At 47.3% G+C, this 142,718-nt stretch overlaps 7 protein-coding genes and 1 pseudogene across 11 annotated transcripts; 1 reads left to right on the top strand and 7 right to left on the bottom strand.

Moving 5' to 3' along the window:
* Positions 1-9,873: 9,873 nt before the first annotated feature.
* On the bottom strand, positions 9,874-15,619 carry LOC136551811 (uncharacterized). Of its 3 annotated transcripts, XM_066543353.1 has the most exons (18): positions 15,457-15,619; positions 15,255-15,326; positions 14,654-14,738; positions 14,461-14,554; positions 13,790-13,968; positions 13,571-13,621; positions 13,029-13,085; positions 12,795-12,915; positions 12,514-12,580; positions 12,370-12,411; positions 11,612-11,717; positions 11,494-11,543; positions 11,320-11,395; positions 11,038-11,109; positions 10,848-10,949; positions 10,710-10,756; positions 10,596-10,623; positions 9,874-10,399 (listed from the first exon to the last, which is right to left on the bottom strand). In XM_066543353.1, the coding sequence occupies exons 3-18, from the start codon at positions 14,654-14,656 to the stop codon at positions 10,241-10,243; spliced, it is 1,254 nt and encodes a 417-aa protein (XP_066399450.1). In that variant the 5' UTR covers positions 14,657-14,738; positions 15,255-15,326; positions 15,457-15,619; the 3' UTR covers positions 9,874-10,240. The 3 variants fall into 3 exon arrangements, with proteins under 3 accessions (XP_066399450.1, XP_066399448.1, XP_066399449.1); XM_066543351.1 differs by lacking the exon at positions 14,654-14,738; XM_066543352.1 differs by lacking the exons at positions 11,494-11,543; positions 14,654-14,738 and having other exon boundaries at positions 11,320-11,430.
* Positions 15,620-59,954: 44,335 nt separating this feature from the next.
* On the bottom strand, positions 59,955-64,342 carry LOC136551810 (AP2-like ethylene-responsive transcription factor At1g16060). Of its 2 annotated transcripts, XM_066543348.1 has the most exons (8): positions 63,913-64,342; positions 63,666-63,748; positions 63,304-63,312; positions 63,021-63,109; positions 62,535-62,608; positions 62,335-62,385; positions 62,113-62,189; positions 59,955-60,888 (listed from the first exon to the last, which is right to left on the bottom strand). In XM_066543348.1, the coding sequence occupies exons 1-8, from the start codon at positions 64,074-64,076 to the stop codon at positions 60,293-60,295; spliced, it is 1,143 nt and encodes a 380-aa protein (XP_066399445.1). In that variant the 5' UTR covers positions 64,077-64,342; the 3' UTR covers positions 59,955-60,292. The 2 variants fall into 2 exon arrangements, with proteins under 2 accessions (XP_066399445.1, XP_066399446.1); XM_066543349.1 differs by lacking the exon at positions 63,304-63,312.
* Positions 64,343-77,699: 13,357 nt separating this feature from the next.
* Positions 77,700-83,001, bottom strand: LOC136549862 (protein disulfide-isomerase LQY1, chloroplastic-like). Of its 2 annotated transcripts, XM_066541285.1 has the most exons (4): positions 82,524-83,001; positions 80,099-80,446; positions 78,169-78,318; positions 77,700-77,999 (listed from the first exon to the last, which is right to left on the bottom strand). In XM_066541285.1, the coding sequence occupies exons 2-4, from the start codon at positions 80,321-80,323 to the stop codon at positions 77,922-77,924; spliced, it is 453 nt and encodes a 150-aa protein (XP_066397382.1). In that variant the 5' UTR covers positions 80,324-80,446; positions 82,524-83,001; the 3' UTR covers positions 77,700-77,921. The 2 variants fall into 2 exon arrangements, with proteins under 2 accessions (XP_066397382.1, XP_066397383.1); XM_066541286.1 differs by lacking the exon at positions 80,099-80,446 and having other exon boundaries at positions 82,524-82,967.
* A 7,764-nt stretch (positions 83,002-90,765) lies between these two features.
* Positions 90,766-99,191, top strand: LOC136549861 (probable monogalactosyldiacylglycerol synthase 1, chloroplastic; annotated as a pseudogene).
* A 1,420-nt stretch (positions 99,192-100,611) lies between these two features.
* Positions 100,612-103,925, bottom strand: LOC136551809 (aspartyl protease family protein At5g10770-like). The gene is made up of 2 exons (XM_066543347.1): positions 103,361-103,925; positions 100,612-102,674 (listed from the first exon to the last, which is right to left on the bottom strand). The coding sequence occupies exons 1-2, from the start codon at positions 103,551-103,553 to the stop codon at positions 101,323-101,325; spliced, it is 1,545 nt and encodes a 514-aa protein (XP_066399444.1). The 5' UTR covers positions 103,554-103,925; the 3' UTR covers positions 100,612-101,322.
* A 3,545-nt stretch (positions 103,926-107,470) lies between these two features.
* On the bottom strand, positions 107,471-108,085 carry LOC136548681 (probable folate-biopterin transporter 6). The gene has a single exon (XM_066540120.1). The coding sequence runs from the start codon at positions 108,083-108,085 to the stop codon at positions 107,471-107,473; it is 615 nt and encodes a 204-aa protein (XP_066396217.1).
* A 3,303-nt stretch (positions 108,086-111,388) lies between these two features.
* Positions 111,389-114,702, bottom strand: LOC136551808 (aspartyl protease family protein At5g10770-like). The gene is made up of 2 exons (XM_066543346.1): positions 114,138-114,702; positions 111,389-113,451 (listed from the first exon to the last, which is right to left on the bottom strand). Exons 1-2 carry the CDS (start codon positions 114,328-114,330, stop codon positions 112,100-112,102), a joined length of 1,545 nt encoding a protein of 514 aa, XP_066399443.1. The 5' UTR covers positions 114,331-114,702; the 3' UTR covers positions 111,389-112,099.
* Positions 114,703-118,118: 3,416 nt separating this feature from the next.
* On the bottom strand, positions 118,119-130,146 carry LOC136549857 (probable folate-biopterin transporter 6). Its single transcript, XM_066541284.1, has 5 exons — positions 129,536-130,146; positions 128,135-128,394; positions 127,939-128,037; positions 127,354-127,527; positions 118,119-118,857 (listed from the first exon to the last, which is right to left on the bottom strand). The coding sequence occupies exons 1-5, from the start codon at positions 129,921-129,923 to the stop codon at positions 118,249-118,251; spliced, it is 1,530 nt and encodes a 509-aa protein (XP_066397381.1). The 5' UTR covers positions 129,924-130,146; the 3' UTR covers positions 118,119-118,248.
* Between the last annotated feature and the right edge of the window lie 12,572 nt (positions 130,147-142,718).

The raw sequence follows: 142,718 nt of genomic DNA, 5'->3' as shown, positions 1-142,718 counted from the left end.
CCTAGCTGCCTCAAGCCCTTGCTTGGCCGCAGTCGCCTGCTCCTCCGCACACTGCTCCTCCGCCCGCGCCGTGGCCGCCTCGGCCGCCCGGTCCCGGGACTCGTGGCAAGCGGACTCCGCCCGACACTCGAGCTCGGCCATCCGGGCGTACTCTGACCGGAGGAAGTAGGACTTGCAGGATGACGTCTTCCTTCTCTCCTATGAAAGGTAAGCACGCTAAAAACAACCGACAAGGGATTCAGGGGTAAAAGACAAGTACCAGAAACTCACATCCGCCGTGAGCTGCATGTCACCCTCAACCAACTGCCTGGCGAACAAAGCCTGCTTCCAGGCGCTTTCAAGCTAAGCAGTTAGCTTGGTGAGTTCTGATACCGCGACGTGCCCTTGCCCTCCGAAGATGTCCTAGAGCTAACGCTCCCGGGAGTCTCGAAGGACAAACCGCGCGCTTGCTGGGTGCTTAGGGCAGGGCCATTCTAGGTCACCCTCTGGCACTTCGCCGAAGGGCCTAGCCTCCAACCGTGCCACCGCCAAGTCCCGTGGTGACACCACCGGCCCACCAGAGGTCCCAGCCACTGACCGGACCACCGCCAGGCTCCGCGACAGCACCAACGGCTTCGCCGTGACATCGCCGGCGGGTTGCTGCAACAGCACCGATGGCTCCGCCGGGACATCCGCCTCGTCGTCAGACAGGATCTCCACCACCTCGTCGACCTGGGCCGCCGCCGGGCGTCCTGACCCTGGTCCAGCCATGTCTTCCCTCGACACCTTTGACTCCGACGGCAAGGGCGAGCCACACGACCCTCTACCCGATAAGGCAGGAAGCTCAGTTTCCCTTGCCTCCGCCGCGAGAGTCACCTCCGATGCCACCGCTGCCATCGGCACCAGGATCGCCGCTAACACTGATGCCACAGCCGCTGCCTCCTCGATAGCCGAGCCAAAGGGCACCATCCCTAGAACGGAAGGTCTTACCGCCGCAACACGCTGCAGAACGGGCTTCCAGGTCTCCTGCACAGCAGGCGGGGCAATACTCATCGCCGGCATCCCCAAGCCACTGACAGAAGGTATGGGTCATTCACCCTCCAACAAAAAGCTCAGCCAGCAAAAAAACAAAAGAAAACGGAGAAAGACATACCGGGTGGCGAGCGGCACAACTCTAAAGGCCGACCCTGACCTCAATGCGCCCACAGGACGAGGACCACTCCCGGACTGTGACCTGCGCCCCCTCACTTTGGACAGGGTTGGAGCCGGCCCAACTTGCTCCTGCCCGGCCTACGGATCACCATGACCTCTAGCTCGGGGCTCCCTGACCAGAGCAGCGTCTAGGGCGTTCCCCAACTGCGAGTCACGTGTCAACCGGGCGCTAGTCTACCCCTCAGATCGCCTAGACTGTTCGGCCACATTCACGGTGGGCGGGGCCTCCTCCGGCCACAAGTTCGGCGTCGGCACCGGTCCCGCCGCCGCACATTTGCCAGGCCGCTCCTCGAAATGCCTGGCTCATCCAGCCATGTTCGCCACAGGCAATGGTGGAGCTAGCAACACTGCCAAGGGGCACGGTGACCGCGTCTGCTTCACCGCTTGCTCACCAACGGCGTTTGCGCTAGCTGCACGTTTCTTCGACGTAGGAACCTCTGCGCGCCGCGCGGCCTCTTGCTCCCCACCAGCAGACGTCGCCACGGGGTCGCGACGACCTCTTGACTCTCCTCCTCGTCGGAGAAGACCATGTCATCTAGATCCGTAGGATCATCCGACGCGAGTTCTGACTCGACATCACTCCTATGTTCCCCGGTCTTCACGCGTCGAGCGACCTCCTTCTTCTTCTCTTCTTTCCGCTGAACCTCCTTGGTTCTCTTCTTCTTCCAGGCATCTGCCGCCTCCTTCTGGGCAACCTGCTGGGCCTGGCCCACCACCCCCTTAGGAAGGTGTGGCCGGGACTTGTACCGCCCAAGCCCCTACGGAACAAATGAACCAAAATCAAAAAAGAAGAGGGGAAGAGGAAAAAGCACGAGCAAAGTGAGGGAGCATATCAGTGAGGGCACGATCGAGGCATTAAATGGTATGGGTTTTCCCACCACCATCTCATTAGGCCTCAGCTGCAGCACTCAGCCGATGTGACTCCAGATCTCATCGTCCGATAGCTCCTCCAGTGATGTGCAGTCAGGGTCCGACCGGCCGTCATACTTCCACATCGGGTGCGTCCTCTCCGCCAACGGCACGACCCGACGGTGGTAAAGGGTGTGGAACACCCACACCCCATCAAGGCCATCCCTTACGAGCTTCTAGAGCTCCTCCTCGATGACCTCCACCTTTGTGCCTCTCCGTGTGGGCGCAGCCCCATGACCAACTCTTCTGCTTCACCGGCCTCCCGCCGGTAAACGCCGGAAATGGCACCCCCACCGGATTCCTAATGTAGAACCACTTCCCATGCCATCCCCAGTTGGAATCACATGGGCAGTACGCAGGATACGAGCCTCCCATGCATGGCTTCCTCTACAGGGCGAAGCCTCTGACTAGAGTGATCTTGGCCGAACTCCAGTCCACCATCGCTCTCCCGGAGAAGAAGAGCCGGAAGAGGTCCACGTGTGGCTCCATTCCGAGGAAAGCCTCGCAGACGGTGACGAAGCCAGCGATGTGCAGCACCCCTGTCGGATTGAGGTGCTGCAGTTCTAGACCCCACTCGTTGAGGAGCCCGCACAGGAACCAATGCGCGGGGTATCCTAACCCGTGCTCGTGGAAGGTAAGGAAAGACACCACCTCATAGGGATGAGGTTGCAGGAACTCCTCCTTCCCGGGGACCCTCCAATGCGCCACCGCTCGCGGTGGCAGGAACCCCTTCGCGACGAACACCTCCAGCACTGACGCCCTCACGGTGGATGACCTCCAGTCCAACATTCCGGTGAGTTCTCCTCTTCTCCCTCGCTCTCTCCCCCTTCCTTTCCTAGAAACCTCCGTAGCTCTTAGGAACACTCTCGACGAGGAGGAAAAAGAAAGGCGGCGGCGGCAGACGACGAATAGGCAAAAGAATGAGGCGAACAACCTCTCTCTTCTCCTACTTAAAGGAAAGGGAGCGGCGGTTAGGAAAGGGCGTGCCGATTAGGAAGGCAAAGCGGCGGGGCAAGAAACTCTCTCTCTCTCTTTTCATTTAATGCAGATGGGACACCCCCTGACCGATGGGACATGCCCAGCACGATGAAACGGCTCCTGATCAGGCAGGACGTGGCCTGGCCAAGGCCCACCACTACCGCACGATCAACCACTACTGTGCGCCGGTCACGAAAATCGAAGCGCCACCGCACGCGGACAACTCCCCGTCTCCCCAGGCCAGATCTAGAGCGACCCAACAGCGAAATCTCCGTTGGGAGAGATCAACCAGCCTCTAAGTCGATCGATTCACTCAGGATAAAGACCTGAGATACAGGTCCCGGTCGGGCATCTCCGACTGGAGCTCTTCGAACCCCGTCTCTCAGGACGCCAAGGTGAGCTTGTGTTCATTAATACAAACAGTTCACATAAGGGCTAACCAATGATTGACAAGCGCAGGTACCAGTCGGACGTTTCTGACTGGAGCTCTTCGAACTCCATCACTCCAGTTGTGCAGGCCCCACCACATGAAATCTTCGCCGGGAGACAACCAGACCCTCCTGAGTCGATCGATTAACTCAGGATAAGCACCTGAGATACAGGTAGGAAGCGAAGGGGTGCCCCATGCGGGCCATGCCGACTCTGTCTCGAATGATGAGCACGGGTCTCGATCAGACATTCTGACTGAAGCTCTTCGAACCCCATCTCTTAGGTCATCAAGGTAAGCATGTGTTCATTAAATACAAAACTATTCATGCGAGGGCTAACCCATGATTGACAAGCGCAGGTCTCGGACAGACGTTTTCGACTAGAGCCCGACGAACCCCGTCGCTCCAGTCTTCGAGGTAAAACACCATCAAAGCCCCTCTATTTCATTATAAATCATTCATACATCCATACGCGCATTCATCTCATATGCCTGAACCCCCCGGACGGTTAGGGCATAAACCGCCCGAGGGCTCGGGAACTAAGCATCGCACGTGTAGCGAAATGCACCAAAACGCTCCGTGTTGCGCCACGAAGCGGTGGCTTGCCTCATTCGATATGAGCAACCAAACAGGGCCAGGGGAGAAAACCGTAGATGAGCACCGTGTGGCCTTCGCCCGGTCTGGCAAACCGGGTCATCTCAACCTTCTTGTTCGATCATAAACCTCTCGCCAAGCCCACAGAATCTCCATCGAGGGAGAGGCCATCAGGCCACCTGGGTCGATCTATGGAACAACCTAGGCATCTACTGGGCTATAGGTAAAGGAGTAGTGGAATACCACAAGAGGGCTATGCCGACCCCGTCACGAACAATGGGCCCAGATTCCACTCGATCATGCCCGTTAGCGAGCTCACTGAGCTAGTCTTCGAGCCCGAGCGATCGGGACAAGCGACGAAACTCAGCCCCTCCGGTTATGAGGAACCAGATGGGGTAGCACAAAAACAACTCACAACCCCCACGAAGGCCCGACAAGGCTCGAGGGTTTAAACGCCATGGGACCGCAACTCCGAATTCGCATCGACGGGATAGGCGATATCTGGCTACGGCTTGGGACCACGACTCCTTAACTCGCGTCGACGGGATAGGCGACATCTGGCTATGGCTTGGGACCACGACTCCTTAACTCACGTCGACGGGATAGGCGACATCCGGCTATGGCTTGGGTCCGCGACTCCTTAATTCACGTCGATGGGATAGGCGACATCCAGCTACGGCTTAGGACCGTGACTCCTTAACTCGTGTAACGGCTTCAGACGGCTTCACTAACTAAAACTAACTCTTTCGATCCACAGCGAGCACCGACTCCTGGGTCTACTCGCGACTCCACCTTACCCGATCCCACGGCGCGCACCGACGCCAAAGATCGAACTCTGTTGTATCCGAAACTAAGTTATTTCTGTTCACGGCGCGCACCGACGCCAGGGCTTGTTTTAAAAACTAAAAACTTCCTTGACCGATCCCCGGCGCGCACCGACGCCGGGATCATTAAGTTCTGTCTCAATCCAATCCCCGTGCTTAAAAACACATCGGCTGCACAACAACGCCATGGTTTAACAAAATTCCGTCTCAAACTAAAAAACATACATACACGCCTGCTGAGACAACACCCCCAACCGGTTCGGCCCGAATCGCCTGGGCTCGGGGGCTACACCCGCGGGTGCGCTCGCGCGCACCCGCCGGTAAGACAAAAATCCCCCAAACGATTCTGTCTGAATCGCCTAGGGGCTCGGGGGCTCCTGTCGGGTTCATAAACCCAGGGTCCCTTGGGGACCGGCTTCCACGCGAGGGCTCAGCCTAGAAGAACGACCTTTTCTTCTTCTAGACCGGTCCAAGAATCTGAACTCAACAGATCGGAGCACTCGCTTTAGGCCCAGGCCGCCTTCGGCCCATCACTCCGATCGGAGCACTAGCTCAGGCTTAGGCCAGCTCCGAGCGGCCTCTCTGATTGGAGCGCTAGCGTCAGACCCCGGCCGCCTCCACATGGCCTCCACTCGAAAAGCCTGATCCGAGGACCGCCTTCGACTCCGACCCCGTGTCTCCGACCGGGATTCAAAGAAAACCATGCTCATCGCTATTCTCCGACTGGGGACCATCCGACTGGGGACGCCCGCTCGAAAAGAACCAGAAGGCGTGCGAAGAAAGGCAAGGCATGGCTCACAAGTCAAAACCACTGTACCAGGGACCATACCCTGTACGAAGTAGTGCTCTGCAGCCACCCTGACATAAAGTATTGTAGGGGCCGCTAGAAATTCCCATATGGTAAGCACTCTCCGCGTGTCTCTGGACATCGATTGTAGTATGGGCTCCAGGATCTACCATATCGAGTGAACATAGCGTAGCTCGTCACATGCCACCAGGCATCCAGAAGTGTTTGCAGGTACCGGCGTCCATCCTTCCTGAAGAAGATATCTCGACCCCCCGTGCACATCTGACATCCTACAACGACATCGACAGTATTGGGAGGCTTCAACCATTATTCAGTTTTCATCACCGTATGCAGCAAGGCTTAGAAATATATGTACTCTCTCCCTCTCACCTGTAAAAGCCATCCCCTTCATCTATAAAAGAGGATGCGCTCCCTCCAACCAAGGGTGATTGACTTCTTCAAGCTCAGACTCACTAGATCGACACCAACCCCTTGCAACCGCAGTACCACCTAGTTCCGACCGCAACCCTTTCGGTCGGAGTCTTCCGAACCTCTTGTATACCCCCCTCCTTTCTCCTTCTCGTTTGTAACCCCACTACAGACTTCGAGCACCTAGGCTCAGGAATAAAGTCGCCGACCGACCCCAACTGGACGTAGGGCATGTTGCCTGAACCAGTATAAATCCTATGTCATTGAGTGCTAGGCCACCTCCGATCACAACGTACAGCAAAACTACAAATATTTACTAGTTGGTCACTTTCTGCACCGACAGGATGTGTCTCCATTTGAGATCGTTTGAAATTTCTAAAATTTAAATCTCAAAATATGTAAATTTAAAATAAATATTTGACACTCTGAACAACTGCAAATAAAAAAAACTTATCATCAATAAACTTATAGATCGAGTCGGCCACTACAAATTTATTATTAATCACGTGAACATTCAAGATCATTTAGTAATTCTAAATTTTCAATTTCAAAATCTAAGAACATAAAACACATATTTGAACCTCTAAACATCTTCGAATAAAAAACCTTTGAACTATAAAGTAGTATATTGTATTGATAATAACTACAACAATCGTATAGATAGATCATGTCAACATCTATGGTTGTTTGAAAATTTTAATTTTTAAATTTCAAAAACTATGAATTTAAAATAATATTTTAGGACTTTAAACCGTTTCAATTTAAAATCTTCTCAATTACACATTATAGATCACGATGAGAGCTACAATTTTGAAATAAATTTCATCTTCATACGACTGTATGAAAAAGTTATGAGTTATTTTTTGATACAACTATTTTTAAAGGTGGGCCTATTAAGATTTCCGTCTTCCCTTAGGATGTCGGTATCTGTTAATCGATTTATAAAGACGGTCGTATTAGCATAGGCGGACGTTTTAGGACGTCTGTCTCTATAAATGATTAACAAAAATAAGTGTTTTTGGAGGCCACCTGACCATTTACAGCCCCATACCGTTTCCTAAACTTCCTTTTTCTAGTAGTGATACTACCATAGCTCTTGAAGTCATATGTGATGAGACAGCTACTGATTCATATTTTTTTCGAGAATTACACGGTACAACATAGATGTTCACAACGCATGCACACTCACATCTATGAACGCATCTATATAGATCCTATCCCTATGATCATCTTAAGTTTTTAAGAAATTAATGATAGGTTTTACAGATCTTGGCCAATTTTCTAAAGATAATGAGCTAGGTTCCAGGAAAGTTTTGTCCGGATTCAACAAATGTTGAGCTCGGTTGAACATTCACCGGGTAGAGAGTCATATTAGCGTTTAGGCAGATGCTACATTAGTTGTCCGCAAAATTCTTTACACAAGCTGCTAGTATGTGCGATCCTTCCTTGACGAATTGAAGAAACATGAGGACATTAGTGGCTGTTTCCGTCTAAGCAGGGAATGTCATGCAGAATATGACTTCGATAATGACGTAACCTGTTGATGTTGATGCCATGACTACTTATCGTCATGGCAAGAACACATGCTACTACTACTAGGCTACTACAATAGTGTATCAAGTGTCAACAAAGTTGTCTACAAAGGTCTCGTTTGGCAGAGCTCCCAGAGCTGGTTCTCTGCTGAATCCAGCAGAAGCTCTGCCAAACAGTTTTTCAGAGAGAAGTGATTCTCTGGTGATTCCATAAAGTGATTCTCTGAAATAAACTAAGAGGCTGAGAGCTGAAAAAAGTAGCTTCTTCTGATTCCGTGAAACGATTCTCCATCATGATTTCAAGAGTTTATGCTAAAAAATTAAAAAGAATCATTTTCAGCCACAAAATCACTTCTATTGGAGAGTCAGCTTTCTAGAATCAAAAGGAGCTCTACCAAACAGACCAAAACTCTGCATACATGGGCCGCCTATCCAGATCCACGAGCTAAGAGAAATAAAACGTCGATCGCTCGATACTCCCCTTGCATCGATCAGCTGACCAGTCGACAGTCGTACCATATACATCAGTGCTCCCGAATCTCAATGCACTGTAACCAGGCTATGGTTTCTCGAGGTTCATTGAATCTAGACGTACATGCCTGCTGCAGCTTGCTTTGCTCTCTGGAATCTGGATGCGCTGAGTGCTGACCAATGCAACTTACCTAAGGATTCATTTCATTTAACAATAGAAGAAGCGAATTTTTGCAGAATAAGAACTGGTTCGAATTTTAGGATCTTCCAACATAGTATGCTCGAGAGGAATATATGCCTATTTCCCCTCTAGCTAGTTGGGAAACTCGTCTGTCGTCTCTATGCATGCGTGGCTACTTTGAATGGAACGTATGTAAGCAAGATTTAGTTGGGAAGATGATGGATTTGATGCGATGCATTGCAATTACTTTGAAGGTATGCATGGCACGAGATGCTTGCTGACATGATCGTGCAGAATCAAGTTTGAGTAGTTCCTGGCTGCTGGGTACGGAGTACGTAGCAACTATAGGTCCTTTTGGCAATTGGCACTGCGATACTGCCAGTTGTACGCATGCAGAGGATGTGAAAGACGTGTCATATAGGAGTAGCCTGAAAAGTTTGCCCTTGCTCCGCCTGCAGCGTATGTATGTGACGGCATGCTGAGACCTACAATGAAGTGTAGACATGGATATGCACGATGCATCCACATCACACGGTCCATGGTGGCTGTGGTAGCGGATCGGGCCACAGTGACCTCCACCGATGCGAGAACAAACCAAGAACGATGTGCGAAGGTAAGTTGGTTCGCGCCATGATCTTACTGGTGATGGTACATAGGCATGCATTGCATCTGCTGTCGTTCTCCTGCTTCTCGTTCTTGAGAGCAACGTGACCGATAACGTGTTCGAACTGTGAATGTAAATAAACAAGATTGGAAGAACTGTCTTTTCATTGATCTGTTGAAAGGATTATATCCATGTGACACGACGGTTTGCTAAAACTGACGTCCAAAGGATATGTCTCTTTGGTGACATGCCAAACGGACGGATGAGACCACGAGGCGCCTGTTCGTGAATAGGTGCCGTTTCACAACACTATCAACGCATTCTAGCGCTATGGCGTGTGATCATTTTTTTAGGCCAACACTAGCCTCGTGTCCAAACCCGTCTTCTCCGCCCGATCTCCTCCATTCGCCACTGATTCCTTGGGCAGGTATGGATTCTTGGAACGCTGCATGGGCACCTAGATTCACAAGGACCAGCGGACCGGACCACCACTTTTCTCCGATGAGGGAAAATTCAAGAGGACCACCGGCACACATGTGGATGACCTTTTTACCTGCAAGCTAGTAGTACTAGTAGCTACGGCTGGTCTGGTCAGTTTGCTAGTGCTTGTGCGCTCGTCCACCGCAACCGCTCCCCGACGCCACTGGACCGGCACCAAGGGGCTGGGTCTCATTGCTTTCGCTCGACAGAGCACGCCGGGCCTGGCCTGGACTGGACCGGACCAGCTGCTGCCTGCTGCAGACCCAGTCAGGTTCAGGTCATGGGCAGGCAAAGTGCCCGGGTCTCGTTACACGGCGCTTGACACGGCCAGGACTTAGCAGCATGCACTGGCACTGCGTGCCTGCCCTGCTCCCAGTGAGCGCGTAGTCACGCTCGTGCTGGACGGTGTTGCCAGTAATAAATTTGCATTGCACGCATACTTCAACGCACGGATCAAACGTTTGCATGGACTTTCCTTCTGTTATAACAATTTTTCAGAGTTGGGTACACCTTCCTTTGATCTGACCGGACCACTAAAAAAACTGACAGCAGCTGCGTGCAAAGGGATACAGTGACAGGTAATTCCATCCAGTCATTAGGACGACGCATAACCTAAGACCCCAGAAACATAGCATACTGCATACCCCTGCTGTTTCTAAGCACACACAACACAACTGAAACACTAACAAAACTGTCGGTAAGCTTCAGCATACTATTGGAAAATCGTATGCTGAATCGGTGAGAGTGAGACCGACCCTACATGTGTATGACAGAAGGGGGAAAAAACTTCTTTGTGAAAGCCTGTCGTCGTCTTTTGTCTAGCTGAAGCGCGTTAATTTGGCACAACTCCATTTGCGTCAACCGGCACAGTTAAAGGTGGCCCCTGGACGCTTGATGTCAGACATTTGGTGGAAGCACAGCACTCGGATATGTCAATGCCAGCAACCTCCATCGCGTTATGAACCCACTGTGGAACGTCCCCCTTTGGGAACTGCATAGCATCGTTCGAGGTAAGCAGTAAGACATATGAAATATCATAATAAGACATAGTCAAGTTTCTATAGTTTCAGCTAGTAATCTGGGCTATTTTTTCAATTCAAACATTTAACTGCACGCATAATTCATGTTTGTTTCTCTAAGAACACGACTGAGAACGTGTATGATACGACAAGAAAAGCAGCACAAACCTGCACCCTCAAGAATCCTCGCACGAATCTACAGGATGGCACAAAATCACGTTATTTCCCCCATGAAAATTTTCAGTAGCAGTTCAGACAAATTTGGGTTTGATAAAAACATACTCTGGAAATCGTCCTTCAAGAATAGACATGTGGAGGTCTCTACTTAACTGAAATTGATAGGTAAACAATCAGGGACGGTGCTTAAAACTTAAAAAGTTCAAAAACGGAATAACATAGCAAAAACAAGAATAAGCATACCCGCATCATAAATGATAAATTATGATATGACAGCAGCTGAGAGCCCATAGCATCTTTTGTGACCAGGCAATGTAAGTAGGCACGTGTATATTTTTTGCAGACCTGGCAAGGTGGCCATGTCATAGAACACCAACAAAGAAGATTGTCAGGTTACTTGACCACTTTGTTCCCGGTGAAGTTGAAGCCTTACCATGCATGAACAGGTAGGATCAATTGGCCGTTCATCAGTTGCCATTGCATTCTGTTTCAACTTCAGGATACCCTAAGGATAAAATACATAAGAGTTGACATTGTACTGAAGCTCAGGAAGAAAATGAAAATAGTAGATGCTCAGAATGAGGCCATAGTACAAAGCTGACACAGAACAGAAAAGGATATAAATGACAAAATAAAAAAAAATGTTCCTCTGTGATATGATTGAACAGGCACATAATCAAGGTCGAATCGAATATATTTCTCAAATGGGCTATACCTCAGGCACAAGTGCAGTCCCAAAACGAGCAGTCCGTGTTGGATAAACACAGTCATACATGTCTGCACCCAAAGCACTGCATACTACAATATCAAGTGGATAGCCAACACCCTGCATATTAGCATAACAGTGAAGTTAACCAAAGAATTGAATTAACATGATCGCTTCCCCTACCAACTCATAATGTCGTGGCCCTTGGTATCTCTATCTGCAAAGAGAGATGCCTACACCAAGGAAATATGACCTTTTATGCAACCAGAAAATGAATTAAGCAATTCAAACTTGATTATACCATAACATATCGTGGTTTATTTTCAGGCAATCCAGCGGTGCATTGGGCAACAACACGCCAAAATGAATCCTTGTCTTCGCCACCAGCAAGACCACCAATTGCATATCTAGCAACAAAAAGATTGAAAAAAAATGTGAGCCACTATAATAGATGCTGTCATGTGGGGCCAACAGTACAGCCGCCGGCCTTGGACACGAGGTGCAGCCAGGGCAGCGCCCAAGGGGGCGCATGGCCTGGAGGAACCCAAGGAGGCTTAGGCGGCTGGAGGGGCTGCAGTCTCTAAGGTAATTAAGTAGAAGTTGAAGAGATTAAGGAATTAAATAGCCAGCTAGCTAGCAGTTAAGGGCTGGCACAAGTAGCAATGGAGCAGAGCTCCTATATGTACCCCTGTACTCGTTGAAGGCAATCAAGAAAGAAGTTATTCCCTAATCTCTCCCTCTCTCTACTATTCTTAATCTCATCCCCTGCTGTGGTAGTCAGGCAAAAACCCTGGCACCTCCATTACCTGGTTCAAGCTATGAACTGAGAAGCCAAGGGCCTCCAACCCTAGGCGCCCAGGTCCTTGACAGATGCAAATAAAACATCTAAAACAAGGACGCTTCTGAAAGTATGTCATAGGTACTGGCAATAATAGGGAAGCCAAAATCAAAAGTAGTGAGTGCAGTATAATTCTAAGAAAATATCTTACTAGGTGCAAATGTCATGGGAATAAATTGTGTTCGCCAAACTCAGCTGTGAAAATTTAGTTCATGACATACCCAGGAAGATTCCGCTCAACCAAGCCCCTCATGCAGATATCTCTGGAATTAGGGAAAAGGTATTGCTCGGTAAGTTCTAAATCTAATTGATGACCTGAAAAAAAAGGATAAATGTAATACATATAATAAGCTAGATGAACTCACCTAAGAACTGGATCCAATCCTCCTTGCACAATCCCAAATAAGTTCTGGACATCAGGTTTCTTGTGAGCTACATTTGAACATTGAACGGAACACACACGCACTTTAATAAACCATGCATAACACTGGATAATCCATTACTATCAGTTTTTCAAATGTTTTTTTGGTAAGATAATTAAATGTATCTCATATTAAGGCAATAAGTGAAATGATTCAAGTTCTACTTGACCATCACTTCATGCTGGATAACTCCATTGTTCGGTTAGCCAGATTAATGACCTTACCAGCTATGCACCTGTCAATCCAACGAAGGGTACGATACATAGCTTCTTCTATCCTTGGGCCAGTAATTGTGGTCTTTACAACATCATCAAGTGCCATGATTATATCAGCTCCAATACTGTTCTGCATTCATTTTTAATAATTATGAAGGTGCGGAACTGGCAAGATATATAAATAAAATTTTGTGATAAGAAACCTAATTCTATAAGTTAAATGCTGCCTAGAAAAGGTCGCACCTGAATATGGATAGATTCCTCAGGTGTTAAGAGCATGGGCTTCCCATCAACAGGTGACTACAGATTGGGCATGAAAGAGCAATAAAATTAGAGAGGCACAAAGAGAAAAAAAAAGTCAACTTCAGCATTAAAATTTATCTAGAGATGGATAAAATTAGTAATTAGTAAATGCATGAACAAATCCCATCGATAAATAAGGCAAAACCACAAAAGATGGCATAGAAACCAAATTCTATATCTCGATATGCATCAACTAACTAATCATCTTACCAACGATCCAACATGTTATTTCTTAATATTACAGAGTGAAATCAATTTTTCACCCCCCCCCCCCCCCTTCCCTCCTCTGGAACTCCGAAACCAGACATCGTCCATCCCCAACTTCCTAAACCAGACAAATATTTGACCATAGAATATTTGGTAATAAATATGGATTTTTGTCAATACAGATCGTACTAGAGAACTAAGAAACACAATTTAATGTGACTTTAATAAAGAACAAAAGCATCACATTCACGTCACAAGTGGCCACAAGAATGTACCTGAAATGTAACTCCTCCCTCAGTAATATCAGCCAAATGCAGCAACGAAACCTAAAAGAAAATTTCCAAATGTCAGAAATACAACAGCAGAACTACAGTTCAGAAGGACAAAATACCTTTAGAAAAAGATAATCATTATTATATATGAAGATGAATGTTGATGCTCAAATGGTCTATCACAACAATAACTGTGTTAAGGAAACAAAGATTTGGAGCAACCATTTGGAAACCACCAGAGTCTGTCAGCAATGCCCTTTTCCAATTCATAAATTTGTGCAGGCCACCCAAGTCATCAATAAGTTGAGACCCTGGACGTAGTTCAAGATGGTAGGTGTTTCCAAGTATAATCTGGCAACCTATATCCTCTAACTGGTCAGTGGTCAGCCCTTTTATTGTACCTAAATGAAAAGAGGAAAAAAACACAGAGATACCTGAAATGTGTACACAATTATACAAAGTTGAAGAACAGGCTGCACAGACAAAATCTCTTAAGCATAGTAAGCTATCTGAATGAGAAGGAAAACACTTTGGCAGCTATGATAGTTCATAGACTAGAAGAGAAGAGCACGAAAAGGCTGCAAACTGCTCCAGGAAAAAGAATGAAGTACAGACAATCTTCATTAACTGGGAATACTCAATCATGGTCAAAGCCTTTTATTCTTTCAAGTAAAGGAATACATAAGAGTCATTAAAGACAGGGACTACAATGTTGAACAGCATGGGACATGCATGCAAAATGTGATGACTAACTTCAAGTTGAAATTAGTAGTAAAAAGTACATAAACCAAAACTATTTATTTCAGATCATATATAGCACAAATATGCATATGCATATAGCACAAGTAAAAAATGGAAGACCAAACTTGCGTATGAAAAAAAGAGGAACAAACCTTGAGTTCCAACAGGCATAAAAAGTGGTGTTTGACAAGTAAAGTGGGGAAGAGTTAAGCGAGCTGCACGGGCGCGATTGAATCTTCCTAATATCTGCAAAGCAAACAGAAATACTTTAACATTGTATTCTCAATTAGAAGGGCTTAAGAGCTAGATTGTTGGGGACGGGCAGTGACGCCAGCTCATCTGTACCATGCCACTCCGAAAGCATGTGCCATGTGGCACACTTCTCTAGCTTTTTACTGTTACCCTTTTCCTTTTACATGGACCACTATGACTTCACCTCAGTGAGATAATAAAGTACAGAAGTGTAAGAATACTGAAAGATTCTAACTATAAATTATTCCCATTGTGCAGTAGTATGTGCATCAATCAACTATACAAAGAGGAAAAAAACAATTCTGGTTCTCTGAAAAGAAAAGCCAGAGAAGATTTCTGAATAACACGTGTCTAGCCTAGGACGGTATTGGTCAACTCCGACAATTTGGACAAGTCAAGGATCATGCAATCTTCTATTACAAAGCATTGTATTAGCTTAGCTGCGAATCTGTAGTAGCAAAAGCTAGTACGAACAAGAAATAACTATCCACTCCTATTAGAATCAGATATTCCACCCAACGGCTTATCAACAAAGCTTATCCGCTTTATTAGCAACGTAAAGCTCCGACGAACTTCGACCAAGCAGCTTGTGGGGAAGCCGCAACAATGGAACGGCAAAGGTTATATTCTCATCTATCTAAGCGAATCGAACACACACTCAGACCAAAACACACAGACAGAAGCATCGACTCACCTCGAAACGAAGCGCCATGGAGAAACAGAGCTTCAGCCACCAAATCGGAACCTGGACTGATACTCGGCAAATCTGAAAATAAACCCGACACGAAATGAAGCGCCAATCCGATAGAGAACAGATTGAATGTGAAGGCTCACAAAATCGCTGGACGAGAAGAGAAAGGGGAAAAAACAAAAAAACAAAAAAACGGCTTGCTCACCAGCAAAAGAAGAGAAGAATCCAACTCCTGATAGATGAATCCCACCTCAGTCCAACCAAAGGGGGGCGGCGAGGAAGAAGGGGAAGCGAGGTGGAGAGGGGTTGTCAGTTTCGGCGGTTACGGCGGGTGTTCGGCGCGGCCGGCAGGGGAGGTGAAAGGGCGGGGGTTTAGTTAGGGTTCGGACTGGTTCGCGCCCACTTGGACGTTTGGACTCGGTTGGGCTGGACCGAGCTGTGTGAGGCGGGCCGTCTTGGAGTCCGGCCGATCGGACGGAAACACCGCGCCTATAGTTTTTCGCTCACGCGTGGTCCCTTGCAAATAATCTGAGCCTCCGTTGATGGACTTCTTTCGAGCCACACGCCCTCTCTTCGTGCGTGCATGCCCGCCATGGCGAGCACCCAGTTCGCAAAGCAGCTGCCGCCGCCTCCCGGATCCGCCAGCCCGAGCCTCGCCGCAGCTCCCTTCTGAGGACAGCCACGCCGTGGAGCCCGCACCGCCGCTGCCGGCCCCGAGCGTCACAGCGGACGCGGGGATACGAACGCAGCGCCGAGGCCGTTGTGATCTCCGGCAGTAGCGGGAGGAGTACGACCCGCGCTACCGCGCTCGCCTTGAACCTACGAAACCCTAGGTTTTGGGGCACGCGTGGTTCGTGGAAGTCGGAGGAATTTTTTTGGTTGTGATGGCCGCGGCGGCGGCGATCTGCGTGGATGACGAGGCAGCCTGCGCCGCCGCGGAATGCGCGAGGATTGAAAAGTTGGATCTAGCTGCCTAGGGATGTAGGCCATGGCGGCGGACCGCCGCCTCCTCCATCTCCTACCGGGGTTGGAGTTGTGCCTGCGCCCTGTGGTCCAATGCCCTTACCCTCCTCTCCTCCTCACGGTACATCTCTACCCTAACCACACGCCGCCGGCCCCAACTCCTACTGATTTCTCTGGTCCCAAATTCACAAACTTTTGCTTTACAAACCACTTTTGCAGAGCCTCCACGCCCGAAGCATGTGACATGCCGCTGCTGGCAAGGTGCTTTCGAAGATGGGAATGCAGGTGAGGCGTTGACGATGCTACAGAAGTGGTTTTCAGTTTGGGTCTCTGTAGACCATTTTGGTTTAATTTAACTGATTTGGTTCTTGCCACTTGCCGGGCAGCGAGGGATAAGGCTGTGCCGATTCCAGATGAACTGTTGATGCTCATGACATGTTTTAGTAAATAATTTAGGGTGTAACACCGACGCTGTTACACAAGAGGTCGATCCACAATCAAACACGGCCATCAAGCTAAAGACCCAACGCGAGTGAAAAAGAACTCACCCACGCAAGAGGAATGAAAGCCTTAACACTTAGCTTCGAGACGCCGATGAACCTGCTTGTCCTCGTCCCAAGTAGCGTCCACTATGGTGTGCTCTGCCTCCTAAGCGGCCATCGCTGCCTTGAGGCCGGCCACCTGGGTCATCAGCGAATTGATCTCGCGTCCCCTGTTCCACGAGCTACTCTTGGGCTGAGTCAACCCCTCCAATAGCATTGACCAGACTCCCGCGAAGCTCCACCTACACTTTCTTGGAGACCTCCAATTCCTCCCATAGGCGCCGAACATCTGCCTCCACCTTGGCTAGACGGTTGCAATCCACAGTGCTCCTCGACTGCGCCTGGAAGGCTAGGCGCAAACACTAGACTTCTCCATTGAAATCATCACCAATTCCTGCAAAGGAAGAAAGACGTAACCATGGAATTCAGCTGAAGGAACAACTCGTGCAACGAGATTGAAAGATGAAGTAGAGTGGCTGGACCTCACCTGTTCACGGGGTGTGACCTCCTCGGTCATCAGCCATTGAGCCTCCACGCCCAACCCGGCGACCATGGCGGCTACATTGACCAACTCTGACAAGGTCGCTAGGATCCCCCCATGGCTCCACGAGGCGCCAGCCCACACGTCGTGCTCTACCATGTTGTCCACCATGAACAGAGCCTTGCGGGGGCCTACGGGGTGCAGCCAAACGAGAGAATCTTCATTAGGTCTGACCTCCTCATCATGATGAACCAAGGCCAGCCCACTAACATCATCGACTGTCGTCCCCATGAGGGATGGATCGATGACGGATGGTGAGTCCGTTTCCACCTTGGGGGCTATAGTGGCTTCATCCTCACCTGTGTCCGGGGCCTTTCCCTCGATCGCGACCGTTGTCGCTCCAACGTCAGAGCAACTCTCACCCATGGCTGGCGAACATAGGGTCGCGAGAGGAAGGCATCGTGCTAAGGTCACTACATCCTCACTGTGGCTCAATGAAGGGCCTAGTCATATAGGTGGGTTCACAAAGCCTAGTAGCTTGGCAATCTCAAACCTAGGAAGAATCTTCCTACAACAGAACTCCCTAAAGACACAAGGAAAAAGACGATATAGGCTCTATCGATAAAATAAAAAGGCCAAGGGGTAACATACCACCTAGAGCAGCTCACTGAAGGGGGATGATGAGACTCGTCATGCCTATCCCCGGGAGTGGAACCACAATCGGGGTCGCAACACCTGATGTCATGGGACCAAAAGCCAACGAAGCACCATGGGCCACGGTGGCGACGTTAGCCTTCGACCGACCGCCAACTCCTGTCCCACGATCGAAAAGCTCCAAATCAACCAAGGATGGGCTAAATAGGGTCAGGGATGAAAGGCCTTGACCACCACTACCGATGGTGCAAGGGCGCTTTGAACTTAGCCTCGTCAACGGTATCGAAGCCGAACGCTTCCTTGCGGCCCTATCCTCGGTCATGGCACGTGCCACACCACCACCGTCGCTTGACCTAGCCCCATCTCTAGATCTCTAGGACTTGGCAAGGACATGTTAGAGCACCTTCAAATCTTCATCAGAGTCACCCTTTGGGTTCTTGCCTCCATCAGCACTCCCTTCAGCCAGCAGCAGAGCCCCATGCCTTCGCTGCTCTGCCTTCTTGAACGATATCTCCGTCCAAGGCTGCCTCTGCTTGCCAGCGGCCGCCTGCTCCTAGGCAGCGTGATTGGCGCCCCTAGGACGAGGGATGTGAAAGCGAGAGCAGAATGACAGATAGATTGCTAGAAATAAGCCATGTCAGCAATCACCCAACCAATGCTAGCCATGAATAAAGGTAAAACCACAGGAAAGGGTGACTCACTAGGTCAAGACGATGACTCACCGAGAATGCCACGATGGCACACTCAGTCACGACCACAACCCCTGCGCCGACCAGCTTGGCCATCTACATCACAACCATGTCATCCTCGAGTTCCTCCGTAGCCTCATGAGTCAGATGTTCAGCCCTAACATAGTCGCACAACGGATGAGCCCACCACTTCAACGGAAGGACCAAACACTCGACCATGACTTGAAGGACTGCAACGCCATCAAAACTAGCTAACACTTAGGTCCTAAGAACCTCCAAGATCTCTGACACCTCTACCTATCATTTTAGTTGCATCCTTGACCCCAAGAAGCCGACCACACCGGAGGCATGACTAAGAAAGGAAGCAATGTGGCGAAGGCATCGTCGAGAATGTAAAACCAATTCATGTGCTAGACAGAGTTTGAACTCCTCAATGGCAGGCATAGGTAGAGATGAGACACTCCATAACGCATCTGGATGTTCATCCCAGACATAGGGGCCAACGTTCCGCCAATGGACCCTAGCACCCGCCGACTCTTAACTTTGAAGAGTTGCCGAAATAGGTCTTTGATGGGTTCTATCCCAATGAAGGCCTCATAGATGACCATGAAGCCCGCCAATTGTAGCACGCCATTGGGGGGAAGATGCTACATTTGGACACCATGCTCCCAAAGAAATCCTCAGAGGAAATTCAATGCTAGAATCCCAAACCTCCGCTCATGGAAATCGGTGAAAGACAATGTTTCCCTAGGTCACAGGTTGGGAAGCGCCTAGCCGGCAGTGGCTCTCCACCTAGCAATTTCCTTCAGCGGGAGAAGACCATCTTCAATGAGCTACAACAACCTCACCTCCATCACTATCGAAGGTACCCACTCACTCATCCCTAACATAGGCAGGGCATAGGGTGAGGGCAAAGGCAGAAGCGCCAGCGGAGGAAGACAGTGCCAAACGATCAACAACAATTATGCACCTCCCAAGTAAATCCCTTGAGTTTGATTCCCTTACGCCCCTCTCTCGATTGCAGTGTGCAGTAGTGGAAGGCGAAAATAAGGTAAGGGAGACCAAGTCGAAGGGGTCGTATATGTGGCGGCGATCAGGAATGCGTACCACGCCCTTGCGGGATCCATCCTAGAACAAATCCCATGGACCCTCGACAAGCGAGCCACCACACCGCAGCAACCGTGTGGCATGGCACATCACATATTCACACATGGCTAAGTGCCATTAAGTTGCGTCGTGACCAAGGAGGTAATGAGCCCCTAATTCCACACGCAGGGCAGCCTGTCACAACCACGTCCTCATGTCATGCTTAGGAAACCCACTCTTGGGCCAACGCTTAGATGGTTTGAGGCCACAAAAGAGATAGGGGTAGGACGAGATGGGCCCCTATGGCTCTAATCGGTGGTGCGGAACCTCGTGACCATCTCCTCATGTGTTCAAGTCATTCGCTGCGAAGTCGCCCGGGTTGACCCCCTCTAGGGGAGGCATCTTGCCCTCTGGCCACTATGGAGGTGGCTGGGGACCGACGGGCTTGACGGCCAATGATGTATGGGACATCACTCGATGAGGCATAGATGAACTCCCTGTCGATTGGGGAGGATATCGGGTTTCACTTGAATTATCCATCGACCTCGATGAGGTGCACCGCTCTTGCGCTTCCACTTAGCGTGAGAGTCACGTTGAAGTCCCTCCATAGCAATGGCAGCATTCATCAAAACACCAAAGGTATGATAGCCCCCTGTATATAGCTTCTCTTATAAGATGCAAGAGAGACCGTGATTGAAACGGTCCATCTTCTTTTGATCAGTATCCACATGAGTCCCAGCATACTATGCAAGATGGTTGAACTTCTTTACATACTCCATCATAGTCATGTTTTCTTGCTTCAGCTCTAGAAACTCGAACAGCTTCCTATTCAGCAAACCAACAGGAATACAGTACTGACAAAAAGCAGTGGTAAACTCTCGCCAAGTCACATGGTGGTCCATAGGCTGCATGGCGTTGAAAGTGTCCCACCAAGCACTGGCAGATCCCAGAAGCTACTCGGTAAAATGCACCTTCTGCTCGTCAATCACATTGAGCAGTTGAAACTTTTGCTCTAGAATACAAAGCCAATGCTCCGTGTCAAAAGTCTCAACAATCATGAACGTGGGTGGGTGTGTCCCCAAAACGTCCTGGTAGGAACAGGGCCTCTTGGAACCATGGGCACCACCGTCGTTCCTGCCATTGCCACTAGGGCCTTGTAACACCCTAGTGTTAAGCATGCATTTGGCATTGGCATTGCATTAGCACAAGCATCATTGATCATTCATGAGCATGAGCATCTCAAATGTTATCTCTATGATTGCTTATAGCACATGTGTTTGTCACTAAATGCTTTACATATGCTAGGGTTTACTTGTGACTGATGTTTAAATGCTTGTGGAACCTTAGGGGTACCTTAAACATGTTTAGAATGTCACATGGAACAACTTTGGTATTCATGGCTTGGACCAGTTAGGCCTCTAAGTCAAGGTTATAGTGTAAGTTACCATTTTCTAGGTGTATGTTTGATCTAAGTTAAACTATAGCATATATTGTTTGCATGGCAGTGCACCCTTAAGCAAAGTTGTAGTAATTGACAAGAGTAACAACTTTTATTTTTGGATCAAGACCTAATTCGGTGCATAGCATGCTCAAAAATAGCTCTCAAGTACCAATAAAATACTATTTTCAAACTTTGAAAATTTTCTAAGTTCGGGATTGATTTTCAGTTTCATTGTACCATACTTTGGAGCTTTGTATTTTGAAAACTATGGCGAATTAGATGTTGCTCCCTTTACATGTAGCTCGACAACTTTAATTATTATGATTTTTGCTTAATCACCATGGATTTGGAGTTAAACGATCACAAAATCGCGCTGTCAGTCGGACACTGGACTGACTGAATCAGCTGAGCTAATTCAAATCAGCGCTAGTCATGGCCGACTGTGCGTAGCATGTGCTCGCCGCGTGGTGCCCGTATGCCACCGTTGGGCCCACAACGCCATGCCAAATAGATGAACCGTGCGATGTGTTGCTGCTGCTCCCATTTCATCTCTCGTTCTCTGCTCTCCTCTCCATGATGCATCGTGGTGACCATGCCCGCCATCATCACTGCACCATAGCCCAATCCAGCTCCCCTATAGCTCCGCCATTGTCACCTCTTCCACCTCGACCCGCTAGACCCACTTGTCGAGCCTTGGTAAGGGTGCATTTTGCATTGCCGTTGCCTTGAGCTCGTCGAAGCGCCACCGTGCACTTGGCTCACCATCGACACACCTTTCCATCGCACCTCCTACCCTCCTTTTCTACTATTTGTGGTCACTTTGTGGTCCTTACGCTTAGGTAGGAACTTGGTTTGATGCTACTATGTGGTCACGCGGGAACACACCGCTGCTCCCGCCATGGTCGCTAAGGCTGTGAGCTTGAGCTCACCGTGGCCAGCCATCTCGGGGTCACTCCTATCCTCGCTCGTTGTCGTCTTTGCATGGCCTTATGACCTAGATCTAGTAGGCTAGATGAATACTCCCCTCTCACTGCTAGCTAGCTAGAATGGAGAGCCCTACCGCAACGCACTAAGCATCGCCGCTTGGCCATGCATGCGGCCAAGCTTGCGCACTATGTCACCATGGCCTAATCCTTGTTGTACTGCTGCGATAGGTCTCATGGATGGAGTAGCCATCCTCATCGATGCATGTCATGGTTGAAGGTGGCCAGCGTGTCACTACATAGCTCTGCCGTGCCGCCATCGCCGTCGGCGAGCCATCTCCGGTGAACCCTAGGTCGCTTAGTCACCACCTATCGACGCGTCTCGATGTGGGGAACACGTAGGTGTCACCGTCGTCGTCGAAGATCTCATCACTGGTGAGATATTGCTGGCCAGAGCACCTCCTCTGCTCTAGAGTCGCTGATGTGTGGGTCCTACTAACTAGCGGGCCCCATCTGTCAGTCACTATGTATCTTGGTTTTCTTATTTTTTCATAGATTTGAATGCATGTTTCAAAAATTCATATATAGAGCTAGGAATGTCCAAATGGTGTGAACCAAATTTTTTTGGATTCATCATGAAGTGTAGTATTTGATAAAAATATGAAATACACTATTTCTGATATTTTCTGGGAGAATAAAATGGACCTAAATAAATGTTTTTAAGTGTTTTCAATCTTGTAAAATACATAACTTGAGCTAGGGAAGTGATAAAATTATGATTCTAATTTTTCTGATCTTGTGTTGACTTTCTCTAGTTAGGAAAAATGTTGAACTTGCAGTAAACTTGATTGGAATAGGGTCTTTCTATTTATCTTTTAATAAATGGTGTTTTCTGAGGAAATTCATAGGGATAAAAATAAGTAACATATTGCCATACAAAGTTTTGTACAATGTTATTGGGTTTTAGGAAATCTATGAAAAATATGAAATCTATTTTTTGACATTTTTCTATAGGATCAACTATTTTCACTAAAATCAGCCCTTATAACTTGTCATTTATGTAGAGGGTGTTGTACTTGTCTTTTTAGCATGAACTTTTTATAGTAGCCTTTTGGGATCATATACAGACCACTATAATTTTCTCAGAATTTATTGTGCACTTTTGTTATATATTCTTTATTTCATCTTATTATCTAATTAAATTAATAAAGGCATTTAAATAATTGAGTTAGGGTTTATCATCATAGTTTCTAGAATGTGTATGATGCTTATGAACTATTAGTACCATTGGTTGTGCCCAATTTTGATTACTTGTATGCAGTGAAATATTATTTGACTATATAATTCAAGTATAGAAGTTGTTTTGAACAGATTCTGTTGCTAGGTGAATTGCATAGGCAAAATGAGGTTTGTTGTAAAAATAGTTAATAAAAAATTATAGATAACTTAATTATCTTTCTTGTGTCAAATTTTCAGGGCAATAGGCCAAATGGTTTAAGAGTTATAGTTGTTAGAAGTTGGTCTTCTGAAATGCTTACTTTCTGGAATTTCTGGCCTGGCCTGGGAAGTTTACCTGTTTTGGCTAGGATAGTAGTTGAATCAACTTTTAGTGATTAAATTAAAGTTGTATATAATTTTATAAGCTTTCTAGAAAGTCTAGGATCATATGATTTGGATGAGTAGAACCCCAGTTATGATTAGAACTTGTAACTGTTGTGTTGTGGTCCAGAAATTGACTTAGTGGGAATTCTTGTAATTTCTTGAGAAGAGATATGCACCTACTCAGTAAATAAGAATTTAATCTTGTTATCATCCTAATGATCTAATATGACAATCATCATTTAACCATGTACATTATCATGTCATGCCATCCATGATTCTTCTTATGCATTCATGCTTCTCACTTTTGCATGTGTATGCAATAGGTGCGACGAAGGAAATCACCATGTTGGAGTATGAGGTCGATCCCTAGGAAGAGCAACAGGAAGTGCAGCAACCGGAGGCCCTAGGAGAAGGTGAGCCCAATGGTGAACAGTGTCCTGAGTGCCTAGATCACTAGCCCTCAACCTTTGTGAAAGGCAAGCCCCGAAATATTCTAAGCCTCCTATGTTTTTGAACTATCAACTTGAGTCCTTTCTATGTTGATGCATTAAGTACTAGGAGGTGATTGGAACCACTTGTTGCATATATATTCCTTGATCAGATATATATATCTTGAATCCTATGTAGGTCCAAGATCAAATATATGCTTAGCCATGCTTAGTCGATAGAAGTCGGTGATTACATGTCACCTGCATGATATAGGCTGATAACTAATCACGGTTATATGTGCTAGCATGGGATATAACCATGTGTCAATGAATAAAGGAGACTGAGCAGGATTGTGATAGAGAAGCAACAAGGCATGGAGGTCTTGGGTGCCTATTTATCCCCATCTATGTTGATTAAGGACCGATTCGTTGTATGTCCTCAAGTCATGTTGAACGCATGCCTAGCACTTAGCTAGCTGGATCTGATGATACGACCGCAAAGCCGAGTAGCTCAATTTAGGATAGGCCCTGGTAAGTGAAAGTGCGCACACTGGAGGCAATAAGGATGTGCGAAGAGCCAATGGCGTGAGTCCAAGGGCGGGACCGGGTTTTGATCTTCCTGGTAGATTGGTAGAATCTCCAACGGTGCATCGCTGATCGGACCCGCGAGTTAGTCCTAAATTGTACCAAAGGTGACCTAAGGCTACCTTCATGTTGTGTGCCTTAGTTTGTGTTAGGAATAAATTCCCCAGCTGGGTAGGAATTGATTTGAATCATCGTCTCTCCCGGATAGTGAGAACTTGACTGAGCAGCGGCAACATAGAATAACTTAATAGAAACTTGATGGTTATGATGATGCTCAAATTATTCTTATATCGGATATGGTTACTAATGCTTGTTAGTTTAATCAAGTGATTGCTCTAGTACAGGTGCTAATCTAAAGATGCTTAATTGAATAGGTATTCAAATTGATGCTAGAAGCACTAAATATCCTGGTTATATTACTTAAGCTTTTATGCAAAAATGTTGTCAAGCTAAATCCACCTTTTAAAGCCATGCATCCTCCTTGGTGTGTTATTATTTTGGTTTATGATGGGTAAGTCTAGCTGAGTACATCTCGTACCCAGGGTTTATTCCCATTTTTTGCAGATGACGTGATGTACCATGGTTACTACAAGCATTGCATAACTCCTATAGTTGATGGAGAGTAAGACCAAGGGCATGGTCATTCCATATCATCTCATCCATGTGCTTTTGTTGGAGATGATCTTAAACTGGCTATGTATTTAAACTATCTTGATGTTGTTTCAAAACTATGTTGTTTCCACTACTTCTAAATTTGAGTTGTAATAACTTTATTGAAACTCTGATGTATGAGAACTATTTGTGAACCTATTGTAACATATGACTGGTTGTGTTGAATCATCTATGATCTTGGTTTGTATGTTGGTTTGTTTGAGATCCTTCATGATTTCATTGGACTATCGGGTTTATATGGGTTCAAGTATGACGGTTTGATCGTTTTGGTGATTGCTATTGTACTTGTGCTCCTATAAATTGGACGATTCTGTTATAGGCCTCCACACCAATAGCTTGTGCCAGCATCTCTAGGGCATGGGCTAACTCACGATGAGCATCCAATATCTCAGCCATCATCTCGGCATATGTCATCGGAGGTGGTGGTGGTGGCGGAGGAGGACCAAGGAGTGGGGCCTCGTGGCTCTCCCCATTGGCATTACCTTGATCATCGCCATGACCATTTTTGCCCTGGTCTTCACCAAGACCATGGCATGTCCCACACTGGTGCTCCCACGATCAAACCTTAGGTTCATATATAAACAAATAGGAACCCACCATTAGGGACAAAGCCTACATATTTAGAAACAAAAGGCTAGAGAGATGATAGGGCCCAATAAATGGTTACTAGCAAGACTTTTCCTTAAGAGTTAAAGTATTTCTATTTATTTATTATCCTATCAATTTACTATCCAAAAATTATACGTGTGGGGGAGTTTAGTTTAGACAAGATTCTCTTTTCATGATGCATGAATCGACCTATTTGAAAGCATCTAGGCCCCTAGTTAGGTTTTGGTGATTAATGACAATACGTGATTATTATGACTAATGTGTATTTTGCAGAGGTAATTAAGTTAGGTCACGGTAATGGATATCGATTGGGCTATCATGGTGGTCATGCCCCTACGATGGAAATCATTTCGGTTTTCAAAGGATGGATGACAAGGTTAAGGATGGACTAGTTCTAAGTGTCGTTTGGTGTTGAGGAGACACTTAGAGTAGTTTAGAACTTTGTTTTTCCTTTGGTCATACTATTAAGGGGGGTATGGATGGGTAGCTTAACCTAGGTTAGTCTAGTGATTTAGGTGTGGTGCACACTTACTAAATCTAGCACTACGTAGCTCCTAAAAAGCCCTTAGATCCATTAGAGCAAACTTCATTCATGTATGATCGAGAATTGGAAGTAAATGGAAGGGGCAAATGTTGACCGGACGCTGGTTCTAGAGTGACCGAACGCTGGCATAGAGCCCGGTCAATTCATTTGATTAAGGTGATTTCGTCTGGTGCGACCGGATGCTAAGAGGTGAGTGACCGAACGTTGGGTCTCAGCATCCGGTCGACTCCAGTAAGGTTCCAGAGAGGGAAAATCATGACCGGACGCGTCCGAGCACAACTTAAACACTGGAGATCGGGGAGAACTGATCGGAGCATCCGGTCAACATGACCAGAGCGTCCGGTCACGCCACAGAGGCACATAATGGTTCGTTTTTTAACCAAGGTTATAAATACTTCCTCCATTCATGTGAGGGGGTACTTTTGCTCATTCCAATAGCTGAGAAACACCTTTGAGAGTGCCAAGAAGAGCAAGGTCCTAGTGAGGTGATTGAGATTTGAGAATCCCAAAGAGAGCCCTCATTAGTGAAAGCAAGAGTAGCAAAGTGTGCATCCACCCTTCTCATTAGGCTTGCCATGGTCAAGTGAGAGTTCGTGCTTGTTACTATTGGTGATCGCCATCACCTAGACGGCTTGGTGGTGATTGGGAGTTTGGTGATCATCCGGCGGAGCTTGTGAATGACCCAACTCAAGTTGTGAGCGGTTGTGGGTGATTCACCATGACAGAGTGTCAAAGAATCAACCCGTAGAGAGCACTTGATCCTTGCGTGGATTAAGGGGGAGCTCCACCCTTGCGTGGGTGCTCCAACGAGGACTAGTGGGGAGTGGCAACTCTCTGATACCTCAGCAAAACATCGCTATGTTCCTCTTTCTCTCTTTACTTTGTGCATTTACTTTGAGCAATTCAATTCTTGTAATTTACATTCATAGAATTGCTATGATAGAGTAGGATTGGAACATAGGTTGCTAAACTTTTGTGCGGTAGATCAATAGAAACACTTTCTAGGCACAAGGGGTTAATTGGGCTAACCATAGGACTTAATTATTGCAAAGAAATTTAGAATTAGCCCAATTCACCCCCCCCCCCTCTTGGGCATTTTGATCCTTTCAATTGGTATCAGAGTCTCGTGCTCATGAATTAGACTTAACCGTCTAGAAAAAGATGTCTCACGAGGATGGACCTCCTCCTATCTTTGAGGGGGATGATTTCCCATATTGGAAAATCCGCATTGAGGTGTATTTAGAAGCTTTAGATGTTGGAATACTTAGAGCCACCTCACAAGGCTTTCTAAAACCTTGGGATGCTACACACCTACAAGGCGATGAGGTGAATTACGAGAAATAGAATGCAAAGGCTCGAAACACCATCTTTAGAGGCCTTTACAAAGATGTGTTTAACCGGGTGAGGAACCATAAGGACGTCCATGAACTATGGCTGGACGTTTGTGCGCTCCATGAGGGAACAAAGAGTGAGCGTGAGGAACGCTATCATCTTATCATGAAAAAGCTTAACTCTTTTAAGATGCTTCCTAAAGAATGTGCTAATGAGATGTAGTCATGTTTGAATGTTCTTGTAGAGGAAGTCAATGTGCTTGGACTCACTCAAATGCAACCATCCAATATTGTAAGAAAAATCTTGAGTGTCCTCCCCATTGATAAATATGGGCATATTGTGACCGTGCTTCATCAAGGTGATCTTTCCACCGCTACACCAATACAAACCTTGGGAAAGATCAATGCTCATGAGATGTACATGCACATCACACCACAAGATGGCTCATCCTCCACTAAGAAGAAAGAAAAAGACTTAGCATTCAAAGCTAGCCAAGAGAAGGGCAAAGCAAGGCTTGAGTATGAGAGCTCAAGTGATGATAAAATTGATGATGCAAGTCTTGCTCTCATGGTGAGAAGAATCGCCAAGATGCTAAAGAAGCTCAACAAGAGTGGCATCAAGTTTGATGGCAAGACAAAGAAGTTCTTCACTAGCTCTAGAAGGAAGCTAATCTCCAAAATGGATTGCTACAATTATGGAGAAGTTGGTCATCTAGCACACCAATGCACCAAGCCCAAGAAAGACAAGTTCAAGAACAAGTACAAGGGCAAGAAATATGACTCAAGCAATGAAGAAGAAGATGAGAAAAAGAAAAATAAGCCATACAAGAAGAGAGATGGCAAGAAGAAGGACTTCCACAAGAAGAAGAAAAGTGGAAAGGCATACATCGTCGGTGATTGGCTCATAGACATTGATTCATCTAGTGACTCATCCGATGATGATAGTGACAACGAGAAGGTGGCCACCATTGTTATTGACTCTTCATCATCTTCACCGCCACCACCTCCATCATCCTCTACACACCTATGCCTTATGGCCAAGGGTGATCGCAAGGTATCAAATGATGATAGTAGTGGTGATGAACATGCTAGCAATGATGATAGCGATAGTGATGATAATGAATATGAATCACCTTCTTATGATGATCTTGTTAAATTGCTAAATCAATACACTAAGATCATTAGAAAGAGTAGAGCTAAGAATGAAAAACTAGAAGCTAAAAATGATTCTCTTTTAGCTAAATGTGATATAGCCGAAAAGACTAGAGTTGAGCTTAGAGAAGCAAAAGATGCTATATCATCCAAACTCAAGGAGCTCAAATCTTCTAAGAAAGAGCTTAAAGATAAACATGATAAACTTGAGAGGATACACAATGAGCTCGTCACTAGCCATAACATGCTAAAAGAAGAATATACTACTCTTAAGATTAATCATGATAATATTGTTATTGCTCAAGAATATTTATCCAATGAGCCACATGATGCTACTAACAATGTTGTTAAGATTGATATAGCTACATCATGTGATGATTTGATCATTGAGAGCATTGAGCAAAGTTCTAGTAGCAAGGGTAAGCAAGTGGTTGAGACCGATAGTTATGATGAGTATATCATGTTCAAGAATGATAATGAAAAGCTTAAGAAAGATCTTAAAGAGCTCAAAACCACCAACACCATAGTGCTAGAAACTCTTGATCATGATGGTAATTTGATTCTTGAGAATGAGAAGTTAAAAGAAGAGAACAAGAAGCTCAAGGAAGAGAAAAATAATGATGCACTCAAGGAAGAGAACAAGAAGCTCATATTGGAGAAAGAGCATCTCAAGATTGGATTAAGCAAGTTCACAAGAGGCAAGCATCTTCAAAGTGAACTACTAATGAATACCATCATGAAGATGGATAGAAGTGTCATTGGGCACTTGGCAAACCAATAGAAGAAGTCTCAAGCTCAACAACAATACAAGTCAAAGCCAAAGCCAAAGAGATGTTCTGAGTGTGGACAAGAAGGCCACTTTGCTTATGAGTGCCAAACTCCACCACCACAACCCTTGCCCAAGCATGCTAGACCTTTTGCCTTCAATGCTCATTACATGCTTAGAAAGAACTCTAGTGGGAAGATGAAAGTCATGTTCTTAGGACCTCTAAAAAAGAATAGGCCTAAGAAAATTTAGGTAGCAAAGTCACTTGTTGAGAAGGTGAAGGGCCCTCAACAAGTTTGGGTTCCTAAAGCTTGATCTCTTGTGTGTAGGTGAACTACAAGACTGGTGGAAGTTATTGGGTTATTGATAGTGGTTGCACACAATATATGACTGATGATCCTTGTATGTTCACCTCACTAGATGAAGAAGTAGATGGACAAGAAAGAATCATATTTAGAGATAATTCAAAGGGCAAGGTTAAAGGATTGGGCAAAGTGGCAATATCAAATGATCATTCTTTCTCAAATGTGCTATATGTTGCTTTATTGAGTTTCAACTTGCTATCCACTGGACAATTGTGTGATCTTGGCTTCTAATGTTTGTTTACCAAGAAGGAAGTTGTTGTATCTAAGAAGGATGATGATCAAGTGATATTCAAAGGATTTAGATACAACAACCTATATCTAGTGGACTTCACCTCCGAAGATGCTAATTTGAAGACTTGCTTATTCTCCAAAACAACATTTGGGTGGCTATAGCATAGAAGACTTGCTCATGTTGGGATGAGCTCACTCAAGAAGCAAATGAAGAATGATTTGGTGAGAGGGTTGAAGGATGTGAAGTTTCACAAGGACAAGCTTTGTAGTGCATGTCAAGCCGATAAGCAAGTTGCAAATACTCATCCAACAAAAGCTTTCATGTCAACCACAAGAGTGTTAGAACTCCTTCACATAGACTTATTTGGACCAACAACATACAAGAGTTTGGGAGGAAATCTTTATTGTCTTGTGATTGTTGATGACTACTAAGGTAGAAGAAGCTCTTCAAGATCCGGATTGGATCAATGCCATGCATGAAGAGTTGAACAACTTCACCCGCAATGAAGTTTGTACTCTTGAAGAGTGATCAAAAGGTGCAAGAGTCATTGGAACAAAGTGGGTGTTTCACAACAAGCAAGATGATCAAGGCATTGTTGTGAGGAACAAGGCAAGACTAGTTACAAAGAGGTTCTCTCAAGTTGAAGGTTTAGATTTTGGAGAGACCTTTGCATCGGTTGCAAGACTAGAAGCCATCCGTATTCTCCTTGCATATGCATCACATCATGAAATGAAACTATATCAAACGAATGTGAAAAGTGTATTTTTAAATGGCTTTATTAATGAACTAGTCTATGTTGATCAACCTCCTGGGTTTGAAGACCCTAGATATCCTAATCATGTTTATAGGTTGTCTAAGGCATTATATGGGCTTAAGCAGCCCCAAGAGCTTGGTATGAGCGTCTTTGGGACTTCGTCATTGAGATGGGCATCACCATTGGGAAGGTCAACACCACACTATTCACCAAGAAGCTTGATGGACATATCTTTGGATCATCAAATGAAGATTCTTGCAAAGAATTTGGTGAATTGATGTCGAAGGAGTTCGAGATGTCAATGATTGGAGAGCTTACATTCTTTCTTGGTTTTCAAGTCAAGCAAATGAGAGAAGGGATTTTCATCTCTCAAGAGAAATATACAAATAATCTTCTCAAGAGATTCAAGATGGATGAAAGTAAGTCAATCAAGACACCAATGCCAACTAATGGACATCTCGACCTAGATGAGGGAGGTAACACGGTTGATCAAACTCTCTACCGCTCTATGATTGGTAGTTTGTTATATTTAACCGCATCTAGGCCTGACATCATGTTTAGTGTGTATATATGTGCTAGATTTCAAGCTAATCCTAAGGAAACTCATTTGATTGCCATTAAAAGAATCCTAGGTATCTTAAACACACACCAAGCATTGGCCTTTGGTATCCCAAAGGAGCTATATTTGAATTAGTTGGCTATTCCGATTTGGATTATATCGGTTGCAAAGTTGATAGAAAAAGCATATCCGGAGGGTGCCATTTGCTTGGTAGATCACTTGTGTTTTGGTCCTCCAAGAAACAAAATAGTGTGGCTTTGTCCACCACCAAAGCGGAATACATTGCCGCGGGTGCTTGTTGTGCATAAATACTTTATATGAAACAAACTTTTCTAGACTATGGTGTAGTTCTAGAAAAAGTACCTCTTTATTGTGACAATGAAAGTGCGGTAAAACTTGCAAATAATCCGGTTCAACACTCTCGCACCAAGCACATAGATATCTGCCATCACTTTCTTAGAGATCATGTTGCAAAGAATGATATTTCATTAGAAGGTGTAAGGACCGAAGATCAATTGGCGGATATCTTCACTAAACCGCTAGATGAGGCGACTTTTTGTCGATTGCGGAATGAGCTCAATGTGCTTGATTTTAGTAACTTCACTAAAAATGAGCTTGTGTTGTCCCTTGCATTGCATTGTAATATACAACATGTTTACTTTTTGGTAATGCATATAGGGCTTATCTAACATGGTTAAGATAACCGCCGAAAAGCGAGTGAAGAAGCTTAACCTTGGATCAAACTTGACAAGCAACTAGATTTACTTTCAAGTATTGTATTGCATATGCATGAATGTTGCTTTGTCGTTTATCTTCAATTGCTCTCTTATTGCCTATTTTCTTAAAAAAGAATTATAGCCTAAGGCAAAATATTTTGAAATTTTTTAGGGTTTGAGAGAGGTCACTCACATCAATCCCAATTGGTGTTTATTTGAATCTTATTGAAGTTGGGACTTAATTGGGAACAGGCAGCATGAAGGACTCTGAAGATTTGCTGGAAAAATAGTGACTGGACGCTGCACCGAACTCTAATGTCCAGCGTTCGGTCATTTCAAAGGAGGAGATCCTGCTGTGATGGAGTGACCAGACTCTGCTATTCAGCGTCCGGTTAGAAGGCGTTCTTGCATCCGGTCAATCAAAAATGAAGGAGACAGGGTGGGCCGGACTCTGGCTGTGTCCGGTCAATGGTGATCGGACGTGTCCGGTCATGATTCTAGGGGTTTTGGACCTCTCTCGAATCGATTGGACTCTGGCTGCGTCCAGTCATTGCCACCGGAGCGTCCGGTTAGTTGAAATCGTGCGGGTTTTGGACTTCTTCGTTTCCTTTTCTGTCTCATTGGGGGACCCCTTATATCTCAATCCGACGTGATGTTACATCCCACACCGCATCCAATCTGCCATTGTGTCATCATCATCACCCACGTAGCACTCGTGCCCTAGCCGCCGCCTCCTGAGCCGTCGTGTGCCCGCGCCCTAGCTCCACGTCGCCGCGGCAGCGCTGCCCGACCACTACGCCGCCCTACTCTCACGCCCACGCCACCACGACCTCGTCCCACGCTCCCATGCCCGATCCACTACCGCACGCCCCGCGCGTCACCATGTTCACGCCGTGCTCCAGCGCCGCCACCGTACTAAGTAGCAGCGCCGCCCGTGCTTGAGCCTCTACGCCAGTAAGAAGCCCACGCTGTACCCTAGCGCTACCGTACCCCTGCATTGCTCCTCATCGGTGACCTAGCCACTGCCTCCGCATCTTCTCGGTCGCCGAACTTTGTTGAGCCAGAACCCTAACCCTAGTCGATTCGGTGGTTCCCTGCGTGTCGTTTCTCTTCTCTTTGGATCATCAGTTCATCAGGTAGCAAGCCCTCGATTCTAATTTTGTACCTAATTACTTGCTTCATAGGGTTTTGTATCTCTAGATATATTGTATTTATTTGTATATCCTATCTATTCTATCGTGCAGCGAGTCGGTGTCGTTGTGGTCCCATTAGCAGTTGTCAGTCAACTCGAGGCCAAGCTCACAAGTATGGATCGAGGCCAAGCCTCGAAAGTGACAGTTGGCAGCTGATTCTTGTTAGGGCAGTTGTTCTTTTCAGCTTCATCAGATGGCTCATGTCAAGAATCAAGGAGGAGGTCCTTGTGATGAGGATTCGAGGCCCCCACCTTGCTAGCCTATAGATATAAAAGGCAAGGCGATGAAGAAGCTAGCGGCAAAGAAGCACAAGTACCCTGATGCAGATACAGCAAGAGCAGCCATAGTTGCAGAGGCTACAGAGTGCGTAGAGAGAGGAGGTACTCAGAGTGGTGTTGTTATTGCATATCAGCGTTCTCCATCTATGAGGGCTGCACTTGAGTAGGTTGAGCGCCGTCATGGTGGTCTAGCTAGGACTGTCATGGTTAGAGGACGACGTGTGGCTATTTGTCAGTGCAGAAAGTGACCAACTAGTAAATATTTGTAGTTTTGCTGTATGTTATGATCGGAGGTTGCCTACCGCTCAATGACATAGGATTTATACTGGTTCAGGCAACGTGCCCTACATCTAGTCGGGGTCAGTCGGTGACTTTATTCCTATGCCCAGGTGCTCAAAGTCTATAGTGGGGTTACAAACAAGAAGGAGAAAGGAGGGGAGATACAAGAGGTTCGGTCGGCTCTGACCAGAATGGTCGCGGTCGGAACTGGGTGGTGCTACGGTTGGGAGTGTTGATGTCGATCTAGTGAGTCTAAGCTTGAAGAAGTTGAGCACCCCTCGTCGGAGGGAGCACATCCCCTTTTATAGATGAAGGGGATGGCTTTACAGGTGAGGGAGGGAGAGTATAGATATTTCTAAGCCTTGCTTCCTACGATGATGTAAACTGGATAATGGTTGACGCCCCCAATACTGTTGATGTTGTTGTAGGATGTCAGATGTGTACGGAAGGTCGAGCTATCTTCTTCAGGAAGGATGATGCTGGTACCTGCAAAATACTTCTTGATGCCTAGTGGCATGTGAGGAGCTACGCTATGTTCACCCGGTATGGCGAATCCTGGAGCCCATACCACAATCGATGTCCAGAGACATGCGGAGGGGGCTTACCATATGGGAGTTTCTAGTGCCCCCTACAATACTTTGTGTCAGGGTGGCTACAGAGCACTGTTCTGTGTAGGGTATGGTTCCTGGTATAGTGGTTTTGACTTGTGAGCCATGCCTTGCCTTTCTTCGCATGCCTTCTGGTTCTTTCCGAGCAGGCGTCCCTGGTCGGATGGTCCCCAGTCGGTTCTGGCGCGCTAGTTGGAGAATAGCGATGAGCGGGGCTTTCTATGAACCCCAGTCGGAGACACAGGGTCGAGGTTGGAGGCGGTCCTCGAGTCAGGCTTTTTGAGTGGAGGCCATGTGAAGATGGCCGGGGCCTAAAGCCAACGCTCTGATTGAAGAGGCCATTCGGAGTTGGCACGAGCCTAAGGTGCTCCGGTCAGAAAGATGGGCCGATGGTGGCTAGGGCCTAAAGCGAGTGCTCTGGTCTATTGAGTTTAGACTCTTGGGCCAGTCTAGAAGAAGAAAAGACTGTTCTTATGGGCCGAGCCTTGGCATGGAAGCCGGTCCCCGAGGGACCCCAGGTTTATGAACCCGACAGGAGCCCCCGAGCCCCCGGGCGATTCGGACAGAATCGTCTAGGGGATTTTTGTCTTGCTAGCGGGTGCGCGCGAGCGCACTCGCAGGTCTAGCCCCCAAGCCCCAGGCAATTTAGGCTAAACCGGTTGGGGTGTTGTCTCAGCAGGCGTGTATGCATGTTTTTTAGTTTGAGACAGAATTTTGTTTAACCATGGCGTCGTTGTGCAGCCAAGGTGTTTTTAAGCGTGGGGATTGGATTGAGACAGAACTTAATGATCCCGGTGTCAGTGCGTGCCGGGGATCGGACGAGGAAGTTTTTAGTTTTGAAATAAGCCCTAGCGTTGGTGCGTGCCTTGAACAGAAATAACTTAGTTTTGGATGCAACAGAGTTCGATCTTTGGCGTCGGTGCGCGCCGTGGGATTGGGAAAGGTGGAGTTGCAAGTAGTCCTTGGCATCGGTGCTTGCCGTGGACCGAGAGAGTTAGTTTAGTTAGTTCAGGAAGCCATTACGCGAGTTTAGGAGTCGCGGTCCTAGGAGCCATAGCCGGATGTCACCGATCCTGTCGACGTGAGTTTAGGAGTCGCGGTCCCAAGAGCCGTAGCCGGATGTCGCCTATCCCATCGACATGAGTTCAGGAGTTGTGGTCCCAAGAGCCGTAGCCAGATGTCACCTATCCCATCGACACGAGTTCAGGAGTCATGGTCCCAAGAGCCATAGCCAGATGTCGCCTATCCCGTCGACGCGAGTTCGGAGTCACGGTCCCATGGCATTTAAACCCTCGAGCCTTGTTGGGCCTTCATGGGGGTTGTGAGTCATTTTTGCGCTACCCCATCTGGTTCCTCACAACCGAAGGGGCTGAGCTTCGTCGCCTATCCCGATCGCTCGGGCTCGAAGACTAGCTCGGTGAGCTCACTAACGGGTGTGATCGAGTGGAATCCGGGTCCATCGTTCGCGATGGGGTCGTCATAGCCCTCTTGTGGCATTCCACTACTCCTTTACCTGTATCTCGACAGATGCTTAGGTTGTTCCATAGAGCGACCCGGGTGGCCTAACGGTCTCCCCTCGATGGAGATTATGTGGGCTTAGCGAGAGGTTCAGGATCGAACGAGAAGGTTGAGATGACCTGGTTTGCCAGACCAGGCGAAGGCTGCACAGTGCTCATCTATGGTTTTCTCCCCTGGCTCTATTTGGTTGCTCATGTCGAATGAGGCAAGCCACCGCTTCGTGGCGCAACACGGAGCGTTCTGGTGCATTTCGCTGCACGTGCGATGCTTAGTTCCCGAGCCCCCGGGCGGTTCATGCCCTAACCGTCTGGGGGATTCAGGCATATGGAATGAAATGCGCGTATGGATGTATGAATGTTTTAAATTGAAATAGAGGGGCTTTGATAGTGTTTTACCTTGAAGACTGGAGAGACGTGGTTCATTGGGCTCCAGTCGGAAACCTCCATCCGGTACCTGCGCTTATCAATCGTGGGTTAGCCCTCATGTGAACAGTTTTGTATTTAATGAACATATGCTTACCTTGATGTCCTGAGAGACAGGGTTCGGAGAGCTTCAGTCAGAAATGTCCAACCAGGACCCGTGCTCATCATTCAAGACAGAGTCGGCATGGCCCACATGGGGCGCCCCTTCGCTTCCTACCTGTATCTCAGATGTTCATCCTGAGTGAATCGATCGACTTAGGAGGCCATAGTAGTTTTAAATTTATGGGGGAAGCCCCCGTATAAAACGTTCATGTGCTTAACAGCTATAATGGTATTTTGTTTTCTGTGATGGATTTATTCCGTTCGGGGAAGCTTATTCCCTTCCGTTCCTTAGCTTCTCCTTAGCATAATTTTGTTTTAAATTTCTTTCTCTCTTGTACCTACCCGTTTGTTTCGTAGGTCACAACTTTGCGAGCCCAGGGCATGGCCCGCGAGGCTCGGCCGGTTGTAGCCATAGGAAAAGGCGGGGTGCAATCAGTCAGAATTTTTAAAGCAAAGCTACGTAAGGTAAATTTAAAGAAATGAACTACCCCTTCGTTAGGGTAGGAAGGAATTTCTCCATACAATAGTAAACAAAATAGAGAGGTAGTACTCAATATTTGTATATTTATGGAGCCCCCGAGTGACCCAGGGTTGAAGGTGTTCGGACAGGGGCACTCTTACGGGAGCATGTGCTTTAACCGAAGGTGCTTAGACCGATTCTAAGGGGAAAACGATGTAGCTATTCAATGTTCCAAGTGTTGTTGAGAACATTGCCATTGTTGTCCTCCAGTCGGTAGGTGCCCGGTCAGATTACCTCGGTTACCATATAGGGTCCTTCCCAGGGTGGAGAGAGCTTGTGTTTTTCCTTCGTTGATTGGGTCCTTCGTAGTACGAGATCACTGACTTCGAGAATCCTTCCTCTGATCTTCCTTTCAAGGTACCTATGGAGGGTTTGTTGATAGTGGGTAGAGTGGATGATGGTTGTCTCACGAGCCTCTTCGAGCATGTCAACTACGTCTTATTGAGCCACTGTGGCTCGGTCGCGGTCGAAAGCTTTTACTCTCGGTGCGCCGTGGTCGAGGTCGGAGGGCAACATAGCTTCCACTCCGTAGGCTAGGAAGAAAGGTGTGAATCCCATGGATCAGTTTAGGGTTGTTCTTAGGCTCTAGAGGATTGCTGGGACCTCTGCAACCCACCGCTCAACATGTTTGTTGAGTCGGTCGAAGATGCGCGTCTTGAGTCCTTGGAGGACCATGCCGTTGGCGCGTTTGACCTGACCGTTAGTTCATGGATGTCCGACCGAAGCCCAATCGATTCTGATGCCGTATCCATTGCTAAAGTCTTGGAACTTCTTCCCAATGAAGTTAGTCCCGTGGTCCGTGATAATACAGTCAGGAACGCCGAATCGATAGATGATGTCGAGGAAGAATTTGACCGTCTCTTTCGATCAGAGATTGGTGATGGGCTTGGCCTCTATCCATTTGGTAAACTTGTCGACTGCTATGAGTAGGAGGGTAAAACTGCCTGGACCTTTCTTGAGAGGTCCCACCATATCGAGGCCCCAGACCGCGAATGGCTAGGTGATTGGGATGGTTTGGAGCTCTTGCGCTGGTAAATGGGTTTGCTGAGCGTAGAACTGGCATCCTTCGCACCTGCGAACAACCTCCTCTGCATCTCGTAGCGCGATGGGCCAGTAAAAACCTTGGCAAAAGGTTTTTTTGACCAGGGACCTTAGGGCCGCATGATGCCCGTAGATCCCGGAATGGACCTCAAGGAGGATCTGTTTTCCCTGGCTGGCGGGAACGCACTTCATGAGTACTCCTGATGGACTTTGTTTGTAGAGTTCGTTACTGAGAATGACATAGGTCTTGGCACATCGAGCGATTTGTCAGGCTTTAGTCCTTTCAGGTGGGAGAACCTCCTCGAGGAGGTAGGCGAGTAGTGGTACTCGCCAATCGGTTTGATCGAGTACCAATATGGCGACGTCCGTGGGTGACGTCGTTATAGAGGTGCTGGGATCAGAACCCCCGAGCGCCAGCTGGCTATTGGGGTGTGTCTGGGTTGGACCTTCTAGGATGCGGGCGGATAGCTTGTGGACATCATTGACAAAGACTCTGTTGGGGGATGGATCTCGCCTGGTGGCCAGTTTTGTGAGGAAATCGGCGGCGGCGTTGTCCTTTCAAGGGACATGATGCAGTTCGATTCCCTGGAATTTGTCCTCAAGCTTGCGCACCTCTTGGTAGTATGCTGTCATGAGGGGACTTTTGTAGGAGGACTCCTTCATGACTTGATCAAAGACTAGTTTCGAGTTGCCACGGACGTAGAGTCGCGTAGCGCCGAGCTCGATGGCGATGCGTAGTTTGTTGATAAGGGCCTCGTATTCCATGGTGTTGTTTGAAGCCAAAAAGTGGAGGCGGATGGCGTAGCGGAGCCTACTCCCATCTAGGGAGATCAGAACCACTCTAGCCCCCGAGCTGGGTGCCATTACGGACCTGTAGAAGTACATTGTCCAGTATTCGTGGGAGACATCCTAGGCCGATAGCTGGACCTCCGTCCATTCGGCGACAAAATCCACGAGAGCTTGAGACTTAATTGCGGTGTAGGGGGTATATCTGATGTCATGTCCCATGAGTTCAAGGGCCCACTTAGAGATTCATCCCATGGCATCATGGTTGCGGATGATGTCTCTGAGTGGGTATGAAGTGATGACTGTGACTTCGTGGTTGGTGAAGTAGTGTAGGAGCTTCCTAGTCACCATTAGTATGGCATATAGGAGTTTCTGGACCTGGGGGTACTAGACCTTGGGATCGGTAAGCACTTCTCCGATGAAGTATATGGGTCGCTGCACTTTGAGCTGGTGTCCCAGTTCCTCCCTCTCTACGACCAAGGCGGCGCTCACCACATGGTTACTTGCCGTGATGTAGAGGAGGAGGGGTTCTCCCCGCTTGGGAGCGATGTGGATTGGGGCCGATGTTAGGGACGTTTTGAGGCTTTCGAGAGCCTACTGGGCTTCCTCAGTCCAGACGAAGGCGTCCATCTTTTTGAGGAGCTTGTAGAGCGGCATCCCCCATTCACCGAGCCGGGATATGAAGCGGCTTAAGGCAGCCAGGCAACCGGAGAGTCTCTGCACGCCCTTGACATTGCATATGGTGCCCATGTTGGAGATGGCCATGATCTTTTTGGGGTTGGCTTCGATGCCGTGCTCGAATACAATGTATCCCAGCGGCTTCGATCAGGTCGCAAGCTTGAGCCATTTTGACCACTATGACATCAACATAGATGGCGATCATTGGTTTTGGCCGCTCGGCCTAATCAGGCTAGTCGAGTGGGTCGATTTGGTCGGTGAAGCATTGCTGCATGCACCTTTGGTAGGTGGCACCAGCGTTCTTTAGGCCAAAAGGCATGGTTACGTAGCAGTACGAACCATATAGGGTGATGAACGAGGTTGCGAGCTGATCGGATTCTTTCATCGCAATCTGGTGATAGCCTGAGTAGGCATCCAGAAAGGAGAGGATTTCACAACCCGATGTGGAGTCAATTATCTGGTCTATGCATGGTAATGGGAAATGATCCTTTGGGCACACTTTGTTAAGTCCAGTATAATCGACGCACATTCTCCACTTCCCAGTCTTTTTCCTGACCGGGATGGGATTGGCAAGCCAGTCGGAATGGAAGACCTCCCTAATGAACCCGGCTGCCAGGAGTTTGGCGATTTCCTCACCTATGGCCCTACGCCTTTCATCGTCGAAGCGATGTAGGCATTGTTTGGTGGGTTTAGAGCCTGGGGTAAGGCGTAGTGCATGCTCAGCGACCTCTTGGGGTATCCCTGGCATGTTAGACGGCTGCCATGCGAAGACATTGTGGTTGTTACGCAGGAAGTCGACGAGCTCGCTTTCCTATTTGGCTGAAAGCTGGGTCCCAACCCGAACTGTCTTGGTTGGGTTGGTGGGATCAATTTCCACCACCTTGGTTTCTTCGAGTGGGCAAAAGGCCGACGAGGACGTTGGTTGGTTACAGTCCGGGGCTACCGGGACCGATGACTCCCCGAGCCGCGGGAGTTTGGATGAGTTGACGACCGCAGTGGCAAGCTCGTAGTGTTCGTGGTCGCACATGAAGCCATGCGAGAATGCGCTGCTCACAGTGATGACGTCGTTCGGTCCCAGCATCTTCAGCTTGAGGTAGGTGTAGTTGGGGATTGCCATGAATCTTGCGTAGCATGGCTGCCCCAAGATGGTGTGGTAGGACCTTGGAAAGTTTACCACCTCAAAGGTGAGAACCTCCGAGCGGAAGTTGGCTCGGCTATCGAACGTGACGGGTAGATTGATCTACCCGAGCGGGTATGCCTGCACTCCTAGGATTACCCCGTGGAAGGGGGAGCCCGCCAGGCAGAGTTCCGATCGAGGGATGCGCATGGCATCAAGGGTGTTGATATATAGGATGTTGAAGCCGCTGCCGCCGTCCATCAGCACTCTTGAAAGCTGCTTCTTGCGAATGATGGGGTCAACGATGAGCGGATAGCGTCCTGGTCTTGCGACGTGGGAGGGATGGTCCCTTTGGTTGTAGGTGATCAGAGATTCTAACCAGCTGAGGAAGGAGGGGATGGTTGTTTCGGCGGCGCATGCCTCCCTGTAGCGTACGTTATGCTGGCATTTGGACCAGATGGCGTCGGACCCACCGAAGATCATGATGCACTCCTTAGGTTTAGGGAAACTGTCCCCATCCTTGCCTGCCGCGCCACCCCTCTTGACTGCCAGCTCCTTGCCGTCCCCCTCCTTTGGCGTGCTGGCCTATCAGAGCAAATGTTTGAGGAGCTCTCACTCCTTGTAGAGGTGTTTGATAGGATAGGCGTGATTGGGGCATGGACCATCCATGAGTTTGTTGAAGTGGTCAGGCAGTCCCTATTGGGGCTGCCTAGGCATGCGTTTAGCTGCGGCGATCAACGCAGTGTCATCCAACCGACGTCGATCCTTCCTGTTCTTCTTGCCCCTCTGAGTGGAGGGGCCTTCGTCTAGATCCACGTGCTTGGGCTTGCCTTTGTCCCGGCCTTCGCTAAAGACCGCTCTAACCGCCTCCTCGCCAGAGGCATGGTTGGTGGCAACATCGAGAAGATTGCAGGTGGTGCGGGGTTTTAGGTAGCCAAGCTTGTGGATCAGGGACTTGCAGTTTGTCCCAGAGAGGAAAGCGCTGATGACGCCTGCATCGACAACATCAGGGAGGGAGTTACAATGTTGGGAAAACCTATGGATGTAATCTCACAGGGATTCACTGGGCTCCTACTGGAAGCTCTTGAGGTCCCAGGAGTTTCCTGGGTGGACGTACGTCCCCTAGAAATTCCTGATGAAGACCCTCTTGAGGTCTGCCCAGTCACGGATGCTGTCGTGTGGAAGGAATTCGAGCCATGCCCGAACATGTTCCCCCACACAAATGGGAAGATATTGGATGATGAAAAAGTCATCATCCACCCCTCCGGCTCAACAGGCGAGCTAGAAGTCTTTGAGCCAGATGCCTGGGTTCGTCTCCCTGGTGTATTTGGTGATGTTGGTGGGAGGCCGAAAATAGTGTGGAAACGGTGCCCTCCGAATGTGCCGGCCGAATGCCCGTGGCCCCGGGCCCTCAGGGCTGGGGCTCCAGTTATCCGGCCAGTGATCGCGCCTGGGGCACGTTTCTTCGCTTCCCTCAGTGGTTCAGCCAGGGTCCGTGTCGCCTACTGCCGTATGGCGGACGTCGTTGCCATGTTGGGCCTGACAACGGTTGCTAGCGACGCTATGAGCGTCCTAGTGCAGTTGGTGTGGAGCAGGCGCATGGTTGACCCGTGGCGCGACTGTCGCTTCCCGAGACGAGCCTACTAGCTATGGCGATGAGTGAATGGATCGATCCGACTGGTGCGTCCCTGTCCCCCTGGTGGGGAGAGAGGGCACGGGTCAGAGTCATGGTGTGGAGCTTTCCGCCTATTGGACGGCGGCGGCCTCTACTAGAACCCAGAGGATCCGGTAGACTGCCCGCTCCTGAGCGTCGACGGGCTCAGGGACACCACGAAGAAGCATTACTGCAGCAGCGATATTCTGGCCGACTTGGGTGAATTGTGGGACATCATTCCCCTCACTCATGATGTTGTGCTAAACTTGATGAGCATGACCCTAGGCGCCACCCGCCAGGCTAGGTGCGTGGGGTGGAACGTGCTGTATCGATGGCGCTGGTGCAGATGGCAGCTGATTCTGTCATCGTTGTCGTAATTCCTCAGCGTGTGCTTGCGCAGATGCGAGGGCTCCTGCATGTGGGTCCAGAGGGATGTGAGTCTGCACAGACTCCACAACCACCGGCGGTTGTCGCGGAGCGTCCGCCATAGCGCACTCCCGAGACGGACAGTGGCGGGGTGCCACGTTACCGATGCTTGAACCATCGCTCTCGCCATTATCATCCGGAAGTTTGTGAGGAATGGTAGGAACGAAGCCCACTACTCCCACGAACTCAGACATGAGGGGGGACGATGCCAGCATCCTTCGGAGCCCCCGAGCGTAGGTGTCCGGGGAGGCCGCAAGGCCATAGGGGAACCGATCGTATGGCATTTGTGGTGTGGGTGGTACATTTTCTCTGAGTGATTGGTGAGAGATAGCAAATAAAGAGTGAGTAGTACGCATATTACTTACAGTGGGGTTTAAGTAGAGAGGTTGCTCAGAATGAAGCACAGATGCCGTGCCGTCGAAGTCACGTGTCCCGGAGTCGATGGAGGACGTCCCTCCGATGGGTGCCAGGTCGCGAGCCTCCTTGCGGAGGTGGAGTACGCTGAGTCGGTCAGTGACAAAGTCTAGGCTCCCAAAGCAGAAGGCTAAAAGGTCCTAATATGGCTAGAGGGGGTGAATAGCCTATTTAAAAATCTACAAATTAACTAGAGCAATTTGATTAGTATGACAAATAGCGTAATGCAAACTTGCTCTAGCTCTACAAGGGTTGCAAGCCACCTATCCAACAATTCTAGTTGCAATGATTACGAAGGCACACAAACTTGCTATGAAATTACTCACTAAGAGCTCTCAACCTTGCTACTCTAAAGAGCTCAACTAGATGAATGTAAATAACAAAGCAAGCTCTCAATTCTAATTACACTAAAGAGCTTGTATCAACTAGTTTGCAAGAATATAAATAAGTGAGTAGGGTGATTATACCGATGTGTAGGGGATGAATCAATCACAAGATGAATATATAGCCAATCACCGGGAGAATGCCAAGGACAAGAGACAATAGATTTTCTCCTGAGGTTCACGTGCTTGCCAACACGCTATGTCCCCATTGTGTCGACCAACACTTGGTGGTTCGGTGGCTAAGAGGTGTTTCACAAACCTCATCCACATGATAGGACACCGCAAGAACCGACTCACAAGTGAGGTAACTCAATGACATGAGCAATTTACTAGAGTTACCTTTCGGTGCTCCGCTAGGGAAGGTACAACTCCTCTCACAATCACCGGAGACGGCCATGAACAATCACCAACTCATGTCGATCCTCCACCGCTGCACCGAGCCATCTAGGTGGTGGCAACCACCAAGAGTAACGAGCAAAATCTGCAGCGCAACACGAATACCAAGTGCCTCTAGATGCAATCACTCAAGCAATGCACTTGGATTCTCTCCCAATCTCACAAAGATGATAAATCAATGATGGAGATGAGTGGGAGGACTTTGGCTAAGATCACAAGGTTGCTATGTCAATGAAAATGTGCAAGAGTTGTCCCTTGAGCCAGCCATGGGGCTTAAATAGAACCCCCATCAAATAGAGCCGTTATACCCCTTCACTGGGCAAATCGCGCTCTGACCGGACGCTCCAGTTATACTGACCAGACCCTGGACATAGTGTCCAGTCCACAGATGTAAGCCACGTGTCATTCTGAGTTAAACTTGAGCCGCTAGATCACAACGGCTATTAACTGACCGGACGCTCCGGCAAAACTGACCGGACGCTGAACCACCAGCGTCCGGTCGTTTACAGTAAGGGTCCAAATCCAATTTTCTTCGATCAGACGCGTCCGGTCCACCTTAACCGGACATAGACCAGCGTCTGGTGCTAAACCCTAGTCACTATGTCACCATGTCAGTTTGACCGAACGCAGAAACCAGCGTCCAGTGCATCTTAGGTCCAGCGTCCGGTGCAACACTGAAACTGGCGACCTCTCTGCAACACCTGATCGGATGCGCTGGTCCACCCAAGACCAGCGTCCGATCACTTATAGTGACCTCCAACTTTTCTATCTAGGGTGCCGGTGGCACCGTCGGACTGTCCGCACTCTACGGGCGGACACTCCGCCGGTGGAGTTTCTTACCCTTGCACCTAAACTTCACCACCCTTGATCAAATGTGCCAACCACCAAGTGTATCACCTTGTGCACATGTGTTAGCGTATTTTCACAAACATTTTCAAGGGTGTTAGCACTCCACTAGATCCTAAATACGTATGCAATGAGTTAGAGCATCTAGTGGCACTTTGATAACCGCATTCCGATACGAGTTTCACCCCTCTTAATAGTATGGCTATCAATCCTAAATGTGATCACACTCGCTAAGTGTCTAGATCACCAAAATAAAATGGCTCCTACATTTTATACCTTTGCCTTGAGCCTTTTGTTTTTCTCTTTCTTCTTTTTCAAGTTTAAGCATTTGACCATCACCATGCCATCACCATTGTCATGATCTTCGCCATTGCTTTATCACTTGGAGTAGTGCTACCTATCTTATAATCACTTGATAAACTAGATTAGCACTTAGGGTTTCATCAATTAACCAAAACCAAACTAGAGCTTTCAAAGGCCTGGGCTGGCTCGAAGACGGGTGGAACCTGCATCCCGGCGGGCGAGAGTGCGGCGAACTCCAGCGAGCCAAAACAAATTGTATCGTCCGAGCCCACCACGGTGGGAATGGTGGAAAAATGGGCCATCCGATGACCAAAAGGTGTTGAACGTACAACGTCCTCCCCACGGATAGCGCCAACTATCGGTGCAGAAAGTGACCAACTAGTAAATATTGGTGACTTTATGATCGGAGGTTGCCTACCGCTCAATGACACAGGATTTATACTGGTTCAGGCAACGTGCCCTATGTCCAGTCGGGGTCAGTCGGTGACTTTATTCCTGTGCCTAGGTGCTCAAAGTCTGTAGTGGGGTTACAAACAAGAAGGAGAAAGGAGGGGAGATACAAGAGGTTTGGTCGGCTCTGACTGGAAGGGTCATGGTCGGAACTGGGTGGTGCTGCGGTTGGGAGTGTTGATGTCGATCTAGTGAGTCTGAGCTTGAAGAAGTTGATCACCCCTCGTCGGAGGGAGCACATCCCCTTTTATAGATGAAGGAGATGGCTTTATAGGTGAGGGAGGGAGAGTACAAATATTTTTAAGCCTTGCTGCCTATGGTGATGTAAACTGGATAATGGTTGACGCCTCCAATACTATCGATGTCACTGTAGGATGTCAGATGTGTACAGAAGGTCAAGCTATCTTTTTTAGGAAGGATGACGCCAGTACCTGCAAAATACTTCTGGATGCCTAGTGGCATGTGAGGAGCTGCACTATGTTCACCCGGTATGGCGAATCCTGGAGCCCATACCGCAATCGATGTCCAGAGACAAACGGAGGGGGCTTACCATATGGGAGTTTCTAGCGGGCCCCTACAATACTTTATGTTAGGGTGGCTATAGAGCACTATTCCATGTAGGGTATGATCCCTGGTATAGTGGTTTTGACCTATGAGCCATGCCTTGCCTTTCTCTGCATGCCTTCTGGTTCTTTCCGAGCGGGCATCCCCGGTCGGATGGTCCCCAGTCGGTTCTGGCACGCCAGTTAGAGAATAGTGATGAGCAGGGTTTTCTATGAACCCTGGTTGGAGACATAGGGTTGAGGTTGGAGGTGGTCCCTGGGTTAGGCTTTCTGAGTGGAGGCCGTGTGAAGATGGCTGGGGCCTGAAGCCAGCGCTCCGATTGAAGAGGCCATTCAGAGTTGGCACGAGCCTGAGGTGCTCTGGTCAGAAAGATGGGCCGATGGCGGCCAGGGCCTGAAGCGAGTGCTCCGGTCTATTGAGTTTAGACTCTTGGGCTAGTCTAGAAGAAGAAAAGGCCATTCTTCTAGGCCGAGCCTTGGCGTGGAAGCCGGTCCCCGAGGGACCCTAGGTTTATGAACCCGACACTATTGATGAGAGTCAGCCACAGGGGGAGTCATAACAGCAGCCACAGTCAGCAGAGCAGACTCAGGAGGGAGAGTAGGCTAAGGAGACAGAGCAGGCATGTCAGCCACAGCTTCACCGCTCTAGTCATACCCATGCTCTAGTCACACCGAGGTCAAAGACACAGCGGAGGCGTTCTCGTCCACCGCCTAGACCACATGGTCCGCCTCCAATGACTCACTTGGATTTGAGGGCTGCCATGGCTAAATAGGTGCAACAGCTCAGATTTGTGGACTTTGAGCAGTAATTCCCGCCGAGGAGAGATGACCGAGCTTCAGAGGGTTTCTACACACCACTACAAGAAGATTTTTATAATACATATCTTAACAGTGGGGCTATATTCATATCTTAGAGGGTGAGCAACATTGAGTCCATTGTAGCAGCAGCTAGAGAGCATATTCGCCCTTACCTAGCTTACCTGCCAGGGCTGACAGATTTACTTGGATGGATAGGCTTATATATTCCATCTTGGGTCCATCAGTTCTATGCTACACTCTGAATTGACCCGTATCACAGATTCATTCACTTTGCTTTTAGAGGCAGAGATAACAGACTGATGAGCTCAAGGGTCAAAGAGATTCTTAGGCTTCAAGAGTAGCTAGTCTGGCTTCATGAGGTTTGCTATGGACAGATAGTGCCTCCTAGACGCTCTCATGGTGGTATGGTGCCCCTACAGATCTAGTCTGCCATTGCTTCACAGAGCCTTTCGGTGAGGGGTCGAGTAGGACACCCAGTGATCTCACTCCTACTACTAGAGTGCTTGATGCTATTATGAGGAGGACCCTACTTCTGAGGATGGGGTATCGCAAGGGCTTGACACGCATACAGCTATGGCTACTGAACTCTCTGATGCAGCAGACTATGTTTAACATTTGGGATCTTCTTCTATCAGAGATGGAAGATACCATTGCAGAGGGGTTCGGAAGTCATAGGCAGCTGTCATATGCTCACTGGATTACATTATTGATCCACAGGGCAGTTACTGTGAGGTCACCTAAGATGCTAGCAGAGTATAGTGGTGCTACTACAGAGTTCCCTATATACAACAAGACTCAGATGATCCGCCATAGTGCAGTGAGGACACCTAGCCAGCCACGCCATCGTCTAGAGGTGCCAGAGACTATAGCCCAGTAGGATGAGACCATCAGGGGCATAGCAGCTATAGAGGAGGAGCATTTAGATGCTTAGTAGGAGAGGATGGTCGAGAGCGACCCTAGTGACAGCTCAGATGATGACTACCGTGATATCCCTCAGATGCCTCCACGACGACATGACCATGAGGCCGGTAGCTCTAGTTTAGCTCCACCTGCACCATAGATAGACCTCGCTCTACTTGCCATACTTGAGCAGATGAGGTAGGATCAGGATCACTAAACTCAGGAGACCGCTGCTACATGTGCATAGTTTTAGACTCGACAGGATGAGTTCTAGCGACAGCAGCAGGTGATCCAACAGCAGTAGCAGGCTATACAGCAGCAGCAGTAGGCCATGCATCAGTAGTAGCTTCTCATGTAGCAGCAGCTACTTGGGTTTATGCAGCATGTTGTGATAGTTATTGGGGCTCCACCGCCATAGCCTTTGCCCTAGCTTGGTCAGCTTACCACCACTTCTATGACTCCAGTTGTATAGCCTAGTGGGCTTTAGAGTCAGGGACAGCCAATGCCATAGTTTCTTTCACCTACAGAGTTGGTGTCCTAGTGGTTTGCTTCACCAGTGCCAGCCCCGTAGTTCACTCCTCTTCATATGAGCTTTACTCCGCCTCAGAGTTCGTCAGTGCAAACCCTAGTTTCTAGGAGCCTTGGTGCTTCATTCAGTGAGTTGATAGGGAAGCCAACTCTGCTAGAGCTTCATGTCCTAGGTCCTTCCACAGTTGCACCTATTACCGGGACTATAGAGACGCTCCCTTCGTCAGTTGCATCATTAGAGCAGGCAACGCCAGTTATAGATCTGACCCAGACCGCTTTAGCATCGCTTCTAGCTACAGAGGGTTAGACTGCTCAGAGCTTAGGATTAGATGATGATGGCACATAGTTCTAGCTCTCTCCTCACACCTCAGTGCCTGACTCATCCACTGCAGCCCTACCGACCAACCCTTAGATTTTGGTGTTTGACGCCAAAGGGGGAGAGGGATTGAGTATGTTAGACTTAGGGGGAGCGACTTAGGGAGAGCTTAGTTTATCTATTATATTTGGTTTTTATGTGTGATACACTATTATGCATTCATGTGTTTACTTTTATGCATCAAACTATATTTATGTGATAGTGATATCTACGTGATCGTGATATGTGACATGTGTGCTCTCTACTTTAAATCATTTATATGTCATATCACTTGTGTTATGCTCATTTGCTTTGCTTCTGCATTTTACTCCAATGCAAATGAGCTTTATCACTTATACTCTTACTTATTTCATATCTTTTTAGTATATCATGTTGGCTTGGGTCATATAAGCTTGCCTAACACTTTTGTTCTTATTGTCAAAAGTTTATATGAACCAAGCATGTTAAAAACCTCATCTCTTTCACATACTCGAGGTGGTATTGTCATCAATTACCAAAAAGGAGATTGAAAGCATCTAGGCCCCTAGTTGGGTTTCGATGATTAATGACAATACGTCATTACTGTGACTAACGTGTGTTTTGCAGAGGCAATTAAGCTAGGTCACGGTAATGGAGATCGATTGAGCTATCATGGTGGTCATGCCCCTATGATGGAAATTGTTTCAGTTTTCAAAGAATGGATGACAATGTTAAGGATGGACTAGTTCTAAGTGTCGTTTGGTGTTGAGGAGATACTTAGAGTAGTTTAGGACTTTGTTTTTCCTTTGGCCATATTATTAGGGGGGTATGGATGAGTAGCTTGACCTAGGTGAGTCTAGTGAGTTAGGTGTGGTGCACACTTGCTAAATCTAGCACTAGGTAGCTCCTAAAAAGCCCTTAGATCCATTGGAGCAAACTTCATTCATGTATGATCGAGAGTTGGAAGTGAATGGAGGGTCAAATGTTGATCAGACGCTGGTTCCAGAGTGATCGGACGCTGGCACAGAGCCCGGTCAGTTCATTTGATCAAGGTGATTTCATCTGGTGTGACTGAACGCTAAGAGGTGAATGATCGAACACTGGGTCTTAGCATTCGGTCGACTCCAGTAAGGTTCCAGAGAGGGAAAATCATGATCGGACGCGTCCGGTCACGACTTAAACACTGGAGATCGGGGAGAATTGACCATAGCGTCCGATCACCCCGTAGAGGCACATAATGGTTCATTTTTCAACCAAAGTTATAAATACTTCCTCCATTCGTGTGAGGGGGTACTTTTGCTCATTCCAACAGCTGAGAAACACCTTTGAGAGTGCCAAGAAGAGCAAAGTCCTAGTGAGGTGATGAGATTTGAGAATCCCAAAGAGAGCCCTCATTAGTGAAAGCAAGAGTAGCAAAGTGTGCATCCACCCTTCTCATTAGGCTTGCCGTGGCCAAGTGAGAGTTCGTGCTTGTTACTCTTGGTGATCGCCATCACCTAGATGGCTTGGTGGTGATTAGGAGTTTGGTGATCATTCGGCAGAGCTTGTGGATGACCTAACTCAAGTTGTGAGCGGTTGTGGGTGATTCACCAAGACAGAGTGTCAAAGAATCAACCTGTTGAGAGCACTTGATCCTTGCGCATATCAAGGGGGAGCTACACCCTTACATGGGTGCTCCAACGAGGACTAGTGGGGAGTGGCGACTCTCCGATACCTCGGCAAAACATCGTCGCGTTCCTCCTTCTCTCTTTACTTTATGCATTTACTTTGAGTAATTCAATTCTTGTCATTTACATTCATAGAATTGTTATGCTAGAGTAGAATTGGAACATAGGTTGCTAAACTTTTATGCGGTAGATCAATAGAAACACTTTCTAGGCACAAGGGGTTAATTGGGCTAACCGCAGGACTTAGTTATTGCAAAGAAATTTAGAATTAGCCCAATTCACCCTTCCCCTCTTGATCATCTTGATCCTTTCACTATTCATTCGCTCAAGCCGGAATATAGCGGCATCGCATATAATGTTTGGCACAACGCACACTCACTTCCTGTACGCTAAACGATTCTTACGTAGCGTAAGTTAGTGTATCCTAGATAGACCATATTACTAGGGCTTATACTTATTTACATAATTTATCGCATCCTACTTTTCACAAAGCTTTTGTTGGTCCAATTTTTAGGTTTTGAAAAGAGTTTTTAAACTCGTAGACTTATTATTGGCTCTGATACCACCTATGGCAAAACTGACCAAAATAACACGCTTTTGGAGGCACTCGTCTTCCACTAGACACTAAGCATCCCAAAAGTTAGCTACATCAGATAGTTTCGTTGAGCACACCCCACGGGAGAACTCGAATAAATCCTTGTTTTACCTCTAGAATCCAATAATGAGTACGAGCTTATAATACTTAGTCCATTTCATACATCAAGAGTTCTTGGAAATTATTTATTATAATACCAGAGTTCAGAGTGCGATAATTAAACAGCGGAATAAAAATAATCATCTAGCGAAAATGATACAAGGATTCATCTACGCCCACCAGAAGAATCCTCCACACAAGAGCTACACCTACAAAAGGGTAGAATAAACCCTGAGTACACAATGTACTCGCAAGACTTACCCGACTAGTGGGAATAGTTTCCCAACTCTCAAGGATATGATAGGCAATATGAGTTTTTTGTTATCTTTTTGTTTGCAGAAAGTCTTACTAATAGTTCATCCATACAGTCAAGTTTTATTAGCAGTCATGATTACTTCATTAGCTAACCATTCTAGATAAGCACATATTCTACTTTCAAGCAAGAGTTAAGCAATAAGAACTATTTTACCCTCTTTCATCTTCTAGTTCTTACTATGGTGCTAGACCATAGCCAAGTCATACCATCTCACGGAAACAATGATTTGCAAACAAATGTATCCTAGCTGGGCACCCCAAAACACACGCCCCATTTGTACCCTAGGCACAAACAAGGCCAACCCATTCCACTCATGTCAAGGGGTCCAGATCCCCATCCAAACTTGGACTCTAAGCCTCCACACTTGAGACCCGGTCTCAATATGGTGCTTAGACCTCCACCTTTCCCTGTCTCCAATCAGTCGGTCTGGAAAGAGCCGGAACCCATGACAAGAGCATAACGAGCATTCCCACTCCCATAAGCAAGTATGTGCTCAGGATAATAAGTCTGTGACCTGACTACCATCTACAGCAACAGACGGTCCTAAATCGATATGAATAGAGAAAATAGTGTAACCAAGCTAAGCCACGTTGGTCGTGGGACACAACATGTTACACCCACCAATACCCATACCGTATATATGTCTAGTCTCCATTTTTTCATCATTTTATTATGAGGGTAATCATAATAATCACCTATTATGAGTAATGACAGGTTACTCACGCTATCTAAAACCTAAGCATAGCAGCTACTCGAACCTGCACTAGTAAGACTCTTAGGATAGGTATATCTATGCATGTGGTTTCCATAAAATTTCTGTAACGTAAATGCACATCACATGTATATATTCAGTGATTATCAAAAATAAGGGTTATGCACCAGGACCTCCTTCTGCACGAGATTCTCCTCCTCGTACTCCTCGATGATCTCCTCAAACTCATGATCGTTGGTGGTCATGATCTCCGCCAACTCATTCTCTACATGCATGCGATGATGATACAACACTTAGCATTTAGGCAACAACAACTCTTAAACTAAGAATACGCATACTAAGCTACTAAGCTAGCTCTAATGACTAAGGTACTAAGCTAACTATCATCTTCATCAAGCAAGGTGTTGGGTTCAACTAACAAACACTCAGTTTTGCAATTTAAGGGTATATCTTTATTTCTACTAATGATTTAATATACATTGAAACAAAGAGCATTTAACTACCCTAATGCAAAGTCTATTCTAAGGCTATAAAATTACAGTGAGCGCATAATAATACAATGAAGCTACCATAAAAATTTCAGGACAAAAGCTATCACCAATTTACCACAAAAATTCCTATAACATTTAACCTAATAATATTGAGCACTCTCAAATAATTTAATAGCTCCTGTATCAACATGTATATATTTGAACTAAATACACTAATAGATAGAGCACAATTTTAGGAACCTAACAAAATTTGTTTCATAATTTTTGGACAACTACACGATTTTATATTAATTGCCAAAGATCAGCTTAGAAATTAAAATAGAAACTATTTCTAATTCCTTATGAAAAAAGAAAAACAAATTCTCCCACGCGGCCCACGTGACACAGCACGTGTGGCCCACGGTGCGGCCCAAGCGAGGCCGGCCTGCAGCACTAGACGGGCCGCGGTGGGGGGAATCCCGCTCGTGCTGGCGATTTTGCAAAAGAGACCTCGAACTTATCCCAAATTATAACTAAGTACTAACACTATTTTCCCCTCTCTCAAACCTTTTCACTTAACCCCCTAGCTTTCCTAGAATTCCTCTACACACACCCCAGGCGACCCAGCATATGGTGGCGCATCGGCCGGTGACACAGCACGGCTGCACCGGCCACCAGGAACCTACGATAGACCACCTAACGGGTCGGTCACCATCTCTGACTCGAGTGGCTATGCTAAGCGGTGGTGCGAGGTGACACGACTGGCTAGGGAAGGCTGTAGCGGCGCACGGCCATCCACAATGGCAGCGCCACTGTTTTGGTGAGCTAGGGTAGGTACAGGCCTAATTGGTTATCGTATGAGCATCAGGCGGCTACCATGGACCAGGATGAGGTGATGGTTGGGGCAGAGGATGATGGAGGAGGGCTGGTCACGTGCGGTCGAGCCATGCGGCGGTGCACCGTGGTGGCATGGTCATGTCAGCAATGACAAGGAGGTGGCAGCGGTTCCACTGACGTACATAAGGTGGAGAGGGAAGCAAGGCAAATCTAGTGGTGCAAGTGAATTGGCTTGGGAGGGACAGTAGGAGGGCTGCCCTTGTCCATGGCTAAACCTGGCCTTAATGGCACACCGGTGGAAAGAAGCCAAATTGGTGCTTGGCCAGGGCGTCATCATGGTTGTGTGGGGTCGGGCTACAAGAAGACGGGAGGGCGAAGCTGTAGACGGGTGGAATTGAGTTGAGGTGACTGCTCTCTGGCTCGCACATGGGCGTGGCTCGATGGCGGTAGCAAGATGAGAAACAAAGAGAGTGGTGGGGTACGGCCGGTGTCTCGGTGTGTGCGTGCCTTGGCTGGATGTGGTTGGCATGACCATGGAGACCCACATCCAGGCTAGCAGACAGGCACACGCATTCGCGACTGGTGTGGCCTGCGCACCGCAGTGCCATCAAAGACATGGCGACGATGAGCCCGGCCATGTGCGCGCAGCAGAGGCGGCATTGCACTTGACTAGCAGCGGCATAGAGATGCAGATTGAGGCACGGACATGATGGCAAGGCGACGGCACCGGCAGCGGCTGCGTCGCGGCGTGGGGCGGGGCGGGTTGGTAGTGCGGCAGCGCGGTGGGGCCGGCGGAAGCACCGCTAGGCCAGAGCAGCCATGGCTGACCACGCACGGTAGCGTGCATGCACGCAGGACAGCTAATGTGTCGACGCCAAAAGCCCAAGCGTGGTGACCGTGCCCACATGGCCAACCAGCCCGAGAGAGTGTCGTGCACGAATTTTAAAGCACCTATAAAAACTAAATGGTTGCTTCTAGACCTAAACCATCTATTAGAACTAAATGGTTGCTTCTATTTTAAAGTGCCTATAAAAACTAAACTTTATCACATGCACTAACACATAAACATGGTGCTCACAACATATTTTAGTAAATAATTTAGGGCGTAACACCGAGGGAGTTACACTACTGCCATGGAAGGACAGGCGTTGTGCCGACCTTCCTGTAGCAACACGACTCTGAGGACACAAGAGCATAGGAGGAGGCACGGAGGTCGCACCAGCTCAAGGATGTCTGAGCGGGCACCTGTGGGCTTTCACAAGCACCAACGGGGCATAGGCAGAGAGCCTTGGAGTCAGGCACGACCCATCTCACCCAAGATGGGATTGTCTGATCCCCATAGTGCGTGCGCACCACGGGCATATCCTCCCTTGCTCGTAAAATCCCTTCTAGCACGAGCTATTGGAAGGGGTGACACTGGCTCCTACCACTACTATCGACCACTAGAGGAACACATGACAGAGACCACATAGTTCTCCTTGAGCTTTTCTCTCCCATTCCCTCACTCTGTCAGCAGGAAAGTAGAGAGCAATTTGTAGTTACAGCCATGGGTGCCTTAAATGGTAGAAAGGCCTACATTTATAGGCCGAGGACGGACTGACCACCCTGAAACCCATGGCAAACCACGAAAGGCCATAGCCAAAGTCAAATGCCCGCATGAGGTTAGGAAGTCGAGACCCTCCCAAAGGCAGGACCGGTACAGCGTCGATGAAACCACTCGGCCCCGCCTGGGTCATGAACCCCGAAGCATGGCACACTAGCACAGCAAAGCTTAGCAGTCATGTACTATGTCGTCAGGGTGTCCTAACAAGGATGAACGTAATGGCCACCTAAGCGGCTGTGTCGCGGCGTAGGGCGGGTTGGCAGTGCGGCAGCGCGGCGGGGCTGGTGGCAGCACCGCCAGGCCAGAGCAGTCGTGGCCGGCCACGTGCAGTAGCGTGCATGCATGCAGGACATCCAACGTGTCAACGCCGAACGCCCGAGCGTGGTGACCACGCCCACGTGGCCAACCAGCCCGAGACAGTGTCGTGCATGAATTTTAAAGCGCCTATAAAAACTAAATGGTTGCTTCTAGACCTAAGCCATCTATTGGAACTAAACAGTTGCTTCTATTTTAAAGCGCCTATAAAAACTAAACTTTATCACATGCACTAACACATAAATATGATGCTAATGACATATTTTAGTAAATAATTTAGGGTGTAACACCGAGGGTGTTACACTACTGCCATGGAAGGACAGGTGTTGTGCCGACCTTCCTATAGCAACACGACTCCGAGGACACGAGAGCATAGGAGGAGGCACGGAGGTCGCACTAGCTCAAGGACGCCTGAGCGGGCACCTATGGGCTTTCATAAGCACCAACGGGGCATAGGTAGAGAGCCTTGGAGTCAGGCAAGACCCATCTCGCCCAAGATGGGATTGCCAGATCCCCATAGTGTGTGTGCACCACAGGCATATCCTCCCTTGCTCACAAAATCCCTTCTAGCACCAGCTATTGGAAGGGGCAACACTGGCCCCTTCCACTACTATCGACCACTAGAGGAACAAATGACGAAGACCACATAGTTCTCCTTGAGCTTTTCTCTCCCATTCCCTCACTCTGTCAGTAGGAAAGTAGAGAGCAATTTGTAGTTACAGCCATGGGTGCCTTAAACGGTAGAAAGGCCTCCATTTATAGGCCCGGGACGGACTGACCACCCTGAAACCCATGGCAGACCACGAAAGGCCACAGCCAAAGTCAGCTGCCCGCATGAGGTCGGGAAGTCGAGACCCTCCCAAAGGCAGGACCGATACAGCGTCGATGAAACCACTCGGCCCTGCCTGGGTCATGAACCCCGAAGCACGGCACACTAGCACAATAAAGCTTAGCGGTCACGTACCATGTCGTCAGGGTGTCCTAACAAGGATGAATGTAATAGCCACCTACCGCATTGAACGCACCAACCCACAACGGGCCGAGCGACGAAGCTAGAATAGGCCACGACTACGAACCCGCGCATGAATACACATGCATCTCAGTGCTTTCATGATCACTTCATAATCGCAAAAATGCTCGGGGGCTACTGTCGGGGTTATAACCATGGGGTGTCTCAAGGCATCGATTAGTTAGCAGGTCGAGCGGCCCATGATACGTCAGCCAGCAAGAGCCCGAACGACCGAGGCCCAACTGATCCAAGAAAACCAAGCCAAGCCCTAAGGCGGGGGCCGGCCATGACCCCTTCAATAGACTTAGCCACACAGCGTACGAGAGATGCACGACCTCTCCACCGTTCCGACCCCTGGGAAGAACGACGAGAGGTCAAGTGCAGCCAGGCACGCCTACTCTGACAAGGGTAGACATGCCACTCTAACCCCGTAAGGACCGAGGGGACAGTGGTCACCTCGGTCCGATCAGGCGTCATCCCTGCACCACATAGCTCAGACAAGACAACATCACCCAAGGCGGTGATGACTGGGACGATAACCATCGGCCAAATATGGCCCGACAAGACGCATGTACGATTCTACCCACTATGGGATGGGATCCACGACGAAGGCCTTGACTTAGAGGCCATCTAGACCGGTGGAAGCCATGACCCCAACAATCGAGGGCATGGCCCTTAGCTCCTTCGGCCAACAAGGCGACCGACGTCCTGAGAGCGGCTACCAACTCCTGTACGACGCTTCAGGAAACCAGGAGGCAATGACGAAGACCATGGCGGAGACCACATCGCACAGGACGACTGGCGAACCTCCACCGTGCCTATAGTGCTGCCACGGCCAGCACAGTAGCACCACGCCACACCATGCCATGATGTGGCCATAGGACCATGATGACAACCATGTCTGGACGTGGACTACAAGACGGCGTGCTTGCGAGCTAAGTTAGCTAGGACCTTCCTCAGGCTCACGACCCTTCGGTTGGGAGAACCTCCTTCTCTGTACACGTCCTAGCCACGAACTCTATATAAGGGCAGTCATGGCACCATCTTCAGACATCCTCTACCATTTTACTCATTCTCCATCGTAGCAGGGCTCCTGGAGCTTCCCTTCAGGCAGACCATCTCCTAGCTCTAGATCTCCAACCTCTTCCACCATTCTTGCACCCCATTGTAAGAACTTCAGAGCATTCAAGCGAGGAACACGAACTCGATCATCTCAGAGACTAGACGTAGGACTTCGGGCCTGAACCAGTATAAATCATCGTGTTTTTTGGATGCTACCATCGTCTTTCTAGAGCAGTGCGGTAATCGTATAAATTTATTAGTCCGGTTTACAAAACACCCACGGGACTACTGTGTGTTTGCTCGGTTTCTCGGCTTCTCGGTTCCGTTGACCAGCGAAACCGAAGCCGAAGCCAACAACTGAACATCCCAGGTACCAAAATCGAAGCCAAAACCGAAAAAACCGACATTTCGGTTCGGTCGGTTCGGTGTGGTGCGGTTTTCAGCTTAAAAGTGCCTAGCCTGAGTGGTGAGAGAGAGAGGATGAACACGATGGCACCTGGTACGTTGATTATTTAATCAAATTTGTTATTTTAATTAACTGGCTTGTCATGTGATTTGTTAATTCAATTCGATTTATATTTGCAGTCGTTAAAATAGCTGTTAGAAATTAAAGCCATTCTAAGAATACTAATTTAAAACCGTCGTTAAAATAAAATGGTAAATTTGGTAGTCACAATATATGTATAAAATATAGGTGACTGGAATATTATATAAGGAGGCTGAAGTGAGAGCTTGGTTGGAGCACATTGAAAAACGAAGGTTGTAATTTGAATGAGGAGCTTTCATAATGTCATTTTTTTTTTGCGAAGAGGATAGGAGGCCAAAATTTATGAGTTCGTTTGGAGTTGCTCTAAAACAAATGGCGAGGGTAGGAATTTCTAACTGTCTGATCTAATTAAACGAACGGTTTACGGTTATTGAGTAGCATAGCAAAGTTCACATTTCTTTGCATCCTCCGCCATGGCGACATTGGCAAAGACAAAATATGTTCTCTTTTTTTTTTCCTTTGAATGGGACGACAAATGAGGAATTTTCTTGGCACCCCGATATGGCCAAAGCAAGGAGTGTACTTAGAGACAAAGCCAGAGAATCCTTTTATTTAGGCAATAATAACGCCACTGAATCCTTAAAGCGTGTTAAGTCCAACGGGTGCGTCTGCCGTAACAGCAGCTACTGACAAAAGGACGGTAGTCACAAAGATCTCCTCCCTGGACCCTGGGCACCGTTCGTCGCCGCCAAGGCAGGCCGAACTTCGCGAGCGGCGAGCGCACGGCTTCCCGTTTCATGACAGCACAGCACATTGGTTTCAACGAAGAAGCAGCAGCCAAAAACCAAACCACGCCTCACCGTGGGCACTGCACGGCTGCTGCCGGCCTGCCGCCTGCGGCCTGCCTGATCCCGGCGGTGCCGCCGGCCGTGAACCGCGCTCGCCCGACGGCCAGCGGCCAGCCGACGCATCGTCGTCATCGTCAAGAATGAGTGGCTACTGCACCGAGACTGAGCTGCAGATGCCGCTGCCCCACGGTGGCATCTGCCAGCAAGACGCCGGCGAAAAGTGCTCCCTGCTCCGGACCGAGCCAGTGAAGCAGTGACGTTGCTGTGAGTGACTATTCCATTTCCAGCCACATGTCTCTCAGTTCCAGCCAGCAGGCATTGTAAAGCACTCCCTCAGATTGCAGCCGCGTAGGAGTACCTGTGGCTGCTCTGTACTACGTATAAGCTGTAACTTCGATGAGTGGCTGTAAATCTTCAGAGATCGAATGCTGAGGCAGGGTTTCAGAAACCAGCCTACTAGCACAGCCACAATGGTGTATTGATGATGGTTTCTATTCTCATTAAATGACTTATCACGTAGGTAAAACGCTGATGTGGCAACGTAATTAATGAAGAAAGAGAGCAAAGAAACCAGGTCTACTCTTAACCCAATGCACTAAAAAAAACATGAAATCGCCATTGGGGAGAAACCACCAGTTTATAAGAAGCTCGTGTCGCACTCCCATTGAAGGAAAAGATAGAGTTGGGAGAGAGAAAGAGAAAATAGTTATTACTCATAGAAATTATGGATTGAAAAGTAGTACTTTTTTTTTATGTGGTATCCTATGTTATAGAAACTACTAGTTTGAATTTCATTGGGACTGCCCTAGCTGACAGGATTGCTCGGAGACAGGAGTCGGGGGTCAGGACCAATGGACCATCCATGTTAACCAATGCAAATATTGCAGATATGAGATGAGAACATGCTGCACTGCACTTTGTTTCAGGAAAAAGAAATTCTCAGGTTTGTTTATGAATATATATATATATATATATATATATATATATATATATATATATATATATATATAATGTATATGGTTGCTGTTTTCCTTTGTCAGAATTCAGGAACGAAAAACAAATTAAATAAATAACCCTTGCTCGCTCACTCACACACACACACGCTCTACCTCAGGTTACCAAGGTGAAAAAAATAATAATACAATCTTAACCGTTCAGTAAATCTCACTAGTTACCACTGTAAATAAATAAATCTCTCAACAGACTCGGCGTCGTCTGCCTGTTCTACTGCCTCTCTTCTTGTTCGTGTGTCACCAACTCACCATTTCTTGGTTGGTTCTTATGTTGTGAGAGCTCTCATTCTCCTATCGACAAAAAAAAAACAGAGGGTTTACAAAGTGATTAACGTGTAATGGCGTGTGATGATGAGCTACAAGTCCAGCTCGAAGTGGAACGCCGGCGACGCGTACTCGGCGAGGTCGCCAAAGAACAGGGCCTCCACGTCGACGCCCGCGGTGTCCTCGCAGCCGAAGAACGTCTGTATGTCCTCGGGGAAGCCGCGCTGATGCGGCGAGGCGTCCCTGGCCGCCGCCTGCACTGGCGGCTGCGGCGGCGATGGCGACCGCCGCGGCGTGCGCGGCGGCGACGAGGACGACGACGTGGTGGTGGTGCCGCTCTCGGCGGCAGACGTCTGCTGGATCATCTCCTTGAACTTGGGCGACTGCAGCAGCAGGCTGAGCGCCGACGTCGTGGGCGTGTGGCCCAGCGACGTCCGCGGCGGCAGCGGGAACGGCTCGGCGCCCTGGCCGTGGTGGTCGTGGTGGAACGCGGCGGCGCCGCCGTCGGTGGCGGTGTCCGCCGGCGGCAGCAGCAGCTTCTGCGCCGCCGCCGCCGCGGCCATCCCGCCGGCGGCGCCCGGGCGGAGCCACTTGATGTAGCGGCTGAGGTCGAAGTTGGTGACGGCGTTCAGGCCCCGGTACTCGATCGCCGCCATGTCGTACGCCATCGCCGCCTCCTCCTGCGTCGCTGCGGTCGTGCACAACAAAAGGGTCCACGCAACAGGTGATCGATCAGCGCCAAAAGACGCGATTTTTCGCAGGAATTTGACATGTACATATATATTTTTTTCCATACGAACTGAACAATCTTATTTGAAATTATGGTAAAATTGCTATAAAATTCCCTCGTTCCAACCAAAAAGTGGCTATCCTGAACACGACGTGTCCGAGGGTTTCTGCAGAGGATTCGGCAACTGCATTCGTGCGGTGTGCCAGCGACAGTTGAAGCACACACCCATCGTGTTCACTGCATCCTTCCTCTACCGGAGCCGGATGAGAGTGTACTGCGTCTCCTCTTTATTCTTTATTTATGAGTATTAATTGCGCTAATCCCCGTGGTAATGGATGTTGTAGGCGCAGCAGCAGTGCAGGGGGGACCGTTGGAAGTTGGTGCGGCTGCTGCTGGCCCTGGCCGGGTCGACCTGACCTCACTGTCACTGAGGTCACTCCATCTAACGCCCCCAACTAACCGGAATTCAAGTTGCTGCCTGCCAGTGACCCAATTGGCCAAATGGCAATCGCCTCCTGCATCAGCCACTGCCGCTCGCCCTAACTGCTTCCAGTTCCATCTAGTAGACCATTCCCAAGCTTCGTGATCATGGACTAAGTAGTTATTACTGGAGTACTACACCGTAGTACTACCCTAGTATTATTTCATATTTAAATTGCCGGGACAAGGTAGGAGTAACAGTTTCTTCTGAAGAGGGTATCTCTATGTTCTTATTTTTTAACATGTTATGCATAAGACATACTAGTAAGAGTAAATGGCTAAGTGAGCCATTACAGCTGAAATTTAGCTTATGCTGAAATATTATGGAAGAAAATATTATTTCATGGCTGAAAAGTAGCTCGACCGAACCGGGCTCAGTGGATGCAAGAATTCGTAGCCGGTCGATGTGAGGGCACATTCGTCGTCACTAGGGGCCACTCATACTGTACCAGTGTAGCTCTGCACGCGAACGACTTGCACTTTATCACTACTTAATTTGGCTTTCAGAGTTCAGACATACTCCACGTACGGAAGCACAATTTATAGCACAAACTAATGTAGTTCTCCCACTGTTTTTATAATAATAAGGCTATCATTTCCCCTCCACAAAAAAATAAGGCTATCATGGATTCGCGGTTAACTTTTGCGGTATTTTCAGGAAGAGAAATTACTATTAGTATTTTTACAAGGCACAGAAGTTACCGTAAGTCCCGAGGTAGAGATACTTGTTTCCGAAAACGCGACCGATCCTCGCCTCCCATCTCCCGTTGTGGTGATGTCTGCAAAGATTGACATATACATATACAGTAAATAAACAAGAGCTCATGCTATCTAAACCAATCTTTCTCCAGTCCAGCCACATAGTTTAGGTCTCCTCTTCACAAAAGTCAAAAAATGTTGAAAGGCACAAATAAGACGCTATACCTCGCGACACCTCGGTATTTGGAGACACCTCTGGAGAACCCACTGCTTTTCCTGTGGATAAATTTCATGGACCTGATTATTTCGTCAAGCATGGGTGTGATTCGGTCTTGTTCAAAAATTTCCATGGAATTATAATATTTCATTTAATAAAAAAATCGCCACTGTTCTTTTTTTTTTTGTGAAATTAAAGAGCCAGTTACCTCCTCAAGGATCCAATATACTCTTCCCTGGACTGCCCCTCCATTCCTTTCACCTCTCCTTCATATGCAGACGCCTGCAAAATAACAATTATTTATTTACAAGTTAAGTAAGCCCGGAAGGAGAAAAGAAAATTCAACTACCTCATGCAGGTGCAACATGTGCGTGCGTGGTGTGCAAAAAGAAAAGAAAAATGATACACATATTTGCGGATAGCTGCAAAAAGAATCTGTACTGTAAACTCTGAATCTCTCTGCACTCTGCAGAGCTACCAAATTCTAAAGTTTGCAGAAACAAACACAACGCAGGTTTTGCACGAGTTGACTGATCCAGACGCACGCCCATGACCGAATTAAAAATTTGCAGCAGGAAATGCCCTCATGAGACGGCAGAGAATCGGTGAGCGAGGGAAGTAAAAGTAACCGTGTGTGGTGGGGTGAATGAGAGAATGAGTGATGAATGGAGGAGTGAATTTTGGCGGTACCGACCGGGAAGTTGAGGATGGTGTCGGGGCCCCAGTACTTCAATGCCGCCAAGTCATACGCCCGCGCCGCTGCCTCCTCGTCGTCGTACGCGCCTGCATGGATCGACATGTCCAGGGAGGGAGACGATGATGAGCAACACGCCACGCCATTGATACTGTGCATACTAGTACCAGCGAATTTTTTTTTTTTCTGATGAGAGAGAGAGAGGACAGTGGAGTGGGAGCTCCTCCTCTCTCTCTCTCTCATGCATGTCATGCCAAGGCCGTGCCTGGAGAGCCTCACTCACCGAGGTAAACTGCATGCGCCAACAACAAAAGAGAGCAGCAAGAACAAGATGGTCAGCATCGCATCGATCCTCCTCTTCCGAATCAATCACTTATTACTAGTATACTGTAATCAAATAGCCATGGGGGCAATTAACTATGGTTCTTACTGACAAGGGTCAGCTAAGACCCTGTTAATATATTTAATATTGTTACTAGTACAAGCTACTGCTACTACCACTATGCTATAGTAAATTAACCTCAGCGTTTTAATTATGCCTTCTTAGCTTGCGAGTAGGATCGGACAGAGCATCGTGATCCTCTGCCCGGGGACCCGTCGCATATGCAGCCCAGCAGAGAAAGGGTGACGATTAGCTATACTGACCTTGCTTGCCCTTCTTGTTCTGGGACTCGCTCCAGCTGTTCTTGTCCCACAGGTGAGCCTCGAACCTCCCCGTCCACCGGTGCCTGCAGCACGTACGCACGCCAGCGATTCAATTGAATTCGTTCGGAGAATTAACGAGAAGCAGCAGGCCGACCGAGTGAGTGAGCTCGCTCTGATCAGTGGCCGACGACTCGCTCGTTTCGGCAGCTAGCTGCTGGCTGGCTGGCCATGGCTATACAATACAAACCGTGTGACGCCGCGGTAGACGGAGCTGCGCTGCGTGGGGGACTCCCGGGGCACGCTCTTCCGCGTGCGCTTCGGCTTCGCGCGCGGCGCGACGTCTCCGGCGGCGTTGCTGCCGGTGTTGTTGTTGTTGGCGGCGGCGGCGCTGTTCTTGCGAGGCTTCGCCATTATATGGCGCGTGCGTAGAGAGAGAAAGAGAGAGACGGAGGAGAAGGGAGAGGTGGGTGGCCAACTATGGTGGCCTCTGGAGGTGGCCCTTTTAAAGATGCGCGGGGGGGAGGGGGAGAGACTGCGCTGGGAGCGGATTGGTGATGGGGCGGCAAAATTAGTTGATGTTTGGAGAGCAGGGCAAATGCCAAATGAGCAGAGGAGGAAGGAAGAGAGACGGGAGAGACAGGCCGGCCTCTCTCTCTCTCTCAAAATTCTTTGCCCCGCTCCATCTCATTGGCCGGCGAAGAACGGCCTCTTCTTGTCCCCTAGCGAGCTGCGTGCGAACTGTGAGCGGGCTGCCACCCGTAACGCAAACAAAGCAAAGCCCCACGGCACAGCAGCCACGGACTCGTATCGGGTCCCGCCCGCCCACAGGCGCTGCTGTCGCGCATGCGAGATCGGAGATCCAATGGTAACACACATGACCTCTGCTCACCAGAAAGTCAATGCTTTTCGGTCACACAACCTGACCTGCTTCGGAGCTGATTAGGTGCGTGTTTGGACAGCTTAAAATCAGATATTCGGCCGCTCTACCACGATAATTAAGAAAATCCCGCCAAACGCCTCGCGAGAATCCATGATTCTTTCCTCCGTACCGCGTGGTGGTCAAGCTGCAGTCCCAAACACGACCTCAGGTAGATTCCTCGCCGCAGCTCGTCTCGCTTCATTATTCGTGCTTTCGAGATTCCTCCCTGCTCACTCACTCGAGCGAGCCGATTTAGTTCGCCTCTGCTAGCCTTGCCAAGCAAAGCAACATGGTGAGAAAAAGCAAGCATGTCCTTAGTTGCTTCGCTTGACACTATATTGCTTAATTGAGTGAGGTTGCTTAACTGAGCAAGGATACAGAGCATACATGTGTGTGTGTGTGTGTGTGTTTAGATGCCTTGCCTTGCGATGTGTGGGCTAGCTTTATCTTGCTTCCATGAGCAAACCGAATTGGCTCCTCTGGATGGCCAAGCTTGTCGTTTATATTTTACTTTTCCCTCCTTTTATCTCTACCTAATTAATTCAATTGAGCTCTAGCAACTTCTCATAGGTCAAGGCGGGCTTCAAATTTAATATTATGGTTTTCTCTATGCTGGTTAGGACTATGATCCTAGATGGGATTTACGACATATTTGGTTGATACTTCATTTTGTCACAACTAAAGTTAGACAAAATGTGGTAGTCAAAAAAGGTGTGGCCAGCAAATCGAGCATAAAGTTTGCTATCAAAATAACTCTATGATATATAAGACATATATGGCTAAAAAGGTTTGGTGTGCTATAATAGAAGTGTCAATCAAAACATATCTAAACTAGCGTGGGTGCCCACGCTTCGCGTGGGAAGGAGGTGGAAAAAAAATAGATTTTTTTTATTGGGATGGCACTGTTACTTTTTTTCGGGTAAAAAAAACTTCTTATCGGGTTGGATAAACAGAAAAAAAAACCTTCTTATCAGGTCGGATAAACAATAGCGCGCCCGGTACTGTTAATCTACAGTAAAATGAGTCCTGTCGGAGGATGGGATGAAACAGTGGAAGCCGATGTGACCACCCCTCAAATTTATAGTCTTTTATAGATAACTATGACGACGCGACTAACTTGTGGCATGACCATACGTGAACAGGAACAAAATAATAGTACACCTCCCTACCAAGTTCAAAAAGACATGGCCAGAGGCCAGCTTCGTAGTGGTGATGTGATGGCCATGGGAGCTGATGCGAAGCATCGGAGCTAGCCTGCTTGCATCCTGCCACAAGAGACGACGACGGCCATGGGAGCCAAATAACACGTAGTCAAACTTCACTAGGATTAATATATCGTCAGTTTTCTTCATTAATTCTGGTGCACCATACTAGGGAAATCTTTTTAAAAAAAAGATAATGGAAAGATATATCTGGCTTCATATTTATTAAAGATAAGTCACACCAATCCAATATAACTTAACACTACCACATTTCTAACTACTCTTCAGCTGCAACAGTGAAGAAGTATGTTCCACTTGATACAAGGTAAAAGGATGTGTTTGATAATCTGATGTGAACCTAGGCCTAGGGCCATCACTAGGGTGGCGGATGAAGAGGCAGGGGCGACGGGAGACATCAGCCTATTTGGTTGGCTGGTTCGTATCGTTGCTGGTTCGTGAAGAAGTACTGCTGGCTGGTTTGTGTGAGAGAAAAAATACTATTCCGGCTGAAAATTTATGATCGTTTACGACAAGCCACAGCCAAACGAACAGGCTGCATGGTTTGAAGTTGACTTTTTGGCTTTGTGTTCGGGTCGGACTATGTTGTATGATGGGCCAACAGAAAAAAAAAGTGTGGGCCATTCTACTCCTTGCACCAACGCCAAACAAAGCGCGTGGCCTATGGTTTTGTAGGCACGAACATGAACTTAGCCTACCAAAAACTTATAATAGTGGTGTTTGCAATACATATTTCCTGGCGAGAACTACTATTTTCACGAGAGTTTATGATAACCCTCATGCTAATACGATTTTTTATGGTGGTTTGCGCAACACCTTCACGAAATAACAAATTTTCGAGGCGGTTTGCAAAGCACCCTCGTGAAAACATTTTCTATGGTGCGATTTACATCATCCTCCTGAAAAAGATTAATTTTATGGGAGTGGATTTTTAACTCCCACGAAAAATTGCCTCTCTTATAAAATCTCCGTTTTTTCTGGTAGGGCGTGGCCCTAGTCATGACCTCGGTAGCCCATGTATACCCTATTAATTTTCAATCCAGTTCATAGTTTAGTCTACTGAAAACCCACCAGCAAACACACATTGTAGGTGGAATTTATGATGGAATTGATCAACCCCCAACGATAACGACCGTCGGAAGTCACGTTCCTCCCCCTCTACCTCAAATCCGGTACATTCCCCAGTTATGATGCCGCAACGGCAACCCGTGATGCCCATATTGATACCGATGTACGTACACATCCACCATCAAACATGAAGCTCAACTCCACAAGATCCAATTACAAACATGTTCCCAGGCAGAGGCAGGCATGTTAACCTGTTGATTGGACAGGAACCTGTACCGAGTAAACACCCGTCCAGGACCGGTGCCATGATTACGACGGCAACGGCGTACCGTACTTGCAAGATCGTTTGGCATGACCTTGGTCGCTGCGAGTGTTTTAGCTTGTCTGCAGGACTGTCGCCCCGTTCGTTTCACTCATAAGTCGTACTTTTTTAGCCAACGAATAATATTTTTCTCTCACAATAAATCAGTCAATAGTACTTTCAGCCATGACTTATCAGCCAAGCGAACAGGACATGTAAGAGTCCGAGGGTTTTGGTAAACCTCCTCGTCTCCTCTTGCTTCTCGCTTCTGATTCTCCTTAGAAAATAATTATCTTAGTGGAGTGGTTTTATGTAATTCTCTATGATAAACTTAAGGGGACGTTTGGATCTCTTTATTTTAGAGGAATTGAAATCTACTTAATGGATTAGGCTATTTGGCTTGAAATTTGATATTTCATAACTTTTCCAAGTTCATAAATAAGCCTATTTCAAATTCATAGGGTGGGAGATGAAAATGAATTCTATAGACCACTATGCTATAATTCTACTCTCTAACTTATAGCACAATCTTCAACTTACTTCCCTACAATAGAAATGCAATATATAAGTATATCCCTTGTGTGCCTAAAAATAAATATATAATTATATTAGCTTAATTAATCTATGTCTAAATTATAATTATTAGAATGAATTCAATTCCAATGATCCAAACGGGGTAAAAAGTGATTCTTTACTGGAAGTGAATGAGGAGAAGCGGCTCTTTTCAGCTCTAGCCTCCTGGTTTATGTCATCGTAATAAAGAATAGAAATAAACGTGGCATGTTGTTAAATGGCATAGGGAATTTCATAACAGGGGCATGCAATATGTAGAGGTGATGCGACTGAGTGGTCTGAGGGAAACAACGCAAAAGGGTTTGGAGGAATGGTGTGAGAGAGTGGACCAAGAAAAGGGGAAACTGCAGCTGAGTTCTCTAAATTTGCATGTTCGAGCTCATGTTTGATCTTCCTATGGAAGTGCGGTTAGGAATGGCATCCCAGAAGAATTCCTTATGGAAAAATAAATTCTAATGATTCAAATACTCTAAAGTTCATGCTATCTTAAGGGACACTTATCATTTACAAATGCATAAATGCTTAGGTGCATCAAAATAGCATACATGCAAAAGCATAAGGTAAGAGCACCATAGACAATTCCCACAAAACACCTCGTATTCCTAGAGCTTGAGCTAATCTCCAAGCCAAACACCTCCTTTCCTACTCCAACTCCATTGTGAAGCTACTCCACAGTCCCACACGCCCTTAGGCCTTAGATGACATCAAACTTGACCAAGTTATCTAAGATCTGCTCAGAGTATATCAAAGCATAATGAATACAGTGAGCCTTAACTCAGTCTGTCCAACTGCTGCGTTCATTACCTTGTCGATTGCCAGCTGGGCATGAAAATGGCCAAGATATCTAATTTATTTCGTGTCCCTGCCTGCTGCGAGGATCCCTGCCACTGATTTTGCAGATGGACAATTCTGCATGCCTGCACCTGAGGTTCAGTTCAGGACCGCAATGGCAACTTGAGGGAAACAGAACTTGAAGCAAGCTACCTGTGCTTCAAGGCTCAAACCAACCTGATCGTGAGTCATATACGCCCCAGCAGCTCCGGGGACCAACCAGGTTCACCATGCGTCGCTCATCATGCACCAAATGGACTAGTGATGTGTCTGTTATTGTTGGATTGGACAGAGTAAACCAGCACCACACGCAAACCCAACTCTGCACCATTATTTTGCCAAGTGCTAACACAAATTCCGACAACGCCTCAAGATTCCCTAATCGACAAGCAATTGGATCCCATTCATGTATTTGAATTGTGAACTAATGGACCGTGCAAAGGGCTATCTGGTGCATGACAAAGTTTCCCAATGTGGACGTCATTTTCATCCAATTCTCTAGATACAAATAAAGAAATAATAAATAGCAATCCATCTTTTTATTCCTGACAGGGAGCAAGGATGGTTTGAGAATGTACCTGAAGATATGAAGAGTGGGCTTGTAAAATCATAACTATTTGTTGAATGATTAAAAATGACATTGAATATCTTACTTATCTTGATTTCATAAATTTCTTAAAAGTGTCCCAATTAACCATCGCATAACATAAAGGTAGATTTTGATCATTTGATACTAGGCCATTTTTTTCCTGGATACAGCAAATCTAGAAACAAAGCTAAAATACAGCAAATCTTGAAACAAAGCTGCAAAAAAAATCATCAAGGCAGGTCCTTCAGGGGGCAAAAAATCAAGGTAGGTCTAGTCATTAAGACATCTATAATTTCAAGCCCCCTGTCAAAGATCAGTAAGAAGGGCGGGCCTGGTGCAAGCGGTAGAGTCTTACCGCCTGTGACCGGAAGGTCCCGGGTTCGAGTCGCGGTCTCCTCGCATTGCACAGGCGATGGTAAGGCTTGCCACTGACACCCTTCCCTAAACCCCGCACGGAGCGGGAGCTCTCTGCACTGGGTACGCAGGTACTGTAGCAACTTTTTGGATTTTGGGGTGGAACTAAACAAGGGCTATATTGCTTAATTGAGTGAGGTTGCTTAACTGAGCAAGGATACACTATTGCTTAATGTGTGTGTGTTTAGATGCCTTGCCTTGCGATGTGTGGGCTAGCTTTATCTTGCTTCCATGAGCAAACCGAATTGGCTCCTCTGGATGGCCAAGCTTGTCGTTTATATTTTACTTTTCCCTCCTTTTATCTCTACCTAATTAATTCAATTGAGCCCTAGCAACTTCTCATAGGTCAAGGCGGGCTTCAAATTTAATATTATGGTTTTCTCTATGCTGGTTAGGACTATGATCCTAGATGGGATTTACGACATATTTGGTTGATACTTCATTTTGTCACAACTAAAGTTAGACAAAATGTGGTAGTCAAAAAAGGTGTGGCCAGCAAATCGAGCATAAAGTTTGCTATCAAAATAACTCTATGATATATAAGACATATATGGCTAAAAAGGTTTGGTGTGCTATAATAGAAGTGTAAATCAAAACATATCTAAATAACTATGACGACGCGACTAACTTGTGGCATGACCATACGTGAACAGGAACAAAATAATAATACACCTCCCTGCCAAGTTCAAAAAGACATGGCCAGAGGCCAGCTTCGTAGTGGTGATGTGATGGCCATGGGAGCTGATGCGAGGCATCGGAGCTAGCCTGCTTGCATCCTGCCACAAGAGACGACGACGGCCATGGGAGCCAAATAACACGTAGTCAAACTTCACTAGGATTAATATATGGAAAAAGTCTACTTCACCCCCCACATTTCATACTTGGTCTACTTCACCCCCCAACTATGAAACCGTCTGTTTTACTCCCTGAACTTTCTAAAACCGTCTATTTTACCCCCTGAGCGGTTTTCAGCGGCTGTTTTGCTACAGTAACAGCGGGTCTGCTACAGCAACAGTGGGTTGCTACAGTGCCAGTGGTTTTGAACTTTCTTTTTTTAATTTATTTTCGGTGAATTTTTAAAAATCATAGTAAATCATAGAAAAATCTAATTTTATTGGACTCCACATGAGTAGATCTACACAGTGAATATATAATACGGTATGCTTTAGTACAAATTTTTTTTGTAGCTTTAGATTAATTAGAAAATCTAATTTTGTCTGTAATTAATTAGAATTTATCTATAACTAAGTTATACATAGTCCAATGAGTACGAAATTTTTACTATAGTTCAAGCATACAATAATTAGCGTACCATAAAAATTTCACCACAATTGGACCATAGAAGCTGCAGCTATGAATTATTCCAATTAGTTACAGACAAAATTAGATTTTCCAATTAATCTAAGGCTACAGTAAAATTTTTGTACTAAAGCATACCGTATTATATATTCACTATGTAGATCTACTCATGTGGAATCCAACAAAATTAGATTTTTTATTTTATGATTTTTTCTATGATTTACTGTGATTTTTCAAAGATTCACCGAAAATTAAAAAAAAAAGAAAATTCAAACCCACCATAACTGTAGCAAACCCACCGCCACTGTAGCAAACCCACTGTCACTGTAGCAACCCCGCTGTCAAAAAACCGCCCGGGGGTAAAATAGACGGTTTTAGAAAATTCAGGGGGTAAAACAGACGGTTTCATAGTTGGGGGTGAAGTAGACCATGTATGAAAGGTGGGGGTTAAGTAGACTTTTTCCATTAATATATCGTCAATTTTCTTCATTAATTCTGATGCACCATACTAGGGAAATCTTTTAAAAAAAAAGATAATGGAAAGATATATCTGGCTTCATACTTATTAAAGATAAGTCACACCAATCTAATATAACTTAACACTACCACATTTCTAACTACTCTTCAGCTGCAACAGTGAAGAAGCATGTTCCACTTGATACAAGGTAAAAGGATGTGTTTGATAATCAGATGTGAACCTAGGCCTAGGGCCACTAGGGCCATCACTAGGGTGGTGTTTGATAATCAGATGTGAACCTAGGCCTAGGGCCACTAGGGCCATCACTAGGGTGGCGGATGAAGAGGCAGGGGCGGCGGGAGATATGGTTTGAAGTTGACTTTTTGGCTTTGTGTTCGGGTCAGACTATGTTGTATGATGGGCCAACAGAAAAAAAAAAAGTGTGGGTCATTCTATTCCTTGGCACCAACGCCAAACAAATCGCGTGGCCTATGGTTTTGTAGGCACGAACGTGAACTTAGCCTACCAAAAACTTATAATAGTGGTGTTTGCAATACATATTTCTCGGCGAGAACTACTATTTTCACGAGAGTTTATGATAACCCTCGTGCTAATACGATTTTTTATGGTGGTTTGCGCAACACCTTCACAAAATAACAAATTTTCGAGGCGGTTTGCAAAGCACCCTCATGAAAACATTTTCTATGGTGCGATTTACATCATCCTCCTGAAAAAGATTAATTTTATGGGAGTGTATTTTTAACTCCCACGAAAAATTGCCTCTCTTATAAAATCTCCGTTTTCTGGTGGGGCGTGACCCTAGTCATGACCTCGGTAGCCCATGTATACCCTATTAATTTTCAATCCAGTTCATAGTTTAGTCTACTGAAAACCCACCAGCAAACACACATTGTAGGCTGGAATTTATGATGGAATTGATCAACCCCCAACGATAACGACCGTCGGAAGTCACGTTCCTCCCCCTCTACCTCAAATCCGGTACATTCCCCAGTTATGATGCCGCAACGGCAACCCGTGATGCCCATATTGATACCGATGTACGTACACATCCACCATCAAACATGAAGCTCAACTCCACAAGATCCAATTACAAACATGTTCCCAGGCAGAGGCAGGCATGTTAACCTGTTGATTGGACAGGAACCTGTACCGAGTAAACACCCGTCCATGACCGGTGCCATGATTACGACGGCAACGGCGTACCGTACTTGCAAGATCGTTTGGCATGACCTTGGTCGCTGCGAGTGTTTTAGCTTGTCTGCAGGACTGTCGCCCGTTCGTTTCACTCATAAGTCGTAATCTTTTTAGCCAACGAATAATATTTTTCTCTCATAATAAATCAGTCAACAGTATTTTTAGCCATGGCTTATCAGCCAAGCGAACAGGACATGTACCATGAAAGACAGCAAGCTTCAGGGTCTGAGGGTTTTGGTAAACCTCCTCGTCTCCTCTTGCCTCTGGCTTCTGATTCTCCTTAGAAAATAATTATCTTAGTGGAGTGGTTTTATGTAATTCTCTATGATAAACTTAAGGGGACGTTTGGATCTCTTTATTTTAGAGGAATTGAAATCTACTTAATGATTTAGGCTATTTGGCTTGAAATTTGACATTTCATAACTTTTCCAAGCTCATAAATAAGCCTATTTCAAATTTATAGGGTGGGAGATAAAAATGGATTCTATAGATCACTATGCTATAATTCTACTCTCTAACTTATAGCACAATCTTCAACTTACTTCCCTACAATAGGAATGCAACGTATAAGTATGTCCCTTGTATGCCTAAAAATAAATATACAAATATATTTCATATACAATTATATTAGCTTAATTAATCTATGTCTAAATTATAATTATTAGAATGAATTCAATTCCAATGATCCAAACGGACGTAAAAAGTGATTCTTTACTGGAAGTGAATCAGGAGAAGCGGCTCTTTTTCCGCTCTAGCCTCCTGGTTTATGTCATCGTAATAAAGAATAGAAATAAACGTGGCATGTTGTTAAATGGCATAGGGAATTTCATAACAGGGGCATGCAATATGTAGAGGTGATGCGACTGAGTGGTCTGAGGGAAACAACGCAAAAGGGTTTGGAGGAATGGTGTGAGAGAGTGGACCAAGAAAAGGGGAAACTGCAGCTGAGTTCTCTAAATTTGCATGTTCGAGCTCATGTTTGATCTTCCTATGGAAGTGCGGTTAGGAATGGCATCCCAGAAGAATTCCTTATGGAAAAATAAATTCTAATGATTCAAATACTCTAAAGTTCATGCTATCTTAAGGGACAATTATCATTTACAAATGCATAAATGCTTAGGTGCATCAAAATAGCATACATGCAAAAGCATAAGGTAAGAGCACCATAGACAATTCCCACAAAACACCTCGTATTCCTAGAGCTTGAGCTAATCTCCAAGCCAAACACCTCCTTTCCTACTCCAACTCCATTGTGAAGCTACTCCACAGTCCCACACGCCCTTAGGCCTTAGATGACATCAAACTTGACCAAGTTATCTAAGATCTAATCTGTGTAATGAGTTTTATAATTAACTTATATTTAGTTCTCCTAAATAGCATCCAAACGTCTGATGTGACATGGACTAAAATTTAGTCCGGGAAACCAAACACCCCCTAAGATCTGCTCAGAGTATATCAAAGCATAATGAATACAGTGAGCCTTAACTCAGTCTGTCCAACTGCTGCGTTCATTACCTTGTCGATTGCCAGCTGGGCATGAAAATGGCCAAGATATCTAATTTATTTCGTGTCCCTGCCGGCTGCGAGGATCCCTGCCACTGATTTTGCAGATGGACAATTCTGCATGCCTGCACCTGAGGTTCAGTTCAGGACCGCAATGGCAACTTGAGGGAAACAGAACTTGAAGCAAGCTACCTGTGCTTCAAGGCTCAAACCAACCTGATCGTGAGTCATATACGCCCCAGCAGCTCCGGGGACCAACCAGGTTCACCCATGCGTCGCTCATCATGCACCAAATGGACTAGTGATGTGTCTGTTATTGTTGGATTGGACAGAGTAAACCAGCACCACACGCAAACCCAACTCTGCACCATTATTTTGCCAAGTGCTAACACAAATTCCGACAACGCCTCAAGATTCCCTAATCGACAAGCAATTGGATCCCATTCATGTATTTGAATTGTGAACTAATGGACCGTGCAAAGGGCTATCTGGTGCATGACAAAGTTTCCCAATGTGGACGTCATTTTCATCCAATTCTCTAGATACAAATAAAGAAATAATAAATAGCAATCCATCTTTTTATTCCTGACAGGGAGCAAGGATGGTTTGAGAATGTACCTGAAGATATGAAGAGTGGGCTTGTAAAATCATAACTATTTGTTGAATGATTAAAAATGACATTGAATATCTTACTTATCTTGATTTCATAAATTTCTTAAAAGTGTCCCAATTAACCATCGCATAACATAAAGGTAGATTTTGATCATTTGATACTAGGCCATTTTTTTTCCTGAATACAGCAAATCTAGAAACAAAGCTAAAATACAGCCAATCTTGAAACAAAGCTGCAAAAAAAATCATCAAGGCAGGTCCTTCAGGGGGCAAAAAATCAAGGTAGGTCTAGTCATTAAGACATCTATAATTTCAAGCCCCCTGTCAAAGATCAGTAACTACATAATCCTATACACTGAGACATTGTTTTGCACGAAGGCTGCATAAATTCCAAGTATCTAATGGAGAACTTTAACAAGTCAGGGTAATGCAGAAATATGCTATAAAAGTCACAATCAATTCATACAACTCCAATCAATTGTCGTTTTGTTTTGCGCTGTAAGTTCTATCAATAGCAATGGCAAACAAACAAACAGCTTTGGCTACTTCCATTTGGAGGATCTGTGTTGTATTGCTCAAAGCAGTCCAATCCTTGGTACTTTTTTTGTCTTAACTGCTGACAACATCTCTACCGCATAGCAAATGAGCCCAACAGAAAAGATAAAATAGCCCGCAACAAAATAGAAATGGCAAAACAGGGGAATATCAAGGAGTCCCAGATATCAATGCATCATCTTCTTTTCTACAAAATTGTTCGTCTTTAGTTTTTCCTAAGATAAGGCTCTCAAAGATAAATTTGATGGCATGGTACAACAATGCAACAGTCAATGCATAGAGCCACATACAATACAAACAATCCAAAATTGCGATTTCAAGTTAATCAGCACAATCAAAAGCTACATTAAACATAAATTTGAACAGCAAACACACAGACATTGTTGATTCATTAATGCTGTGAATATTGCAATATACGAAGGGCAATATGCAGTACTCAACCCTCATATAGAAATGGCCACCATGGAATTTACAACACAATAACCAAATGGACAACCAGTAAACAAAACCATCCCTAGAATAATTGCTGGGGACAAATAACAAGCTTGTCCATAGCGCTACAACAATATTGCAAGCTTGATGATTTGTACTTCACAATGTTATCCCTTCAGATCTAAGAAAACAGTAAGCATAGGGTAGATAGAAACATTGTCTTTTGCGTACTTGGCCCTAATGCATAGGTTAAGAGAGTGTGCCAAAGCCAACTAATAATTTTGTTCAGGAAACAGCTATGGACTGCTATATTTTTAAGTCAAAAACAGTAAGTCCATTAATGACATTATAAATTCATTTAGCGAAGATATGCTGCGGACCTCAAAGTGGTGCGGAAAGGGATTTTGGCATCTTCAATAGTCTACTATCACAAAACACAAAAAATACACCATAACTATTTAGGTTTACATTGGTAGCTTTGCTCTCATCGAATTTCATTTCAGATTTAAAAAGCAACAATTTTCTAAAATTTACAAGGCCAGCTCATCAGGTTCCTATCCAATGAGCTTCAAATTCAGTGGGTTCTAAAATTTGTTCCTGACAAAATACATATAAAACCTACCCCTCCCATATGAGAAGAAAGTACCAAATACAGCCATGTGCAAATATGGTCCCAAATAATTATTAGAATATGTGCAAGCACACTGACAAAGAAAGGCACATACTCAAATTATTTTTAGATAAGTTGTCAAAAAGCGTTCTGGCAGCAAAGTAAAGGTTCGTTTGCTTAATACAAAAGTAGCATATCCTCTTCCAAGTTCCAAAATATTTTGCTGTCATAGAAACTACAAAGCACAAGGATTTGTAGACAGCTAATCTGACTGTTGCTCTCAACTAGCAGCATTTTCTGCACATCAATTCAAATGAAAAACGATATTCAATACTGTAATTGCAAAGAACAACAATATGCAATTACAAAAAAGGCAGATCCTGTATTTCCAATGATGATTTGGCTTAAAAACTTTACAAGACTTCATGGTTGTAACATGTACTGAGGTATTTAGCTAAAAAAGCAACAAGTAAAAGGAATACACAAGAGTGAATATCACAACTTAACCAAAGAGTTCCAGTTCTGCAAGGGCTTATTTGTAACCTAACTAAATCAACATTATTGAACTGAAACTAAGTAAACTTGTCATCCATAGCTGTTAAACTATCTATCATCTTTTCCCATCTTACTTTGGGGCCTGTAGACATTTTAACTTCAAGCGTCAAGTTATTTGCTCGTGCTAACATGAGATGAGACCACTCACCCATTTGCTGATGAAATTTAAACTTAAATTGCAGTTTATTTTCACTATTTTAGACATATATGACATTTTTTCCATGTCATGACCAAAGGAAATATGCTGGCATAAATTATCTGATCTCACAATGATATGGTTCGTTAAACAAAAACAATATAGCGGATTTTGTGGAGTCCTACCAAATAGTTAAAATGCAACTGGATTCTGGTGGGGAGCTGACAAGAATCACTTCTCCTATTTACACTACAAACTGGGAGCTAAAAAATGCTCTTCACAGCTCCTCGTCAATCACCAGTTCACCACTAGAATCACTTCTCACCTGCTCTCCAGCCTCCTCCCCACAAGAATCACTCCATCAGAGAATCAAGAAGTAAAGCTTAAGAATTAGGAAGGGGAGCTCTACCAAACTGGCCCTAAATAGTCATTTAGCTCAGTTTAAACACCATTAAACGCTAAACGGTGGTACACCTGTTTCTGTTTAATCAATCGTTTATCCCGTTTAAATGGCTGTTTCACCAGGCTAAACGGTAGGTGAGCGATTGTTTAGCGGAAAACACTGATAATGAATAACTTAAACAGAAACAGTTTTATTTCCTGACCATTTCGTTAAAAAAAACAATATATCTCTGAATGGTCGTATGCATCTTTATCTCTTTACGTACAAAACAAGCAAGAGAGAGAAACATTGTATCCTAATTTTCTGCATGTTGGGCACTGCACAAGAAAAGATGCAGGATGCTGAGGCAAAATTTGTGAGTTAGAGCAAAAAGTACCTCTTGGTACTCATGTTCTTATAGAAAATGTATGATTGAATAATTAAGAACATGTCACAATAAGCATGGAATTGATGCAGTTACAGGAAAATAAATTGCCATAGTTACATATGGAGAATATGGAAAGAGGAGCATAAAAGTAGCTAGTTTACTGTGAAATGGTAAATTTTACAGTATGATTGACTTCCTCATTTGTCAATAGGAGGTTCTTCAAGCCACTTGGCACGAAACCCAGTCCCTTGGCAATCAGCACAACTTGTGAAGCCCTGAGATAGAAGAATATCTTATGTAAATGTTCAATAGATTACTTCATGCAAATGGACTTGTTCATGGAGCACAAAAGTGCTGCACAGCATACTTATTTCACGTTAAGTGGTCTGCATGTAGATGTATTCGCAAAATCTGTAAACTGCGGCAAGGAACAACTTATACAACCTTTCCAGAGCATATCACACATTTTGAATTTCTTGAGGGTACTTCACACAACATGTTGTCGCCAAGGATAAAGAAGCCTGTTCCTGCACACCACTTGCACTCCACGTGGCCAGCAGATTGACAAGAAGAGCAAGAAACTGGTCTTGGTTGCTGCATACCACCAGATCATGAATGTTAGAGTTAGGCTGCAGGACAAAGCTGCACACTAATAAAAATCACTGCTGTAGATAAAATAAAGAATAGGTTTGCCCACTTCTGATCGAATTTAACTCTCTTCTCTAGTGACCAGTCCTCAGATGACGGAATAACAAGAAACTGGGATCTTTATTTAGCTGCCCATTAGGCAAGGCGTCCACAAATTTGATTTCTAGGTAATGCAAATTTAACTTTTAAGCAACGTACATCATATAATTAACATTACATATATTTTTATTAGTTAGAGCTTTCAAGAACTAAAAGAAACCAATTAGAAAATGTAGCATTTCCATTTTCAATCCATGTTCTCCGAATCAGGTTTAGGTCACATACATGAAAAAAATCAACACCATGTTCTTCCAAATCTTTGGAACACTTCTCCTTATTTTGTACACACAAGTAATTGAATTAATCAGATAATATAAAAGCAATCCTAGCATATAAATATGCCTTAGACTTAGGATGTTTTCTTGTTGAAGACCACAGCATGCTCCGCAAAACAATAATAGTATGAATACTCTAGTTATCACATAAGGGGAAATTAGTTGTACAGCTCCTTTGAGCAACTCCTAAATCCTAATGAACCACAAAAATTCAAAGTTCACATAAAAAACATAAAAAATTGGTAAAAGCTAGAGTAGCTAAGCCTTGTTTAAAGGAGGGTACACATAGCTTAAATGAACAGATAAACTCTCTCAAATGGTGTGGGGTCCTGGGCTTCTTCACAAGGAAACTTCATGTCCCCTTAATTTTAATATAAGTTAAAGCCCCTTGCCCCCAATTTCTCAAGAGAGTTAGCTAAGCTCCCACAGATAACATGTGGCTTCTCAAGGAAGCTTAAGAGGGTGTTTGGTTCACTACCATGGTTTGTCACAGCAAACACCACAAGGTTGACCATTGCTTGATTCACGAGTCACGATTAAATGTGTGATTTGCTACTTTCTTAGCTTCTAGCCCCAGCTGTCCATACATCTAACCCAAACTTACCGCAAGTATGGTGAATGATTTGTTCACCACGAGTTGTGGCTTACCACAATTTCAGCACAAACAGTGTCTAGCAAAATACTGAAAGCAGTTGAAGCGCTTCTCGACAAATTTCTCAGAAGAGCTAGTTAAGCTCCCCAGTCACACATAAGTGATGATTTGGGATTGTCTCAGTTCAACTATTCCAAACTTTGGCTACACACTACTTTTTTAAGTACTGAGTTGTAAAAATTAGCAGTCAAAGTTTGTGATAGTTGACTTTGGGCAACCTCAGAATGTCACTTATTTGTAACTAGATTTATGTCTGACTGTATGCACTCAATGCTATGGGGCCTTTTGAACCAACAGTTACTTGTACTTGGATTATGAGTTCAACATCTACATATACTATTTCTGATATCTTCTACCTGCAGCACTGGCATGGATGATTTGAACATTGAACCATCATGGCAACAGCGTTTTATCGTCTCTAACTAAAATTTTCCCGATGAGGGTATTGAATTCAGTTGATCATCGCGCGAATTCACCACAGAAATTCCTTTGAAATACAAGTCCGAAGCCCCAAACCCTGATACGGCGTTCACTGTTGAAGCATACACCTTACACAAGGGAGAAGAACCTAGCCACGTGCCTACACCCACAACTACGGAATATTCCTAAAACGACAACAACTTAACACAACCCATTGCGGGCCAATCGAACAAACAAACAACAAACATCCCGGAAGCAGAGCGATTAGGGAGGGGGGAACCTGGGAGATTAGCCAGGCGCGGTCTATACGCTTGGCGAAGTCGGAGGAGCTCCCGGGTGAGTCGACGGTGGAGGCCATGGGAGCGAGGAGCCGGAGCTGGTGCCTTGGCGTCCGCCGAGAAGGGCCAGTGAAAGGCTTCCGAAAGCTTCTAGGAGGGGTGGGGCGGCGGGGGCATGGGGTGAAGGCCGCCCCGTGGGCCCCGCAGATGGTCGCCGGCGTTTGCATCGCACGGAGGGGCTCCGGCTCGGGTCCGAGAGGAGCGGGGCGAAAGGAGGCAGGACAGCAGGAGAGTGGGGACCGAGCCGTAGCTCGTTTGGTGAGCTCTCCAGCCTAGCACACGTCAGATTCCTGCCGAGCAATCCGAAGCCCAAACGAAGCCACAGGAAAAAAAATCGTTCGTACTCCGTAAGTCGTAACACGTGAGGTCCGAAGCCCAGGGGAAAAAAACACCAGCAGCCAGCGATAAAAAACAGCTTCAAGGATCGAAGCTTGGCCACCATGGTTCACCTATTAATTGCTTACCACCGCACTAGAGCCTTTTTCTATTATCAGTTGCTAATACCTTCAAATCTTTTCTCTATTTATAAATGATTCTACCAGTGGTTAAGGCCTTATGGTTGGCACGACCGAAAAATAATACCGTAAAAATGTGTCATTGCATATATTAGAATAATAGATATTATATTATGTATATAATATTAAAATACGGATCTAAAAGCGAATTGAAACTGATGATGCATCATAGTAGTAGACTCTGATCCTAAGCCAAAACATGTCCATACAAATTAGATCAGCACGCGACCACACACGATATTAAGTCCTATTCCAGAAATGAATCGGAATGGATGATATCGACTTAAAATGAATTCAGCCGAACCACAAGTCGTTTAGGTAAACCACGTAACAAGTTTTACCTCCGTTGCAACATATGAGCATATTTGCTATAATATTAAAGAGTGAAGGGATTCATTCGTCATTTTTATTTTTACGCCGCATAATGCCCTCGTGCCTCTGTGATCTCTATTTTGTTTGTGGCCTGAACTTATGGCCCATGCTCATATGAGCTAGAATCATGTGCTTGTGTCCAACCATACAAAGTTCAATTTCAAAACATGTAGGAACAATGACGTGACCATTACATAAATCTTCAAGTCTCGTAACGATATAAAATATGATTCTAATATGTATTGAAATAGATATCATGATCATTATATTAATCTTCGAGACGCAAGATGTTCATGTGATGTAACAGGAAGTATGTACCGTTGCAACGCACGAACATATTTGCTAGTGATACTAATTATACATTATAATATTAATATTCTTTTATATATAATTGGTCAAAGTTAAAAATATTTGACTTGTCGGGAAGAAATTTTGTCTCTTTATTATTTAGTATAGATATAGAAAAACATGGAATTTTTCTCGAACGCGGACTACGCTCACACATGCACGTCAACTTGTGATTTAAATTGACTGTTAAAAGGTGCCCTAGTGACTTTTAAGAATTGAAAGGAATAGGAACATGGACTCCTTCAATTTTGGAATTATAATGCACTCTTTCTAGTAGTTTATAAGACATTTTGCGTAGATCAAGAGCTAAACTTTGGAATATTAAACAATAATTATCTCTTTTGTTGTGAAAGGTTCTGTAGCGTAGTAGTGGTTACAAGGGGCTTAATAGCACCTCAGGTCTTAGATTTGACTCCCCTTGGGAGTGAATATTCAATTTTGCTGGTGTTTTTTCAATGTTTATTAGTTTTTTGCTAGTTTAGTTTTTCGATTAAAAACTAAATCGTTGTAATAATGGATAGTTGTGTGCAAAACTCTTATAAACATTCAAAATTATCTCTTTTGTGTTTCAATGTAGTTTTTCAATGTTTATTGCTTTTGCTAGTTTAGTTTTTCGATTAAAAACTAAATCGTTGTAATAATGGATAGTTGTGTGCAAAACTCTTATAAACATTCAAAAAAAATTATCTTTTTGTGTTTCAATGTTGTATTGCTTTTCGCTAGTTTAGTTTTTTTTTCAATTATAAGAAATATGTCGTTGTAATAATGGATGATTGTGTGCAAAACTCAAATAAACATCACGGAAAGCATAGCGATTAGGGGGTGTGGGAGAACCTGGGAGATTAGCCAGGCGCACTCTATGCGCTTGGCGAAGTCGAAGGAGCGTGCATGTGTTTATAGGGTAAGTGTACGTGTGTGTTTTTACTAAGTGTACGTGCGTTTATATATGTATGTGCATTGTGAGCATTTGTCTATCTCTTTTGTTTTCAATGACTTTTGCTAGTTTAATTTTTTCGATTAAAAACTACATCGTAAAGTTTAATTTTTTCGATTAAAAACTCCATCGTAATGGATGGTTGTAGGTAAAACTCTTATCACACGGAAGCATAGGGGTTAGGAGGTGTGGGAGAACCTGGAAGATTAGCCAGGCGCGCTCTATGCGCTTGGCGAAGTCGGCGGAGGAGCTCCCGGGTGAGTCGACGGTGGAGGCCATGGGAGCGAGGAGCCGGTGCCCTGGCGTCCGCCGAGAAGGGCCAGCGAAAGGCTTCAGGAGGCTTCCAGGAGGGGTGCGGCAGCGGGGGCATGGGGTGAGGGCTGCCCCGTGGGCCCCGCAGCTGGTCGCCGGCGTCTGCATCGCATGCACACGGAGGGGCTCCGGCGCTGCGCCTCGGGTAGGAGAGGGCAAGGGCGAGGCGGAAGGAGGCAGGACAGCAGGAGAGCCTCAAGTACCGTGGACCTCTTGTTCCCACGGGGTTCACTGGTTCGATCGATCGCGCGAACGCCAAATATTAATTGCCCGGCGGTTTTCGTCCCGTCCGCATCGGCAACCCAACGGCCGCGAGGAGCTCATCGTTGATTTGGCTTGCGGGTTGTGGGCTTGTGGTGTTCTATGGTCCTGTGGAGATCGAGATCGAGATCGGAAACAACAGGCTAGGGCTCGTTCGTCTGCTTCTGCGTTGCATTTGCATCCACCGGCGCCGGTTGTCTTTGCTTTCATTCGCCCAGCGGATCGGACCGGGGTGGCCACCGGATCCATGCGATGCGACTCCTCACGGTCACACACAGCCCCGGCCATCGAATGATGTGACTGGCCAGGCCGCGTTTACGTTAGCATGCTGCGGCTGGGCACGGCAGCAGCAGAACCGCGTGCGCGTGATTTGTCAGCGACGATTACCGCCACGCCACCGTGGTGGTGCCGCCAATGCGAGCGATGGGCTGCCGCGGCAGTTGCGGCGCAGAGTCCCATCAGATGTGGGCTGTATGGCTCCCGTAGTTGTGGACCACGCGCGTGCTGACCGGGCTGAAATCTAGCGCTCGTCAGTCACTGACAGGTGGGCCAAACATGGCGGCGGGCCGGTATCGAGTCGTCGTTGGCTGGCTGGCCGCTGCAGGTCTGCCGGAGGCGTCGCGGTCTGATGTGGCAACGAATTTTAAGTAGAAAGAGAAACGACGTTGGGTCGGGTTCCAACCAACAAGAAACCGCCGATTTTTGCGTCGTTTTGACGGTAGGACCAGAGGCCTGTAGTCCGCACACGGCACACGAGCAGCAGGGCTCGCCGTATGCGTCGTGCCACGGCCTGCAGCCACCGCCGTCCGCCGCCCGCCGGGGCCCCGCGTCCCGTGCATTCCCAGGCCCGAGCCATGCACCTCCGTAGACGACGCAACCCGCCGCACAGCAAGCTCGCCGGCTGCCGCGCGCGATGTCGGCACGCTCCTAGCTACCTGCGTACACGCCCGCTCGTCCGCGCCTGCGTGCGTGGGCGCACTTGTCGCTGCCGCGCGCATGCCCGCACCGCCGTCCGCGCCTGTGCCGCCATCACGTGCTGCACTGGACCTCGCTGATGGCCGCGCCTTGCTGCCCCCCTCGTTGGCTGCGCTGTGGTTTCGGATCTCGCGGAGAGAGATACAGAAGAATAGTCGCCACCGGCCACGCCGTGCCGCCCGCCATGTCCCTGTGCGTGCCCTGCCACCTCCCTGCGTGCGCTGCCCTGCTCGAGCGCCCGTGCCAGCCGCCGCGCTTGGCCGCCCGCGCCACCGCGTTTGCCACCCGCGCCGGTCCTCGCGTTGCCGCACTCGAGTGCCCGTGGGCCGTGCCGACCAGCCACGCTGATGTTCTGGACGCGCGCTTCTGCTCACCGGCCAAGACAGTGCGAACTGAGCGGAGAGAGAGGAAGAAAATGATTGGCTTGAATTCTACTGGAGCCTACGTGTAACTATGGGAACTATATAGGTTGGATCGGAGATGCCCTGATGGACCGAAGACCGAAGTGAAACTTCTTTTGTTCCCCTACCGGGAATTCTTGGGGAGCGTGGGAATCTTTCTTTTTAAAAAAAAACATGGAGATTTTTCTCAAACACGAACACGGACTAGGGACTACACTCACGTGCACGTCAGCTTGAGATTTAAAATGATTGTTACAGGCGCCCTAATGACTAGTGTGTTTTAAGAATTAAAAGGAAAACAATTATTGTGTTGTCGATGGCATAAGTGCAGCTGCACCAGTGAAGCCGTGTGTGGGCCTAATGGCCATGGCAGCACGCACACCTAGTATCATCAGGCTCTGCCAGGCAACCTAGGACGGCGGTGTGCCAACCATCGAGAAGACATAGGCTAGCACTGTGCAACGATGCGTGGGGTGGCACGGCAACCTTGTGCGTGTGGATCTAGACGGTCACGATTGACCGAGTGTGCAACTCTTACGGTGCCCTTAACGATCGAGAAAGAGCGACGTACATGGAAGATCTAATTGTCCCATCAGTATACGAGATGACACAACAGTTGGTAGAGCTCAGCATGACAAGGAGTAGTTGGATCACGTGATGGTCGATCGATTGCTCCACTATCGGTCTTTTCCAACAGTTGATCCTCATAATTTCAGTATGCTTGATGTATCTTCTGCCTTGCCTCATGGTTATCGATTTCCTGCGCCCTCGATCTTAAGGGCTACCATTCTTATAGGGTCATAGGTATATGGCAATCCATTGCGCACGTGCTAATGAGACTCTAGAGGTGGAACAGGTTAGGACCTAAGAGAGGGAGCCGAACGAAGTTCCATCTGCGTCCGACACAATAGACAAAACCGATGATAAAAACATTGATTACGAAGCACATACACGAATGTAACTCGAGCAAAAAAATTAATGGAAGCAACAAATTAGTGGTGAAGATATCTGTTCAAAACAAAGATACTCATTAAAAAAGAAATACAACCAGATATTTTAGTGTTAGAGATAAAAGCATAGGTAACAAATCAAAATGAGAGGTACACTTGAAAAAATACAAAACTATGGAAAGAAAAATCTAAGCAGACGAAAACTTTGCGAGAAAAGAAGGTGAAAACATGGAAAGAAAATAAATGACGGAACAAAAAAATACGCAAAAAAGGGAAAAAGAAAGATTGACGACAATAAAAACAAAACCAAGTGGAGAACGAAATTGGAAAGGAAAATGCTAAAAGAAACAAAAAAAACATCTGACGACTGATTAAACAATGGAACGAGCGGAAACGGAAACGGACACTATGAAAAAATTGATGTTTATTTATTAGGAAATTAGAAGGATTTATTTGATTAGGATTCATAATTAACTATCTGCGTTATCTCAAGGACTTGTATCCGAGCTGAACTCCACGTTCACTGAGTTAGTTAGGAAAAGACTGAAAAAATGGATGGTAGTGAGATTTTAATATAGATATAGATTTATTAGTAGTAGTATAAAGTCTTTTTTACGACCCTAATGATTTATTCCTCTTCCCCTAACATCTCCACTCTAAGTTTTTGTGCCTTGCAACGTTGTGACCCCATAAGCTGGTTAGACAGAGAAGAGCACCTAACTATACATGTTGTCATTTTTTTTTATCTAAAAACTAACCGAGCCGACGAACACGTGGAAAGAAATCAGACTTCCATAGATAGAAACGGAAAGAACATAGAAGAACAAAGAAGGAATTTGAAACGGACATGTATGGATCAGAAGACAAATCAAAATTTGAAACGGCAAATCCAGATTGTAGGGAGGCACAAAACCAACGTATAAAAAGATATGGAAGGGCAGAAAAGAATAATACGGCAGAAATTTTGCTTCTTGTTTTGTTCTAGCCCGGCAGTAGCAGGTACAACATAGGGCTGCACTTTTACATCAGGAATTCCTGAGTTTCTCGAATTCAATTTAGATCCTTCCACCTTTTCTTTCTCTCTTGCACTTTTCCACCAGGATCACTTCCTTCTCTTATATTTCTGTATCTGATCCTTTTTCCCAAACCACGAACAGAGGCGCCCGACCTCAGGATGATAGTCCTACAGGGACTTTGTAAGCTGACGAAGAGGCAGAAAAAAATTGACTCAAATTTTACCACTTTATTATTAGGTATAGAAAAGGGAAATAGGAATATGGACTCCTCCATTTTTCGACTTATCATGTACTCTTTCGTGTAGTTTATAAGGCATTTTAAGTAGGTCAAGAATTAAACTTTATAATTATAATCTCAACCAAAAAAATTTCTCTTTTGTTTCTGACGTTTTTATTTCTTTTTGCTAGCTTAGTTTTTTCGATTAAAGACTACATCGCTGTAATAATGGATGGTTATATGCAAAACTTTTGCAAAGGCCGAAATATACCTTTTTTCTAAAAACAATTTAGCTAACGTTTTAAGTCATTGTAATACAAACTTGATACTAGTAGACCTATAGTCAAATGTATTATTCAATAATTATAAGTAATATAAATATATAATATAAAGTAAATGAATGGTCAATTTGCAATTTTAGAAGACCATGTTATGTAAAAATACGCCTTATAAGTTGGATCGGAGAGAGTATTGTATCTTCTCTTGTTAGAGCTAGCAGATTTTTCGTAATGTCTTACGTATTGTTTGACAAAAAAACATTAAGACATCTCTGACATGTAGCCCTAAAACCAAACATAAATACTCAACAATTTTATAAAAAAGGCTGCGACGAGTTACATGCATTCGTAAAATGAACTCGCATTATCTCTTGCGCTCCATCTTTTTTTCCCTAAAGTAACATAAGAAAATATGACCATCATATCTTGAAAAAAAGTCTATCTGACCTCCCTTGAATGATCGATTTGTCTCTTCAATAAGAAATTTCAGTTTTTAAACTCTCCCGACTTTTTAAACCGTTCGATTTACCTCTTGAGAGGTTTTGAAAGCAGATTAGCTAAGGTGGCACAATGTCACACGTCCTAAGGGGCACCACGTTAGCTACAAGGAGCTAAATTGGACTGTGTTAATAGTTTAGGGGCCAATTAGATTTTATCGGAAAGAATAGATTTAAATCACAAGAGAAGCTTTTGCTGTCACCAACTTTACGGTTACAGGTACGAAAAGCTTTGCTCTACGATGTTACTGTCTCAATTCAGTCGTAAAAAAGTGTAGACAAATGATGACCCCCTTTGAGAAATAGAACAAAAAATGAGTAAGAAAACTTCACAAAGCTTGGAAGACAAGCTGCGAATACATGTACTTAATGTTAAAGTATATTATTAGGTTTGTTGTTCCTCACTTTTACCCACCTTCTTTCTTTTCACACTCTCACTTTCTCGTTTACATCAACGACAAATGTATACCTACGACAAGAATCCGAGACATAGGTCGAGCATCGGTCCATCATCCCTCACCCAATCCTATTTTTCGTCGATTGGTCCATTGTTCGTCGCTCCCACCGTTCTTGCCTTCACAGATTTTTCTTTAGAAATTCTTGCCTTCATAGATGGCAGACATAGATGGGGGACCCTAGCCACCGACCCGGGCGGTAGTTACTTGGCGTCGACACCCCCCCCCCCCCCCCCCCAATTATTTTCCTGCCATGCAATATTGGGCCGCGCGTAGCAAGCTGAATTTGAGCCTACGTGATGATCAGGCCCGCGTAATGCGCAGCCAACCAGAAAGCATGCAGGAAATCCAAATTTGCTGCCATCAGCATATATCCTATACTTTTGAAGTAGAAAAAAATCCGTAGCTCCTAAACCAAGTATCTTAATTAAAATCCGATTGCACCATCGTGTTCCTTGCAATAAACTCTTCAAAACAAGACCCCACTATGGATACAATTCGATAATTTTTTATAAACATTTATCTCATGATGAACCTGTATTTAAATATCATCGTCGAACATCACATTAACATTACACGAACATCGCAGAAAATAACATGGAACATTATATGTATACTACGCGAACATCATATATATCATGAAATGTAAAAAACTAAAAAATACAAAGTAAATTAGTGAAGTAATTAATTATAGTCAAATAAAAAAAATACTATCAAACAACGCAAATATATTGTAGAACATCACACTAAGACTAACGAACATCGCTAAATATAGCATAGAACATCATATGTATACTACGCGAACATTAAAAATACATCGTAGAACATCACATTAAGATTACACGAACATCGCTAAATATAGCATAGAACATTATATGTATACTACGCGAACATCACAAATACATCGTAGAACATCACATTAAGACTAACACAAACATTGCTAAATATATCATAGAACATCATATGTATACTACGCAAACATCGCAAATATCATGAAAATATAAAATAAAAATAATAAAATTAAGTAAGTAATTAATTAGAGTCAAATAAAAAGAAAAAAAATGCTACCGAACATCACAAAATATATCCTAGAACATCAATGTATTCTTACTGAACATCATAAAATACATCGTAGAACATCACATTCCTACTCGCGGACATAAAAAATACATCATAGAACATTACATATATACTACATAAACATCGCGTGTATTTGTAATAAAAAAGATGAAACATATACAAAATAAATTTAAAATGTATAAATATTAAAAAATAAAAAGATAAGAAAACAAAAAGGAAAGAAAAATAAAAACTAAATAGAAGCTAGGAAAGGAAAAAAAAGAAAAAGAAATAAAAATTAATAGAGTAAAATAAATATAGTAAAGAATAAAGAAAATAAAAAGACAAAAGTACAAAAAAAGGAAAATGAAAATAAATGAATGAAAGGAAAGAACAAAGAAAAGGAAAATATACAATAAAAATGAAAATAGAAAAAGGAAACAAAAGAATAATAAAAGACCAAAAAAAGGAGAAAGAAAAAAGAAATAGAACAAAAGAAAGAAAAATAAAAAAATAATAAAAGATGAAAAGAAAGAAAAATAAAAAAGAAATAGTATAAAGGAATGAAAAACAAAAACAAAAAAGAAATAGAAAAAAGAAAAAAAAACACAACTAACCGAACCAACCAACGGAACGAATCAACGAATTCGACGGAACGGCTACCTGCGCTGGGGCGCTCTACCTGGGCTAGCGCTGGGCCGTCACCAGCTGCTGTGGGCCGAAATCGGGTCTTCGGTCCGACTGGTCGGCAGCGGACATAGATCCATAACACGAGTCCAAGGATGAAGGCCCAATGAAGGTCGGTGTTGCCATACATACATGGCCGTGTCGTTCACAAATCACAACACGAGTGCAGGGCTCAGGGCCCGGTGAAGGTTGGTATTGCCATACACGGGCGTATAGTCTATTTAATCTATTTACACGCTGTTTAAATGCTACACACAATAACCAGTCGTTTTTGTCTAATCGTCCATTTTCTCCTGTTAACCCCGTTCAAGTGCACGACTTGTTACCGTTATAGTTTCGATGAACATTGACGAAGTTTGAGTGTTTTTACAGTGTGGTGCATTTGCTAGCACCACACCGATCATTTTATGGTGTGGATCGCTACTTGAGATGACACACACAGGCGTGTATATCGCCTTCTACATTTCTCAGTTTCACAACAGATATACACAATATCCGCTCCATTTAAACTGAATTAATCTCCAATTGATTTCCCATTATGCTTGAACCTTCAGACACAGTATAGTATTATCCATCAGGTCCTGACCAGCCTGTTCGGTAGGCCGTAAACGATCATAGATTATTTACTACTGGCTGGTTTGGTGTGAGAGAAAAATACCGTTCCAGCTTATAATCCATGATCGTATACGAGCAAGCGAACATGCTGAACATTTGTGCGGTGTGTTAATATAGAGCAATTATTACTTGTCAATGGAATAATAAAGGCAATACCAGCTATACTAGTCGTTTTTTTTATAACTTCGGAAGGAGTTGGAGAGGAGGATACTGAACTTAGTGCTTGGTTCAGTGTATTGATGTGTCAAAGAATACATCATCCCATCTGCTATTTGAGCGGTTCAGTGTATTGATTGTGTCAAAGAATGCATCATCCCGTCTGCTATTTGAACGGTTAGTTCTATTGACTTCACATTGATTTGACTATTTGAGTTGCTAGGCAGAATCTTTATACACTTTCAGGACCATCTTTTGCCGGGCCACGATGGGGAAAAAACAAAGACCTCGCTGGTCATCATGGTTCATGAGCCGCCGGAACCCAACATCAAATTCACACGCCTTTGCCAACCCCACAACGGCCACCGACCGGTGGGAAGCCAGCGCGGTGACAGTGGACACGGACCCGGACCCAACCCAACACATCGTCGTCGTCGTCGCGAACAAAACTGACGCGCACCCCCCCTCCCGGCTGTGTGGCTCACCTTCCCCTCTCCCCCACCTCCACCACCGCGCCCCTCCGCACTCGAATGCCACGACCACGAGACTGACCTCTCCTCGCCGCCTCAGCCGCGATGCCCGCACCGACCACCGAGCCGGCGCTCCCGGCGGCCTTCCTGTGCGTCCCGTCCCCGCTCCTCTCCAAGCCGCTCCCCGGCGCCGCACTCTCCGCCGCCTCCCCCGCGCCCTCCTCCTCCTTCCTCCCTCGCCCGCGCGGCGGGCCCCGCGCGCTCTCCGTCGCCATCTCCGTCCCGGGCCCCACTTCCTCCGCGGCGTCGTCGCGGCTCCACCAGATGTGGGGCGAGTTCGCGCGGTTCGTGCGGCTGCACGGGAACCAAATCGCTCCGCTCGGGTTCGCGTCCCTGGGCGTGGATTTTGGCAGCGGCGGCGGGGGTAACGCCGGCGGCGGTGGGGGAGGAGGGGGCGGAGGGAATGTGGATGGGGTAGGCGAGGTGGAGGAGGAGGCCGCGGTGCGGGCTGAGGCGCCGAAGAAGGTGCTGATCCTCATGAGCGACACGGGCGGTGGTCACCGCGCGTCTGCCGAGGCCATCAAGGCTGCCTTCACCCAGGAGTTCGGCGACGACTATCAGGTGCGGGTTTTCTGCTCTCTTCGCGCCTGGGATTTACATATACTCCGTACCTGTAAAAGTCGTATTCTAGGACGTGTAGCTTGTACACTCTTACAGTCTCGCTTGAATTTTCGCATTCTAAGTTGCCTTATGTGTTACACTCACGGCCTTTAAGACATTTCACACAATAAGCTGTACGAACTTGGTTGGTGCAATTACCGTTGATTTGATTTTGCTGTTGCATGTTGAGCATTGAATAAGGTCGTCCGATCCTACCCTACTTAGGTTGATGTGCTCACAACAGCTAATTATGGGGAAATCTTTTGCAACCACTACCTTCTTTTGATGCTTTAGCATAATGCTGTACTGATGCAGACCTTTTATTGGAGAAGAAGGATGCCCATTTGTTTGCTTATAGTGGTGCCCATTGGTATTGCCTAGTGACTTGTCAATGCTTGAATGGTTAAATAGTCAGTAATAAAGTGACACATTTTTTATTATTCATTGCTGTATATTTAGGAGAATGGGGGAATTTTGGTAGTTGGTACTTCTTGACTTATTGTGCCAAGTGTCATCTGCATTAATTTATTAGTTCTTAAATATACAATGAACCAATGACTGATATCCCACTTACAGGTATTTGTCACTGATCTGTGGACCGACCACACTCCATGGCCATTTAATCAACTGCCTAGGAGCTATAGTTTTTTGGTGAAACATGGACCCTTGTGGAAGATGACATACTATGGTACTGCACCACGTGTAATCCATCAGCCTCATTTTGCTGCAACATCCACATTCATAGCAAGGTTACTGGCTTTATCACAATTCCTATTTTACATTAGAGAGAATTCTTTGGTTGCCATCAAAATCTATACCAATCCCTTCGTTGCCATCGAAAATTATGAGTTCCCTTCGTTGCCATCTATTTTTAATTTTTAATTCTCTCACTGCCATTCTTGCTTGATGCCCTTAGTCTTGACGCGAAAAGACGATTATGCCCATCCTTTTTCTCTGATAACCAATCGTGTCGGCGCCCCATGCAATCGCCATCCTCATCGCGGCCTTACTCGCCGTCGGTCCCACGCACCTGTCCTCGCAGCCGGCCCAGCGCGACATCCTCGCCGGTTCCACGGTTCGCCGCGGCCCCCGCGCCGTCCTCGCTGCTCCTTGTCGCCTGCTCCGCGCGCCGTCCTCGCTTCTCCCTGACGCCGGGCCCTGTTAGCGCTAATCGTGACTTGAATTAGTTTGAGTCCTTAACTTGCATGTAGGCCATGTTTTGTTTGTTGCAGTACGTGTGTGTCACGTACTTCTCGGTCCTGCATGTAGCTGTAACGAGATATGTTCTAGTAGTTTGCATGCATTAGGGAGACGCGGCCGTCAATTGGGTGGACCTGTTCTGTGTTCTCACGGAACGAGTGGGAGTCGTGTACTCGTGTGGTGCATGCGGTGGTGGCCCGTGCATGCATTGGTGACATGGGCTCTCGTGCGTGCGTGAGAACCCGGCCAGTAGTTGTTGCTCGGCATTGTGTCGCTGGGCTTCAAATAGCCATGTACTCGTGCCTCTGTGTTCGTGTTCCACTCCAAATAATCCAATCCCCCGTTTGTGAGAGTTCTTGTTGAGTTCATCGCGTCGAAGAAGCCCTTGCGCCGGCCTGTTCGTCTCTGGCACCTAAGCGCCTGCGCCGACCTGATCGTAGGTCAGTTCCCAGGCCCGGCACGCGAGCTCTTGCCTGCTTCGATGCACCCATAGAGATAGGAGCTGGGTTAAGGCTGCAAGCCTTCTCTTGGATTGGAGACGGAGGCGCAGAACAGAACTCGATCTAGGCTGTGCAGGGGCGTTGTTAGGGTCAAGGTAGGAGGCAGGGGTAAATTTGACACTTGAAGCTCCATTATGTATGGACAATGGCAATGAAGAAAATAAACGATGTAATTAGATGGCAATGAGAGGAATAATAGATGTATGATGGCAATGAGGGGATCAAAAAATTAGAAACAATGGCAATGAAGAAAACTCATAATTTTCGATGGCAATTAAGGGACCGGTATAGATTTTGATGGCAACGAAGGAATTCTCTCTTTACATTATGGAAGGGTCTCCATAGTTGTCTCGCCACCTTCATGAATTACTAGGCTTGTACATTTGTAATGCAGAATAAGATACACTGTTTTCATACAATTTTGCTTACCTCAGTGCTTAGACAACAAGATGATTTCCTTGTACAGCTGGTAGCACTGAATAAACACTACGTGATGTAGATTAGGAAAATTTGTTATTTATCGTTTTTCATACTTCCTTTCCTTATTTCTCTTTTATCTGAGTGAGGCTTTCACACCTATTTCCTGCCACATTTGTAGAGTCAAATAAAAAATATATTCATGTGCCTTCAGGGTTTGACCTGTAATTGCCCATCATGAACTTAATCTTGTACTGATTGAAAAACAAAGATAACCACGAAGAACAACAATGAACAACTTTTTATTCCAGATACTAGACTATATTTGTATCCTAGGGCCTTAAGCCTATGACTGCCTGTGATGACTAGCATCAGGTGTGTGTAGGATTCTCAAAATCCTGCAAGGAAGTAGACCATGATTTCCTTACAAATTGTGCTGTTCTGTAGCTAGCTCTGTCCGTCTCCCCCTCTCTTAAATTGCCACTTCTTTATGCAGAGAGGTTGCAAAAGGTCTACTGAAGTACCAACCAGATGTAATTATCAGTGTACACCCTTTAATGCAACATGTGCCCCTCCGAATTCTAAGATCCAAAGGTCTCTTGGATAAGATCCCATTCACAACTGTTATCACGGATCTCAGCACCTGTCACCCAACATGGTATGCTGGCCTCAGTGTTCTGCATAACTCAAATACTTCTTTGTAGTTTCTTATCAAAATGTGAGACATACACTCTTACAATAAAATAGTTATTCTACTGTTGCCCCTTAGGTTCCATAAGCTTGTCACTAGATGTTACTGTCCATCAACTGAGGTGGAAAAGAGAGCACTAAAAGCTGGTCTGAAGCCCTCACAGATTAAAGTCTATGGCCTCCCTGTTCGACCCTCTTTTGTTAAACCTATTCGAACCGAAGGTACAAAATTTCTTCAGCTAATTGCAGTGTAGCATTGTCCTACTGATTTTTATGAATCTTTTCCATCTTTCAGAACTTACTGATTGTAGTATCTATTGTTATCCTTTTTAATAGGATGAACTGCGAAGAGAGTTAGGCATGGATGAAGATCTGCCTGCTGTTTTATTAATGGGTGGGGGTGAAGGGATGGGTCCTATTGAGGCCACTGCTAAAGCGCTTGGTGATTCTTTGTATGATGAAAACCTAGGGGAACCCACGGGTCAAATACTTGTAATTTGTGGGCGTAATAAGAAGCTGGCCAATCGATTGCAGTCGAATAAATTGGAAAGTTCCAGTTCAGGTACTTCCCTGCAAGCTGATTTGTAATATCCAATAAGTTTAACAGTTACAACTGCCTTACCAGTTTCTTGATGTTCCTTTTTCTTCAGCAAAAGAATTTTTCTTGAACCCTTTCAACTGCATAGATAGCTTAGATGAACTTAAGCCAAGGTACATTGTTTCTTGGCTAGTAGCAGTTGTGTATTTTTGAACTTCGAATACATGAGACTAAATACTACAGCAACAACATCGTATGGATATCTTAAAAAAAAAGTCTCTTAACTAAAAGCGGCTCTTATATTTCACACCTCTTGCACATCCAGATTTCTTCATAAATCCTTGTTTTTTATTTAAAATATTAGGTGAAAGGCTTTGTTACAAAGATGGAAGAATGTATGGGTGCTTGTGATTGTATCATTACAAAGGTATACTTTACATTAGTCTCTCATGTTCAAATCATGCAGCTTGTTTTCGAATGTGATACATGTACATAATTTGTGGTGATGTTGTGATACACGATTTCTGTTGAATTTCAGGCAGGACCTGGTACAATTGCAGAGGCGATGATCCGTGGCTTACCGATTATTCTAAATGGTTATATTGCTGGGACAGGTATTTTTCTTTAACAACTCATTGTAGAGACTGTTTTATTCCATTATTAGTTCTCATGGTGCTGCATCTTGCTCTCTCAAATATGAGCTGTCTAAAGAACATTGAAATTATCCCCTGGATTATTGACTCATTGACCATTTCTTTGTTAAATATCTAGGAGCAGCAGTCAGTAAAAGCCACACAAATAGAAGATTGTTGTACTGTCATAGATTCATATACCATATACCATGAGCTCAAGCTTAGCTCGAAATCATGGCTAGGTTTGTTTAGATGTTTACGTATCCAAAATTTACTTGTCCATGTAAGATTATCATACCTTGACTTCATCTTTGTGGTTCACTCAGTATAACCTATACAAAAGGTATAAGCAACTGTTAATTGCACTGATACTCATACCTTGCAACTAGGCCTGTTCACTCACGCTTTTAGCTGGTTTTGTTTGTGAAACCAAAACAAACCATCAGGTGTCCGTTTTTACTGTAAACCGAATGCGATGCTGCTGCTAACAACACCTATCGAACCTGACGAAGATGATTGGCGCTGCCAACACTACCCATATGCCGCCTCCACGTAGTTTGACACTTTGACCCTTCCTACACTCGCCCTCTTCCTTCTCTGTCTCCCTGTCTTCCTCATGACCAAGCAGAATGCCACAATTTGGAAGATCAACAGAAGACTGCGAGAGGCATAAGCGGTCCTAGAAGGAGCACTATGGATGGTTCAAAGATTTCTTCCACTTCCGCCAATTTTCTATCTGTTCTTACCCCATCCCTTACCCTCATTTGTGATTGAACCACTCATGGAGCGAGAGTTCAGGGCAACCAGCATGAGAGCCTCGGTGCTGCTGCGATTGCCACGGTGGAAGAAGCACAGGCCCCAGCTTGGCTCCAAAGGACTTGGTCCACTCAACACACACTTGAGGAGATATGTCAGGTGGGGGGGTTCTCAGCGACATCGATTTTGTACTATCGCTGGCGAGAATAGTGCATTGAGGGTGGCCCTGCCAGAGGTGGAGCCATGGCAAGTTGCCCCCAGCTGCACCATAACTCATGCAGTCAATGCTACTCACGCAATCAACTACAGACGTAGATGCCACGGTGATGGTTGCCGATGATCTCCTCAGTTTGGCTCTGCTAGATGGGTTGGCTGATCCAAAAAATCTCAAAAAATCCTGGGCTGGAGGCTATGCATCGTTTTGCCGTGTTTGAGCCGAGCACATACGGATGCGGCAGGGCTCCCTCTGGCCTCTGGACTGGATTCTGACCTGGTTCACAGCCTGTTTCTTGGTCGATAGCGCTGCCCGCAGTGCACCCACCGAAAGGACGGCTCTAGCACGTGGGTCAGGGGAAGGTATTTTTTCTTTAGCAACTCAGTGTAGGGGCTGTTCTATTCCATTATTAGTTCTCATGGTGCTGCATCTCGCTCTCCTCAAATATGAGCTGTCTGAAAAACATTGAAATTATTCCCTGGATCGTTGACTTATTTGACCATTTCAATGTTAAATATCCAGGAGAAGTAGTGAGTAAAAATCACACAAATAGAAGATTGTTGTACTGACATATATTCATATTACCATATACCATGAGCTCAAGCTTAGCTCCAAATCATCGCTAGGCTTGTTTAGATGTGTACGTATACAAAATTTACTTGCCCATGTAAGATTGTCATCTCTTGATTTCATCCTTATGTTTCACCAGTTAATTACACTGATACACTCGTACCTTATAACTAGGCCTGTTCACTCACGCTTTTAGCCAGTTTTGTTAATGAAACCAAAACAAACCATCAGGTGCAAGTTTGACTCTAAACTGGCTGTGGTGACGCCACTAACAACATCCATCTGCACCTACTGAACCCAACAAAGATGATTGGCGCTGCCAATGCTGCCCGTACGCCGCCTCCATGTAGTTTGACCCCTCCTACACTTTCGCCATCTTCCTTCTCTGTCTCCTTGTTGTCTTCTTCGTGACCAAGCAGACTGCCGCAATTTGGAAGATGAACAGAAGACCACAGCACTATGGATGGTTCAAGGATTTGTTGCACTTACCACAATTTTTTTCTCTGATCTTACCAAATCCCTTACCCTAATTTGTGATTGAACCACTCATGGAAGCGAAAGTTCATGGCAACCAGCATGAGAGCCTCTGTGCTGCTGCAATGCCACAGTGGAAGCACAGGCCACACCTCAACTCAGACGGGCCTGTTCGACCCAGGGCACGCTTGAGGAGATACTGCCGGTGGGGTTCTCAGTGGCATTGATTTTGTACAGTCTCTGGCAAGAGTAATGCGTTGAGGTGGCCCCTGTCGGAGGTGGAGCCATGGCAATTTGCCCAGCTTCACCATAACTCATGCTACTCACACAATCGACTACAGCTGTGGCTACCGCAGTGCCGGTGGCTCATTTTTTTAGGGTTGCCGGTTGCTGATGATCTCTGCAATTTGGCTCTGCTAGACGGGGCTGGCTGGTCCAAACCGCAGTCTAGCTAACCCGTATGGAAACTGTAGAGCCGGTTTTGACAGGCTGGTTTCACGGGTTGGATTGGTTGCCACCAAACCATGAACAGGGCTGCTTGTACACTGGTTGGCTGGTCCAAACCGCGGTCTAGATCAACTCATCAACCTGTATGGAAACTGTAGAGCCGGTAGGCTGGTTTCATGGGTTGGATTGGTTGGCACCAAACCATGAACAGGGTTTACTTGTAACTGTTTAGGATGGCACTTCAAGGAACCAGCAAAAATAGTCACTGTTCAGTTGAGAACCAGTCAAATTGACTAAGTTGATTTTCTTCGAAAGGGCTCATTCAGGGTCTAAATAACAGTGTAGTCTTATTTTTAGGCTAAATAAATGTAGTTTTACTTCTTGCACATGACCCAAGTTGCCAATTATCAAATTCTAAAAATCTGAAATTCAAAGTTTGTCGAATAGAACACCCGTGTTTGAAATTCTGGTAGTTGTTATTCCTTCTTTTTACCCTAGAATATCTGAATGAAATTCTTGAACACCATTTTTTGTTGTTCACGTTCAATGAGATGCCTTCTCATGTCAAGAGACAAGTGTACTAGCAACCTAGAATATTGAAGGCCCATCTACTATTAGCCCTATATGGCCCACGAGGCTCTCTATATACTTAGGTCCTGTTTGGATTAGTTTCGGATTCTTAGAAACCAGTTTTTGCCTCTAGTTTCTAAAATCTGGATTGTGAGCAAAAACTGGTGGGGGTGTTTGGATCCCTAGTTTTTAAAAATCTGACTTCATTTATTGCTCTATGGGTCACAAGAAACTAGCAAAAGCTGGTTATCAATAGCTTCCTGGTTTTTAAGAATCCGGCAAGGTCTGTTTGGATCCCACCCAGTTTCGTAAAGCCAGATTCTTAAAAACTGGAGGGATCCAAATAGGACCTTAACAAATATCATGGACATTAAACTAATGTCGTTGCATGAGTATTAATCTTATGCTAAGCATGATATACATTTGATTCTAAAATGGTCTCTTCACTTAAACAGGAAGCTGGCAATGTTCCGTACGTTGTTGAAAATGGATGTGGAAAGTTCTCGAAATCTCCAGAACAGATTGCGAAGATAGTTGGCGACTGGTTTGGCCCAAGGTCAGAAGAACTCAGAGTGATGTCCCAGAATGCCCTCAAACTAGCACGACCGGATGCTGTGTTCAAAATCGTCCACGATCTGCACGAGCTCGTTAGGCAAAAATGTTTTGTACCCCAATATGCATGTGCAACATAAAAGGTCGTATCCTCTGTTTTGTGTTTACTTAATTTTTTTTTTACCCCGATGCGGCACTAGTCATAGCTGATTGTGAGGATTGCAAATATTGATTGATTTCAAACGTCTCCATAAGGGAAATGAAAATGTATGGAGTGCTCTAGTTTAATTTTTCCTTAATACTTTTTTGTTTCTGGGACTCAACTGACTCGTATCTGGTGTGTCTTGTGAGTGCTGCATGCATTTACGAAATCAATCCCGATGAAATTTCCAATGGATTACTCGGACGCCATGTGTTTTCCTCGGATCATTAAGGTAACCAGTTCATTTGCACGAATAAATAATGTGAAGTGAATTTGAGTTTAATCCTTGAAATCAGTTGGTAGGATCTGGTCAAAGTCAAACATGGGAGCACTGCCCTTCAGCCTGCCCCTGCCTACTTGACTGACACCTCCCTGGTTCCTGACCCCCATAACCCAATGGCACTATTCCTGCATGTGGCAAACCTTCTGCGGTCGTGCCCTCCGATCCGTAACCAACCCCTTCGAAAAATACTACTACTACCAATACCAGTGTTATCATTTATGGTGGGGAACTTGGCTCCGGGTTTGATCCTAAATCTACTAGCCAGTTGAAGGCTGTTTTGGCTCAAAAAAATCTCTCGTGTTGTGCTTGACCGCTGAAGAATCCTGAGCTGTGGAGGCTAATCGTTTGGCCACGTTTGAGCCGAGCGCATACGGATGCGGCAGGGCTTGGCCTGTGGACTGGAGTTCTGGCCTGGTTCACACACAGCCTGTTCCTTGGTCGCTAGCGCACCCACCGAAAGGGCGGCTCCAGCACGCGGGTGAGGGGGACACTGTCAGGTCTGGTGAGCTCGTTATGCTTACCGACTGTGCTGCACTGGCTTCACGGATTGTACTATGCGTCTTCTTTTTTCCTTCTTCTATCCCGTTTTTCTTTTTCTTCTTCAGGGCCTGTTCGGTTCCTGGGGAACCATGACCAGGATGTAATCCGGCCAGGATCGGATGTTTAATTTGTGTAAGATTTGTCCAGCCGGAACGCTTCCTGACTCTTTTCCTGGCCTAACGAACGGGCCCTCACGGATTGTGCGTCTGTTTTAGTTCCAGTTAAAATGTACGTATACTGTTGAGACCGGGAAGTAGGCTGAGACCGGCCTGACCGAGGTATTTTCTATGACTGGTAATATTCAGTATTGTTCGTACTCCGATTGGCAGGGGGTAGTGGATTGAGATTGAAGATTCCAGGGTTTTCAGTTTCGGTATTGCAAAAATTTCGGCCACCACCAAAACTACCGAATTTCACAAAATTCGGCCGAAATTTCGGTGAAATTTTTTTAGAGTCTAGCACATGAAGTATGCTTTTTCTAAAAACACATTTAAATCTAAACAAATGTTAGTATGATTTATGACTACACATCTATTGAATACAAAAATATGCAATATAAACAATAAAAAATTGAGTCTAAAGTTATATAACACATGTATTAGTGTATTACAAAATTTCAGATTTTTCTTTCGGCCACCACCGAAATTACCGAATTTCGCGAAATTTCGCCGAAATTTTGAACCCCGGAAGATTCACCGTGGTGACACTAGATTTTCTTATCTTATTTTGCCGTACCGATGATAACCATCGTGTGACATGACATGATCTGTATTCTGTACCAACACATTCCTCCTGCTTGTATATATTCCCTGTGCTGTTTTCTTGCGGGTGTCTTCAAATGGAAAGGCCGTGGAGGCCCTCGGCACTCGATCGACGTCTGAATTCTGGTCACTAAAGGACCAGCATGACCACCTGATCTCCCTTTTCAGTCGTGATGAGAAAACTTTATAAGACCGCATCCATCTCTCATGTGGCCGTCGACGTGCCTTGTACACTTATAATTCATAAAAACAGCGAAATTGGAATTCTCATAATTTCTATCTGTTTCACTAATCTCTTTTGTGGCACTAGCAGTGGCAGCAGGTTGCATGGACGTTCTGCGGCAGGGTTCAGTGCCCAATTGCTCAACCGTATTGGTATTGTCTACAGATCAGATAAAAATAAACGCATAATTCCACTGGTTCCCTGCAATGCAAATTGATCTCGGATGAAGCCCAGAGAAATAGCTAGGAAGACAGAAAAAACAACCACCGTGAGTGCTTGTTCATGTGCCAACAACTAAACACTGTATTACCATTTGCCAATCACCAGAGGTAATCTCAGAAACAAATCTGCAAGTATAAAGATATTCACATATATAGCCCATGGCTGCTACCCCATGCATCCCATCCCACCCAGTCAAGTCAAATATAACCACACGTCTCCTGTGCAAAACCAACCTGAGACCCCGAGGTGTCAAAGATGACCCTCAGGTTCTTCTGCTGGTAGTTGCCGATGATGGAGGTCTCGTACTCGGATTTCAGGGAGGCCATGGCCAGGCACACCTGGGAGGAGTCGCTGCTGACGAAGTAGAGCACGCCGCCAGAGTCCACCTCCACCTCCACTCCGCCGTCGAACACGAGCTTCAGGCTGGGCACCTGGACCTCTCTGAGCCCGGTCATGTTGAAGCAGGTGTCGAGGATGGAGAACCCTGGAGCCTGCGGGTACTCCGCGAGCTGGCTCAGGAACTCGGCCTTGACAGCGTTGTAGATCGACGGCACGAGGCTGGTGATCACGGTGCCGGAGTCGATGATAGCCTTGCTGCCGCCGCCGCCGCCGGCCGAGAAGCCTGAGGATTCCACCTCCTGACCGCCGACCGTGATCCCTGTCAGGTTCACGAAGTAGAAGGGACCTTGGAGTGGGTCGGACACCATCGAGGTGTACACGATCGGGGTCGAGTTCCGGTACACCGACGAGTCGTCGCCGAGGACCAGCGAGCCCGACGAGTCGGACTCCTTGAGCGGGAGGCAGTAGGAGAAGACGCCGCCGAACTGGTCCATGGTCTGGGAGACGAGCGAGAGCTGGCTCTGGCCGAGCCCCATGAGGCCAGACGTGCCGCCGAACGGCGGGCCCTGGTTGCTGGTGCCGCAGCCGAACACGAAGCCGTCGATGACCTCCCCGGCCAGGCTCAGCCTGTCGTGCGCCAGGACGCCGCGGGAGTAGGAGCCGTCGCGGTAGCTGAGCGTGTAGCTGCAAGCCGCCGCCGGCTGCTGCTGGTCCTGGCCGCCGTCGGCGCCGCCGCACGCCGCGGCGCCCGACATGCCGCCCGTGGCCAGCTGCAGCGCGTCGCAGGAGGAGGAGTTGCACGGCACCGCGGCGTAGGACGGCGACGAGGACGGGTCGAAGAGCGGGCCCTGCTGGTCGTGGCACGACTCGCACGGCGCGCACTGCACCCAGGTCAGCTCGCTGGCCGTGTCCACGATCACCGTGGCCTCGCCGCCGCCCAGCCCGACGGTGGCCACGTAGTTGAGCGTCCGGAGCTTCGCGCCCGAGGTGACGGGCACCTGCGCCTTGGACGCGGTCACCGCCGCCGCCGCCGCCGCGGTCGACGAGGTGGTGATCAGCCTGTTGTACTTGTCGATGCGCCGTTGCAGCGACGAGACGCGCGCGGCGTCGGTGGACAGGAGGCCGTCCACCTCCTCCTTCCTGCTACTGGCCGGCGCGGAGCTGAAGCTGTGGTGCCTCAGCTCGAGCACCGAGGCGCCACCCACGGCTCCTGAACATCGCAAACAAAACCGACAACCGTGAGATGAGATGAAGTCATGGGAGGGAGTGGGACGGACGCCTCTCTCTCTCTCTCTCTCTCACTCTCACTACACTTGAGCAGAGCAGCTGAAAAATCTGTGACGGTGTCACCACCACCTACCACATGGAAATTTAGTAATTTACTATTCTTATAGTTGTTTATGTAATCCACCCGTACTTGGGACGTGCTACTTCTGGCACTGGCAGCAGAGCCCTGACCCCGAAAACTGAAAAAACACCATGGAAATCACATTGCCATTCCTCGTGCAGTCCCACCATTTCCATTCCATGAAGTGAACGGAGTCGGCAACGCTTCACCAAGAACAGAAAATAATCTATGATTATGAACAGAGGCAGATGGCCATTGCTGCTGGCAGAAGCATGTGCATTGGGACGGACGGGCTGAATCGTTCTTTAGCCTGTTAACGTATTCGCTCGTTAATTTCAGCCAGTACTTATCTCACGCCAAACCAGCGCCAGTCGGCGTTATCGCCCTACAAACCGACCAGCGAAATAGCTCCTTTTCTGGTGTCCCCACAAGGCCCCAACCCCAAGTCGGCCATTGATTCCTCTTCTTCCATCCAAGAACACCGGAGAAACCAAGAAACGGCCGGGGCAGGGAGACAGAACGGATCATGAGGGAAAGAAAGAACTTACTTGACCTCAGGTGGTGGTGCCTCTGCCTCCCCTGCAAGGCTCTCCTGCTCAGGAGGTGCCTCGGCCTCCCCCCCTCCTCAAGGTGAAGGCAATGCACGCCGCCATTACCACCTGCTGCTGCTGCTGCTGCGAGGAGGAGGAGGAGGAGGAGCAGGAGAGCAGCTGCCGCAGCAGTGCAAGCTCCCCATGCCATCACTCGCTCGGCTAGCTCCTCTCCAGCTCACTCACAGGAGGGAGAAGAGGAGAGGAGAGAGGCCAGGAGGAGGAGGAAGGGGGGAAAGATTCTTGGTGGCGTGAGCAAGTGAGAGGTGAGGTAGGCTTGTTGCGGCGCATGGGAACAAAGGCGCAGCAGCTGGCGGCTGGCCGTCGGGTCGGGGGTGGGGTGTGGGGTGCGGTGGTGTACTCGCTGTGGTGTGGGTGAGGAGAGGAATTATTGGGGGCTTCACATGCATGTCCTCTTGCTTGGCCGCAGCACCCGACAGTGCTCACAGCGCAGCGCAGCGCGCACACACACGCACACGCACACGCACACGCTCCCCGGCCCCGGCCCTTCTCTCTCTCATCTCATCTCATCTCATCTCTCTCTCTCTCTGAGCTGGTGGAGCCGGCCGGCCGGACCCTCGCTGCTGACACGTTTTCTTTATTACTACTACCAACGTACTCTAGCAGTGGCCATGGAGGATGGAGGAGTATCTCGTGGTGAGGAAAAAGAGGCGGGGATCGGAGTTTAGTCATCAGAGGGCGTGGGTGGACGCATTGAAAACCGGGCGTAAGACATTAATGTCTGCGGCAGGGCCGGGGGGTCAGCGACGCAGCCTTGCCTTGTCCGGCGCACACTGTAGCACGGCCGAGAAGAAGATGCCAAGAGGAGGAAGACGACCCCGCCACAGGCCGTCCGCGTTGCACTGCAGTACTTGGAGTAGGATTGATACGCGCGTAAATTGGGGTTCGGAACAAGCAACAAATGGAACAGTGCGTGGCGAGCGAGACGACCTCTCGATCGCACGCATGTGATGCTCGGGAGTCAGGTCTAGTACTCTGGTCGCCATGTGAAGTTGCAACTGGCGGAGTAATGGGGGGATTGGGATGGGATTGATCGCTAGATCTGTCTGCTCTACTTGGTTGTAGCGGTAATGCAACTCGCACATGACATGACACTGGGACTCTGCAAGACCGGTCTCAAATTCCAAAATGATCCAACCCGCTGGATCTCGTTCTGATCATCATAAATGGCTCCGATCCACCTAGCATGTAGCCATTCTTCTGATCCACAACGCAAATTGTGGTGAGACCGGCACCAAAAGCTCCTGGGCAACACCGGCACAGGGCTGGGCGAAGGTAAACACAGATGCCGCCTCCCATGCATCGTCCAGCTCCGGGGTAAGTGGTTGTGTGATCAGAGATAACAATGGTGAAATCGTGGCGGCAGAGGTAAGGAGGCATGAACATGTCCGAGATGTACTCACTATGGAAGCACCGGCGGCAAGGGATGGTCTTCAGTTAGCGAATTCTTTTCCTGTTTTCGTTTGGGCTGCCTGTCCATGGAAGATGCATAATAGTTTCATTAATAAAAAAGAAGAACTGCATACGAGGATATCTCTTGAAATATATACTGCATTCAGAATGTAAATCCGTACTGGACTCTTGCTGGCCAAACTTTGATAGCGTCATGATATGCCTTGTCATGAATACATTCATTATGAAAAATCCTTTCGTAAATATAACCCTTTTCATTATGAACTGCAAACGAGTTGGCAACCAGTGATTGTAATCCTAGTGTGATTTAATAAAGCTCTCGAGTTTTTTTTTTAAAAAACACAAATTCTTTTTCGGTTTCCATTTGAGCTGCCTGTCCATGAAAGATGCATAAGGGTTTCATTAGAAGAGAAAAATTGCACACAAGAATACACTTGGAATATATACTGCATTCAGAATGTAAATCCATATTGGACTCTTACTGGTCAAACTTTGGTAGTGTGATGATATGCATTGTTATGAATACCTTTTGTTATTAAAATTGCTTTCATAATATATAACCCCTTTTATGCTGGAAATAATAAAATGCCTCGTGTATTGCAAGTCAAAGTACCATAACGTGTTGATAGATTTATACTTGGGATAAGAGGTAGTATCCCTTAATTCCAAATTATATAGGACGTTTTGGTTTTTCTAGATACATACCTTTTGCTATATACTTAAAAGTACACTAGATAAGTCAAAACGTCTTATAATTTAGAACAGAAAGATGATTTGTTAAGGGCACCAACCCAATCTACAAAAATGAGACTTTAGCTAGCAATATCAATAGAAATTATGATATTTCAAATAAAGGTACTCCCTCTGTTCAAAATTATAAGTTGATTTGACTTTTTTTGTACATCTATTTTGCTATTCATCTTAATATAATATATGTTATATACATAACAAATTCTACGTATCAAAAAAGTCAAAGCGACTTATAATTTAGAACGGAGAGAGTATTAAGCATTATGAAAATAATTTTAATGATAAATTTGGGAATATCAACTTATGCAATTATTTATATATACCAACAATTAAAGTTAAAATAATTTTGTTTAGTAGGAACCCTAAAACTACATTTGAAATCGGACAAAGTATAATTGAAACCCTCAGCTTTTTTCTACTTTTTTTAATAACTAGCTACTGCATGAATGTAACATAGCCATAAATGATTTTCGTAAAGCTACTTAGCTTTTTTCCTGCATTTATTTAGTTGCCTTGCACTCTATTGGTCGGTTATTGAGGCTGTCGCTGTGTCGCATATGCGACTGAAACTCGTCTTGTTGTACAGTACAGACGTAATGAGATCCATACCTTTCTTCTCTTCTAACGGAAGTATGCAGTAGTGTTTCCTTATTTGTTGATTTTTGTTTCACCGATGGAACATCAAAAGATTGTGTCCATTGGGAAGAAAACTTGTTTCATGGAGAGAAGGGAAAGTTGTTGCGTCGAAAGAGAAAAAATGTTCTTGAGAAGAAAAGTGGTTCGGCAAAGATGAAAAAAAAAATGTTCTATCACAAGAAGACAAAATTTGAATCGAACTTGCGTGGTGCGGGGAGTTCAGTTGTAGTTCCAAAAAAAAATCTGCAATTTTAGGCTTGAGATTAGTCAAACTTTCTCAAATTTAACCTAAATTATTTATAAGGAAAAATGTCAACATTTATGTCTCTAAATAGAACTATAAAAATATATTTTATAATAAATCTAATGATACTTTTTTTATATAAAACATGTTAGTACCTTTTATTTAGAAGTGATTAAAGTTGAATTGTTTGACTCCTCAGGACGTGAGAGTTGTATTCTTTGTGGGACGGAGGGAGTATATAAAATAAGAAGAAATTTCCCATTGTTGGACCCCCTCACTAGAAACATGCGATGTTTGGCTTAGCAAACTTTTAACACTTCGGCCAACGTTAACTTTGAAATATTTAGTTTAAAAACTTAAGAAAACTATGTGTTGATTTGTCATGAAAAATAATTTATAGAAATTTATTATAGGTCTACGGATATATGCTAATAGAAAATAATGGTCAAAGCTCCCTCTCATCAAAGACAGTAATAAAAAGTGAAAAGGATACATGTTACATGCTGTTCGACGTTAAGAAGTTTCTTGAGGGGACAACAAAAAAATGGCTGTGATTGGGCCAACAACTTGTGAAAACTGCTTCCGAGTCCAAGGAATCCTCCATGTGTCACGGGTCCAACAACTTGAGAGAAAGTCCACCGTACCCTAACACTACTCCATGTGTCACGTGTGCGAGGTCGATCCGTCGAGGTTCGATGAGGACGCGCTACAGTATGTGATGTTTTAGAGGACTCAGGAGCGGAAGTAAGGATGCTCAGATCATCCTCGACGAAGAAACATTTTCCGGGAGCCCTCGCTCCAGCTCTTGCACTCCTGCTCAATGGATCGGTCTATCACTCCTGTATACGACAACGTGGAATCGTGAATCATTTTCTCGTTGGCTTCGCTGAAAAAATAAGCCGAAACACTGTTCCAGCTAATTTGTTGCGAGAGAAAAATATTGTTCTGACTGAAAAAAACGAGCTAAAAATTACGGATTATAAAAGAAGCGACAAAGACCATTATTATACATCGTCAGCGTGTGAAGTGAGCATCGCCAGCTGCAGCCTCTCTTCCTCCTCGTCGACGGTCACACCCGCCGGCGAGCTCACCAGGCCGAGCTCGCGAGGCACCAGCACGTCAGTCTGGCCCGCGGCGGGCACGAGGCCGATGGCCCCCAGCGTGGCGAGCCTGAGCACGTTCCTGAGCAGCACGGCGAGCCAGAGGCGGCCGAAGTCGGTCCTGGTCACGCGCAGCGCGCGCAGCAGCGCCGCGCCGCCGGCCTTGGCCGCCAGCATGCCGAGGCTGTCGATGCACATGAGCAGCGCGAAGAAGGTGCCCTCCATGCCCGGCGGGCACAGCTTGGTGCTCAGCACCATCATCGGCATCAGCCTGACGCGCCCCACCACGCGGGACACGCACTCCTCCAGGGTCACGAACGCCGCGTCGGGGACGCCCAGCGCCAGGTTCCACCGGAGCACGAAGGTGAGGTCCAGGAGCCCCGACACGCCGTACAGCAGCTGCGCGTACAGGAGGATGCTCCGGAACGGGTAGTCCTTGAGGCACTTGTGGTAGACGAGTACGCCCAGCATGGACGCCACCGCGCCGATGGCGTGGACCAGCCCGACGAATTCCTGCATCCATGGAGTTGGAGGAGGTGGGGGTGCAACAATGATTTTCATGCATCTGTTGTATTGTACTCATGAGAGTGATGCCCTAATAATGTTCTGTTTGGCATTTGCGGAGTTTTTTTCTTTCTTCAAGAGCACTTGATTTTGCAATTTTTTGTTTGTTAGACAGGATACACTTTTCTTTTGAAGAATCATGACACAGTAGTCATATTGAATTGGTGGTAAAGACTCATATCTTACTGTCTATATATACTGGGTTACACTTTACTGCACAGAACATTTCTACAGAACAACCCAGACGTGATTATAACTTATAACATTCCAGGCTAAAATAAGAAGAAAGAAATTAAAAAAACCATAGGATAATGTAGTTTACCAGTTCATCATAGGCATCTGTTAGGGACTTTTTTTTTTGAACGCAATGGCAAGAGCTCTGTCTTTCAATTAAGATAGGGAAAGAAAGTTTATGTACAAGCAAAGGCACTCGAGATTAGGGTTTCAAACCCCCACAAGCATGTAAAGGAGGGAAACGCACGGCCCAGGGGGGGGGGACAACATCTAAACATAAGCGAGTGCAATCTTCCTTTATCCTTGCGGCTACTTGCGGCACAATTTCTATCTTGTTGTCGAAAATTCTTCTGTTTCTCTCTTTCCAAATATTCCAAATGGTATAGATTACTACCCCGTTAAGCCGCCTACTCTCAGATCTTGGCACTTTCCTTGCCGCCTCTTCCCACCATGACCTGATATGGGTGGGGTCTACCTGAGGTTGCTGTTGAAGTTGAGTGAAGTTTTCCCACGAGAGGATTTGATCCCAAACCGCCTTTGCAAAAGGGCAACATAGGCACAGGTGGAGGGCGGTCTCTAAGGGGCCGTTGCACAGCACACATTGTTGTTGGTGTGGCCACCCTCTCCTTTGTAGGTTTTGTGCCGTTAGAATTTTATCCTGCACTAAGATCCAGGCGAAGATCTTGCATCTGTTCTCCACATGCGCTTTCCAAATCAAATCCGTACGAAAGGGGACGAGCGAGCCTTTGAACTGAATTATGTAGGCCGAGCGGGTGGAGTAATTCCCATCCTTAGTCCATCGCCAGATGATTGTGTCCTGGACGCCCTATTGTAGGTGCACATCCTGTATTCGTATCCAAAGGGACACAAACTCCTCTATGTGGACAGCCGAGGTGATTTTTCTTCCTAGCTTGTGCATCCAATTGTTGTTCCGGAGCTCTTGTTGCACCGTTCGGTTTCTCCTTGAAACTAGGCGAAACAAGGTTGGGGCTAGGTACCTAGGAGCTTGTCCATCAAGCCAATTGTGGTGCCAAAACTTAGTCTTTGCACCGTCCTCCAAAGATATAATGATTGAGGAGTTAAAGAGGAGACGATCATCATCAGAACATGGAAGCTCTGAGCCGCTCCAAGACTTGGAATCGTCCACCCATTCTTGCCAAAGCCATCGCAACCGGAGGGCTCTCCCAAACCTATCGAGGTCAGGGACACCTAAACCACCAAGGTCTTTTGGTCTGGTCACTGTTTTCCAGTTAACTAGGCAGTTTCCACCATTGGCATTCTCCTCCCCCTTCCACAAGAAAGATCTCCTGATTTTGTCGATCTTTTTCTTAGCCCATGCAGCCAGAGGGAACACTGTCAGGTGGTAGGTTGGTATGGAGGAGAGGACCAAGGTCACTAGAGTGAGACGTCCCGCTCTGTTTAGCCATCTTCCTTTCCATTTGGGTAACCTTTGCCCAATACAGTCTATGAGAGGTTGCACATGTATCTTTTGCAGTGGTCTGATGTGGAGTTGCAGCCCCAAATATTTGCATGGGAAGCCCCCTCTAGTACTAGTGAAAGGTGACAGAACTTGGTCTAGGTCGACGTTTGCACAGCTGATTGGATGCACTGAGCTCTTTTGTAGATTAATATGGAGTCCCGAGAATGTGCCCAAAGCCTATAGGATGATTTTGACGGCTTCTAGATCTTCTTTTGTCGGGCCGATGAAAATTGCCACATCGTCTGCATACATAGAGGTTCTCCATTTTGCCGCCGTGATTGGTAAGGGGGTGAGTATCCCATGTTCGGTTGCTTTGTCAAGCAAACGTTGGAGCGAGTCCATAGCTAGGATGAATAGCATGGGTGAAAGCGGATCCCCCTATCGGACGCCTCTGGCATGGCTAAAAGTGGCCCTCTGCCGCCCATTAAGCAAGGGTGTCGAGGTGGATGTACGTAGGAGGATAGAGATCCATTCACGCCATCGTTCCCCTTCGAAAAATACTACTACTACCAATACCAGTGTTATCATTTATGGTGGGGAACTTGGCTCCGGGTTTGATCCTAAATCTACTAGCCAGTTGAAGGCTGTTTTGGCTCAAAAAAATCTCTCGTGTTGTGCTTGACCGCTGAAGAATCCTGAGCTGTGGAGGCTAATCGTTTGGCCACGTTTGAGCCGAGCGCATACGGATGCGGCAGGGCTTGGCCTGTGGACTGGAGTTCTGGCCTGGTTCACACACAGCCTGTTCCTTGGTCGCTAGCGCACCCACCGAAAGGGCGGCTCCAGCACGCGGGTGAGGGGGACACTGTCAGGTCTGGTGAGCTCGTTATGCTTACCGACTGTGCTGCACTGGCTTCACGGATTGTACTATGCGTCTTCTTTTTTCCTTCTTCTATCCCGTTTTTCTTTTTCTTCTTCAGGGCCTGTTCGGTTCCTGGGGAACCATGACCAGGATGTAATCCGGCCAGGATCGGATGTTTAATTTGTGTAAGATTTGTCCAGCCGGAACGCTTCCTGACTCTTTTCCTGGCCTAACGAACGGGCCCTCACGGATTGTGCGTCTGTTTTAGTTCCAGTTAAAATGTACGTATACTGTTGAGACCGGGAAGTAGGCTGAGACCGGCCTGACCGAGGTATTTTCTATGACTGGTAATATTCAGTATTGTTCGTACTCCGATTGGCAGGGGGTAGTGGATTGAGATTGAAGATTCCAGGGTTTTCAGTTTCGGTATTGCAAAAATTTCGGCCACCACCAAAACTACCGAATTTCACAAAATTCGGCCGAAATTTCGGTGAAATTTTTTTAGAGTCTAGCACATGAAGTATGCTTTTTCTAAAAACACATTTAAATCTAAACAAATGTTAGTATGATTTATGACTACACATCTATTGAATACAAAAATATGCAATATAAACAATAAAAAATTGAGTCTAAAGTTATATAACACATGTATTAGTGTATTACAAAATTTCAGATTTTTCTTTCGGCCACCACCGAAATTACCGAATTTCGCGAAATTTCGCCGAAATTTTGAACCCCGGAAGATTCACCGTGGTGACACTAGATTTTCTTATCTTATTTTGCCGTACCGATGATAACCATCGTGTGACATGACATGATCTGTATTCTGTACCAACACATTCCTCCTGCTTGTATATATTCCCTGTGCTGTTTTCTTGCGGGTGTCTTCAAATGGAAAGGCCGTGGAGGCCCTCGGCACTCGATCGACGTCTGAATTCTGGTCACTAAAGGACCAGCATGACCACCTGATCTCCCTTTTCAGTCGTGATGAGAAAACTTTATAAGACCGCATCCATCTCTCATGTGGCCGTCGACGTGCCTTGTACACTTATAATTCATAAAAACAGCGAAATTGGAATTCTCATAATTTCTATCTGTTTCACTAATCTCTTTTGTGGCACTAGCAGTGGCAGCAGGTTGCATGGACGTTCTGCGGCAGGGTTCAGTGCCCAATTGCTCAACCGTATTGGTATTGTCTACAGATCAGATAAAAATAAACGCATAATTCCACTGGTTCCCTGCAATGCAAATTGATCTCGGATGAAGCCCAGAGAAATAGCTAGGAAGACAGAAAAAACAACCACCGTGAGTGCTTGTTCATGTGCCAACAACTAAACACTGTATTACCATTTGCCAATCACCAGAGGTAATCTCAGAAACAAATCTGCAAGTATAAAGATATTCACATATATAGCCCATGGCTGCTACCCCATGCATCCCATCCCACCCAGTCAAGTCAAATATAACCACACGTCTCCTGTGCAAAACCAACCTGAGACCCCGAGGTGTCAAAGATGACCCTCAGGTTCTTCTGCTGGTAGTTGCCGATGATGGAGGTCTCGTACTCGGATTTCAGGGAGGCCATGGCCAGGCACACCTGGGAGGAGTCGCTGCTGACGAAGTAGAGCACGCCGCCAGAGTCCACCTCCACCTCCACTCCGCCGTCGAACACGAGCTTCAGGCTGGGCACCTGGACCTCTCTGAGCCCGGTCATGTTGAAGCAGGTGTCGAGGATGGAGAACCCTGGAGCCTGCGGGTACTCCGCGAGCTGGCTCAGGAACTCGGCCTTGACAGCGTTGTAGATCGACGGCACGAGGCTGGTGATCACGGTGCCGGAGTCGATGATAGCCTTGCTGCCGCCGCCGCCGCCGGCCGAGAAGCCTGAGGATTCCACCTCCTGACCGCCGACCGTGATCCCTGTCAGGTTCACGAAGTAGAAGGGACCTTGGAGTGGGTCGGACACCATCGAGGTGTACACGATCGGGGTCGAGTTCCGGTACACCGACGAGTCGTCGCCGAGGACCAGCGAGCCCGACGAGTCGGACTCCTTGAGCGGGAGGCAGTAGGAGAAGACGCCGCCGAACTGGTCCATGGTCTGGGAGACGAGCGAGAGCTGGCTCTGGCCGAGCCCCATGAGGCCAGACGTGCCGCCGAACGGCGGGCCCTGGTTGCTGGTGCCGCAGCCGAACACGAAGCCGTCGATGACCTCCCCGGCCAGGCTCAGCCTGTCGTGCGCCAGGACGCCGCGGGAGTAGGAGCCGTCGCGGTAGCTGAGCGTGTAGCTGCAAGCCGCCGCCGGCTGCTGCTGGTCCTGGCCGCCGTCGGCGCCGCCGCACGCCGCGGCGCCCGACATGCCGCCCGTGGCCAGCTGCAGCGCGTCGCAGGAGGAGGAGTTGCACGGCACCGCGGCGTAGGACGGCGACGAGGACGGGTCGAAGAGCGGGCCCTGCTGGTCGTGGCACGACTCGCACGGCGCGCACTGCACCCAGGTCAGCTCGCTGGCCGTGTCCACGATCACCGTGGCCTCGCCGCCGCCCAGCCCGACGGTGGCCACGTAGTTGAGCGTCCGGAGCTTCGCGCCCGAGGTGACGGGCACCTGCGCCTTGGACGCGGTCACCGCCGCCGCCGCCGCCGCGGTCGACGAGGTGGTGATCAGCCTGTTGTACTTGTCGATGCGCCGTTGCAGCGACGAGACGCGCGCGGCGTCGGTGGACAGGAGGCCGTCCACCTCCTCCTTCCTGCTACTGGCCGGCGCGGAGCTGAAGCTGTGGTGCCTCAGCTCGAGCACCGAGGCGCCACCCACGGCTCCTGAACATCGCAAACAAAACCGACAACCGTGAGATGAGATGAAGTCATGGGAGGGAGTGGGACGGACGCCTCTCTCTCTCTCTCTCTCTCACTCTCACTACACTTGAGCAGAGCAGCTGAAAAATCTGTGACGGTGTCACCACCACCTACCACATGGAAATTTAGTAATTTACTATTCTTATAGTTGTTTATGTAATCCACCCGTACTTGGGACGTGCTACTTCTGGCACTGGCAGCAGAGCCCTGACCCCGAAAACTGAAAAAACACCATGGAAATCACATTGCCATTCCTCGTGCAGTCCCACCATTTCCATTCCATGAAGTGAACGGAGTCGGCAACGCTTCACCAAGAACAGAAAATAATCTATGATTATGAACAGAGGCAGATGGCCATTGCTGCTGGCAGAAGCATGTGCATTGGGACGGACGGGCTGAATCGTTCTTTAGCCTGTTAACGTATTCGCTCGTTAATTTCAGCCAGTACTTATCTCACGCCAAACCAGCGCCAGTCGGCGTTATCGCCCTACAAACCGACCAGCGAAATAGCTCCTTTTCTGGTGTCCCCACAAGGCCCCAACCCCAAGTCGGCCATTGATTCCTCTTCTTCCATCCAAGAACACCGGAGAAACCAAGAAACGGCCGGGGCAGGGAGACAGAACGGATCATGAGGGAAAGAAAGAACTTACTTGACCTCAGGTGGTGGTGCCTCTGCCTCCCCTGCAAGGCTCTCCTGCTCAGGAGGTGCCTCGGCCTCCCCCCCTCCTCAAGGTGAAGGCAATGCACGCCGCCATTACCACCTGCTGCTGCTGCTGCTGCGAGGAGGAGGAGGAGGAGGAGCAGGAGAGCAGCTGCCGCAGCAGTGCAAGCTCCCCATGCCATCACTCGCTCGGCTAGCTCCTCTCCAGCTCACTCACAGGAGGGAGAAGAGGAGAGGAGAGAGGCCAGGAGGAGGAGGAAGGGGGGAAAGATTCTTGGTGGCGTGAGCAAGTGAGAGGTGAGGTAGGCTTGTTGCGGCGCATGGGAACAAAGGCGCAGCAGCTGGCGGCTGGCCGTCGGGTCGGGGGTGGGGTGTGGGGTGCGGTGGTGTACTCGCTGTGGTGTGGGTGAGGAGAGGAATTATTGGGGGCTTCACATGCATGTCCTCTTGCTTGGCCGCAGCACCCGACAGTGCTCACAGCGCAGCGCAGCGCGCACACACACGCACACGCACACGCACACGCTCCCCGGCCCCGGCCCTTCTCTCTCTCATCTCATCTCATCTCATCTCTCTCTCTCTCTGAGCTGGTGGAGCCGGCCGGCCGGACCCTCGCTGCTGACACGTTTTCTTTATTACTACTACCAACGTACTCTAGCAGTGGCCATGGAGGATGGAGGAGTATCTCGTGGTGAGGAAAAAGAGGCGGGGATCGGAGTTTAGTCATCAGAGGGCGTGGGTGGACGCATTGAAAACCGGGCGTAAGACATTAATGTCTGCGGCAGGGCCGGGGGGTCAGCGACGCAGCCTTGCCTTGTCCGGCGCACACTGTAGCACGGCCGAGAAGAAGATGCCAAGAGGAGGAAGACGACCCCGCCACAGGCCGTCCGCGTTGCACTGCAGTACTTGGAGTAGGATTGATACGCGCGTAAATTGGGGTTCGGAACAAGCAACAAATGGAACAGTGCGTGGCGAGCGAGACGACCTCTCGATCGCACGCATGTGATGCTCGGGAGTCAGGTCTAGTACTCTGGTCGCCATGTGAAGTTGCAACTGGCGGAGTAATGGGGGGATTGGGATGGGATTGATCGCTAGATCTGTCTGCTCTACTTGGTTGTAGCGGTAATGCAACTCGCACATGACATGACACTGGGACTCTGCAAGACCGGTCTCAAATTCCAAAATGATCCAACCCGCTGGATCTCGTTCTGATCATCATAAATGGCTCCGATCCACCTAGCATGTAGCCATTCTTCTGATCCACAACGCAAATTGTGGTGAGACCGGCACCAAAAGCTCCTGGGCAACACCGGCACAGGGCTGGGCGAAGGTAAACACAGATGCCGCCTCCCATGCATCGTCCAGCTCCGGGGTAAGTGGTTGTGTGATCAGAGATAACAATGGTGAAATCGTGGCGGCAGAGGTAAGGAGGCATGAACATGTCCGAGATGTACTCACTATGGAAGCACCGGCGGCAAGGGATGGTCTTCAGTTAGCGAATTCTTTTCCTGTTTTCGTTTGGGCTGCCTGTCCATGGAAGATGCATAATAGTTTCATTAATAAAAAAGAAGAACTGCATACGAGGATATCTCTTGAAATATATACTGCATTCAGAATGTAAATCCGTACTGGACTCTTGCTGGCCAAACTTTGATAGCGTCATGATATGCCTTGTCATGAATACATTCATTATGAAAAATCCTTTCGTAAATATAACCCTTTTCATTATGAACTGCAAACGAGTTGGCAACCAGTGATTGTAATCCTAGTGTGATTTAATAAAGCTCTCGAGTTTTTTTTTTTAAAAAACACAAATTCTTTTTCGGTTTCCATTTGAGCTGCCTGTCCATGAAAGATGCATAAGGGTTTCATTAGAAGAGAAAAATTGCACACAAGAATACACTTGGAATATATACTGCATTCAGAATGTAAATCCATATTGGACTCTTACTGGTCAAACTTTGGTAGTGTGATGATATGCATTGTTATGAATACCTTTTGTTATTAAAATTGCTTTCATAATATATAACCCCTTTTATGCTGGAAATAATAAAATGCCTCGTGTATTGCAAGTCAAAGTACCATAACGTGTTGATAGATTTATACTTGGGATAAGAGGTAGTATCCCTTAATTCCAAATTATATAGGACGTTTTGGTTTTTCTAGATACATACCTTTTGCTATATACTTAAAAGTACACTAGATAAGTCAAAACGTCTTATAATTTAGAACAGAAAGATGATTTGTTAAGGGCACCAACCCAATCTACAAAAATGAGACTTTAGCTAGCAATATCAATAGAAATTATGATATTTCAAATAAAGGTACTCCCTCTGTTCAAAATTATAAGTTGATTTGACTTTTTTTGTACATCTATTTTGCTATTCATCTTAATATAATATATGTTATATACATAACAAATTCTACGTATCAAAAAAGTCAAAGCGACTTATAATTTAGAACGGAGAGAGTATTAAGCATTATGAAAATAATTTTAATGATAAATTTGGGAATATCAACTTATGCAATTATTTATATATACCAACAATTAAAGTTAAAATAATTTTGTTTAGTAGGAACCCTAAAACTACATTTGAAATCGGACAAAGTATAATTGAAACCCTCAGCTTTTTTCTACTTTTTTTAATAACTAGCTACTGCATGAATGTAACATAGCCATAAATGATTTTCGTAAAGCTACTTAGCTTTTTTCCTGCATTTATTTAGTTGCCTTGCACTCTATTGGTCGGTTATTGAGGCTGTCGCTGTGTCGCATATGCGACTGAAACTCGTCTTGTTGTACAGTACAGACGTAATGAGATCCATACCTTTCTTCTCTTCTAACGGAAGTATGCAGTAGTGTTTCCTTATTTGTTGATTTTTGTTTCACCGATGGAACATCAAAAGATTGTGTCCATTGGGAAGAAAACTTGTTTCATGGAGAGAAGGGAAAGTTGTTGCGTCGAAAGAGAAAAAATGTTCTTGAGAAGAAAAGTGGTTCGGCAAAGATGAAAAAAAAAATGTTCTATCACAAGAAGACAAAATTTGAATCGAACTTGCGTGGTGCGGGGAGTTCAGTTGTAGTTCCAAAAAAAAATCTGCAATTTTAGGCTTGAGATTAGTCAAACTTTCTCAAATTTAACCTAAATTATTTATAAGGAAAAATGTCAACATTTATGTCTCTAAATAGAACTATAAAAATATATTTTATAATAAATCTAATGATACTTTTTTTATATAAAACATGTTAGTACCTTTTATTTAGAAGTGATTAAAGTTGAATTGTTTGACTCCTCAGGACGTGAGAGTTGTATTCTTTGTGGGACGGAGGGAGTATATAAAATAAGAAGAAATTTCCCATTGTTGGACCCCCTCACTAGAAACATGCGATGTTTGGCTTAGCAAACTTTTAACACTTCGGCCAACGTTAACTTTGAAATATTTAGTTTAAAAACTTAAGAAAACTATGTGTTGATTTGTCATGAAAAATAATTTATAGAAATTTATTATAGGTCTACGGATATATGCTAATAGAAAATAATGGTCAAAGCTCCCTCTCATCAAAGACAGTAATAAAAAGTGAAAAGGATACATGTTACATGCTGTTCGACGTTAAGAAGTTTCTTGAGGGGACAACAAAAAAATGGCTGTGATTGGGCCAACAACTTGTGAAAACTGCTTCCGAGTCCAAGGAATCCTCCATGTGTCACGGGTCCAACAACTTGAGAGAAAGTCCACCGTACCCTAACACTACTCCATGTGTCACGTGTGCGAGGTCGATCCGTCGAGGTTCGATGAGGACGCGCTACAGTATGTGATGTTTTAGAGGACTCAGGAGCGGAAGTAAGGATGCTCAGATCATCCTCGACGAAGAAACATTTTCCGGGAGCCCTCGCTCCAGCTCTTGCACTCCTGCTCAATGGATCGGTCTATCACTCCTGTATACGACAACGTGGAATCGTGAATCATTTTCTCGTTGGCTTCGCTGAAAAAATAAGCCGAAACACTGTTCCAGCTAATTTGTTGCGAGAGAAAAATATTGTTCTGACTGAAAAAAACGAGCTAAAAATTACGGATTATAAAAGAAGCGACAAAGACCATTATTATACATCGTCAGCGTGTGAAGTGAGCATCGCCAGCTGCAGCCTCTCTTCCTCCTCGTCGACGGTCACACCCGCCGGCGAGCTCACCAGGCCGAGCTCGCGAGGCACCAGCACGTCAGTCTGGCCCGCGGCGGGCACGAGGCCGATGGCCCCCAGCGTGGCGAGCCTGAGCACGTTCCTGAGCAGCACGGCGAGCCAGAGGCGGCCGAAGTCGGTCCTGGTCACGCGCAGCGCGCGCAGCAGCGCCGCGCCGCCGGCCTTGGCCGCCAGCATGCCGAGGCTGTCGATGCACATGAGCAGCGCGAAGAAGGTGCCCTCCATGCCCGGCGGGCACAGCTTGGTGCTCAGCACCATCATCGGCATCAGCCTGACGCGCCCCACCACGCGGGACACGCACTCCTCCAGGGTCACGAACGCCGCGTCGGGGACGCCCAGCGCCAGGTTCCACCGGAGCACGAAGGTGAGGTCCAGGAGCCCCGACACGCCGTACAGCAGCTGCGCGTACAGGAGGATGCTCCGGAACGGGTAGTCCTTGAGGCACTTGTGGTAGACGAGTACGCCCAGCATGGACGCCACCGCGCCGATGGCGTGGACCAGCCCGACGAATTCCTGCATCCATGGAGTTGGAGGAGGTGGGGGTGCAACAATGATTTTCATGCATCTGTTGTATTGTACTCATGAGAGTGATGCCCTAATAATGTTCTGTTTGGCATTTGCGGAGTTTTTTTCTTTCTTCAAGAGCACTTGATTTTGCAATTTTTTGTTTGTTAGACAGGATACACTTTTCTTTTGAAGAATCATGACACAGTAGTCATATTGAATTGGTGGTAAAGACTCATATCTTACTGTCTATATATACTGGGTTACACTTTACTGCACAGAACATTTCTACAGAACAACCCAGACGTGATTATAACTTATAACATTCCAGGCTAAAATAAGAAGAAAGAAATTAAAAAAACCATAGGATAATGTAGTTTACCAGTTCATCATAGGCATCTGTTAGGGACTTTTTTTTTTGAACGCAATGGCAAGAGCTCTGTCTTTCAATTAAGATAGGGAAAGAAAGTTTATGTACAAGCAAAGGCACTCGAGATTAGGGTTTCAAACCCCCACAAGCATGTAAAGGAGGGAAACGCACGGCCCAGGGGGGGGGACAACATCTAAACATAAGCGAGTGCAATCTTCCTTTATCCTTGCGGCTACTTGCGGCACAATTTCTATCTTGTTGTCGAAAATTCTTCTGTTTCTCTCTTTCCAAATATTCCAAATGGTATAGATTACTACCCCGTTAAGCCGCCTACTCTCAGATCTTGGCACTTTCCTTGCCGCCTCTTCCCACCATGACCTGATATGGGTGGGGTCTACCTGAGGTTGCTGTTGAAGTTGAGTGAAGTTTTCCCACGAGAGGATTTGATCCCAAACCGCCTTTGCAAAAGGGCAACATAGGCACAGGTGGAGGGCGGTCTCTAAGGGGCCGTTGCACAGCACACATTGTTGTTGGTGTGGCCACCCTCTCCTTTGTAGGTTTTGTGCCGTTAGAATTTTATCCTGCACTAAGATCCAGGCGAAGATCTTGCATCTGTTCTCCACATGCGCTTTCCAAATCAAATCCGTACGAAAGGGGACGAGCGAGCCTTTGAACTGAATTATGTAGGCCGAGCGGGTGGAGTAATTCCCATCCTTAGTCCATCGCCAGATGATTGTGTCCTGGACGCCCTATTGTAGGTGCACATCCTGTATTCGTATCCAAAGGGACACAAACTCCTCTATGTGGACAGCCGAGGTGATTTTTCTTCCTAGCTTGTGCATCCAATTGTTGTTCCGGAGCTCTTGTTGCACCGTTCGGTTTCTCCTTGAAACTAGGCGAAACAAGGTTGGGGCTAGGTACCTAGGAGCTTGTCCATCAAGCCAATTGTGGTGCCAAAACTTAGTCTTTGCACCGTCCTCCAAAGATATAATGATTGAGGAGTTAAAGAGGAGACGATCATCATCAGAACATGGAAGCTCTGAGCCGCTCCAAGACTTGGAATCGTCCACCCATTCTTGCCAAAGCCATCGCAACCGGAGGGCTCTCCCAAACCTATCGAGGTCAGGGACACCTAAACCACCAAGGTCTTTTGGTCTGGTCACTGTTTTCCAGTTAACTAGGCAGTTTCCACCATTGGCATTCTCCTCCCCCTTCCACAAGAAAGATCTCCTGATTTTGTCGATCTTTTTCTTAGCCCATGCAGCCAGAGGGAACACTGTCAGGTGGTAGGTTGGTATGGAGGAGAGGACCAAGGTCACTAGAGTGAGACGTCCCGCTCTGTTTAGCCATCTTCCTTTCCATTTGGGTAACCTTTGCCCAATACAGTCTATGAGAGGTTGCACATGTATCTTTTGCAGTGGTCTGATGTGGAGTTGCAGCCCCAAATATTTGCATGGGAAGCCCCCTCTAGTACTAGTGAAAGGTGACAGAACTTGGTCTAGGTCGACGTTTGCACAGCTGATTGGATGCACTGAGCTCTTTTGTAGATTAATATGGAGTCCCGAGAATGTGCCCAAAGCCTATAGGATGATTTTGACGGCTTCTAGATCTTCTTTTGTCGGGCCGATGAAAATTGCCACATCGTCTGCATACATAGAGGTTCTCCATTTTGCCGCCGTGATTGGTAAGGGGGTGAGTATCCCATGTTCGGTTGCTTTGTCAAGCAAACGTTGGAGCGAGTCCATAGCTAGGATGAATAGCATGGGTGAAAGCGGATCCCCCTATCGGACGCCTCTGGCATGGCTAAAAGTGGCCCTCTGCCGCCCATTAAGCAAGGGTGTCGAGGTGGATGTACGTAGGAGGATAGAGATCCATTCACGCCATCGTTGTCCGAAGCCCAGAGCCTACAGAATCTCAAGCAAGTACCCCCAATGTACCGTATCAAAAGCTTTGTGGATGTCTAGTTTTATGAACAAAGTCGGTATCTTCTGCTTGTGTAGCCTTTGTACCGCGCCCTGGACGTAAAGAAAATTATCATGGATGCTTCTTTTTTTTATAAATGCGCTTTGGCAGTTGGAGACGAGGGAGTTCAGTCGAGGGGCAAGTCTGTTAGCTAACACTTTGGAGAAGATCTTTGCAATGCTATGGACGAGGCTGATGAGTCTAAAATCAGTAACTCTTGTAGCATCCGTTTTTTTGGTAGAAGGATGATGCAAGCCGAGTTTAGCCATTTAATGTGAATAGGCTGTTCATGGCTGCCATAACATCATCTTTAATGATTTCCCAACAAGCTTTGAAGAAGGCACCCGTGAAGCCATCCGGGCCTGGCGCTTTGTCGGAAGGCATGGAATATATAGTGTTTTTTTTATCTCTTCCTAGGAGAAAGGCACCTCCAGATTAGAGAGATCATGTTGGTTGTAACCAAGGGATTGCCAATTGACTGTGGAAGCTCTCGGAACCACGGAGCCAATGTGATTTTTAAAATAATCTCATATCACCTTTTCTTTCTCATGATGAGCCACCGCGATCCCCTCATCCGTATGTAGACAATGTATGTAATTCTTCCTCCGGCGTGCATTGGCTCTACTATGGAAGAATTTTATGTTAGCATCTCCACACCAGATGTATGTTAGCCTCGATCTCTGTCTGATTCTTGATATTTCAATGGCTGCGAGCCCAGTGCTACGGGCTTTGAGGCGGCGACATAGGTGAAGCTCCATGCCAGTGAGCAACCTATGCTCTTGGGTTGCTTCTAATTGTAACAATACTTCCTTCACTATGGCGAGCTGCATCCTTGTATCCCCTATCTTGTCTTTCTTCCAACGCTTGATTCCTTTTGCCACACGTGCCATTTTGATATGCAAGTGTTTGATAGGAAGAGCAGAGGTGACCGACCTATTCCAAGTGTTCAGGATAAGATCTTGAAAGCCTTCCATCTTCGTCCAGTAATTTTCGAAGCGGAAGGACGTGCTGTGATGGTGGTCAAGCTTTCCCTAGAGTAGCAGTGGGGTATGGTCCGACATGAGCGATGGAAGGGAGTGTAAGAAACACGCGGGGAAGAACAGCTCCCACTCAGGGATACATAGTAGTCTATCAATTCTAGTGAGCGTCGGGTTGTCCTGTTGATTGCTCCAAGTGAAGCAGCGTCCATTTAGCTTGATTTCTTTGAGCCTCAAATGATCGATCGTCGCTCTAAATGCCCCCATGAGACGCTAGTTTAGATTGGAGTTGTTCTTGTCTTCTGCTTGGTAGACGAGACTGAAATCTCCCAGGATGAGCCATCTATTGTGCTCCGGCGGGGGAATGTTCTTCAATTCTTGGAGGAATTGAAGTTTGGCTGCCTCTCCCTATGGGCCGTATACCACTGTTATTTGCCACCCTGTTCCATCCGCCCTCATGTTGATCTACGCGGTTATAGCGTTTGAGGCAAGTACAATGTCGGAGAGGTCGAAGAAGTCTTCATTCACCGCAAGGAAGATGCCTCCTCGAGTCTGTTCCACCGAGAGCACAATATAGGAGTTTACAAATTTCGCTTCGATAGTTCGGCGCACCACATTATGATCCATAACTTGCATCTTTGTTTCTTGTAGGCATACGATGGTGGCACCAGTGGTTCTCACTAACTCGCTCACCGAGTCTTGTCGGGCGCCATCATTCAATCCCCTGACGTTCCAGTTAAGCAACTTACAATTCAGCTGTGCCATAAGGAAACCAATGGGCCCGTATCTAAGATTAATCTGTGGAGGGAGGCAAGCATGAAGCCATCTGGGGCTGTGGTTGTGGCAATAAGCACAAAGATAAACACACAGAGGCACATGTTCATGAAAGCAGCAAATTGGAGTCGCCGATACATGTGAAAGCCAGGGGCTTCGGCGCAGTGATACAAAGCAAGCGTTTCTTGCTCACAGAATTTTTGCTACAGCGAACTACCAGCTGAAGGGTCCTTGCAATGTGGTGGGGGGACGATTGTAGGCCTCTGGCTGTCGCCCCACCCAAGCACCATGACTGGACGCTCACAAAAGATGTGGAACTCCTGGAGTGGTGATCGATTACTACCATTAGTACAATGATGTACCCATGTGCGTCAGCATCTATCTAGGCATGCACAGTGGGCAGCGCTGCCGCGGCGTCGAGGTTGTACAATGCCGTCAGAGCCTTCACGGCGTCGTCGGTGAGTGGTCCCTTGAACAGGCTGAAGTAGCGCAGCAACACCTCGCCATGGCTGAGTCCTTCCACGTCGAGGATGCCAAGCCTTTTCATAAGCACCTGCCTGGCCTTCGCCTGAGTATCACCCCTTGGCCAGTTCATGGCTGCTATGCGCACGCTCCTGCGTGCCGGGACCAGGGGCCTCTTGCGTCGCTGTGGCGGGCTAGGCTGGCGCACTGGAACCTGCAGGATGGGTTGAGGCAGAGTTTGTGAGATTCCCTCTAGGAATTCTAACACCGCCGGTGCTATGACGGGCGTGCTTTGGCCAGCGTCGTCTACCTCCAGAGTGGCGCGGGTCTGCTCCGGCAGTTGCTGCTGGAGGCCATTTGGCATGCGTTGACAGCGCGAGCAGCTGGTGGCCATTCCACAGGCGCAGCGTCTATAGTAGACGAGGCCAGGGCGGAACCGCACCACCTGGGCGCTTCCCGCCGGTTGCGCCTGCTTCCGGTGTGGGGGAACACATGGCCGCCTAGAGTAGACTCATCCCGTGTGGAAGCGACATTCTGCAGCGAGGTGTGAGCGCTGCTGTGTCGCGATGTCGTGGTCGCTGACGGGGGGAACCTGCAGTTCATTCAGGCAAGATAGAGATACAATGACTGTCAGCGGCTCCGAAGAAGAGTTGCTCGGTGGTGTGGCCATGGTCAGCGCCGCGGCATCAGGTGGGACGTTCGACTTCCAGGTTGGAGAAGCTGAGTGGGAAGGGATGACAGGCAGATCATCGGATTGACTTTGGTTAGCACGCACCTTGTGAGGACTTGGTGATGGGTGATGGTTGTTGCTGTTGCCACCGGTGAAGTCAGGCGACTTGCAGCGCAGGCGTGTTGATGGGGACTTTGAGCGTGCCGTTGTGTTCCTCGGCTCCGAACGCGTGTGCCTGTGCGGCCTCCGGTGGGGCGTCCGTTCCCTGCTTCGACCCCTGGTTCTGCGATGGACATCCACCGGGCGATCGGGGTCAGCGTGCTTGGCGAGCTAGTGCCGAGCCCCCGTGTTTGCCTCTGCATCGTTGCGTGGGGCAGATAGGCGGGCGCCATGGCTAGAGGCGACGTCGTGTAGCGGGCATCGACGACCTCCGTGTTTGGGGCTCCGGTGTCGACGGCCACCGTGCCTCGACTCCGAACGCTCCCGCTCGCGGTCCTTGGGCGCCCGCGAAAGGCTACGGGTGAGACGCGAGTACCAGTTGTCACCTTGGCGTTCACGGCGTCCACGACGGTCGTCGTCGTCGTCGTCACGATGGCTGTCGTGGATGTCAACGGGCGGTGGGTCGTGGCGGTCGCGCAGCGTCCTTTCTCCATCAATGACCCCGTAGTCCCACGTGTATACACGGGGAGCAGCAGCACGTCCGTCTCGGCCCGGTGGGTCTTCCACCAGGTCAAGGTGCACCAGCACCCTGAAGGTGAGTCCCCGACGTCCGCGAGCAGGCTACGAACTGTGGAACTCTGCCTTCCTGCACGACAAGGTCAGCCAGGTTACATTTGGAATGTCGGACGGGTTGTGCGTCTAGGCCTAGAGACAGAGTGCCCTGGTGTCGGCACGGTCCAGCGAAGACTTCTCGACGTAGTCAAGGTCGCAAGCTCTGGCGACCGCCCTCTTGGCGATGCTCTCGTTCTAGGCATGAAGGGGGATGCCTTCCGAGCACAGGCGAACGCGGTACTTGAGGTCGCAGATGTCGCCGTGTGTGACCTGCTGCCACGGCCTTGTGTGGATGTCGAGGTTGCGATAGGGGAAGGTCCCCTAAGCCACAGCCTCATCGCGGTGGTGCCAGTGCTTGAAGTCGATGAAGAAGTCTTCGGGGGCGTGCCTGACGACGGTGACATCCTCCGGACGAACCGGAAACTAGTGGCAGATGGCCCTCTTGATGACTTCTAGCTCCACCACCGGCCGGTTCCCCCCCAGCCAGGCCACCATGCCATGCATGGAGAGGTGGTCGAGCTCTTGGTCCATGTTGTCGACGGAGAATGCGACGGCAAAGGTGTCCAGAGGACGGACAGAGGGGTCCCCGGGCCTGGCCATCGTGGTCGTTCCCAGCGGTGGGAAGTTGGTGTCGTCAAGTGGTGGAGGAGTATTCCTGGGCGGGGGAGCTTGCTGCTTGAAGGATGAAGGTCTGCCTTTGCAAACGTTGCTTTTATGCCCCCAGCGGCCACAAGAGAAGCAGTGCACCGGGTCCCTGCAGTCCGCCGTAGCGTGGCCAGGGGAGAGACAACGGAAGCATTTACCTCTCATGTGCCGCTGCAGTTCATCGCTGTGGTGGTGGCGCGCCGATTTGACCTGGGTGGTTGAGGGAGTTGAATGCGCCATGCTTTTGAACTCAGGGAGACGCCACCAGCGTCTCGGGTGCACCATTGACCATCCGTCTTCATCTTCTGACGCGAGGCGTGCGTGTGAATGCGCCCCATCGGCCTGCTGCCACGCCCCGGTGACAGCCCTGAGCCACCCCCTCGGGAAGGGAAATCCCCTTGGAAGCGGGGCGTTGCAGACCGGAGGGGGGGGGAGTTGAATGCCCGGCGGATTGAGCGCCATGCCTCACTGCAGCGGATCTGAGGCAAGATTTGGTTGGTGTAGCGCCGTTGGAGAAGTAAAATCTCACCGAGTGGTTGCAGAGGGGGGATGCGAACTTGACGCGCTTGTCTTGTCCAACCCACCGACAGCAGCAGCGGGAGTAGCAGTGGTGGCGCCGAGGCGGAGCTCCGGCCCCACGGCGACCAAGGTGGGGAGTGGGTGCGCGCCGTGAGCAGCAGCAGGCGCAGCAGCGGGCGCACCGCGCCGGAAACTCGGCCCCACGACGACCGACTCGGGGACTGGCAATATTGGTGGGGACCACACGAGGGCAGCTTTTTTTATCCATCAGTTAGATCTTTGCTTTTGTTAGTTTCAGTTTACTTGAGTGATTGGTGTGGTAACTAGGACCTGTTTGGATATCCCCACCTAAACTGTAGTCACCTAAACTTTAGGTCTAGGTATCCAAACAATGAACTAAACTTTAGTTCCTACTACAACTAACCATTAGTCCATTAGTTGACAAATGTAGACTAAAGTGGACTAAAAAGCAGCCATGAGTCTACTTTTAGTCCATGTATCCAAACACACTAGACTAAAAATGGTATATACTAAACTTTAGTACAACTAAATTTTAGTCCACCTAAACTTTAGTTTTAGGTGATCCAAACAGGGCCCTAGACTTCTTATTTTCGTCTAGGTTTTTGTATTTGTACTTTCCTCCCAATCTCAAGTGCCCTTTTGGCATTATAAGGATAGAGATAAAGCATTGCCTTTGGAGATTAAAAGGTGGGAAGCAAGGAATTAGATGAAAAGTGAAGATCATCATGTGTCGTGTCGACCACATACACTAGTAAGTTCATTGGCACTATTCTACTTAGAGTTCTCAGTTCAATACACCCCTTCCCGCCTCACCTGTATGACTACAGTAATTACATCATGAACCTAACCATTTGTAGAAAGATCCGGCATGTCTACAATTGACTTGCAGTTAAAGACACAACGGGTTGCTGGCGGTACAAAACAACAAACATGACCTCCCTACACAGAATATGCTCACTAATATGAATTGCAGATTCAAAGTGAGCCTAACTCAACTAGTTGGATGATACTTGTAGTCATGCATCTAACCACCTAGGTTCACTTTCATCTTCAACTCGAATTTGGGTACCTATTTTCTTCTTAATTAATGAAAAACCATCTAGTTCCTCATAGGTTGGTCTCATTTTATTTTTTAACTGCAGACCCATTTTTCTGAACAGACTGCATCTTTGGGTCATCCATGCCACGGACTTCAGATCGTGCAGGACCAGGCCATTATGTTGCAGATCAAGATTAACATTGTTCTGTTCTCGAAAAGAAAGATTACTATTGCTCGGTTCAACAGATCTACTGATTAGCAATCACATCAAGCAGGCAAGGAAACGAACTTTTACCTGTGAAAATCCAGGATTAGGTGGTGTCTTGTTAGTATACCAGTAGAATTGCCCCTCATGGGTGCTGATACTCAGAGCCAGCGAAAGGAACATGTAAAGAGATGGCTTCCACACTACTGGATACCTTATAGTCCGAACCATTCCTTTCACTGCCCCACTAACCTTGTTCAAAACCTGCATTTCATTAGCATATCAGTGAGAAATCAAGTTATTCTGTATTCTTCATGTTTCTTTCATCACTACGACGTTGTGTGTACATGGATTCTTGTCCCCACTCACCCATCCACACACATATGCATCGCCACTCTCTTCAGTTAACTTTAACTCGCTAGGTTCACTTCTTGTTCAACAGAGAAATCATTAATTTATTTAACGATTTACCTGAAGAATTTCAATTGCTGAAGCATCAGAGTTATTTTATTCTAAAACTTTGCTAGAATAGTATTCTGGAAGAATAATGTAGAATAACACAATTCAGCTTGGACAAAGCAAGCCACATGAGATGCTGCCATATAGAACATCATGTTTGATAAAATGTAGTAATGTGATCATAACTAAATGGTGAAAGATCGCCGATGAACATACCTTCTCTTTAACATTATGTTGACGTGCTTTCAGCTCATATATGAAAAATCCAAGGAAAACCACTGTGACAGGAGGTATAGCCATAACACCTAACGCACCCTACATTAAGCCAAAAGTCATTCAACATACAATTTCTCACTGAACCAACAGACATGGATGAAACTTAGCAAAATAGAGCATTTGGACAGAAATTGACCTGTGCTCCAAGATGATGGACAAACATGCCACTTGTAGCATACCCAACAAGTGCACCTAGAGATGATGAGAATGCACAAAGGCTCTGCATATCTGGAGCCAGCGCCGGCTTATCAATACTATTCTTTGCAATGCAAGCATCTATTGTTACATCAGCAATGGCGACTGCAGTTGAGATTCCCACCAAGCAAAGTACAGCAGAACTCACTGGCAATCCAATAGTTATGGCAACGATAGCAGCTGAAACCATTCCAAGTATTCCTACCATCATGAAAAATAAACAAGGATTTATCAGTGAAGCCTACAGTTGCTACGTGCCAGTAGGGAACCTTGCCGTTTCCCATAAGAAATGTCTACAATTGCTACAACTATTGATCTCTCTGACAAATCATAACTCCTACAGTCCATGTATTTGGTTAAAATAAACCAAATATGCAGTTATAAACCTGTAATCTACTTAATATCTTTGGAGCCATAATAAAGCAACAGTATTAACAATCATCTTTGCATTTGTCTCCTATTTTCACCGTACAATCATGCTACTAGAAGAAAATGTAAAAATAGCTAACTCCAATTAATTCATTATGGCATCGTATGTTACTGTCACATCATTCTGAGAATTGGTCTCGCAAAAAGGGGGGAAAATGCAAAAGGCAAGAGTTTAGGCGTTTAGCTAAGATGTTCCTGTTGCGTACACTCCAATTAATTGCAGAATAATAACAATTTACCAACCAAATAAATTAAATGAGATAAAAATTACACAGATGAATACTCACACGGAGCTTTTCAAAATTGTAGGCATGGAAAGAAGAGTCTACTACACGCAACACAACTAGATAAGACTTAGACTGGAAAACATGAAAACTGTGCTGAAAATGGTAAACAAGCTGAAAGTGACATGTACTAAATAATCTTACCCCAAAAGGAGGCAAACACTACCTCACTCATATTTTTTCACCGACTAATTAAGATCAAACATCCAATTAACAATGCACACACTGCCAAGGATTCAAACCTACTCCACAATGGTATGTCACAGTCGAAACACTCTCATCCACATTTACAAAATCCCTTTCAGACTCACAAAGTCCACAGCCAGCAATGGTTAAGCTGAATTAGAGCCATGTTTTTCAGCTACCACCACAGCAATGGTCAAGCCATTATTTATCAAGAGCATAAACAATTGTAACCAATTAACATATCCAAATCCAAAAGGGGCCTAACAGTAAGCATTGGTAAATCCTTGTGGGGAAAATGAAATCTGTTTATACGCAGGCATGTATATAACTGAAATTAACACCTACCACATAACAATGGCAACAGATAAAAAAGATGGCTTTGAAGATGATTCGTTTGAAAAAAAAAATTGCCTTGACGATTGATTCCCGGCCGGCCGGCTGACCTGAGAAAAGGAAGTACGGGCGGCGGCGGTACCCGCAGACGGGAAAGACGTCGGTCATGATCCCCCAGAGCGGCTTGAGCACCCATGGAATGTAGAAGAAGACGGAGAGGAACTGCACAGTGGCCGGCTGCACCCGCTGCACGTCCTTCCAGTAGTAGTCCGACGCCACTCGGAAGAAGGAGCCGGCGAAGCCCTGGCTGAGGCCGTACACCAGCACCACCCCAGCCACGAACGTCGCGCCCAGCTCCCGGCACAGCATCCGCATCCACCGCACCGGCTCCAGCACGGCCGCCGCCCAGTCGCGCTCACCGCCGCTTGGCCGCGCCCCCGACCTCGGGTCCTGGCCGACGAGGCTATCCGCGTCCACGGCGGCGTCATCTTCCAGCATGGTTCTTGGATTCTTGACTGGTGCCTAAGCTCCCTTCCCTTCTTGATGGTTTCTTGCTAGGCGAGTTCTCGAGCAATGCGGTGCTCAGATGCAAGGGTTGGAAATGGATTTAAGAATTTGAAGCGAGCTTGACATCTGAGATTAGTTTATGGAGCTCGTGGGGGGTGGAGATGGAGTAGGACCGGGGAAGACTTGAGCTTGGGAAGGTGAAGTTGAAAGCTGACCAGCTTACCAGCAGATCAGGAGAAGGCGTTGACAAATTGGTGGAAACAAACAAATTTAGCCAGACAACACTAACACTGAAAACATACAAAAGGTGATGGAGATACCATCAGGGAACTACTGGACGTCCGCGAGCCTGTGTCATTAGTCCCAACTCATCCTTGATTAATCCTAACACCTGAACGGGAGTCCTCTCCGTTTCCTGGAAGATCCTTCGGTTACGCTCTTTCCAAATATTCCAAGTTGTGTACATAAGGATTGCCGCTGTTGTTCGCTGCTGATTAGCGGATTGTCTCTAGAGAGCATTCTTCCACCAGTGCTGCATTGTCTGCACGCCCGGAGTAGGCAATGAAATGCAGTCACCCGCCCAACTTTTGACAAGGGACCAAATCTCTAATGCAAATGGACAGAGAACACAGAGGTGGAGTGCCGTCTCTGGCTGCTGGTCGCACAACGAACAGACCGGGTTGCACGGCCAGTTCCTCTGTAGTAGCTTATCGACCGTCAATATTTTTGCTTGTATCAGCAGCCAAGTGAAGAACCGATGTTTACCTTCTGCGCGTGCCCTCCAAATGGACTTGGTGTTGAAAGGGGGATGAGATCCTTCGAATTGCGCCAAGTATGCCGATTTTGCACTATAACATCCATCGGGTGTCCATCCCCAAGAAATGGTGTCCTCCCGATCAACCAATTGGACGACACTTACAAGATCCCAAAGCTCAACGAACTCAAGCCATTTGTTGTACAGATTCCATCCTCCATAATCCTCTCAAACTATTCACATCAGCATACGATATTATTTAATAATATATATTTAGTTATCCACATCGTAAAACTAAAAATCAAACACTAACATATATTATAATATTTATTTATCCATATAAGTAAACATAAATAGTATAATTTTACTTGTGCTTCTCGTAGCAATGCGTGTGGCATTTAGCCTTGGGCGTTCGGGTTACTTGATTTTTTTGGTTGGGGAATTCAGGTAATTCAAAATTCGGGTAATGAAAATTGCTATCCGATATTAGCCCCGAAAAAACACTACCCGCAAATTCGGGTACCCAATAATTCGGATTCAGGTTCAGGTATTACCCGATATACCCGAATTTACAGAAAACAGCAAAATACACTAAATTTTAGTAGCGATCTATACATAATTTCAGCAGCAATTTGTATAGAATTTTAACAACAATTTGCAGAGAATAATATATTACAGTCACTTGTTCAAATAGAGAGAATTACATTCTAACAAAGTGATAAGTTAAAGTGTTCAACTAACAACACATGATAAATACAAAGATAAAAAAAATCTTTGGGTAGTTTGGATAGTTTGGGTACTAGGGGATATTACCCGAATTACCCAAACTAATTTCAAGTAATCAAAATTGCTATCTGAATTTAGGATCGGGTACCTCGGGTTCGGGTTCAAGTAATTCGGGTATGGGTAATGGGTATCGGGTATTTTGTCCAGGCCTAGCGGCATTCTTCTAGTTTCTAAAATAATCGATTTTTTTGTTGGCTTTGTATTTTCTAACCCAGGAGGCATCAATTTAACTAGGCCTCGTTTAGATTGCGAAAAAATTTCAACCCGATGAATAGTACCACTTTCGTCTTATTTGACAAATATTGTCCAATCGTGGACCAACTAGGCTCAAAAGATTCATCTCGTGATTTCCAACTAAACTGTGTAATTAGTTATTTTTTTTACCTACATTTAATACTCCATGCAAGCGGCTAAAAATTGATGTGATGGAAAGAGAGTGAAAAAACTTGGAATTTGGGATGCATCTAAACAAGGCCCTAGTAAATTGGGCTATAATCCAATTTGGGACAAAAACTAAACTTGAGCGCTAGTTGGGCCTCCCCGAAGAAGATACCATTTTGTTTTGAGGCTAAATGGCCTACCTTGGTTGGATAGGACGCGTCATTAAGCATTTTTACATGGGCTAAACTGGGCTGCCAAGGCACATGTACGCTAAGATGATTAAAACCGAGAAGACGATAACTTCTTTATCCATACATATTTTCTTCAATTTATGCAGCATGATTATTTACTCCCTCCTATATACTAAAATAATTGATGTTCTAGGTTTATCCTAAATCAAACCAATTTAAATTTAACTGAATTTATAGGAAACAACATCAATACTTATGGCATCAAATAAGTAAAATATGAAAATATATTTTATGAGAAATCTAATATAAATTTGGTATAATAAAAATTAGTATTTTTTATAAATTTAATCAAATTTAAAATGATTTAGCTTATGACAAATCTAAACCATTAGGTCCTATTTGGATGCGGAGTTTTGGAAAAATACTATAGTTTATAAAATACTTTTGTCGGGTACCACGAGAAGAGGTCCCCTAAGTAACAATCGAAAAAAACGCTTAGACCCCGTCAAAATCAAAGCCAAGAGATAACTATTGGCTAAACCCCGGCTATGTCCGAGGCCACCTACTCTTCGCCTCGCTAGAAGCCTCGCACGAGAGGCCTCGGACGGTCTACCGATTTTCCGCCTCGCTCAAGGCCTCACGCGAAAGGCCTCGGCCGGGGAACCGATTCTCCATCTCGCCCGAGGCCCCGCGCGTACAGCCTCGGACGAGACGCCGATTCTCCGCCTCACTCAAGGCCGGCTCGGCAAAACAACCCCGTCGCCTCCGCCTCGACCAACTTCTCGGACAAGATGTCACGTCCGACCGGCGCGTTCAACCGCTCCCGCGATATCAGCCGAACGACGGCTCGACACAGCGGAGTGGCCGACGAGACGCCAGTCACATCGAAGCCATGCCGTCCAGGACAGGACAGGGCAGGGGTTACCAGCCGTTGTGCTCGGTGCTGTGCCCACGACCGGCGCCCGTACTGCGCTGTGCTACCTGACCCCTGCTCCAGGAACAACGCGGCGTGCGGAGTCAAGTCCGGGTTACTATAGCCTCGGAATCAGTGTACATGACCAACTGCTCCCTCCACGCCTCGACAGTCTACTTTAGAGTCTCGGCAACCTCGAGATTCGCGCCCGCCGAGCCCCCCACGATGGCTCGGCCTCAGCATCAACTGAGCCTCAGCTCTTCACGCGGTCAACACACAGCAACCAGCACGTCGTTTGCCAGGCCCTGTGTCAAGCTATTACTGGAGCTCCCACGACGCACAAGATCGGATGTGACCGGCGCGTTACTCCAGCACTTCAAGGGCAGGACCACTCCATCAACCATGCCACCACAGTAACATGCCACAGGGCTCGGACATGTCGCCTCTGTTCGCACGACGCCACGTAGCTAACACATGTATCACCCCTGTCCCCCTTCAACTATAAAAGGGAGGGATTGGGGCCATTTCTAAGGGGAACCCGAGCGCACAAGATAGATGAACACATATAAGAGGACAAACTTACTCTCACGCTCGCACACACCCAGGCATAGACGGGCTCACGAGGTAGACGAACACACGCTCGACACTCTGTAACGCTCATGCTTCCCCACCGCCTAAGATCAACATCTCAAGCAATCCATGCCGCTCCACGCAGAGACCTGGGACTAGCTCCCTCTCTCGCCCTGCTTGTAACCCCCTACTACGAGCACTTCGATGTAAGGAATACAAGATTGATCTCTCAGACTGGATGTAGGGCACCTATTGCCCGAACCAGTATAAACCTTGTGTCCCTTTGCATCACCATCCTAGATTAGGGGCACGCAGTACATTTTTACTAGTTGGTTGAGAGCCCACCGGTCCAAAACACCGACAGTTGGCGCGCTAGGTAGGGGTTCTACTGCATGTCATCTTCATCATCCCGACAAGTTCTGGATGGCAGACCCCGTGCAACCACTGCGTCTCGGCACGATAATCTGGTTTAGGAGCCTATAGTTCATGTCTCTAGGACATGAGTACGATATGGTACTCCTCTCACCCAGAGTCCCACTGACCATCGACAACGTCACACCCCAGCAGCCCAGGCACAGACGGCGCCCTGGCCACCGCCCCCGTCGTGCTCACCAAGCGAGGCACGGGCAGGACCACCCCGACGCCACGCAAGCTCAAGGAGACGTGCCGTGCTCCACCGGTATCCCACGCCCAACTGTTGGCACAAGGTCCCTGGTTGGGGACCTATCTAGCCTGAGCCTGGACAAAGGAAAGACGGCGGTGGCGCATGACGATGCCCCATCATCAAGCTCTGCTCCGCCACCTCCTGAGGAGTTGACTTCGGCGGAGCAAAGCTTGGTGATGGCACCATCCTCGTACCCCTTCGGGTTGAGAAATGTCGCCGCCACCTATGCTTCCGCCTACATTTCTGCTCATGTAGAGCCCTCAGGATGCCACCAACGCTTCGCCCTTGACTTTGGCACCACGACTTTGACTCACACCCACGCTGACTCCTCAGAGGAGGACGAGGCGTGGGCCAGAGCGGACTTCTCCAAACTTTGCGACCCTAAAGCCATGCGCGGCTTCCTGGCCGCGAGCGACTACTGCTTCGGCTACTCTGACTCTAACGACGAAGGCACTTACGATCCCACTCGTGAGTGCTTCCACATCGGACTCGGGATGCCGAGCACGGGCGATGAGGATGAGGGGGCAGGCCACCATTCACTGCTTCGCCAGGGAGCAGGCGATGCAACACCTTCACGCATTGTCCCACCGGTAGCGCAGAACAAGAACCTTGCCCCCGGACAACTTCGACGCCCGGACCTAGAGCAGCTCTGTGAGCTTCAGGCCAAGGTCAAACAAGACTGACTCCTTCTACAGTAGCTTCGAGACACTCTCGAGTAGGAGCAGCAAGGTCGCGGTGATGGCGGAGGAGCCCGGCGGAGGGCCTGCGACGTCCACCACCGCATCAACGACGATGAAGGGGGTAAGCAACCCCTAATCTTCAATCGCGCTAGCCAGAACATCGCGGCTACAGCGATGCTAGTCCGAACGATGCCCGAGCCCTCTACCACGGAGGGGTGATGGGTCCGCGGCGAGCTCCGGGATCTCCTCGAGACCGCCGCGGTGCAGCAGGCCAAGAGTTCTACCTCCCGATGGCGCGGAGGCGCCACGGACCTTCCCACAGTACCGCCTCGGTAGGACAGGGAGGCCTCGGCTCGTCCTGAACCCGCTCGAGCACCAACAATCATCAGGGTCCCCTTGCTACACGACCGCCTTGGCAACCGACGCGAGGCGCAGGGCGACCACGAGGTGGTCAGTAGGCGACGGTGCCACAACAATGAGGGGCCCACTCGGGGCTACCATCCGCACCGAGGTGGCCGCTACGACAGCGGGGAAGACCGCAGTCCTTCCCCTGAGCCACCTGGTCCTCGAGTCTTTAGCAGAGCCATCCGCGCTGCTCATTTTTCGGCCTAGTTTAGACAACCGGGCAACCTCACGAAGTACAGCGGCGAGACCAATCCCAAACTTTGGCTGGCCGATTACCGCCTAGCTTGTCAGCTAGGTGGTGCGGACGATGACCTACTCATCATCCGCAACCTCCTGTTGTTCCTGTCAGACTCGGCACGAGCCTGGCTTGAACATCTCCCTCCCTCACAAATCCACGACTGGCGTGACTTGGTAAGGGTCTTCGTCGGGAACTTTCAGGGCACATACATGCGCCTTGGGAACTCCTAGGACCTCAAAAGTTGTCGCCAGGGCCCGGACGAGTCTCTCCGAGACTTCATCCGTCGCTTCTCCAAGAAATGCACTAAGTTGCCAAGCGTTGGCGACTCGGAAATGGTCCAAGAATTAGGTTGGAACATGCCAACCTCGGTGGCCACACTCCTTGACATCGCCACCAACTTTGCCTCGGGCGAAGAGGCCGTTGGGGCCATCTTCCCCGACAACGACGCCAAGGGGAAGCGGAGGGACGAGGCCCCCGAGGCCTTGGCTCCCCACCTCCCCAAGAAAAAGAAGAAGGGTCACCAGGGGAAGCAGGAAGTCCTCGAGGCCGGCCTAGTCACGGCCGTAGAGCGCAAAAATCCCCGAGGCCCCAGGGGGCCCGGGCTCTTCGACGATATGCTTAAGAAACCCTGCCATTACCACCAGGGCCCGGTGAAGCATGCCCTCAAAGAGTGCACCATGCTCTAGAGTTACTACGCCAAGCTCAGGCTCCCCGACGACGATGACAAGAAGAGGGGTGCCAGCGATAAGGATGACAACAAGGACAACGGATTCCCCGAAGTGCACAATGCCTTTATGATCTTCGGCGGGCCTTCAGCGTGCCTCACGGCACACCACCAAAAGAGGGAGCGCTGGGAGGTCTTCTCGGTAAAGGTGGCCGCTCCCCGGTACCTCAACTGGTCTTGGGAGGTGATCACCTTTGACCGGGACGACCATCCTGATTATGTCCTAAACCCCAGGCAGTACCCACTTGTCGTCGACCCCATTATCGGCAACACCTGGCTCACTAAGGTATTGATGGACGGAGGCAGCGACCTCAACATCCTCTATGCCAACACCCTAGAGCTCCTAGAGCTCGACCAGTCGTAGCTCCGGGGTGGCGCCACGCCTTTCCACGACATTGTGCCGGGGAAACGCACATGGCCCCTTGGGCGCATCGACTTGCCCGTCTGCTTCGGTACTCCCTCCAACTACCGCAAGGAGGTCCTCACCTTTGAGGTGGTTGGGTTCAAGGGAACTTACCACGCCATCTTGGGGCAGCCGTGCTACGCCAAGTTCATGGCGGTCCCAAACTACACGTACCTCAAGCTCAAGATGTCGAGCCCCAACGACATCATCACTGTCAGGTCCATGTACGAGCATGCATATGACTATGATGTCGAGTGCATCGAGTATGCTGAGGCTATCGTAGAGGCCGAGACCCTCATCGTTAACCTCGACAAACTCGGTAGCGAGGCGCCCGACTCCAAGCGTCGCACCAGGACTTTCGAGCCCACGGAGGCCGTCAAACTCGTCCCGGTCGACCCCACCTGCCTCGACGACTAGGCACTGAGGATCAGTGCCACCCTCGATATCAAATAGGAAGCCGTGCTCGTTGACTTTCTCTGCACAAATGCTGATATGTTCGCATGGAGTCCCTCGGACATGCCGGGCATACCGAGGGAGGTTGCCGAGCACGCCTTAGACATCCGGGCCGGCTCCAGGCCGGTGAAGCAGCGCCTACGCTGATTTGACGAGGAAAAGCGCAGAGCCATCGGCAAGGAGATACATAAGCTTCTGGCGGCTGGATTCATCAAATAAGTGTCCCATCCAGAGTGGTTAGCTAATCCCGTATTAGTTAAGAAGAAAAATGGAAAGTGGAGAATGTGTGTAGACTACACCAGTCTAAACAAAGCATGTCCAAAAGTCCCTTTCCCATTACCTCGAATCGACCAAATCATTGACTCCACTGCGGGATGTGAAACCCTATCCTTCCTTGATGCGTATTCCGGTTACCATCAGATCAAGATGAAAGAGTCCGACCAGCTTGCGACTTCTTTCATCACACCATTTGGCATTTACTGCTATGTGACTATGTCGTTCGGCCTTAGAAACATAGGGGCCACATACCAGCGGTGCATGACCCATGTCTTTGGCAAGCACATCGGGCGGACCATCGAGGCCTACGTGGACGACATCGTGGTCAAGTCTAGGAAGGCCAGTGATGTCGTCAGTGATTTGGAAATAGCCTTTAGATGCCTCAGGGAAAAGGGCATCAAGCTTAACCCCAAAAAGTGTGTCTTCGGGGTCCCCCGAGGCATGCTTTTAGGATTTATAATCTCAAAATGCGGCATCGAAGCCAACCCAGAGAAGGTCTCGGCCGTGACCAACATGGGGCCGATCCGAGACCTCAAGGGAGTACAGAGGGTTATGGGATGCCTTGCGGCCCTGAGCCGCTTCATCTTGCACCTTGGCGAAAAAGGCTTGCCTCTGTACCGCCTCTTGAGGAAATCAGAATGCTTTTCTTAGACCCCCGAGGCCGAAGAAGCCCTCACCAAACTCAAGGCATTGCTCACCAATCCTCCCGTCCTGGTACCACCAGCCAAGGGTGAAGCTCTCTTGCTCTACGTCACCGCAATGACCCAAGTGGTCAGCGCGGCCGTAGTAGTCGAGAGGCAGGAAGAGGGGCATGCTCTACCCATCCAATGACCTGTTTACTTCATCAGTGAAGTACTCTCCGAGACCAAAATACGCTACCCCCACATCCAGAAACTGATCTACGCCGTAGTCTTGGCTTGACGCAAGCTGCGTCACTACTTCGAATCCCACCCGGTAACCGTGGTGTCGTCTTTCCCCCTGGGGGAGATAATCCATAACCGGGAGGCCTTGGGTAGGATAGCCAAGTGGGCCGTCGAACTCATGGGGGAGGCTCTATCCCTTGCGCCTCGGAAAGCAATCAAATCTCAGGTCTTGGCCGATTTCGTGGCAGAATGGACCGACACCCAATTGCCACCTGCCCAAGTCCAGGTGGAATACTGGACCATGTACTTCGACGGGTCCCTAATGAAGACCGGGGCGGGCGCGGGTCTGCTCTTCATCTCACCCCTCGGAGTACACATGCGCTACATGATTCGGCTCCACTTTGCCGCCTCCAACAACGCAGCTGAGTATGAAGCCCTCGTCAACGGCTTGTAGATCGCCACCAAACTTGGAGTATAGCGTCTCGACGTACGGGGCGATTCGTAGCTCGTTGTCGATCAAGTGATGAAGGAGTCGAACTGCCATGACCCCAAAATGGAGGCGTACTGCAAGCTGGTATGTCGCCTTGAAGACAAGTTCGACGGTCTCGAACTCAACCACATCACGCGTAAATTCAACGAGGCCGCGGATGAATTGGCAAAGATGGCATCGGCACGGGCCCTGGTCCCCCCAAACGTCTTCGCCAGGGACCTCCTCAAACCTTCCAATGACTACGCCTCAGCGATGGAAGAGAGCCCAGCGGTCGAGACCCCCACAGGGCTCGAGGCCCTCTCTATTGCCGAGACTCCTTCGGCCGAGCCTGAGGTCATGGAAGTCAACCAGAGCCTCCTGAGGCCAACCAGGGCACGGACTGGCGAATCTCGTTCCTTGATTGCCTCATCCGAGGAGAGCTTCCCACCGATAGGACCAAAGCCCGACGGCTTGCTCGGCGAGCCAAGACTTACGTTCTCAGCAACGACAAATTGTACAGGCAAAGCCCATCTGGCGTCCTCCAACAATGCATCACTACCGAGGCAGGTCGAGCCCTACTTTGGGACTTGCACGCGGGAGCCTGCGGGCACCATGCGGCACCTTGGATGCTCATCAGAAACACCTTCCGCCAACAGTTCTACTGGCCAACAGCGGTTGCTGACGCCACCAAGCTTGTACGCTCCTGCGAGGGATGCTAGTACTATGCATGATAGATGCATCTCCTGGCTCAAGCCCTCCAAACCATCCCTATCACATGGTCGTTCGCCATGTAGGGGCTCAACATGGTTGGGCCTCTGCAGAAGGCCCCCGAGGGCTACACCCATCTGCTGGTAGCAATCGATAAGTTCTCCAAGTGGATCAAGGCTTGTCCGATCAATTGAATCAAGACTGACCAAGCGATGTTGTTCTTCACCGATATCATCCACAGGTTTGGGGTTCCAAACACCATCATCACCGATAATGGGACACAATTCACCAGCCAAAAATTCTTAACGTTCTGCGACGACCACCACATCCATGTGGCCTGGTCGGCTATAGGACACCCTAGGACAAACGGCCAAGTAGAACGTGCCAACGGCATGATCCTACAAGGCCTCAAGCTAAGAATATACAACCGGTTGAAAAAATTTGGCAAGAAATGGCTTGCCAAACTCCCATCTATCATCTAGAGCCTGAGGAACACCCCGAGCCGAGCCATAGGGTTCACACCATTCTTCCTAGTCTACGGAGCCGAGGCCATCCTCCCCACTGACTTGGAATACGGTCCCCCAAGGCTACAGGCCTACAACGAGCAAAGTAACCGCACCGCCCATGAAGATGCCCTCGACCAACTGGAGGAAGCCCGAGACGTTGGGCTTCTACATTCGGCCAAGTACCAGCAAGCCCTACGACGCTATCAAGCCCGGCGCATTCGAAGCCGAGACCTGAAGGTGGGCGACCTGGTGCTGAGGCTGAGGCAGAGCAACAAGGGCCGCCACAAGCTGATCCCACTGTGGGAAGGACCATACATCGTCACCCAAGTACTGAAGCCCAGGACCTACAAGCTAGCTAATGAGAAGGGTGAAATCCTCACCAACACTTGGAACATAGAACAGCTACATCGCTTTTACCCTTAAATTTCCAAGAATTGTATATATTGTTTCTCAAAATACAATTAAGAAACGTTCTTTAGTTGTTCTAATCTTTCGAGAAACCCCCGGGCCCATCAAGGGCCTCAGTGATACGATAACTCCATTAGGGAGACACGGCTCTGCCTCTGTAGAACCGAGCCTCCCTCGGGGGCTAGAAGGGGGGACTCCCCCCTAAGTCCCATGCACTATTTTTTAGTCATTTTTTGAAAAAAATTCTACACCAAACTCTCTATCACGCTCTGATAAGTCAATTGTAAAAGACCTAAGGACCGAAAGTCTATCTCAGGGCCAAAAGGCCGGCTGAGTTGCGAGATGGCCTACGCCTCCGGGCTACGGCACTCTCTCACCACCCTTTCACCCTAGGACAGCTTAGGCTCTGAGGAAGTCATTTGCAAGTGATATGCTCAGAAACAAAATAGAGGGTAGAGGCTCGGAAATACAATAAAAAACGATTAAGAAGCGTAGACGCATAAGTATTTCAAAAAGGCCTCGACAGGCCACCAGCGTTATGATACTGTAACGTAATCCCTAATTTCTTTACATGGCCTCTTGGGCCTAGGTTAGGGCTCAGGGTCTCCAGCATCAGCGAATGGTGGGAGAGGGACCACCTTCTCTTCAAACAGCTTGGCCAGCGCCATGCTAGGGCCCTTAGCTGCCTCCATCAGCTTCGCGACCTCCTCGTCGGCCTCCTCATCGTCCTCGGCCAAGACATAGCCATCGCTGATGGTCTCAAGGTCGACGCCGGCGTAGTGCGAGGAGATGACGGCTAGGGCACGCTTGATGCCCGCATGCAGCGCCCCCCGAAGTCGCTCACGCACTTGGCCACTCAACGCAACCAAGCGGCTCTTAAGGGAGCTGCCCGACTGGGCCCCCTCAACCTCCAGGGCCTCGCACATGGTACGAGCGGCACTCTTTAGTGCGTCATGCTCCTCGATCTCGGTCTCAAGCACCGCCTGCACTGCGACAGAGGCCTCGGCTACCCGGGTGACCTCCTTCTCCAACTCTACGCTAAAACAAACGAAATGGGGTTGAGTGCAAAGGAAAACAAGCCAAATAGGGGCGGAGGCCTACAGGACTCACCCTCGACTTTTTCCTCTCAGCACTGGGCCTCGACTCGAGAGGCCTTGGCTTTCTCCTTCTAGCACTGGGCCTCAACTCGAGAGGCCTCGACTTTCTCCTTCCAGCCCTGGACCTTGACCTGAGAAGCCTCGGCCGCCCTGGAAGCCTCTTTCTCTAGCTCTGCTTCACACCAGGGAGTTAGGAGTCGAACACAAGACAAACAAATAAAACAAGGGGAACATGACTCAGCCTCGACCTTTCCCTTCTAGACCATAGCCTCGGTCTGGGAGGCCTCGGCCACCTTGAGGGCCTCTGCCAGGGAGCCTTTCATCAACAGGTGCGCGCCCTACTCCACCCCTAGCTGCCCGGTGAGGGCCTTGGCAGAGGTCGTCGCTTCTTCAGCCCGAGACAAAGGGGGCATTTGCGTCACCCCCGCCGCCGCCTGCTCCACCTCTGCCATCGAGCCTACCAGGCTGACGGCACATTTTCCCAACGCCCATGCCTCGGGCGTGTCGGCCTCGGCCCTAGGGCGGGCGATCGCCAGCCCCGAGGCATCCTCTCCTTCCCCTCCTGGGAGCGCCAGGCTGCTCACCGATGCCCCGGGCGTCGTCTCCTCGACGTCAGGGAGATGGTCCAGGGGACCCTGCCCCCTCTCGCTCTCGTCATCTCCATCCGAAGCAGCCGTTGATAGTGACGGCGATGGAGATGACTCCACCGGGAGACCGTCCTACCTCTGCTGCTGGCGGCGCTTCTCCAGTCCCTTGCGCGTAAAGATCTTCCTCGTACGCTTTGCCTCCTTGGCATCCTTTCACCTCTTCTATGCCTCGGCGTGCGCCCGGTTCACCACCCGCCACGCTATGTCCTCGAGAACAGGCGACGGGGAGGCTCGCACATCCCTCATCCCTTGCAGGAACGACGAACACGGGTAAGGGAACAAGAAATGGTGAGGAATGGGGAGGCCTCGGGGGCTACATCAGCGCGTGACTTACCAGGGAGAGGTACCCCCGTGATGGGCGCATCATGATGGGGGTTAGGCCACCGCTCCTCAGCTTCGCCTCCACCATCTCCCTCACCCGATGAAGAATCTCCTCATCAAAGAGGGTGGAGGCGGACATCCGGATGCCCTCGATCGGCTCATCTAGTCTCATCTGTAACAGGCACCATTGTCGAGCCATCAGCGGCAGCACCCTCCGGTGGTGGAAGGCAGCCACGACCATAGCCGCCGTAAGGCTACGGTTTCGTAGCCTCTCCAGCCCATCTAGGAGCGGCTGTAGCTTGGGCTGATCCTCCTTCAGGATGCCATAC

The sequence above is a fragment of the Miscanthus floridulus genome, chromosome 4, assembly GCF_019320115.1.
Source record: "Miscanthus floridulus cultivar M001 chromosome 4, ASM1932011v1, whole genome shotgun sequence".
NCBI lineage: Eukaryota > Viridiplantae > Streptophyta > Magnoliopsida > Poales > Poaceae > Miscanthus > Miscanthus floridulus.
Note: the sequence above shows the minus strand (reverse complement) of the source record. Positions and strands in the feature narration are given on the sequence as shown.

What these genes read in the sequence shown, in the direction of transcription:
- LOC136551810 (XM_066543348.1), bottom strand. Translation starts at nt 64,076, where the DNA reads ATGGCGAAGCCTCGCAAGAACAGCGCCGCCGCCGCCAACAACAACAAC. An exon ending in AAATACCGAGGTGTCGCGAG is followed by an intron (nt 62,190 to 62,334) that starts GTATAGCGTCTT and finishes CAATCTTTGCAG; the next exon opens with ACATCACCACAACGGGAGAT. An exon ending in TCTCTACCTCGGGACTTACG is followed by an intron (nt 60,889 to 62,112) that starts GTAACTTCTGTG and finishes GCACGACCGCAG; the next exon opens with CGACGCAGGAGGAGGCGGCG.
- LOC136549857 (XM_066541284.1), bottom strand. Translation starts at nt 129,923, where the DNA reads ATGCTGGAAGATGACGCCGCCGTGGACGCGGATAGCCTCGTCGGCCAG. An exon ending in TCCATCATCTTGGAGCACAG is followed by an intron (nt 128,038 to 128,134) that starts GTCAATTTCTGT and finishes GGCTTAATGTAG; the next exon opens with GGTGCGTTAGGTGTTATGGC. An exon ending in AACATAATGTTAAAGAGAAG is followed by an intron (nt 127,528 to 127,938) that starts GTATGTTCATCG and finishes AATGAAATGCAG; the next exon opens with GTTTTGAACAAGGTTAGTGG.
- LOC136548681 (XM_066540120.1), bottom strand. Translation starts at nt 108,085, where the DNA reads ATGCAGGAATTCGTCGGGCTGGTCCACGCCATCGGCGCGGTGGCGTCC.
- LOC136551808 (XM_066543346.1), bottom strand. Translation starts at nt 114,330, where the DNA reads ATGGCATGGGGAGCTTGCACTGCTGCGGCAGCTGCTCTCCTGCTCCTC. An exon ending in GCACCACCACCTGAGGTCAA is followed by an intron (nt 113,452 to 114,137) that starts GTAAGTTCTTTC and finishes TGCGATGTTCAG; the next exon opens with GAGCCGTGGGTGGCGCCTCG.
- LOC136549862 (XM_066541285.1), bottom strand. Translation starts at nt 80,323, where the DNA reads ATGCAAACGCCGGCGACCATCTGCGGGGCCCACGGGGCGGCCTTCACC. An exon ending in GCGCCTGGCTAATCTCCCAG is followed by an intron (nt 78,319 to 80,098) that starts GTTCCCCCCTCC and finishes GGTGGTATGCAG; the next exon opens with CAACCAAGACCAGTTTCTTG. An exon ending in GTGTGATATGCTCTGGAAAG is followed by an intron (nt 78,000 to 78,168) that starts GTTGTATAAGTT and finishes CTTCTATCTCAG; the next exon opens with GGCTTCACAAGTTGTGCTGA.
- LOC136551811 (XM_066543351.1), bottom strand. An exon ending in AGGAATCTATCCATATTCAG is followed by an intron (nt 12,916 to 13,028) that starts GTGCGACCTTTT and finishes AAATGAATGCAG; the next exon opens with AACAGTATTGGAGCTGATAT. An exon ending in ATTTATCATTTATGATGCGG is followed by an intron (nt 10,757 to 10,847) that starts GTATGCTTATTC and finishes TATCAATTTCAG; the next exon opens with TTAAGTAGAGACCTCCACAT.
- LOC136551809 (XM_066543347.1), bottom strand. Translation starts at nt 103,553, where the DNA reads ATGGCATGGGGAGCTTGCACTGCTGCGGCAGCTGCTCTCCTGCTCCTC. An exon ending in GCACCACCACCTGAGGTCAA is followed by an intron (nt 102,675 to 103,360) that starts GTAAGTTCTTTC and finishes TGCGATGTTCAG; the next exon opens with GAGCCGTGGGTGGCGCCTCG.